Source organism: Vitis vinifera, chromosome 5, assembly GCF_030704535.1.
Source record: "Vitis vinifera cultivar Pinot Noir 40024 chromosome 5, ASM3070453v1".
Lineage (NCBI taxonomy): Eukaryota > Viridiplantae > Streptophyta > Magnoliopsida > Vitales > Vitaceae > Vitis > Vitis vinifera.
The window spans coordinates 19,692,605-19,836,783 of record NC_081809.1 but is presented as its reverse complement, the minus strand read 5'-3'; the positions used below and the strand labels follow the sequence as shown (position 1 = coordinate 19,836,783).

General features: G+C 34.0%; 3 protein-coding genes and 1 long non-coding RNA gene across 12 annotated transcripts in view; 3 read left to right on the top strand and 1 right to left on the bottom strand.

Moving 5' to 3' along the window:
- Window positions 1-1,157, top strand: part of LOC104879405 (uncharacterized) — a 2,021-nt gene extending 864 nt beyond the window's left edge. Inside the window, exon 2 of the mRNA XM_019219876.1 lies at window positions 1-1,157. This exon is cut by the window's left edge and continues 481 nt beyond it. Coding sequence (XP_019075421.1) covers window positions 1-1,157 — 1,157 coding nt within the window.
- A 22,201-nt stretch (window positions 1,158-23,358) lies between these two features.
- LOC104879404 (uncharacterized) lies at window positions 23,359-25,382 on the top strand. The gene is made up of 2 exons (XM_059737098.1): window positions 23,359-23,664; window positions 23,742-25,382. The coding sequence occupies exons 1-2, from the start codon at window positions 23,359-23,361 to the stop codon at window positions 25,380-25,382; spliced, it is 1,947 nt and encodes a 648-aa protein (XP_059593081.1).
- Window positions 25,383-91,981: 66,599 nt separating this feature from the next.
- LOC100246886 (F-box/LRR-repeat protein At3g48880) lies at window positions 91,982-97,107 on the top strand. The gene is made up of 3 exons (XM_003632005.4): window positions 91,982-92,144; window positions 93,414-93,742; window positions 96,494-97,107. Exons 2-3 carry the CDS (start codon window positions 93,414-93,416, stop codon window positions 96,972-96,974), a joined length of 810 nt encoding a protein of 269 aa, XP_003632053.1. The 5' UTR covers window positions 91,982-92,144; the 3' UTR covers window positions 96,975-97,107.
- A 7,202-nt stretch (window positions 97,108-104,309) lies between these two features.
- LOC104879400 (pumilio homolog 6, chloroplastic) lies at window positions 104,310-132,222 on the bottom strand. 9 transcript variants are annotated; one of them, XR_009465746.1, is made up of 12 exons: window positions 125,785-125,953; window positions 121,706-122,208; window positions 120,396-121,107; window positions 119,775-120,000; window positions 118,547-119,609; window positions 118,311-118,452; window positions 118,091-118,198; window positions 115,440-115,652; window positions 115,208-115,318; window positions 108,958-109,152; window positions 106,743-106,914; window positions 104,310-104,717 (listed from the first exon to the last, which is right to left on the bottom strand). It is a non-coding gene; the product is annotated as a pumilio homolog 6, chloroplastic (long non-coding RNA). The 9 variants fall into 9 exon arrangements; XR_009465745.1 differs by lacking the exon at window positions 121,706-122,208; XR_002030119.2 differs by lacking the exon at window positions 121,706-122,208 and having other exon boundaries at window positions 118,547-120,000; window positions 125,785-125,993.
- Between the last annotated feature and the right edge of the window lie 11,957 nt (window positions 132,223-144,179).

Genomic DNA, 144,179 nt, shown 5'->3' with positions numbered 1-144,179 from the left:
ACCGAGCCCTGGCTGAAGAGAGAGAACGCTGTGAGCAAATTAAATCTGAGGCCTCTGAGAAACAGAGGGAAGCTCTTCTTGCTCAGCAAACAAGTTACCAAGAACTAGTACGAGCGGAGGCTTCCGCAAGGGAGGCTGCAGCCAAAGCACAGGAGGAAATAGCTCAGGCTACGGAGAATGCAAGGCGGACTACACAGAAGTTGAGTGCCACCGAGGTTGAATTAGAAGCAAGCCGCCAAGCCCTGGATGAAGAAAGGGAACAATGTAAACGAATTCAATGTCAGGCCTCTGAGAAACTGGAGGAAGCCCTTCGTGCCCAGAAAACCAGTATTCAAGAACTGGATGCTGAGAAACAAGCACGTGCATGTGCTGAGGCTTCTGCGAGGGAGACTGCAGCCAAAGCTCGGGATGAAGTGGCCGAGGCAGTCAAGAAATCAATCCTCGATACCCAGAAATTGATTGCTGCTGAGGCTGAACTAGAAGCAACCCGCAAAGCCCTTGTTGAAGAGAGGGAACACTGCCAACGGATTCAATCTGAGGCCTCTGAGAAACAAAAGGAATTACTTCTTGCCCAGAAAATGAGTTTCCAAGAACTTGGAGATGAGAGGCAAGCATGGGCACTTGCTGAGGCTTCTGCTAGGGAGGCTGCAGCCAAAGCTCAGGAGGAAAGAGCTGAAGCAGTCAAGCAGGCAAGCCTGGCTACCATGTTATTAAGTGCTGCTGACGCTGAACTGGAAGCAACATGCCAAGCTCTGGATGAAGAGAGGGAAAACAGCAAGAGAATTAAAACCGAGGCATCTGAGAAACAGGAGTCCCTTTTTTCACAGAATTTCTTTTTCAAAAAACTGAATGAAGAGAGAAAAGCACGGATATGTACTGAGAAATGGGCAAGGGAGGCTGCAGCCAAAGCCCGAGATGAAATAGCTAAGGCAGTCAGGCAATCAAGCTTGGCCACCCAGAAATTGAGTGCTGCTGAGGCTGAACTTGAATCAACCCGCCAAGCCTTGGCAGAAGAGAGTCAGCGCTACCAGCGAATTCAATCTGAGTTCTCCAAGAAACAGAAGGAAGCTCTTCTTGCCCAGCGAACCAGTTTCCTAAAGCAAATTAAGGCTCAAGTTGAAACCGCTGAGGAGGCTCTGCACTGGGACACCAAGTAGGAGCTTTTAGTACTAGTTTTCTAAAGCAACTTAAGGTTCGAGTTGAAATTGTTGAGAAAGCTTTGCCCTCGGACACCAGGTCGGAGCTTCCAGTGCTTCATATATATATATATATAAATATTTGTATATGTATTGGATGTATCTCCCTTCCAGCCTCTTTTGTGAATGTGTTTGGCCTTTCGTTTATTTACTTTTCTTTGAATATAGGGTGCTTTTCCAAATATCTTACAGGCATTAGACTAGTTTGGTTCTAGGTTCAATCAATAGACCGATTAGAGTTTATGATATTGGTGCTAAGGCCAGTCGGTAGACTGAGCTTCGTTTCTCTTATGTTAATTAGACATTTGCTTCGCATTGTGCCATTTCTACTTAACTTTGGAAGTATGATTCTATAAAGAAGTTCTGGCAGATGTTGCATGTTAATTTTAGAAGTATTTATGATGGTGTAATTAGCCTACAGCAGGCTTATTATGCTTGCTTCCTTTGTGATTGTGTTTTTGGCCTTTCTTTTATTTACGTTGCTTTGAATATAGGTGCTTGTCCAAATATTTTATAGGCATATTCGTTTATTATGCTCGTGTGGCCTTACCGACCACTACATATTTATTTCTCCAATTCATTAAGCCCACTAGAGGCTACACATGAGAGAAAGTGTTGGAGCGCATGGTATACATTATGAGCCTATATTTTTTAGATACAATTGGAGTCTCAATAAACCAGTGAGCTAAAAAAGTTTGTGTCACTCCACAAACCACTCATAACATATGCATCCATTGTGTTTAAATTAAAATGCTATAGCTTAGATTTTTCAAATCTGTTACAACTTCTTTGCTACTCCAAAGGATAAACACTTTTCTTGTTTTTCTTATTAAAATTAAATTGATGTGTTGTTTGAGTTGGAAGCAGATTTTTTAATTATACTTGTTTCTTTGGTTATATATAAAAGGTAGGAAGAAATGTGTTTTCATACGCTCGTACAAAAATAATTACAAAATAGGAACCCTCTAAAAATAATTTAAATTTCATACTCATTGATTAAAAGTAATACCTAGAATGGTCGCATGTAGTATTACCATTAAAAGGTAGTACTGTTGACCAAAAAGTGCATGAAATGCTAATTATTTTTAGATGACTGTTTGAAAATTTTATTTTATAAACTTTAGTTTCTATTTTATGATTTTTTTCATGAGTATATGGAAACACATTTTTTTTCGAGAAGGTACCATGTCATTGAATTTAGAATAGAAACAACTCATTTTTTAAAATGTTCGATTAGATTAGGTCTAACAATCCTTGGGGAAACTTGGATGTCGGGTTGAAATCTAAAGAACATGAGTTCAATTATTTAATCATTTGCACCATTTTCTTGACAAAATAACCTTGTAGAGGTACCTGAAGAGCTTCCTAAGAATACCAAGTTGTTCTTTGATCTCAAAGCTAGTAATTGGGATGGTTAATTCTATGCTAAAGTATATGATGATGTTATGTGAACATTGGTGAGTATTAATGGTATGAACTCTTATTCTGTATTACCATATTTATTTTTTAGTAAAAAAATTTATGCACTTGATACTACTTTATTTTCTAGGTTGAAACAGTGGGGTTTAATGGGAAATATGTTGGAGTCAACTTCCTCTAATTATCAAATTACTTAGTGTATAAGTGTAGATGAGGTTTTCACTCCTTGAATTAGTTTCCAATGTTTTTAGTTTTTAAAATAGTTTTTAAAGGTTTTAGGATCTCATACGCTAGTCTTTTAACCTTTGATGTTAAAGCTCTCACATTGAAGCTTTAAAGGAGTGAATTTTATTTCTATCAAAATCTTGACTGTTAATAATTATTAGGTTAATTTTTTATTAAAATTTATATATACATATTCTTTAACATAACTTACCCTAGATTTTAAAACATCATAAGGTTCAAAATAAATTTAAATTTTCTAGAATCTTAAGGATGACTGATTTTAATAATTGACCTTCAAGCTATCCTATGAGCACTTGGAATGGTAGATTTGAACTGAATTTTAATGGTTAACAAATCTCAACTTTTTATAATTTGTAATCCAGATTGGTTATTATTGGAAAATTAAAAGCAGATGAAAAAAGAAAGCTCTACAAAAAAAAAAATTCAATTTCTATTAATTTTCAAATGGAAAGGATAAGAGTGTTTTTATAGTGACTGGAAACAGTAGTTTGCAAGAACCTTCTAGTTTACCAAAACAATTAAAAACAAAACAGAAAAGAGAAAATAACAAATTCTATAATCAACTTTATTACAAAAGTATCCCATTATTTTAATACTTCCCCTTAAGATGGAAAATGAATTTTGTGAATTCCCACTTTACTAATAATATAAACTAAGTTGGAAAGAAAGGCTTGGTTAACAAATCTACTTCTTGGAGTTGAGACGAAACATGAAGATTCTTCAAGCAACCACACTGAATTTTTTCTCTTACAAGATGAGAATCAATTTCAATGTGCTTCTTTCTCTCATGAAAGACTGAATTGACTGTTATATGCAAGGCAAACTAATTATCATAAAATAAGATTACTGGGTTTGGATTATTATCAATGTGCAAGTATCTGAAAAGGGAGAGCAACCACATTATTTTACATGTCGCATTTGCCATAGACCTGTATTAAGCTTTGGTAGAGGACTTAGACACCATGTGTTGTTTCTTTGATTTCTAAGAGACCAAAGAGTCTCCAATTAACACGCAAAAGCCACCGATAGATTTTCTAGTATCTAAGCAAGAAACCTAACCAGAATCTACAAATCCTTTAAACTTAGTAGATGATGTGCATGAAATTGGCTTAGTCGATTCATTGAGTAAGATAAATCCAACTTTGTTATGGTGAGATACAAGAGTTTTTCAATCATCCATCTATATTGAGATGGGTCATCAAGTAATTCTCCTTCATCCTGTGAGAGTTTGACATTCAAATCCATAGGAGTTTTTCTTGTTTTACACCTGGATAATTTATGTTTGATAGAAGTTGTAAAGCATAAGCTTACTAGCTAAGAGCATTCCCTTATTAGATCTAGCCAATTTAAGTCCAAAAAATTATTTTAGTTGTCCCAAGTCTTTTAGCTCAAACAACTATCAAGAAACTTTTTTAGAATGTCTACTTCTAGATCATTGCTTGTTATAACTGATTACTACTCAAAAAGTGCTATTTGATAGCCTATAATTAATCCTTTTTATCACTTTTGAGTAGTAGTTTAGGCCTTTTAACTCAATTGGCATGTTAAGGATCCTTTAAAGCAATTTTGATCACTTTGTGCAAGTTTTGGTGTTTTTGTTAGTATTGTGATCACCAAAGCAAGTCAAGAATGAGGAGAGCTATGAGGAATCTTGGGCAAAGCTTAGAATTCAATTGCCAAGAGTGAATCCGGATTGCAAGGAGAAAAAGCAAAGAGAATCTGCCATGGAGCATATTCTTGATGACAGTCGTAGCAGCCACTTTTGGAGCACTTTATGAAGTCCAAATGATGCAAGCTATATACCATTTCAAAGCTCAGGAAGTCAACAATCCAATGCTTCAAACGGTGCGCGATTTGGAGTTGAAACGAAGAAGTTGCAGCCATTACAAGCCAGTCACTCTGAAGTGCTGCGGAATCAGCCTTTTGTTGCGAGAATTTCGCAACACTTTTGTACAGTAAGGTGTTTCTTCTTCTGACGATGCACGAACCATGCCGCGAGAAGGGAGCTGGAAACTTCAAGGAGGAAGCCAACTTTGCAGCTTGGTGAAGATAGCTTGGTCTTGCGAAATAATTTCGCAGCCCTCTTGGGTGTCTGCGAAATTTCGCAGGCACCACTTTTCTCCTGCGAAATGGCTCCTGAAGCCTCCCGAAGCTTGCTACCGACATTGGGAGATATTTTCCATTAGATTTTTGTTGTCTAAATCCCAAAATACTCCTTGTAAACCACCAATTACATGATTCCTTAGTTTTTAAGTTAGTAAAAAGACCAAATATCTTTGTAAAAATTAGTTTTATATTAGTTTGATATAAATACCTCTCGGGAGCCTGTTCTCAGAGAGGAGTTCCTTCTGAAAACGTTTGGTAAGCTAGTAAAGGTCTTTTTCTTTCTACTGCCTTACCTTCTCACTTCGTATTTTCATTTTATTTCTAAGTTATGAATTCTCTGAGGAGTTTTCCCCGGAGAATGAGTAACTAAACCTCCAATTCCTTGGAGCTAAGGTTGCCGGGGAAGGTTCCAAGTGCAAGAATGCAAAGCTCTGTGGTTTTAGCTAGTAATGAAGAGGAAGTGAAATCCTTTAGTGATTTCAATGTTTTTAGTTAACTTAAAACATCTTAGAGTCACCTGGGCCAACACTTGGTAAGGCAAGTGATTTCCAACCGTGGAAATGCACTAGTTTACCCCTTGCGAGCCTCTGGTAGGTGACTTCAAGGTAGGATTTTCTGGAATTACCAACACTTGGTAAGCTTTTGGACTCTTAGGAGGCATCCATTAGTTATCTCTTGCGAGTTTGTGAAGGGAAGTCCAAGGTTAAAGATCACCTTGAATGGTAAGTGCTCGTGAGAGGCATGAACCATTGCAAGTTGCATCAGTGAGAGAATTAAAGTGAAATCTAATTGAAGGAGTCTCTGTACATCACCGGTTAGAGAATTAACTATAAGTTGAATCTCTAATGCGAGGAAATGAACCATCTGACCGGAGCTATGTCTTTTGCATGAGGAACCACCCCAGTGAACCTAAATCTCCAAGGAATGCTTTTCTTCCTAAATTATTCCAAACTTCTGTTAAGTTAGTTAGTTTAAATCTCAACCTTTACCAATCAAAGTTTGTGTTTTATTTCTTAAACTAACCGTGAAATGAAACAAAACCAATTCACTTGGAATTGGTATCCTTGATTGCTTGCAAATCATTCCCAGCGAACGATCCTTAGAGCCACTATACTATAGTAGCTTTGTATTTGCTACCCTAGTGTATGGTGTTATAGGTATAAATTTTGTTGATCACTTCCTCAATCAAGGAGCACCAGCTGAACACAAATCAGCTGAGACACCAATTGGGCATGAGTCAAATGGCGCCGTTGCCGGGGAGTGAGTGTCAAGTTCATTGTGATACCATTTTTGAGCACTTGTGATTTTCATCACAAGTTGGTAAAGTTTCTTTCACTTCACTAATTTTCATTCTTTCTTAGTTAATTTATAATCTAAGTTTATCTTTTTAAATTTAGTCTAGTTTAATTTTGCTGTTGTAGTCCTCTGTTTTTGTGTCCTCTGTTTTCATTTTTTAGTTGCAGCTGAATACTAGTTGTGTATGCCAAAGTGGATACGAGACATTGGAGGTAGGCTTGTTAAGTGTGATACACCTCAGAAAGGAGAATTTGAAGTAATCTTGAATATCATGGAGGCTGCACCTGAAGATCAGCATAGTCACCAAGGTCGTCAAGACAATCTCAATGAATTCAGATCAATGAGGGACCGTATGCATCCACCTCGTATGAGTGCACCATCATGTATAGTGCCCCCTACAGAGCAGCTAGTGATCAGACCATATCTTGTTCCACTTCTACCAACTTTCCATGGGATGGAGAGTGAGAATCCGTATGCACATATCAAGGAATTTGAAGATGTTTGCAATACATTCCAAGAGGGAGGAGCTTCAATTGACTTGATGAGGCTTAAGTTATTTCCTTTTACTTTAAAGGATAAGGCCAAAATTTGGCTTAATTCTTTAAGGCCAAGGAGTATCCGCTCTTGGACTGATTTACAAGCTGAGTTCCTCAAGAAATTTTTTCCTACTCATAGAACAAATGGCTTGAAAAGGCAAATTTCAAACTTCTCAGCTAAAGAGAATGAGAAATTCTATGAGTGTTGGGAAAGATACATGGAAGCTATAAATGCTTGTCCTCACCATGGCTTTGATACTTGGCTATTGGTGAGTTATTTTTATGATGGTATGTCATCCTCAATGAAGCAACTCCTCGAGACAATGTGTGGAGGAGATTTCATGAGCAAAAATCCAGAGGAAGCTATGGATTTCTTGAGCTATGTAGCTGATGTTTCAAGGGGATGGGATGAACCAACTAAAGGAGAAGTGGGAAAGATGAAGTCTCAGTTGAATGCTTATAATGCAAAAGCTGGGATGTATAATTTGAAAGAAGATGATGACATGAAAGCAAAGTTGGCAGCTATGACAAGAAGATTGGAGGAGCTGGAGCTGAAAAGAATGCATGAAGTGCAAGCTGTTGCTGAAGCACCAGTGCAAGTGAAGCTGTGTCCCAATTGTCAATCATTTGAACATTTGGTGGAGGAGTGCCCTGCAATTTCAGCTGAAAGGGAAATGTATAGAGATCAAGCAAATGTTGTTGGACAATTTAGGCCCAATAACAATGCTCCTTATGGAAATACCTACAATTCAAGTTGGAGGAATCATCCAAATTTCTCATGGAAGGCCAGAGCAACTCAATACCAACAGCCGGATCCACCATCTCAGCAATCTTCAAGTATTGAACAAATAATAGCTAATCTCAGCAAGGTAGTGGGAGATTTTGTGGGAAAGCAAGAAGCCACCAATGCTCGAGTGGATCAAAGAATGGACAGAATGGAGAGTATGTTGAACAAAAGAATGGATGGAATGCAAAATGACATGAATCAAAAGTTTGATAACATCCAATATTCAATCTCCAGGCTTACAAATTTGAATACACTGCAAGAAAAGGGAAGATTTCCTTCTCAACCTAACCAAAATCCCAAAGGTGTCCATGAAGTGGAAAGTCATGAGGGAGAATCATCACAGGTGAAAGATGTGAAAGCCTTGATCACTCTAAGGAGTGGTAAGAAAATTGAGCAGCCAACACCTAAGCCACATGTTGAGAAAGAAGAAGAGATAAAGAAAGGGAAGGAAATGGAAGATAAAGAGAGTGAGATCAGTGAAGAAAAGAAGGAATCTGATTCAACAATCAAAACAATTCCAGAGAAGGAGTTTTTGAAGGAAGAAATGCTGAAGAAATCAACTTCTCCACCTTTTCCTCAAGCATTACATGGGAAAAAGGGGGTTAGAAATGCAGCTGAAATCCTGGAAGTATTGAGGCAAGTGAAAGTTAATATTCCACTGCTGGATATGATCAAACAAGTTCCAACGTATGCAAAATTCCTAAAGGACTTGTGTACTATCAAAAGAGGGTTGACTGTAAACAAGAAAGCCTTCTTGACTGAGCAAGTAAGTGCAATCTTACAGTGTAAGTCTCCTTTGAAGTATAAAGACCCTGGAAGTCCTACCATTTCAGTCATGATTGGAGGAAAGGTAGTGGAGAAAGCCTTGCTAGACTTGGGAGCAAGTGTGAATTTGCTTCCATACTCTGTCTACAAGCAACTGGGCCTTGGAGAGTTGAAGCCAACAGCAATCACTTTATCTTTGGCAGATAGATCAGTGAAAATTCCAAGAGGGGTAATTGAGGATGTATTAGTTCAAGTAGATAATTTCTACTATCCTGTAGATTTTGTTGTTCTTGATACAGATCCTACTGTAAAGGAAGCTAATCTAGTTCCTATCATCCTTGGAAGGCCATTTCTTGCAACTTCAAATGCAATCATCAACTGTAGAAATGGGCTTATGCAACTCACTTTTGGTAATATGACACTGGATCTAAATATTTTCTATATGTCTAAAAAGCAAATCACTCCAGAAGAAGAAGAAGGACCAGAAGAGTTATGTATAATTGATACTTTGGTGGAGGAGCATTGCAATCAGCATATGCAAGACAAGTTGAGTGAAAGTCTTGAGGATATTGAGGAAGGTTTTTCTGAATCTCCTATTGGGCTTGCTACTCTACAAAGTTGGAGAAAGATAGAAGGAATTTTACCTTTGTTCAATAAGGAAGAGGAGGCAGCTGTTGAAAAAGAAATTCCAAAACTCAATCTGAAGCCTTTACCTGTGGAGCTGAAATATACATATCTTGAAGAAAATAATCAATGTCCTGTCGTAATATCTTCATCTCAAACCAAGTCTCAAGTGAAGGATGCAAGCTTCAAATGGGATCCGGGCAAACTGAATCAGGAAGGGCAAAAAGTTCTGATGTATGACACAAGACTCCATATCTTTCCTGGGAAGCTCAAGTCAAGGTGGATTGGTCCATTTGTTATTCACCGAGTATATTCCAATGGAGTGGTGGACTTATTGAATTCCAATGGCAAGGACAGCTTTAGAGTCAATGGATATCGTCTTAAGCCGTTCATGGAGTCATTCAAATCAGAAAAGGAGGCAATCAACCTCCTTGAACCTCAAAAAGCCTAAGGGAAATGGGTTTGCTGGACGTGGTTTTACCACAGTCCAAAATTTTTGTAAATTTTATAAATTTTCAAGTTGTTTCCATGCTTTTGATCTTAGTTTTTGATCTTAAATCATGTCTTTAGGTGTGTTTTAATCGTTTTAAATGATCCCAGGTGGAAGAAATTTCAAGGGGATTGAAAAGAAAAAAATCGGGCCGAAATTGGAGCCGAAACAGAGCAAAAACAGGGGAAAAACAGAGCTCTGCGAAATTTCGCAGGGTGAAGGAAACTTCTGCGAAATTGGCATTTTGTTGCCAACCCATTCCGCAGCACTGTAGAAGCCTCTGCGAGTGTGTTTCGCAGCTGCGAAAGTGAATTTGGCACACGAGTGCCACTTCGCAGAACAGTAGCATCCATTTCGCAGCTGCGAAACTCATTGCGAAGTGGTAAAGCCTGATTTCGCACCAAAAGTCCCTTTCCGCAGGGCATTTCGCAATTGCGAAAGTGGATTTGGCACACGAGTGCCACTTCGCAGCACAGTGACATCAATTTCGCAGCTGCGAAACTCACTGCGAAGTTGCTGCGAAAATGGCAAGTTGCTGCGAAATTGGCGTTTTGTTGCGAAACGTAATCTGACCCCTGGGCTTCCGTTTTTCCTATTTATACCGGTCAAAAGTGCTGCGAAAAGGGTTTCAAAAATCAGAGAGCCATTCTCGCAGCCCCTTCATCTTCTTCACCAAGCCACGCCGTTCGCTTTTCCGGTCGTCTTCTCCGTTTAGCAGCGCCGGCCAAAGATCGATAGCCCAAAAATGGCACGAACGAGAGGGGCAAAGTCTTCATCCCCTTCGAACCGCAAAAGGAGTCTGCGAAAGGAGCCAAGCCCAGGTTCTGTTCCAGAACCTGCTCCAAAGCCTTCGCCGTCGAGACCACAACCTCCTCCAGTGAAGCCGGCGCCACCAAAGCCGCCGGCAAGGCGATATTTAACCAGGTCAGGTGGTCAGCCATTGAAGAAGAAAGCCAGGGTTGAGAGCTCTGAACCAATCGATTTGACTGAGCAATCCCCTGAGAAATCACCAAATCCTTCACCGGTACAAATTCCAGTGCCGTCACCGGTTCCCTCGCCAATTCCCTCACCTGAAGCAACTCCAATTTCATCGCCGGTACCATCTCCGGCACCCCAAGAAAAAGTTCAGGAGCCTCAAGCGCCAATTCCAGAGCCCCAAATTGCAGCTGAAGCACCTCTGGAAGAAGTGATCCGAAGGCCATTGCTCCCCCAGCCCCCAATCGAAGGAAACTTGGATTGTCGAACACGGGCATTCCATTCTGAATTGAGCTTCGACTTAGCAGCATTCAGAGTGAGGCCAGAGCTTGCCCAATCCTTCCAACTGCTGAGGAGATATCATATGGAGCATCTGCTAGCTCCAAGGGATTTTTTCTATCCCCGGGTAGTCACGGACTTCTACCAGACCATGACAACCAAAGAAGTAAGAAATCCAACTCTGATCCATTTCATAATTGATGGAAGGCATGGTATTTTGGGAGCAAGACACATTGCTGAAGCTCTGCAAATTCCTTTTGAGCCAACCCAATTCGACAATTTTAAAGCTTGGACAAATCCAACTGAGTTAGAGATGGTTAGCACCCTGTCCAGAGGAGCTGCAAATCGGTCACACCTGTTGAGGGGGGAGCTACCTCCAGTGATGTTTTTGATTGATGCCTTTTTGAGGCATAATATCTATCCCCTGCAGCATTGGACCCAAAGAAGGGGAGTTCTCTTGGAAGCTCTATACAAGATGTCTGAAGGATTCTTCTTTGGGCCTCATCATCTGATCATGGCAGCCCTTCTATACTTTGAGGAAAAGGTTCACAAGAAGAAGCTTCAAAGAGCAGATTGCATTCCACTCCTCTTCCCAAGGCTGCTATGCCAAGTTTTGGAGCATCTCGGATACCCCTCTGAGCCTCAGCAGGAAAGAAAGAGAATATGCCGTGAGCCATTTACCCTTGATAAATGGAATAATATGACGGCCTACAAAATTGATCAGCCTGGGCAGCCTCAGCCAGCAGCAAGGAGAGCTTCCCCAAGACATCCACCTGAAGGTATTACACTTGCTACTCCTGCCATCCCTCGAGCTTCACCAGCTGCACCTGCTCCATCACAGCCATCCACATCAGCTGAGCCGAGGATGGCCATCCCTATATCCGAATATCGAGAGCTGTGCCGAGCATTGGAGACTCTTACAGCTTCCCAGAGCAATCTTGCTCAGGAATTGGCAGCCATCAAAGCATGCCAGGAGCAGATGTTAGCCTCTCAGGCTCAACAAGCTGCCATCCTAAGGCAGCTTCAAGTCCATTTCGATCTGCCACAAGCTGTAGAGCCCTCCATTCCTACTACACCAGAGCCACACTCTCAGCCTTCAGAGTCTCAAGCTCCAGAGCCCGAAGCCTCAGCTGATCCAGCTACTGAGGAGGCAGATCCTTCTGCCTAGCACTATCACCCCATTTATCAGACATTATATATATTTGCTATTTATGTTTTTATGCATGTTTGTTTTGTTTTAGTTGAAATGAAATCCCAGTATTTTGGTATATATATGGGATCCCTTGTGTTACTTGTTTTTAGCATTGTAATTAAATGAACTCAAAGTAATACAAGTTGACTATTTCTTGTTAAAAGTTAGCATTAAATTCTCCTTATTTCCTTTTCTCACATATTCTATTCTTTTTGAAACATGTGGTTTTCCCCAATCAATATTCGAATTTGATATCAGCATGGAGGTACCACTTCCTCCCTTTTATTACAGTCACTCAAATCACATTGAGGACAATGCTCAGTTCGGTTGGGGGGTATGAGGAAGGAAGTATTCTAAACCTTTTTGGTATTGCAATTATATTGGTTAATTAGTTGTAGTTTTTAATTTTTACTCTAGTGTTACTCTATTCTCCATGAATTTTGAGGAAAAATTTTCAAATTAAACCAAGAGAAATTGAACTGTTGTTTTTTCACTTGACTTAGAGTATGGATTATGCTTACTAAAGTAGTTCAATTGTTGAAACTTCTACTGTAATTGAAGTTAGTTCTTCCACTTTAAGCTATCCACACACTGTGCACATTAGTTTCCGATTATAAGATGAAAAGCTATTTCCCTCTTGACTTAGGATAATTTTGAGACTTGGTATATTTGACCTCATTTGATAAAAATTGAAACACCCTGCAAAAGGCCAATGAGCCTTTGAAATAAAGAAAGTTGTTTGCTTGCCTTGAAACCCGAGCAAGGTCTGAGGGGCATATGGTGAAAGCCTTTAAAGCCTGGTGCCCTAAGCCTTAATTGGTTGGGAGTCACTGACCTCAATGCTCGTTACAAGGGTGAATAGGTAGAGTTAGCATATGGTAGATGCTTGGGTATTAGAAATTCATTCTTAAAAGTCCGGGGAAAAATCCGAGGAGTTAGTGGTTGAAAGATCCTTAAAACTTGGTGCCCTAAACCTTAATTGGTTGGGAGTCATCGATGGACCCCCATTACATGGACAAGTCAGAAAGAGTACCCCATAAAGCTACCTTGAAAAAAAAAAAAAAAAAAAAAAAAAAAAAAAAAAAAAAGATGAAAGTGTGTTCTTTTCTTATTGATTTTGGTCAGTTTGCTAAAGTGTTGAAAAGAGATAGGTTGGGGGGTGAGATTAGTAGCATTTTATTCTCGGAAGCTAAAGAACCAATACACATAGATTTTTGTGGAAGATTAAAGTTTGATTCTTAGAAAGTGGAAATGATTTTAAAACCTCAGTTTGCATAATGCACTCCCTTGATTGACAGTGTTTAGCATAGTTGTTATGACTCTTGTTGAGATTTGGGTTTGTATTTCTTCAATGATTCATGTGAGAATTAGATCATCATGCCACTTGAGAATTATTTCCTTTCAGCATGATGTTGTAAATTTTAGATTAGTTTGCTATTTATTTTCATTTTTCTCTCCTATATTGCTAAGGGACTAGCAATATGTCGGTTGGGGGGAGTGATTACTACTCAAAAAGTGCTATTTGATAGCCTATAATTAATCCTTTTTATCACTTTTGAGTAGTAGTTTAGGCCTTTTAACTCAATTGGCATGTTAAGGATCCTTTAAAGCAATTTTGATCACTTTGTGCAAGTTTTGGTGTTTTTGTTAGTATTGTGATCACCAAAGCAAGTCAAGAATGAGGAGAGCTATGAGGAATCTTGGGCAAAGCTTAGAATTCAATTGCCAAGAGTGAATCCGGATTGCAAGGAGAAAAAGCAAAGAGAATCTGCCATGGAGCATATTCTTGATGACAGTCGTAGCAGCCACTTTTGGAGCACTTTATGAAGTCCAAATGATGCAAGCTATATACCATTTCAAAGCTCAGGAAGTCAACAATCCAATGCTTCAAACGGTGCGCGATTTGGAGTTGAAACGAAGAAGTTGCAGCCATTACAAGCCAGTCACTCTGAAGTGCTGCGGAATCAGCCTTTTGTTGCGAGAATTTCGCAACACTTTTGTACAGTAAGGTGTTTCTTCTTCTGACGATGCACGAACCATGCCGCGAGAAGGGAGCTGGAAACTTCAAGGAGGAAGCCAACTTTGCAGCTTGGTGAAGATAGCTTGGTCTTGCGAAATAATTTCGCAGCCCTCTTGGGTGTCTGCGAAATTTCGCAGGCACCACTTTTCTCCTGCGAAATGGCTCCTGAAGCCTCCCGAAGCTTGCTACCGACATTGGGAGATATTTTCCATTAGATTTTTGTTGTCTAAATCCCAAAATACTCCTTGTAAACCACCAATTACATGATTCCTTAGTTTTTAAGTTAGTAAAAAGACCAAATATCTTTGTAAAAATTAGTTTTATATTAGTTTGATATAAATACCTCTCGGGAGCCTGTTCTCAGAGAGGAGTTCCTTCTGAAAACGTTTGGTAAGCTAGTAAAGGTCTTTTTCTTTCTACTGCCTTACCTTCTCACTTCGTATTTTCATTTTATTTCTAAGTTATGAATTCTCTGAGGAGTTTTCCCCGGAGAATGAGTAACTAAACCTCCAATTCCTTGGAGCTAAGGTTGCCGGGGAAGGTTCCAAGTGCAAGAATGCAAAGCTCTGTGGTTTTAGCTAGTAATGAAGAGGAAGTGAAATCCTTTAGTGATTTCAATGTTTTTAGTTAACTTAAAACATCTTAGAGTCACCTGGGCCAACACTTGGTAAGGCAAGTGATTTCCAACCGTGGAAATGCACTAGTTTACCCCTTGCGAGCCTCTGGTAGGTGACTTCAAGGTAGGATTTTCTGGAATTACCAACACTTGGTAAGCTTTTGGACTCTTAGGAGGCATCCATTAGTTATCTCTTGCGAGTTTGTGAAGGGAAGTCCAAGGTTAAAGATCACCTTGAATGGTAAGTGCTCGTGAGAGGCATGAACCATTGCAAGTTGCATCAGTGAGAGAATTAAAGTGAAATCTAATTGAAGGAGTCTCTGTACATCACCGGTTAGAGAATTAACTATAAGTTGAATCTCTAATGCGAGGAAATGAACCATCTGACCGGAGCTATGTCTTTTGCATGAGGAACCACCCCAGTGAACCTAAATCTCCAAGGAATGCTTTTCTTCCTAAATTATTCCAAACTTCTGTTAAGTTAGTTAGTTTAAATCTCAACCTTTACCAATCAAAGTTTGTGTTTTATTTCTTAAACTAACCGTGAAATGAAACAAAACCAATTCACTTGGAATTGGTATCCTTGATTGCTTGCAAATCATTCCCAGCGAACGATCCTTAGAGCCACTATACTATAGTAGCTTTGTATTTGCTACCCTAGTGTATGGTGTTATAGGTATAAATTTTGTTGATCACTTCCTCAATCAAGGAGCACCAGCTGAACACAAATCAGCTGAGACACCAATTGGGCATGAATCAATAACAATATCATCAACATATACTAACAAAGCAATGAATGAGTTACTGGTCAACTTGATGAACAATGTCATAAACATTTACTAACAAAGCAATAAAAGACAATTTTGTTCTTTAGATTATTTTATCAATAAATCAAAATGTATGAAAATTTTTAATTTAATAAAAGTAAAAGGACAAACATATTAAAGGTTATTTAAAATTAAAAAACCACAAAATATGGTATTTACCCAAGCAATCTGGAAAACGGCCATGTCTTGCACTTCATGTAAGGTTATTAAATAAACAAATGCCAAGACTGATGGCATGATAAATTGTTTAAATGCCCAAAAAACTTCTGAAACAATGCCCTAACTCTCCATCAAGCAAGCCTCTTATGAGACAATGCCTTAGTTCTTCAATGGGACTTGTATCACCTATCAGATGAATACGATTATTGATAAATAGACAAAGCCATGACTCTCTCCACCTTTGAGGTTAATAATTGATATGCAAGTTGCCTTGGTAAACCATTCAAGATAATGTGCATCGGTCAACTAAAAACCAATAAAAATCACCATGTTCTCAAAGCTAAATCCCCTATTTCAAGCTAGGGGAAGAAGTATACAAAATAAACCTAAATCTCCTCTTATAAATAAGAACTTGTAATGCAGAATAGACCCAATAAAAATTTTGAGTATGTTTATACCTTTGGAGATTGAGCTTTGGTAAGAGCTTGAAAATGCTCTAGTTATTCCCTATTCAAAGCATAAGTTACTTATCAGATAGAAGGCAAAATAGTTCTCTTAAATCCAAGAAATCCTTTATTTTAATGCTAGTTGCTACTTATAGTTACTTTTTCTTCTTGAAACAAAGAAACTTGTGCTTCAGCTCTCAAAAAAAATTCTAGTCTTTGATCATTTTTATCCAGATTTTCCATTTTATTTCTCATTGTATTGCTTGTAAGTTACAGACCAAGTCTCAATGAATCACTTAAAAGCCTCCAATCTTGAAACCAATTTTCTCCTATTATAAGTGGATAAGCCAAAGTGTGAGTCCAATTCTTGTAGTATTCCTAGATTCTAATCAAAGAAGAACAGTTACATGTGGAAGAGTATTATCTTTTAAGTTAATGTTGAAGTTACAGTTGTATTGAAGTTCTCATAAATTACATCACTAGGAAGCTTTGTGCAAAAAATATCACCTCTTAAGATAGGAGAAAAGTTCCCCAAATCAAAGGCAAAATGTTTACAAGATGTAACCTTTATGTAAGTTACAATGAACAAATCAAAATAGTTATAGGTTATATATGTTAAGTGAAGATTGGATTTTGTTTGAAGTTTCAATTGTACAAAAAGTAATAGAACGGAGAATTTTTACTTAAGGTTTCAGTTTCCAATTCTAAGGTGTCAATTACACAACCAAATGCAACCTAACAAACAGAAAAAGGATAATTAAGAATTTGGAGCAACATTTAGAAAAAACTCTTCTTATTTGATAGCATGAACTGTATGCAAGAAGAATTACAAATATTCCTTGTACTATTTCTATTCAGGAAGAATTGCAGATATTCCTTGCACTATTTCTATTCGTAAAGTTATTTTTCATCCCAAATAAAAATAAATAAATAAATAAATCAATCTTATTAGGGGAACACACCTTTGTTCAAAGCTTAATCCCTCACCATGAGCCACCACCAAGAAAGATAAAATGGGTTTGATAATAGAGCAGGAGAAAAGTGGTGGGTACTTTATATACTAGATTTATGGTGGCGGAGGGCACGTCCATTTGGATATGGTAACGACAAAATTTTACTCCCCCAACTGTACGATGTTTTATAGTTACATCCAATTAACCTACAACCATAGGCTTGCATTGGCATGAACTTCCTTTTGCAGCGACATAAAGGCTACAAAGCTATATATATCCTTTGGTCATGAATTTTGTTGACCCCTCCTAAAACTATGTGATCATATCTCACTTTTCTTGTAGTGTGTAGGGATATAGTGGTTGACATGGAATTGAAGTCCAACCCTCCAAGAACAAGTGACGGATTCATTAGGTTTGCCTCTATCTCCCATTGTTGAAATTGAACTTATTAAAACCTGGGAGCATGAATATCAAAGTAATTTCAATTAATTGAAGGAAGATAACATGGATATCCAACATGTAATTAAGGCATTTAATAAAGTTGGAAAATATGTTAACTTATTAATTTAGCAACATCTAGCACATGTAAAACAATAATAAATAATTTCTACTTCATCTTAAATAAAGAAAAGTAAAACTTTAAATGAGCTTAATTACATTGTAGTGACTAGCTTAGAGTTGATGCAGGATGCCTTAAATAATGGATAAGCTATATCATTGTATCTATGATCAATGACTCCATTTCTATAAAATGTTTTTAAGCTATCAATATATTTCAATCACTAAAGTTTTCTAGGTCGAAGAACCCACAATTGTGTTAAGTTGGTCAAAGATCATGATATATAGCAACTACAATTCTCCACCTAAGACTCTAGCTTCTCTATTGATGTTTATTTCTTTGTTTTCCATCTTAATGATTTCTTTCATACAACTTTATGGTAATAAGGAAAAAAAATCATATCTTAAGCTTAATTTTCTCATATTTTTCATTTAATTGTTGATGTTTGCAACCATTTTGATGGTCATAGGAGCCTCTTTAGACATTTAAGGGGCAAAAGAAGTGTATGAGTAGGGCTAAAGTATCAAAATTGCATGGATATCGATGACACAATCCTATTTAACCAATCAATGAATTTAGACTATTTAAGGGGGTTAGAGATATCCAAATGTGTTCAAGTAAATTTTTTAAAATTCTAGATTCTTTGAAGAACAATCTTGGATATGTTTAGAAGATTGGGACATTATTTTTCCATGCACAAAAAAAAAATCTGGAAAGATAGATGAAAACTAATAAATGTGTTGAAGGTGGAGAGAAATGTTCTGCAAAAAAAAATGACCTTAGGATGGCGCCACCACAAAACCTGGTGCCATTTCTTACCTGTTTTTGCCAACATCTAGAAAACAAATGCTGCCACCTTATGCCATGGTGCCATTTCTCTACTTGTTGCTATCATTTTATGCTCAAGCTTTTGGATTACATAGGCCTACCATTTTTAGACTCTTCTTAACTCTCTATTAGATCTCTTATCTTGGTTTTTAATACCTCAATTTGTTATACAACCTAAGACAACATTAGAGCATCTACATAAAGTCATTTTGCAGCTAATGAAAGGGTTCTCCTTTAAGAAGGGTCTTTCAACTACAAGCTCATTTTAGTTGCTACAACTTCAATCTTTCTAATGTTGTGGACATTTTAGTTGTTTTTTAATGTTTCAAACTCATTTCATTTTGCTATACTTGGATGTACTTACTCTTAGGTTTTACTTTAATATAATATTAGAGTTGAATCTTGGATTTCAATAATTATTTTCCTATTCTCTTCTTTTTATCCTTCACTTTGGTTTGAATTTCATGTCTTTTGAGTAGTTTAGGTTGAGAAGAAGGGGGTCCTTAGGACCACCTTGTGCCTATGAAATATCCCTTGAAATCATAGATGGTTGATGATATATTCACCTTATGAGTTGAACCTCTTTAATTTCAATTAGAACACTATGTTTTGACACTTGAAAATTAGAGTCTAGGGGACCACCCATTAAGGGTATATCTCAAGTAAGAGTCATTTTGACCTATGATAACCACTATTGTGCTCATAATCCTATGATTTGACAAACAAATACGTAGTAGAGGCTTCAAGGGCATGATATCGATTAATATAAGCCTATGTTGAAAATTCTATAACTAAGAACTTAGTAGGTAATCTCAACTAAACTAATGGAATTGAGGGCAATTTATGGAAAAAGAGATCCAAGGGATCTTCCCTCCGATATGTTTTCTTTTTAAATATTTTAAAGTCAATATTTAATTTCACTTTGTTTTCTCCTTATTTTTCATAAAATCTATCAACCTTTTTTCTTGTTCATTAAGCAATTAAGTGAAAGAGTTTGTCTCTAAAAAATTTTATTCATTCTTTACACCTTTTCATTTATCTTGCATCCCTAAGGTCATTTCCTTGAAGTTTGTTACTTGACTTAAACAGTATTAATACTAAAACCAACTACCTATTCTTGAGCAACCAAACTTTTGAACCTCACTTTGACATACATGGTTAGGAGCTAGCAGTCACTTAACCAAAAACCTTGCATCCATAACATTGTTTAAATGGCAAAGCACAATTACAAATAGTTGACTTGGTTAAATGAATTCTTCTTCATTTTTATTTTAGTTCATATAATACAAGGGGATATACTTATAAATTTATTCCTTTTTTTTATGTAACTCTAGGTTTACACCAATGAAAAAGGTTTGTCTATCTCCTTTGTTATTAACATTTAGAAATCTTTGCATTTTGTAAATTGTTTGATGTTTCATAAACTGATGTTCCGATTACAACCATGAATGCTCTCATATTCTCCACCATATGTAATTAGGGAGATACCATTTTATCTATAAGTTCTCAAATTATTCACTATCTTTAGAGAAAGGAATCAAATGAGAAAGACAAAAGTCTAAATCATATAGAGGTTAATCAGAAAAAAATCAAACAAGAATAACAAAAGTCTAAATCATGTAGGAGTCATCAAAATTTATAAGTAGAAAAAACAAAGCTATGTTAGGTTTGAAGTTGGAGATGATGGTGGAGGTTGATGACTTTGGTTTAATAATCAATAGAATCATAATAGCGAGTTGTGGTTTTTCCATAAATTCAACCTTTTACCTAGATTTGCATTGGTTCGTTAACTTTTTTTTTTTTTTTTTTGGATAACATTTGTTTTCTTTGTGAAATTTATAATGAACAGCATCCTATCATAATACTGAACACACTTATATAAAGATAGAATTATTTTGTGTGCCTATATGATGCAAAATAACCAAAAAGAAAAGTAGAATTTCATAACAATTCATAGTGCCTATATGATGAATAGTATCCAAAATCACATACAACTAAAATATTGGAGGAATACTAGAACTATGCATCTTCCTTAGATGATGTTTTGACCACCAATTAAAAATGAATATCCAATCAAAGGGGAAAAGGCCTAGGTAAAAGAAAACCCATCTCTATAAGAATTTGATTGTGGATATTACAATCATTTCAAAACTCTTTTATGTCATGTAATAATGTATTAATTAATTTCTCCCAGGAAATTTTTATTATATATTGAATAAGAATCATAATAGCCAACCATTCCTTGTTAACAAGTCTATAGAAATCCAAATGATAGAAAATTGTATTAAGTATAAGACAAGCAAGATCTGGGTTTTTTCTTATAAAATCATATATAAAATATAAGAAATTCTTATAAAACTAGACATAAACTATATGCAATTTATATAATTGATCATAACTTTGCTAAATCATTGATTCAATCTCGATTATCTCTTTTGATTTTTCATTTTCTTCTCCATCTTCATCTTCACATTCCTCAAGCAGCCACATTTTATGTATCATCCACAACATCAAAGGACTTTTGGAGGCCTTTTATATTTACTAGTCTAGGGTTTACAACTAGTTAGGGCATGTAAGGGTTTTGGGGGACCCACCATGCCATATTACTTTGGAAATTGATTCTAGCTTTGTCCTTCTCATATTTGGAAAGAATTTTTAATTTTACTTTTGGAGACCTATTATTATTACCCCTTTAGGGTTTCAAAACTAGTCAAACAATGTGTGGGTTTTAAGCAACCCAGGGATTCCCCATGTCGTATTAATTTGAGAAAGGATTCTAACACTGTATATCCTTCTTATATTGAGAAATAACTTTTAATTTTAATCAATTGTCTAATCTAATTTATTGACATAGAGAATTTCTCAAATATTTTACTAAACTCTTTATTGAAATTATTCACTAAAGCAAATATTTAATTAATAAGTTTCAAATATTTAACACTACTTAGTTAACTTTTATTAAAGAGTTTAATAATCATTAGGGTTTAAAGATCTTCGAATTTTTATAAAGATGATTTTTAGCGAAGTGAAATATAATAAAGTTTTGTTGTAAGCAAATGAAATGCAAACTTCATTGTCATCATATGACACAAAAGCAAAAGACCAAAAAAAATAAAATGGAAAAGCAGGTAAGAATGGGTTGTGCTAATACCAAGCCTTGATGCAATGTTTTAGATATCATAACCACAAATTAGTTGAGGAAATAAGAACCTCATTTCTCTATTTTCTTTGCTCGTAAGGACCTTATTTGTTAGTCATTCAATGAATTAAGATTTCGTATTAAGACAAACTTGACAATTGTTTCAATAGGAACTTAACTAATTAGCAATGCCCATCCCATAACATAACCATTTTGTATTCTATAAAGAAAATATGAGCGTTAATCATAAGAAATGTTTGAAAAGCGAATTATTTTGTGTAAATTGAGGGCATGAACTATGTTAGGGTCAAATTATGATGTAAATATATGAACACTAATGCAACAAAATTTGATATCGATGAATCCAATTCCTATTTATTCTCCCATTTTTGTTAACTTCTTGTGCTCCTTATATATATATATTCTCTAATTCCTTTCTTATATGTAGATAACAGTAGAGTTCTCTTAAACCAGTCAACTGAAAAAGCTTGAGTCTTTCCACAAACCACTCATGGCACGTGCATCCAATGTGTTCAAAAATGCTATAGTTTAAACATTCCAAATTTGTTACAAATTCTTTGCTACTCTAAAGGACAAACACTTTTCTTGTTTCACTTATTAAATTGAAATCAATATGATATTTGAGTTTGAAGTAGATTTTTGAATTATACTAATATATGTTTTGCCTTATAAAAGGTATGTATGAGTGTCATTGAATTGAGAATAGAAACAAATCATTTTTTAACATTTTAGGTTAGATTAGTGTAACGACACTTGGGGAAACGAAGATTCAGAGTTGAAATCTAAAGAAGATGTATTCAATTATTTAATAATTTGCACTTTTTTTTAATAGGATAACTATTTAGAGGAACTTGAAGAGCTTCCTTAGAAATCCAAGGTTTTCTTTGACCACATTGCTAATAGTTGAGATAATGAATTCTCTGCTAAAGTAAATGATGATGTTTATGTGAATAAGGGTGAGTATCACTGGTATGAGCTCTTGTTTTGTACCATATTTAATTTTTAGATAAATTTCTATTCACCTAACACCACTTAATTTCTAAGTTAAAACAACAGGAACAAAATGGAAACATATTGCACTCAACTTCCTTTAGTTATCCGATTATGCATTTATACTTAATTAGTTCAACATATTTAAAGGAAATTTCAAAAAACTAGGAATAGAGTTGAAATAGAGATAAGACCCTCTTCTCATAATGTATAAATGTGGTTGAGTTTTCATTCCTTGATTTAGTTTCCCTTATTTTTGGTGTTTGAAGAAGGAAGTGGATTCACTCAAATATTGTATAAGTTCATAAAGCTCAAGTAATAACAAAAATTGCTAAGAAAAGTATTATAATGAAAATAGAAAGTTGAAAGATCTGCACTTAGTTTAAAGTCAATTATATATAGTTAATCAGAGATCGGATGAATGTCTGACATGAATTCCAACATCACAGAACCCCACATAGCAGGAATGAGAGTAGAGCATATACGAGAGTGGACTAAGGAAGAAATAAAGAAAAGACTAAAATATTCTTTCATTAGTTGTCTTGTTTAAATTATATCAAGATCATTACTGCAATTCAGTGAGCCCAGATACAACAAAAGTTCAAAGGTCACATATAATAAAGTTTTACTCGAGAAGAGTGAGTCTGATAAAGATTCTTTAATTGCTAAAGGTTATAGCCGTTTCATCTTCCTCACTCTCTCTATGTTATTCCTACTTCATTTTCTCCATCATGCTAACGGATCTGATGGCAATTAATCCTCTCTGCCATTGAAATTGTTGATGACCAAAAACATCCATTTCCGAGACATTGAAATCTTAATTTGTCAACGAAAACATCCATCTGCCAAGCCCAAAATAGATCCATAGTTGGCTGTCCTTTCTGTTAGGATGGGAAAAAAGAGGTTTCAGATTGGAGCCACAAAGCCCACTTCAGAGCCCCTGTCTAAGAAACCCCTACTGCAGTTCCAAAGATCTGACCAGGCCATCATGCCTGAACCTCCTGATGCTATGCCAGGTGATAAGAGGATTCCACGGCAACCTCACTTGGAAGCTGGCCAATCTTCAGGCCCTCAATGCCATCAGGAGGAGCAGGAACACAGACTACCTTCTTCTGAAATATATTTCACTGTACGGGCCATCCTAACGGGCTCTCTATCTTTTGCCTCCCTACCCACAAGAGAAGTGGAGAAAGTTGTAAGCATCAATTTTTGCTCTACTGTCGTACTGCATATGTTCTAACTCTCAGTCATTAACTTATATTTTGGTTCCAGCTTAAGGGATGCATTACGGAGATTAGACGCCTTCTTTACCAAATGGAGATTGAAGTTACGAAGCTCAAGCAAGAAGTGAATGATGAAAGACAAGCACGGGCTCGTGCTGAGGCTTTAGTGAGGAAGGTTGCAGCAAATGGACAGCAGAACATGGCTGACACACTACAGCAGGCAAGCCTGGCTGCCCAGAAATTAATTTCTACTGAGGCGGAATTGGAAGCAACCCGTAGATCACTGGAAGGAGAGAGGGAAAGATGCAAGAGAATTCAATCTGAGGCATCTGAGAGACAGGAGGAAGCTGTTCTTTCCCAGAAAACAAGTTTACAAGAACTGGATAAAGAGAGACAAGCACGGGCACATGCTGAGGTGTACGCACGGGAGGTTGCAGCCAAAGCCCAGGACGAAGTAGCTGAGGCAATCAAGCAAGCCAGCATCTCTGTCCAGAAATTAAGCGCTGCCGAGACTAAACTAGAAGCAACCCACCGAGCCCTGGCTGAAGAGAGAGAACGCTGTGAGCAAATTAAATCTGAGGCCTCTGAGAAACAGAGGGAAGCTCTTCTTGCTCAGCAAACAAGTTTCCAAGAACTGGCACGAGCTGAGGCTTCCGCCAGGGAGGCTGCAGCCAAAGCACAGGAGGAAATAGCTCAGGCTATGGAACATGCAAGGCGGAGTACACAGAAGTTGAGTGATACTGAGGTTAAATTAGAAGCAAGCCGCCAAGCCCTGGATGAAGAAAGGGAACGATGCAAACGAATTCAATCTCAGGCCTCTGAGAAACAAGAGGAAGCTCTTCTTGCCCAGAAAACGATTTTCAAAGAACTGGAAGATGAGAGACAAGCACGGGCATGTGCTGAGGCATCTGCGAGGGAGGCTGCATCCAAAGCTCGGGATGAAGTAAATGAGGCAGTCAAGAAATCAATCCTCGCTACCCAGAAATTGAGTGCTGCTGAGGCTGAACTAGAAGCAACTCGCCTAGCCCTTGTTGAACAGAGGGAACACTGCCAACGGATTCAATCTGAGGCCTCTGGGAAACAAAAGGAAGTACTTCTTGCCCAGAAAATAAGTTTCCAAGAACTGGAAGATGAGAGACAAGCACGGGCACTTGCTGAGACTTCTGCTAGGGAGGCTGCAGCCAAAGCTCGGGAGGAAAGAGCTGAAGCAGTCAAGCAGGCAATCCTGGCTACCAAGTTATTAAGCGCTGCTGAGGCCGAACTGGAATCAACATGCCAAGCTCTGGCTGAAGAGAGGAAGCACAGCAAGAGAATTCAATCCGAGGCATCTGAGAAACTGAAGGAATCCCTTCTTTCTCAGCAAAACAATTTCAAAGAACTGAAGGATGAGCGACAAGCACGGATATGTGCTGAGAAATGGGCTAGAGAGACTGCAGCCAAAGCCCGGGCTGAAATAGCTGAGGCAGTCAGGCAATCAAGCTTGACCACCCAGAAATTGAGTGCTGTTGAGGCTGAACTTGAAGCAACCCGCCGAGTCTTGGCAGAAGAGAGGGAGCGCTACCAGCGAATTCAATCTGAGGCCTCTGAGAAACAGAAGGAAGCCCTTCTTGCCCAGCGAACCAGTTTCCTAAAACAACTTAAGGCACAAGTTGAAACCGCTGAGAAGGCTCTGCACTGGGACACCAAGTAGGAGCTTTTAGTACCAGTTTCCTGAAGAACTTAAGGCTCAAGTTGAAACAGCTGAGAAAGCTTGCGCTGGGACACCAAGTATGAGCTTTTATTACTTCAAATATGTATATACATTGGATGTATCTCGGTCCTAGCCTCTTTTGTGATTGTGTTTGGCCTTTCCTTCATTTACTTTGCTTTGAATATACAGTGCTCTTCAAATACCTTATGGGCATTAGACTAGTTTGGCGCTAGGTTCAATCAGTCAACCAGAGTTTATGATATTGTCGCTAGGGTCAACCTGTAGACTGAGCATCATTTCTCTTATGTTAATTAGACATATGTTTCACATTATGCTTTCTTCTTTTGTAGAGTGCTTTTCCAAATATTTTAGAGTCATTAGTCTAGTCTGATTTGGTGCTTGGGGTTCATTAGTAGATTGAGCAGCATTTCTGAGATGTTAATTGCACATTTCTCTCACATTGTGTAATTTTTAATAAACTAGCTAGAAGGCCTCGGGCAGAAGTTGCCTTTTAATTGTACAAGAGATTAACATGTTAATGCACCATCAAAGTATTTGTCTCACCTTTGAGTATAATTTAACTTTCTCTTTTTAGTACTCTCTTAGTTCATTTTTTCCCTTTGAAATCTAAGTTCCTATTTAATGCATGCTTTCCTTCCTTGGTAGTTTCTTAGTTTGAGGAAGCATGGGAATTTTTCATCCCTTTGGAAGTGGATTAAGAGCTTGTTTGGCAATGATTGTAGGAATATTTTTAGACTTTCTAGCACTTGAAAACAACTCTTTTGATAAAAATTGTCATGATTTTAGGAAATTATGATCAACGGAGTCCAAGTTGTTACTAATAGTACTTTATTACAAAACCATATGGAAGCAATAAGTATGCATGCATCCACTGATCAAAGCTTTCTTTGTTTTTAATTAAAGAAAGTTCTACAACAAGTTTAATTTTGTACCAAAACACTCCAAACAAGATTGAATTCTGTAGTAGATAACTTATGTCTAGTATGAAGTTCAAATCTTGCGCAAAGAATTACTAGGGGTCACTACTGCAGCAATCTCTTGACGTTCCTAAACCTCTTGAGTAGAAATATAAATCCTAGCTAAGAATGCAACTCCCTGCCTTATTTGTAATAATTTCTCAGCTTATTTATTACATGCCTACCAGCCTCAGTTATCCAGATTCCTCTTTGATTCCATCCTTTTCTGACTACTTATGATTCCATCTCATCATTATGGGACCTGCTATGGTATTCCCAGTCCCTGGGATCTTACTTGTCCTAGCTATTAGACATCTCATCTATATTTCTTTTTCTGGTTTGTGTTTTCCTTATGGTTCTATGTCATAGGTGTACGTTGGCCACTCAATAGTTATTTTCTTTCATTTTAAACTGTAGTTCAAATATTTTTTTGGCAATTGGAGGTTATTCTATGTATACACATTTTCAATCATTTTGTTAGTCATATTATGTATACTTACCGTAATTGAATGTTTTATGTTCTATGAGGTGTCCATTATTCATATATGGCTTAGGTTTAGTAGTAGCATGCTGCTTCTGTACCAGCCCAAAGTTGGTGCTGTTACAATTGTGTCTCTAGATATCATACAGCTCCTCCACATCTCCAGGCATTTATTTTCATGTTGATCTGGCTCACCCTTACAACCATGACAAAACGATCCTCCTGAGGCCATAATTCATCCAATACTGCTCACAGGGTTGACAACGTGTATTTCAAATCTAGAAGGTACTAGTATTGTAAGGTAATATTATTGTTATCGGTGTAATGGCTTATTTACGCATCTAGAATTCATTCATTCATTCATTCATATTGTTAGTTCATAGATTCTATTAGGCCAAACCGGTAATCCATAAGGCTTCCTCTTTCTATGAACTTCATATACACTCTTCTGTGATTATTTTGTTACACTGGAGAATCCCACAGTACTCATTATCCATTGCCAGGGCAAGTGTATGACAGCTATAACTAAATTTCTGATTTTATATCCGACCTTTTTCTAAGGCCAAACTGTTCTAGGCTTGTGCTGAGATTTCTTGCATATAATATCAGGTCTGATTTCTAAGTTCTTTTAGAGAACATATAATAATGATTGAGCAGAAAAGTATAAAAGTTAACCAAAGCAAGAGCCTATGACCGTACTCTAAAGGACCAACAATGAATTCAAATCTCTCTGCTGATCTATGATGCATGAATGGGAGAAAAATCCATGAATCAAGACTTAGCATTTAGGGTTAGAATGCAAAACTAATAGGACAATGGAGGTGGTTTTGTAGAAATACAGGACCTGTGGTAATATGAAGTTGTCATTTGATTTTCTACTAGCAGAGGAGACTGCTCTACAATGTATTGAGCTGGACAAAGTTTTCAAGAGAAAACATTCATGTTCATCCCAAATATATTCCACTGAACCTTGTTTCAATAACGGAGTTTCAGAGAAATAGACCCAGGTTTGAAATTCTCTCTATATCTTATATTGAATTATAAGCCATCTGGATTACTACCTCAACCCTAGTCTCTTTGACATTGTCAACGTAGCAATATATTCAGCACACAAGGGATGGGCCTCTGTAATTAAGTCAATGTTGTAACAGGTATTTTGAGAAGATATGGATAATGAATCTGGAATCTAAACCCAGTCTATAATCTTAAAAATTAAGTTCGCATTATGATATGCTGGAGGAATATACAGACTGGTTGATTCAGAGTTACCATTTCCTTGGGAATCAACCGTCAAATGACTGCGACAACTAAAGGTTCCTACATATAGCATCAAAACTCATGGCATAGGAAAGGATACAAAACTAAGGAACGAATCCAGAAAAGTGAACATTGAACAAAAGGTATATTATGAGTAGAAACCACAAAAAAAATTTAGCCTATGTTTGATTTTGGAAAAGTATTAAGGAAAGGAAAAAAATACTAAGCATGTTTGGTATCATGAAAAATATGAAAGAAAATTAAATATAATTAAAATTAGTTAAAATTTTATATATTTTAAAATTATTTAATCTCTAAATAATAAAGGAGAATACGTGAAATGAGTTTGAAATTAAGAGCATATACAAATTATTTATTGATTTTAAATCCTTTTTTTTTTTTTCTTTTCTTTCACTTTTCCTCCTTATATTCTTTTCCTCATATTTTCCCTCGAATTTTCTAAAAACCAAATTCTACTTGATAAAATTAAGACAATAAAAGAGGGCTCCTATTGCTTGAACCTTGATATTGTGTGGTGTCGGTTGCAAATAATAATTTAACCCTATGAGTCGAGTGTTCAACTACAAGGACTCACTCTAAGAATCAAAGGTATCTAATAGGAAGATAGCAAAATTTGGAAATACAATAGTGATGGAGAAAATTGATGATATAAAGATTTATTTATAAACAAAAGAAAACTAAATAAAGGTTGAGTTAGTAAACACAAAAAGATGACTTACTAGGAGAGAGGTACCCTTGATGGTCACTATTTGGCATAACTTATTGAAAAACCCAAATGAATCACCATTATGGCGAATCCAATTGAAAGATTTGGCAAAACCCCTTGAGACATTTTATCAAACATGTGGTATTCAAGCCATATTATCTTGTTCTTCATGAAAAACTCTCTTTTTCTTTCTCAATGCCAGATTTAAAGCATTGTTAAAACAAAGGTGAATACAATAAATTAAAGGAGATTCAAACCCTAAGGGCCAATTTGTTAACTGTTCTAAAAAAAGCAGTTTGATGTTTTTAAGAACAAACAAATTAAAAACATGTTTGATAATCAAAAACCAAAAAAATTAGTTTACTACTCTTAAAAACAGACACTACAATGTTGTTTTAAGAACATATTTTAGTTGTTTTCATTTCTTCTCTAAGGGATGTTTTAAATATATATATATATAAAAGAATAATTGAAAACTAAACACAATATATAAAATTTATTTTTAAAAATATTTGAAAATATAGAAAATAAGTTGAAAATATTTTAATTTCTCAAACAAACTTGTATTCCAAAAATTAAATATTAGAAAACTTAAAAGTAATTCTCAAAAACAATGTTTTGATAACAATTTTTTAAAACATTTCCAAATAGACCCTAAGCATTTAAAGTTTCAAGAACACGACAAATCAAAACGAACAAATTCTAGGCAAATTAATTTTAGAAATAGGATATGACAAAACAGTCAATAATAGTGGTGCACTACAAAACACATAATCTATTATGAAGGATTATGTAGTATTTAATCATTGAGAACATGTGTAATATCTTGTTTTGATGTCATTTGCAATAGCCAATCCAAAGAATCATGTGTAGTATCTAATTAGGAGAGCTATGTACAATATCTTATATAAATGGTCATATATGGTACATCTATTTTATATGGTCATTCATAACATGAAACTAGTCATGCATAGTTCCTATCTTCGGTAATTATGTGTGGTATTTAAATTATCATGTATGGCATTTGTTTTGTGATTATGCATAGTATCTTAATAATTAGTGTTCAGTATCCATTCTAGGTGATCAAGCATAATATCTTACTACAATGCCAAGCATGAGTGATCATTTAAAACTGTTTATATAAGGCAAAATATACGGTGACTCATTTTTCATGAGATTCTTATGTTTACCTATTCTCAAAGAAGCTCTCCTGCCAACTCTAATCATGAGCCCTCCTGCTAACTCTAATCATGGTAACTAAACAAGGAACATACTTGATGTTGCCATAGGTATAGAGTACCTACGTCCTATATGATCAAATAAGAACTTTAACTTGTGTTAGATTATATTCTGATTTAGTATATTCTCATGATACTAGTTCCTTTACACTAGGGTCTTATATCCCTCTAGTCACCTAGGTTCAGCCGGAGTGGATTGCACCATAGTGCTTGCTTTATAGGGCTTTAAGCATACCTAAGTGTAGTTATAGCATTTCAAGTCTCTAGGTTAAAATCATGAATTATCTTACTTTAATGCTCCATGTTTTTTTAAGTTTTATGATCATGTTTTATTAATAGTTGTGCATTTACTTGCTTTTCCCACATGACACCAAACATTGAGTCTTTCAAAGTTCTTAGATTTAAAGATGATAACCTAAAACCTACTTAGTTTCCAATGTTTTCAACTCATATGCTAGTCTTTTAACCTTTGATGTTAAAGCTCTTACATTGAAGCTCAAAAAGCAGTTTATAACAGAGTGAATTTTATTTCTATCAAAATCTTGATTATTACTAGTACTAAGTTAATTTTTTATTAAAATTTTTACATATATTATTTAACATACCTTACCTTCAGAATTTAAAACCTTATATAGTTGAAAATAAAATTTACATTTTCTAGAATCTCAAGCATGACTGATTTGAATAATTGACCTTCAAGCTATCCTAATTGCACTAAGGATGGTGGATTTGAATTGAATTTTAACGGTTAAAAAATCTCAACTTTTTATAATTTGTATTATTTCTTTTTGTGATCCAAATTGGTTATTAATTGATTTGTCTATCTAATTGTATTTTTTATATATAAATTATTGAAAGTAATAAAACAATATCAAATATATCATCATCTACTAAAAGAAAAAAAAAGATTTTGTTTTTTTATTGATGATATAAATAAATTGCTAAAATTCAAATATAAAAATAATTAAATTAATTAAAAATAAATAAACCAAACTATTTCACAAAAATAGGTACCCATAAACAAGTTGTAGAACATAGATTATTAAGCAATGTTCATTATTAATTAAGCTAGTATTAACGCAATGTTCATTGTTGATTAACCATTTCTATAAATAACTTAATTTTCACCATTGACTGAAATAAAAAGATGCTAGTACTAAGGCATTCACCTTAATTGTGTTTCATTTATTTAGGGACTACTGCATATAAAATATAAGATGTGTGTAGTTAGTATGACATGGTAGTACTAAATCAAATAAATTAACCAAATCAATAAATCAGGTTTATTACTCTGATTAATCCCTTAAGCATGGATTGTCAAAAAAAAATAATAATAATGTGAATAAATAAATAATAATCTAAAATAAAGATGTGATTCAATGGGAGAAATGAAGTAGAGGGAGTGAAATGATACCAATGGTATGAAGGGAGTTGGAAAGAAAAGAAAACTATTCTTTTTCCAATTCCATTCCACCACCCTCGTACTGCTAGCTTCATAATACTCTTTTGCCTTTACCATATCCCCATAGTTTTGTTAAAAGTTATTAATATATTTAGTTACTATATTAGAATTATATATTTAATTTCTATATCTCTTATTTAGTTAGTTACTATATTAGAATTATTTTCTTTCTTTTTAGAAGTAAGGGTAAATTAGTCTTTAATTTCTTTTATTAAGCCTATCTAAATTCTAATGGTATTGTACCTAGTTTCAAGAGAATTCATGATAAAAAAATCCTAAATTTTATTGTCTCTCTTTTTCTCTTTGAATCTAGTTTTGGATTTCAACATGGTATCAGAGAAAAATTGATCTTTAATGGGACTTTTGATTTGTGATCTCATGGAAGAAAATTTAATCTCATATACTACTTTCACAAATTCGTTTGATCATAGAATTCTTTTTTGCCATGTTTAGCTGTGGGATATCATAGTGGGTGATCACATCATTCTTTTCTTATTTGATCCTGGTAGTTGATTTCATATTCACTTTCTTCGATTCGTGTCTGCTTTCTTTTTTTTGGTGGTCATTTGTTGTTTATTCGTCATGGTTGGTGAACAAGATGATTCCCTTCAATCTATTAGTAAGAGATTGGATGAAAAAAAAAATTATTCATATTGGAGATGTGATCATGAAGAAATTTTCTAAGGGCAAAAAGATGTAGGGTTAAATTATTGACACTCTACTTAAACCTATGAATGAAAAGGATCAATGAAGAATATACAAAATAGTTAGATGTTTGAGAAGTAAGTAATTCGAAAATTTTCACTTGGATCAACAACTCTATTGATTATTTGATACATATATAGTTAGCGGAGTATGAAATTTCCAAGGAGATTTGGGAACATTTGGAAAGATTGGATACACAATCTAATTTTGCATCTCCTATTTGTTTGGATATGAATCCAAATTCTATTTGTCTTTATTTGTTGGATATGAATCCAAATTATGTCTGTCTCTATTTGTTGGATATGAATCCAAAATTCTATCTATATCTGTCTGTTATATATGAATCCAAATTATATTTTTCTCTCCTTTTTCTATGGTTTTATGTCTACTTCTATCTCTCTTTCTTAATCTCTCCTTCGATTTGTCTCTCCTTTTTCTATGGTTTTGTGTTTGTTTCTATAGTTTTATGCCTTCTTCTTCTTCTTCTTATTTTTCTTCTTCTTCTTATTCTTCTTCTTCTTCTTCTTCTCTTTCTCTCTCCTTAATAGTTTTAGTGTTATATCTTCTACTACTTCCTCTTTGAGCATATTCCTTTTTCATTCCTACTAGGTCTAATAATGTCTCTAAGACTGAATTTGTTTCTCATTAATCATTCATTTGGATGACACAAATAGTTTTCTTCTTGATGGTTTTAGTTTTATGTCTTCTACTACTTTTTGGAGCATATACCTTTTTTATTCTTGCTGAGTCTCATAATGTCTCTAAGACTAAATCTATTCACATTGATCATTTTTTGGATGATACATATAGTTTTCATGCAGATATTGGTACTTTGGTTTTTTTATTTTATGTTCCTTCCTCTCCTTCTACAACTACTTTTAGAAGTTGTTTTTTATTTTTCTTTTGTATAAGACTGATACTTGGTATTTGGTATTTCAATTAAGTGGTACATAGCTCAATTGGTTGGTAAGGGATTTTCTCAACAGTATGATTGCAAAGTTGTTTACCAAGTCACACCTGTTTTTGGATTTTCAATTTTCAATTGACAAACTCACAAGTGGGAGCTCCATCGTAACATACATAATATTGTATGTGCTATCTACAACTATTAGAGGGAATGGTTGGATGAATCCCTATTCCAACACTATGTGAACCCTTATTGTTAACTAAACTTTATGTGGAAATAATTATTTTGAAAAATCATTTTTGGATGCATAAAACATAATACATATAAGTATTAAAACAATGATAGAATAATGATCATATTCTTACCTTAATCCATGATACCAATAACACTTCTAAAGTGAGTTTGAGTCACCTTGTGAATTGTTTTGGTCAAGGTCTTCAACTCACTACTCTCAAATGGTAGATGGATCACTATATGGTGCATATTGTTGTAAATAAAACAACAAAATGACATAACATTGAGATAATGGCTTGTGACCTTAACTTTATATAAAATATTTATTTCTCTTAGTCTTTCCGTCAAAGACTACAGGGGAGTTATATTCATTATGTACAACCATTATATACAAATTAATGGGTAATGGTGGGTTACCAACTTGAATACATTTATATAATAACAATCTCTTAGTCTTCCTACCAAAGACTACAGGGGAATTATATTCATTATGTACAACCATTATCTACAAATTAATGGGTAATGGTGAGTTATAATTACATAGGTTATATTTTTCTATTTTCCTCCATTACTCATAAACATTATGTACAAATTAAATTTCATAATAATAGGGTTACAAAAGTTGTAACACCATATTCATAAAAATGAAATTTTCTAACTCCCCATTTATAATTTTAGTCTTCTAAACATAAAACTCTTGGATGTCCAATCAATTGATTCACCTACCTATCAATTGATACTCTTAAATAATATTTACACAAATATAATTATATATGACCGCATATTATAAGGAAGAGTTAATATTATAAACTACTATAAAGTCTATTTTATACCCTTAAACCTAGGTCTATGTCATGAAGTAAGGGTAAGATATCACTACTTTAACATGTAACCCAAGGATAGATCATGATTATTGATACAATCCAATAGAATATGTTAGGAAAGCGGTCAAACCTAAATGGATTGGCATGAGTGGTTATGGAAGATTGTTATTAATACAACACTATTCGTAGCTCATAGCTCAGACAATTATGTCAACTTTGTGTTCAATATAATTATGAGTACAAATATGTATAAGTTGAGGTTAAGCATTTTTAATTGAGATATAACTCATTTAGGGGTTTTTAAAGGTGCTTAAACTAGTGTGATTAACAAGTCTAGGGTGTAAATGAAATATTTTATTTTGAGTGATGTGTTGTGTTAGTGAGACGGACACTTAGCATAAGAACTCCTATTTTACGGTTTCTCGTCATGTCGCATGCTCCATTTTCTATATGAAGAAAAGGACTTGATGCAAGATTTAGAATAAAAAAAAATGGATTTTATTCAATTTAGACAAGTGGGAGATGTTAGAATTTAATTTTTTTTTTTAATTCACAATCCACATGTGGGTTAAATAAAAAAGAGGATAAATAAGTAGATAAGATTCCATTAAGTTCAAAATTTGTTTTAAAATTATATTGGTCAAAATGAAGATAATTATTCATTCATTGGAATCCTTATCTTTTACCAATAAAGTTGTCTATATATAGTAGATTTGTTGGTGAGTTCATCAATTTTTCCTCCAAGGCTTGAATCTCTTTCTCTCTTCTATTTTTCTCCCATAAAAGTTTCTATGAAGAAAGAAGCTACCAATTTTAGAGACTATAATTCAAGTTACGAAGATCTTATGTAGGGATTCATCTAGACTATAGATATAACTTTAATCTTTAAATAACTATGGTTCCTAGGTCTATAGCTCCATAAGTGCAAGATCGATCCCATTACAACTGACCTTAACTAGAATTTTCTCATCAATAAAGTGTGTTAGTGCAAGAATGCAGGAATGTTGCTATCTAGCAGTCCCCAACAGTGAAGTAGCTGAACCAAAATATAAATAAATAAAATTAAAGGAATTTTGATTGATTGCAAGGTAAAAAAAAAGGTAAATTATAATTATAGTCCTTTAGTAGGGCTTAACATAAATTTTCTACCAACTTGGTTGTTTACTTTTTTCATCATAAATACATTCTTGCATATATGATACAAAGAAACATTTATTTGGGGGGTCATGTGTTTGGGCACACAACTCTCTCTTATACTTTTCTAAGAGAAAAATTTAGCTTGGAAAAAGGCAAACCCATTATTGAATAGAATCAATTGTTGAAATAACCAGAAATCAAAGTGCTTAGAAAAAACAACTTTAACCTTCTGCTTAGCTAACAAGCTTTCATTTGTTTCCTATAATGAAATATGCATCAGACTGTGACTACACAAAGACTAAATGTGAAAGACATTAAAAATAAAAATAAACAATTGTAAGCCTCCATCAGGAAAAAGAATATTTTTTAAAAATTAATGAACAACATCAACCAAATTTTTTTATCTTATCAATCTAAGGAAAAAAAAACTACATTAAATTTATCATGTTACTTTAGAACTTGGCAAATGTAAATCATTCTATGAAAGTGCTGCCACTGAACAAAGTGTGTTTTCATGGTTTGTGGCTGAACAAAGTGTGTGGCTTGTTAATCTGCTCTATAGAATTGCTTTGGATTATGATGTGGGGTTATTACCAAATTTAACTTTCTAACCCAAGTTGTGCATGTTTGCCACTCCCTACCAATATTATTAGGCATTCAACAAGATCATTGGACTAAGAATTGATCTCAATCATGCCAATCCATTGACAAATTTTAATTTCTTTGCCACACTTCTATTAGCTTTTTGTAGATATTTCTTTTGTCTCAACAAAATTATATGACCAAGGCATGTTGTCATTATATATTTCTTCTTATCAAACTAAGATTATCTTTAATAAAATATTAATCATCTTAAGATTGATTTATTTTTCTAACTACTTAAATCCTGAGGATTAGAGATCATTTGGCAAAGTATCGAATTTTTTTTCTTAAAGATTCTTGATTTTAAGTGATTCAAGTTCTAAAATATAATAGAAATTATAGGTTAGTTGGTTTGGTCTAGCCAAAACTATAGAAATTTTGAAGTGAACCCATTCATACCAAATCAATCCTTATCTAAATCTGCAGTTGATAACCACACTTATGGAAAAAAGGTTTATATTCATACCAAATCAATCCTTATCTAAATCTGCAGTTGATAAGCACGCTTATGGAAAAAAGGTTTATCCAAGACACATAAAATCAAGCATTGAACCACAAACCAACCTTGTAAACAGAGAAGCTAAGTAGGGCCTTGGGACACGAAAATGAAATTTTCAACCCTCAGTTTCATATCTGACCTTAGTTGTGGATGGTAACAATCCTCAGCCACTGAAAATTAGTTTTCCTTGCCTTCAAAAGTTAAAATAGGCATTAAATTCTTGGTATTGAAAATTTAACAATGAATTAGGAGACCTTAGAGGGTGATTTCCTATAGATTCTTTAAAGAATGATTTTCTAGGGTTACATTGGTCACAAACGATAGGATCGGTAACATTTTGAAAAGAGTGAAGGCCACTCATTATGAGCTCGATCTCCGGAAGATTGCTGGTACCTTGGACTTTAAGAGGTGATGTGTTTTTGTAGGTGTGAAAAAGTGGGTATGAAAGAAAGAAATCACAGGTTGATTTGGGTGCCAGTATGAATGGCCCTCACCGATAGGTCTTCGATATCTGATTATGGCATTGAGTTCTTCTTATAGCGAAAGAGAGATTGATATGTGTTGGTGGGTCTAAAGGGAACTCAATTTGTTTGGCTGGTGTGTTTGACGGTGGGATGAAATTTCAGAAAGGAGTATATATAATATGTTAAAAAATGATGCTTAACACAATCATTTAGAAAAAAGAAAAAGTAAATTTTTTGAGGATGCTTTTATAAAATAACAAAATATGTACAATAAGCGCCATTATTATCCAACCCTCTAGCAGGCGCCATTGTAGGTTAGAAATATTGACACTTCATAAAAGCATCAAGAAAAGCACCAAGAAAGTCAATGTCATTGAATACACTTTTTGTTGTAGTCGGATTCTATTTTTAATTTCCTCTAATATATCATATTATTTAATAAAATATATAAAAGCTGCACATCTTGAAAATGAGAAGTCATGTTACAATATAAATAGTTGAGGACGCATTTAAAAGTGGTGATTAGCATATAAATTGCGTGAAAAATAGCTAGTCATGATAATAAGCAAAAGTTTGCAGCGATTTTTTTAAGTACTGTTTTTATGCATGACTCATGAAATTGGTGTTAGTGGTTGTTCTCTAACAATGCTGTGTTCATTTTTAGTGCACATCCTTACATAATTTGAATTTTAATTATTTAAGAATAGTATTTTGGGTTGTAACAAAATTAATCACTACCTTTTTGGTTTTTGTTATTTTTTTTCATACTAAATGTCTATAATATTACCTAATTTGAATGGTAAATAACTAAATTACTTACTATTTTGAATGGGTAAATATATATATATATATATATATATATATATATATATATATAAAAGGTGTTTTACATTTTTTTTCTATAACAAAAATATTCTTGGTTTATATATCAAATAATTTTTTAATATTTTTATATTATGATATATTTTCAAGACTTTGTTATTATGATAAAGAAAATGTAGATTTCTTATAAGAATAAATATATATAATAATTAGAAAATTAAATTTTTGTATTAAATTTTTCCAAGTAATTAAACAACTTAACAACCTAACAAAGTCTTCAAAAAATCTATTTTAAGTCAATTGGTAAAGTGGTGTTTATTTTTTTACTGTTTGGCTTTTTTCATTTAATTAAAAGTAACTTATTGATACCAATCAATATAACATTAATAAGTTTAACTTAGTTATATTAATTAATATCAAAAAGTTACTTTTAATTAAATTAAAAAAATTAAATATTTTGATTTTTTCCATTCAATCACAAAACAAATATTACCTAAGTGTTTTTTTTTTTTTTTTTTGAGTCTTAAAATCTCATGATATTATGAGATTTTCTTTCTTAATAGGAATATGGATATTTAATAATTTGATAATTAGTTTCCTTTATATAATATTTCTTTATAATTAGTTTCATTGTCTTCATTTGTTATTTGCAATGGTTTTCATCTCTAAAGTTTTAGTTATATTTTATAATTATAATTTTATGTATGAAGTTCTTTTTTAAAAATATTGTACTTATTAAGCTTTGTGATTACCATTTATTTAGGAAATAAAAAAAAAAATCTTTTTTTACAATGTTGTCATCATCATGCTTCTAATTTTATTATTTAGCATTCTTTTTGTATAGCATGACACGAATCTTAACTCGACCAAGATAGCCCAACATAGTGGCCTACAAGGGTTACTAAAAACTAGGTTATGCCTAGGTTATCCCAATACATATTGAAATCAACAATGGGATCACTAGCTCAATTGATGGAAAGGCAAAGAGAGATATACTGATAAAATTAAATTAAATACTATTCAATTGAATATAGGAAATATAAAAGGAGTAATAATAATTTGGCTTGAGTTCAAATACAACCCAAAAAGAGTAAAATATTTGGGAAAAAAAAAGGGAGTATTAGGGCCAACAAAACTAAGGATAATTATATAATATCAAAGGGCAATAGACCCTAAAGCTCGCTCTTGAGGACTGATTATGGTTTTGGCTTAACCTCAACTAGATCTACCAGCTCCTCATCTGAAGATAAAAAAAATCAATTGAGGCAAAAAAAAGTCCAGTGAATAGTTATGATACAAAAGTGTTAGAATGATTAGTCCAAGATAAAGTAGCATTTGTTTTTGTAAACTAAGTACAAATCATATATATGCATTAATTGACCAAATAATAGTTTAACATATATCTTATATCATTAATAAAATTAAGCAAGTAATATATAACATATGCAACAGATATTTAAGGGATGTTTGGTAAAACTTAATGTTTATTGCTTAATAACTTAAATTGATTTTAAGTTAAATAATACTTAAGTTGTTAATTTAAAACTTATTACTTAATTTTTATTTTAACTATTAAAGTTATTTGATAAAATTAACTTAAAATTTATTGTAAATCATTAAATGGACATATTTATCCTCATAAATTATAACTAGAGTAAAGGAGATTGAGTAACAATAGAGATCATGGAGTAGCAAAAAAAATCATAGAGATAATTAGGGCAAATGAGATAAAAATGTAAAATGAAGATATGAACTTAAAAATAAGTTAATTGTTTTTACTTATTACTTAAAAAAAATTTACTTTAAGTTATACCATTACATTATTTTATCAAACATATTTAATTTACTTAATGACTTAAATTAAGTTATTAAATCATTTTAAGTTATTAAGTTGATTTATCAAACACCTACTTAGTTGAAGTATAATTTAATAAAACAAATGTATTTTTGTTATTTACAAAAATCTTCCCAATCAAACTAAGTTTATTGTAGAGACCTCATCTTGATTATTAATAAAACGATCAACCATATTATAGTGGTGTTTCTACCATAAGAGCTAGGATGATCAATCATTTTGTTCAAAACGACCAATTGTCCTGTGATTCTGAAAAAGCAGCCGCATCGGTCGCTCACAAATAAAAGGCACCTAGCAGCTGCTTATGAAGCTGAGATCTATCATTACTTGATGACCAATAATAATAATAATAATCCAATTGTCATCAAAATAACCTGCCTGCAAAAGCTCTAGTGCAGATGGCTGGATAAGTTAGAGACAAAAGTACACTTCGCAACCATCAGAAAATGACACAGAACACATGGAAATGTCTCAAGTCATGTAACAGTTAGCCATGTTCTGTGAGACTACCGAAGAAAACATTATCAAAAGGCATAATTATTAATCATCATCACAAAAACGATCAGTCATCATCACGTCCTAATTGTAACGAACCCGTTGTAGGGAGCTAGAAACTTGCAACAAGATGTTTAATTATCCTTATCCATCAGAGAAGATATCAATTGTCTTCGAGATTCATGGACGTAATGCCACCCCAGTTACCCAAGAAGCTTCCATCTAGGAGAGACATGGTTCAAAGTTGTGGTATCGGTCATTGACTTGGAGGGTCCCGAGGCGTATCGGTCTCGGTGTATCGGTTTGATATCGGGCGATACGTAAAATAAGCTAATTAGAAAATTCAAAAAAATATAAAAATATTATTGTAAAACCAAGGTTTGGTTAATCTTGATTTTGATGATAACAAAACAAGGTTTAGAACTAATAATTATATTTCAAGTGTTGATTAGGTAAGACGATTTCCAAAGTGACAATCATAAAGACAAATCAAGCCAAGGAGAAATCATGAAAAAGAAAACCACCTCAAAGAGAAGTATTTTTCAATACCCAAGCTTCATAAGATCTATTTGTAAGGTTATTGGTACACTAGGATTTTCATGCATTACATTATTTACTTATGCACCAAAATCATTCAAGAGTTATTTTGTTTTAAATATCTTTAGAATGGGATGATTTCATATTTTCAACTAAAACCTTGTGTTAAATGTTTTTCAAACTTGTTTTAAAAGGTTTTAAATTGAAAAAGTTGGGTGTTGAGCCAAAAAATGGCTCAACCGGTTCAACCGGTTGAGAAACCTATCGACCGGTTGTGCTCGTCCGGTCGAGTACCAGTCGAAGGAGGCCAAAAAGTTTCTCTTTCTCCCAATGGCCTTCTCTTCCCGATTGAGGTCCGGTCGAGGATCGATCAAGGTCTGGTTGAGGCCCAACGGTCACCTGTCAAGCATTAAATGCTAACAGCTAGTCAACCAATCGACCCCTAACTCGACCGGTCGAACCCCCAAACGGCTAGTTTGGCTTTTCTCTTCTATAAAAAGGCTTCAATCTTCATTGTTTAAAAAGCTTAACCTTCCCAAACCTTTCTTAAATATATTTGAGCCTTGGAAGAGTGTTTTTTAGTGCACCATTGTTCTAAAACTTGCATATCCTTAGTGCTCTTTTCAATCCTCGTTTTCTTGTATCATTTGAACTTAAAGTTTTTGTGCTAGGATTTTTGTGAGATCATTTATTTGTAAATCTTTGAGAGAAAGTTTTTCAAGAGTGGGATATCTCTTGTAAAGTGTAAAAGGTGCTTGGAGCCGAAAGTCTAAGAGGGTGAATTGGAACCATAATCCAATTGTATTGCTTGAAGGCTTGGTTTGGAAGCTTTGAATTAGTGGAACCTCAAGCTTGGGATTGAAGCTAGAGGAGAGTGGATGTAGGCCGGGTTGCGCCGAACCACTATAAAATCTTGTGTTTGCATTCTCTCTCTTCCCTACTCTTTCAATTTATATGCAATTGTCTTTATGTTGTTTGTTATATACTTGCATATAATTGTCTCTTACATTCACATAGTTTAAATTTGCAAAAAGAGACTATCACCCTATTCCCCTCCCCCCCCCCCCCCCCCCCCAATTCTAGGGTGATTACCATAGGTTGGATTAGCCTAATTTTTCTAACAATTATGTAAATCATCAGAAAAATATATACAATTAAATAAGCTTAAAAAAATTAATAAAATAAAATTGTCTACCATTTAACATTATTTAAATAGTTATAACAGTATCTGCTCAAAGTTATTTATGATAATGCTAATAAGCTTTGAGCAGATACGATTATTTTATTTCAAATATAATAACATTTTTACTACCAAACATACAATACAATAATCAATTCCATGTTGAATGATGAGGGGAGTCCAAAATCATCATCATCAGTCCTACAACGAGTATACAAATTGGGGTGACAATTCCCGTAGTGAAGATATGGTTGAAAGAGTTGTTCATAACTCAAATATGTTGACTGAGATAATTGGCTTGATGATCCATAATCAAGAAAATATGGTTTCGAAGGCTATTCAAGATCAACGCCATATTAATAGTATCCAAAACCTCGATAAGCAATGCTACTGCTACTAGAAGATTGATCATATCCATATGAGTCACTAGCTCATGTTCCAGTATTTGAATATCCCTCTGGATGCATCATTGGAAATCGATCAAAATCATTTCTACTAAAAATACTAGAAGAGTTATCACAGTCCCTAAAGTTGTGATATGATCTATCATCTACCCCTTTGAAATAGGGCTTTAATCCTATACCCAAATTTTGTAAGTGCTCATCAATACGGTGATAATTTGATCTATGATAATCATGCCCACTAGAATAGTCATCATCGTTGGGAAATGTAGTTAGTCTTTCCAAATGCTTTCATTGTTCCCATATCCCTGGTCGATATCCATGATCTATATCTTACGTGGCATAGTAATTTTCACCTCCTTGTGCCCATGACATGTCGGGATCTACTTGACTAACATAACCGCCCCCAGTGCTACCATCTCCTCCAATACCCTCACTAGTGCCACCAACTCCTCTATTGCCCCCACTAGTGCCACCACACTGCCTACTGCCCCTATTGTCACCATCATCACTACTAGAACTTGAAGAAATTGTTCTAAAAGCCTTACCTTTACGACGGGAATCAACATCTCTTTCTCTACTTTCTTCATTAGTGGGAAGACCTTTATCTAACCAATCTAAATTACTAGATGATAAAATAGGATCCTCTCCTTCTCATATCCACTCATCTAATATATCATCATCATTAAAGATATGATTCAGATAAATTGGATTATATAAATCTTCATTGCTTCGATCTTGCATCAAATTCTTAGCTCGAAGTCGCATATTGTAGTGCACATAAACTAACTTATGCAATTTTTTCATTGCCAAATGGTTGCGCAACTTTATGTGAATCAATGACCATGTGCTCCAATTTCTTTCACAACCTGATGAAGAACAAGTTTGGCTTAAAATTTTAACAACAATCTTTTGTAGATGTGGACCTTCGTCACCATAGTTGTTCCACCATTCAACTATAATAAAGAAAATGCATACTTATTAATCACTATGATACATTTAACAAAAAATGATGATAATTTCTTATTTGTAATAGATGTAAATGTATTGAGTACCTGCAAGAGATTGATTTATTGCTTTCTTTGTAAGTGCACTTCCAAATTCTCCTTGGTCGTTAACAAATAATTTCACCTACATCATTAACATTTTTTTTTTTTTTGTTAATGCACATTACTGATTCATGCCCAATTGGTGTCTCAGCTGGTGCTCCTTGATTGAGGAAGTGATCAACAAAATTTATTACCTATAACACCATACACTAGGGTAGCAAAGAAAAAGCTACTATAGTATAGTGGCTCTAGGGTCGTTCACTGGGAATGACTAACAAGCAATCAATGATACCAATTCCAAGTGAATTGGTCTTGTTTCATTTCAAGGTTAGCTTAAGAAATAAAACACAAACTTTGATTGGTAAAGGTTGAGACTTAAACTAACTAACTTAACAGAAGTTTGGAATAATTTAGGAAGAAAAGCATTCCTTGGAGATTTAGGTTCACTAGGGTGGCTCCTCATGCAAAAGACACGGCTTTGGTCAGATGGTTGATTTCCTCGCATTAGAGATTCAACATATAGTCAATTCTCTAACCGGCGATGTACAGAGACTCCTTCAATTAGATTTCACTTTAATTCTCTCACTGATGCAACTTGCAATGGTTTAAGCCTCTCACTAAGCCTTAGCCATTCAAGGTGATCTTTAACCTTGGATTACCCGTCAAAAGCTCGCAAGAGATAACTAATGGATGTCTCCTAGGAGTCCAAAAGCTTATCAAGTGTTGGCTATTCTATAAAATCCTACCCTGAAGTCACCTACCAGAGGCTCGCAAGGGGTAAACTAGTGCATTTCCATGGTTGGAAATCACTTGTCTTACCAAGTGTTGGCCCAGGTGACTCCAAAGTGTTTTAAGTTAACTAAAAACATAGAAATCACTAAAGGATTTCACTTCCTTTTCATTACTAGCTAAAACCACAAAGCTTTGCATTCTTGCACTTGGAACCTTCCCCTGCAACCTTAGCTCCAAGGAATTGGAGGTTTAGTTATTCATTCTCTGGGGAAAACTCCTCAGAGAATTCATAACTTAAAAATAAAATGAAAATACAAAGTGAGAAGGTAAGGCAGTAGAAAGAAATAAACTTTACTTGCTTACCCAAATGGTTACAGAAGGAACCCCTCTCTGAGAACAGGCTCCCGAGAGGTATATATATCAAACCAATATAAAACTAATTGTTACAAAGATATTTGGTCTTTTTACTAACTTAAAAACTAAGGAATCATGTAATTGGTGGTTTACAAGGAGTATTTTGGGATTTAGACAACAAAAAACTAATGGAAAATATCTCCCAATGTCGGTAGCAAGCTTCGGGAGGCTTCAGGAATCATTTCGCAGGAGAAAAATGGTGTCTGCGAGATTTCGCAGACACCCAAGAGGGCTGCGAAATAATTTCGCAACACCGAGCTATCTTCACAGGGCTGCGAAGTTAGCTTCCACCTTGAGGTTCCCAGCTCTCTTCTCGCGGCATGGTTCGTGCATCGTCAGAAGGAGAAACACCTTACTGTACAAAAATGCTGCGAAATTCTCGCAACAAAAGGCTGATTCCGCAGCACTTTAGAGTGATTGACTTGCAGTGGCTGTAACTTCTTCGTTTCAACTCCGAATCGCGCACCGTTTGAAGCATTGGATTGTTGACTTCCTGAGCTTTGAAATGGTATATAGCATGCATCATTTGGACTTCAAAATGTGCTCCAAAAGTGGCTGCTACGACTATCATCAAGAATATGCTTTATGGCATATTCTCTTTGCTTTTTCTCCTTGCAATCCGGATTCACTCTTGGCAATTGAATTCTAAGCTTTGCCCAAGATTCCTCATAGCTCTCCTCAGTCTTGACTTGCTTTGGTGATCAAAATACTAACAAAAACACCAAAACTTACACAAAGTGATCAAAATTGCTTTAAAGGATCCTTAACATGCCAATTGAGTTAAAAGGCCTAAACTACTACTCAAAAGTGTTTAAAAGGATTAATTATAGGCTATCAAATAGCACTTTTTGAGTAGTAATCAATTACATATACAAAATGCATTATATAAAGGTCACAAACTATTATTATACCTCGTTAATAGCTTTTTCTTTTCTATCCAAATCTGGCTCTAATCTCTTGATAACCTCCTTTAATCCAACTTTAATTTCCGAATGGTTGGAAAAATGTTTTGAATATTGGAACATTGGATTTAAAAAAATATGTTGCCATAAGTTAAATAATGATCAGTTTATAATAATTTTTACTTGAAAATAATAATAAAAAATATATATAAAGAATTTTTTTATTACTCACAGCATGCAAATGTCTGTGCAATTGACCTTCCCACCTTCTATCAATGACTTCCCAATAATTTTCCCATTACTTGACCGATGCCTTGATAGCCAATTTAGCTCTATCCATTGCTTCATAAATGATTGATAGTGTGGGCTTTTTATCTTGATCAACCAATTTCAATACTTTGACGAGAGGTTCCATGATGGTTTGAACTTTCCTTGCCTTCTTCCAAAATCGATCAGTTAAGATAAGGTTGGATACCTTATCTCTTAGACTTTTTCTACTCCTACTTTATTGAATTCATGCCACTCATTTGTTGTGTACATTCTCTTCAAATCAACCTCATAACGTATAAGACTCTCAAGTGAAATGAATTCGGTGGCAAAACGGGTTATTCTTGGCCTTAACAGATTTATATCCTTGGTGAACACTTTCATCAAATTCACTACTTTCAAGCTATTATAAATAAATCCTATGAGCATCTTAGCTTGATCTAATGTCTCCTTAATCTGCTTCATGCTTCCAATATCTTCAAGCATTAAATCAATACAGTGGGCTACACAAGGCGACCAAAACAAATGCTTCCGCTTCTCCATCAACAACATACCGATTGCTTTAAAACTTGCCTCATTATCAGCGACTACTTGAACAACATTTTCCTCCCCAACCTCCTCTACAACTTTATCCATAAGGGAAAATATGTAGTCTGTTGTCTTAGGTATGTTGGTAGTGTCAACTGAAGAATGGTATATCATACTTGTATCACAATAAATCATGAAATTGATGATAGGTTTTCTAGTCCTAAAACTCCAACCATCACACATGATTGTGCAGCCATACATAGGTCATTTAGCCTTCAATGTTGTTATGTATACCTCAAGCTTTTGCACCTCCTCTTCCAAATATGTATTTCCAATTTGGTATCACGTGGGACCCTTGATGCCTGGACCTACTTCTATTGTGGTACCAATCATTGATTGATAGTAAGGCCCACTATCAGCTGCATTAAAGAGTATTGCATTAAAGAGAAAGAATTTAGAAATAGATTTACCCACTTTCTTCACGTTTTCAGTAGAAAACAAGCTTTTTATTGATTTCTGCTTTGATGAGAACATGTAGGGATCAATTCCTTTTGGAGGTATGATAACTCCTTCTCTTACACTGAAACTACGTGTCAATCCGCACTTAATCCTAGCTTTAGAAGGTTGTGAGGAACTACCACCCTTCTGATGCTCTTGTCCACCTTCTTCAAAAATTCGACGACTTTCTTTTATTGCTTGTTTCATATGTCTTCTTTCAAAATCAGTCATAGCAACTTCCTCAATTTCATCATTAGAATCACCCTCATCAATTTCATAGAAATTTTCTCTATTTAAGGAATTCAAAAGTCGTTCTTTTTTTTTCTTTAACTGTGCTTTTTCTTTTGAAGTATTAGACATATGTTGTCTAACACTATGTGACACTTCTACTGGTACACGTGGACATCCTTCCACTTGTCCAAATATATATGCGATGTGTTGCTTTAATCTTGTTATACCGCCATGTATAACTTTCCCACAATATTTACACTTTGTGGTTCTTCTACTACCACCAACAGGTTCTGCATGCTCCCAACCAATATCATGTTTTGAAGTCATTTTGAAATTTTAACCTAACCATGTATAAAAGGAAAACAATTTACTTTTCAAATTAAATATATATAAACACATTTATATAAGAATTATAATATTCAATTTTCCACTCACTTATATGTTTCATATTGTTACCATATAAAAATAAATTGTACTAAAAAAACAATAAACACGATCTCACCTAAGTTCATCATATTTTGTTTTCCACATATTTATATCTTTTTTTAATTAAAATAAATAATAGTTAAATAAATGAATATTTTTATAAAAAAATTCTTTTAAAAAAGTTTGTTTTGATAATTATTGATTTCCTATTGTAATTTAATTGTAAAATATTATAAATAAAAAAATCTACATGATATAATGAAGTAAGATTGATTCAAATATAAATGTAATTGACCATGTAAATGGATACCCTTCATTTAGTATTATTAAATCATTTATGATTATTTGAAAAAAAAATTAAATAATTATTAATTTTCTATTGTAATTTAATTTTGCAATATAGTATTAATGTAATTGAGTAATAGGGAAATTTTTTGTCACTAATATAATGTAAATTTATTTATACTAATAGAAAATTGAGTGATATTTTTAAAGTATTCAATACAATTTCTTGTACATTATATTTTGTAGCATTATACAAAATTTTATATAATTCTTATACTTGAAGAGTAACTCAATTTATTAAAACCTAATTAGTTAAAAATGATGAAAATAATCCTTATATTTGAAGAGTAACTCTTTTTTTTATATATATATAAATACCCTTGATTATTTTAAGTATTTACATGAATGCTTTAAAAGAAATAATTATTTTTATAAGAAAAAAATGAGTGTTGTTTTAAAATGATGCCAAAAAAATAATGAAGGGTTAGATTTACAAAATTGGGTTTTCAATAACCTTTTTAATTAAATAAGTCATTTACTAATGTTATATTTGGTTTATGAATATTAGAGGGAAAAACTAAAACTAAAAAAACTTAAGTTTAATAAATTATTTTTTTATGGCTCTTTTAATTCATTTTATTTATTTATTTTTCTATATAAAGATTTTATAATTTAAAAATATATAAATGTTTAGCTAATTTTTAATTGCAGTTGATTCTCTCTTATATTTTTTTATGATAAAAAATGGTGAAAAAAATAAATAAATTTTCTTAATAATTTTTTGGGAATCAAATATAACCTAAACAAAGGTTTAGTATCTATTACAAAAGAGTATTTATAATTTTTTACTTATATATGTGTAGACCCCCGCCCGAGGAGCGGGATTTTTCTGCTGTTTTTCAGAAGGCCTCTCAAGTGGGCTGCTTTCAGGCGGTTGAGGACTGATGGGGGAGGCTTTTGGGCGACAGATGGGATAGGTTTGCAGGATGGCTAGGCTTGCTGAGGGAGACAAGAAAAGAGAGGGGAAGAGAGGCAGAGGGGGAATTGAGAAGGGGGGACAGAGGATTTTAAGAGGATCCTTTTGAGAGTGCTGGCAGGGGATCTTGGAGGAGAACTGACCGAGGAGGGTGCGAGAGATTACGGGAGAAGGAAAAAGCAGAGGAGCTTTGAAAATCTGGCTGGTAGAGGAGTGCTCTGAGGTACGAGTATTATAGACTTTTGATTCATATTCCCCTATCGCATTTGCTTCTTCACTCATTTTTTTTTAATGTAGTTTTCGTTCATTAAAGAGACGTGTTTGCTATGCTATTCTTTCACTCTCTTGGATTTCATTCGAGAATATTACGTATATGGGTTTGTATGGATCATGTTGATGTTCTTTATGTATATATATTTTTTACCTGGTTCATAGCCCAGGGATTAATGCTTGGAAAGAGGCTCAATATATTTGCTATTTGTTTTCTCCCGTTTGTTTCCTTTTGAACATTTTACACCATTTCAATCTCTGTTCCTTCTTCCTTCATATACGTCATTTCGAGTTGGTGAGTTCACTGCTAGTCCGCGGGAATCGAATAGGGACTTGGATTTTAGAGTTGTTCATCTTCTCTCAGTTTGAAGAATCCGTCTATCAACCCTGCAGTCCCAGTTTATGAAATGACTCCTCACACAGCCGCCACTACTTTGTTTTTCTTTTTCTCACCATTCCCTTCATTGTCTTTTCATTCATCTCCACTTTTTCCCTCCTTCATTCTCATGGAAGGCCGCCCTTGCTCTCAGCTCGCCTTCGCCATTGCCGGTCACTGACCATGCAGTCTTTCCTCGCCTACATTACTACATAGCCATCGGAGTCGCCATCTCCATGTTACAACGCCGCTGCATCCCTCACAGTTGAGCCACCACCTTTGTATCTCCATGAAACCGCCTTGGACTAGCCATTGTTCATCATCCCATAGCTCCATGACGCCACAGCCGCTGCCCATAGCTTGCATGGTTACCACACCGCCGGAATGACACCAGAAATGCCAACCTTCACGCGGACCACCAGCAATGCCACTGTCTATACCGCCTCCTCAACTCCGTTTGACGATGGTATCATCAGCGGGGAAGAACCATGAGTTCTGGCCGTCAAGGTTCCACAATCTCCATCTAGTCCCTCTTATAGGCTGCTGCGACCATCCCCAAGCAAGGATCCTCATATACGAACGTTGCCCAAGGAAGCTTCCGTGATCGTTTTTATAAAACAAATAAGGTTCTATTGACATGGAAGCAATGGCTCGAGATCGGTATCGGTACTGCTCGGGGACTGAAGCACCTACATCAAGGCTCGGAATGCGAAATTATTCACCAGGACATCAAGACCACAAATATTTCGTTAGATGAGAAACGGATGACCAAATTTGCTGATTTCGGAGTGGTGTTGTTTGAAGTACTGTGCGCGGGACTGGCTATGGAAGGGAGCCTGATGAAGGAGCGTTCTTTGAGGGGCACGGAGACGAAGGTGATGCAATGTTATGCAGAAGGTAGATGGAAAGGGTTCTGAGATTAGCATGGGTGTATTTGCTTTCTGTATGGTGTTGGATGCTTTGAGTGAAAATGGGTAGTGTCAGTGCTTTTTAAAAAAGAAATGATGATGTTGGCAGAGGCTTGACTTGAATTTAATGGTGTACATAAAGCATGTGTTTGGCTCAGCTATGCATGACCACTTTCTCTCAGGGCGCGTGTCATCCTTTTAAGAGTATTTACTTATTTGTTTATTTTCTTTCCATGTATTTAAAAATCTCATGCCAAAAACAATTTCCTTCAAAATTTAGTTTTTTTACGTACTGTTCTCAAACAATTCTTCGACATCCCGGTCTCCGAATTTGTTTTTTTTTAGGTATTACTATTATTCCAATTATTTATTTATTTTAAAACTCCATTTTAAATCAAATTCTTTAAAACTTCTGATTTTCGAATTAAATTCCTAATCTCAAAAATTCTCATATTCCCATTAATTTATTTAATCATTGGTATTTTATTTATTTATTTCAAAACTCCATTTTAAATCAAAATTCTTTAAAACTTCTGATTTCCGAATTAAATTCCCAATCCTAAAAATTCTCATATTCCCATTAATTTATTTAATCATTAGTATTTTACTTATTTATTTCAAAACTCCATTTTAAATCAAAATTATTTAAAACTTCTGATTTTCGAATTAAATTCCCAATCCCAAAAACTCCCATATTCCCATTAAATTATTTGATCATTAGTATTTTATTTATTTATTTATTTCAAAACTCAATTTTAAACCAAATTCTTTAAAACCGCTGATTTTCGAATTAAATTCCTAATCCCAAAAATTCTCATATCCCCACTAAATTATTTGATCATTAGTATTTTATTTATTTATTTATTTATTTCAAAACTCCATTTTAAATCAAATTCTTTAAAACCGCTGATCTCTGAATTAAATTCCTAAACTCGAAAATTCCCATATTCCCATTAATTTATTTAATCATTAGTATTTTATTTATTTATTTCAAAACTCCATTTTAAATCAAATTCTTCAAAACTTCTGATTTCCTAATTAAATTCCTAATCCCGAAAATTCTCATATTCTCATTAATTTATTTAATCATTAGTATTTTATCTCCATTTTAAATCAATTCTTTAAAACTTCAGATTTACAAATTAAATTCCTAATCCTGAAAATTCTCATATTCACATTAATTTAATCACTAATAGTTTGTTTATTTATCTTAAAATTCTATTTTAAACAATTCTTTAAAATTTCTGACTTCTAAATCTAATTTCCAATTTCAAAAATTCCAGCATTCCCATTCATTTATTTAATCATTATTTTCGTCCTTATTATTATTATTATTCCATTTATTTATTTCAAAATTCCATTTTTAAACATTTTTTTGAATCCCAATTTTCAAACTTAATTTCCGATTTCTAAAATTCTAATTTCTTTCAAGTTTGACATCCTAAAATTTCAACTCTTAAATTTAATTCCCAATACTCCAATTTTCTCTCTAACAGTTTTAATTCTCTTCGGGTTTCAAATAATCTTCGATTTCTCTTGATTTTATATAAGCATGAATGTTATTTTCATAATTCCCGAATAATGGAATTTGTGAGACTAATTCGTGCAAAATAGAACAGGCTTTGGTGGGGGCCCCACATCAAATAAATTTTCATCAAAATAAAAGTGAATTTGAAATAATACCATGCATGATATTGGTGCTTCTTTATCTAGTTGGGTGATATGAGTGATATACTTTATGTTCATTACTATGCACTAACCCCATTTTGCGATAGTGCGTTGCCGTTTGCTGATCAGGTATGCATCCACTTCCACTTTGGTTATTCTTTATGCATATTTTGATACTCATGTGTGTCTGATCGATTCGAGTATTCATTGATTTTCTCATTGATTGCCATGTCAGCTTCATTTTATTAGTAGAGACCCGACTTTAGGGACTTAGAGGGGTGCTACGGTCTCTACCGTACCTTCCCGATAAGTAACCTGACCCCCGAACCCAATCCGGTTTTTCACAGACCACCTTTTCCAAAACAAGGAGTCACACTTAGGGTTTTTCTTTCTTATTTTGTTTACCCTTTAAAAATAAAACAAAAATAAGTGGCGACTCCAAGTCAATTTTTCTTAATCAATAAAGATCAATTTTTCAAATTAAAATCAAGCTCGCCATCGAGTGGGAAACGCATGAGCCGAAATGCGGGGTCCACAATATGATATTATAATAAAATCATAGGTTTATTTTATTTTATTTTTATAAAAAAAATAATATTTTAGTTTATGTTAGAAACATAAAAATATTAACATCTTTCTCAATTTTTTGGGTTAAAAATTAATAATAAATATTTAAATTAATATTTTTTCATAATATTTGATTTAAATTGAATAATTAATAAAGTTTAACTTTTTAAAAATGAGTCAAATTTTTCATTCCCTGTACTCATTTAGAATTGAATTATGAACATAATATTATAAAATGTTTTGATTTTATATGTAATTAATTAGATTTGTTTTTTGAATTCAAAATTATTTTTAAAAATTAAAAAAATCATGAAATAATTTAAAATTATTAATTGTGTCTTATTTAGTTTATAATTTATATACGTAAATTCAAAATTAGATTATACCATAGTTGAAGAATATAAAACAAAAATCAAAGACCATTCAACCAAAGACTAATAGATCACATCTCAAGGATGGTCAAGGGCTAAGATGAATTTTAATTAATCACTTAATAAATAAATTAGTATTTAATGTCACTTGTCATTGTATAAAATAAAAAATAATGATTGATTTTATTAAGAGTATTGAGATATTGATAAAACGTATAATTTAATAGTGATAATAATTTTAAAATATTAAAGATATTCATTTATGTGATGGATGAAAGTCAATCAAATTAATTGGCACCTAAAAACAAAAATGTTATAACCATCCAATATTTGAAAAGAAATGACAGATTACATATAGCAACAGTAAAGTGTTAAACCATATACAGAGAGTATATATATACTCATATGCTTCATTAAACATAATTATATAGCAAAAATGGGGAATTCATTTATTAATTATTACCCGTCGGTTTGAAACCCTTGCCCTCTGTCTTCTTCCCCAACACCACAAAGACACAGCCCTCTGTCTTCTTCCCCAACACCACGAAGACGCAACCTTGCTATCTTCTTCCCTAACACACCACGAAGACCGATCTATACTCTGTAGCCTTGCTATCTTCTTCCCCAACACACCACGAAGACCACAATTTACAACCTCTCAGACTATCGGACCTTCCCACTGCTACCATACAACCACGATCTGCTATCTTCCCACTAGGCACTGCACTAAAGACGAAGATTCTACGCTCCGGCAATGGTGGATTTAGGGTTAGGTAAGTTATTCTTCAACCGAGACTCTTTTTAAAGGCTTTTGAAAGGGTCACGGGTTTGTTTCAAATTTTCACGGGTTTGTTTCAAATTTTCATGGGTTTTCTTTTGCAGAGGAATCTCTGATTTCTCTGAAAAATTGATTCTTGTTGTGATGGGTTTCTTTTGCAGAGAATCTGTTGATTTTTGTTTTTTCGAGTTGACCGAGTTAACTCGGAATATTGGTCGAGTCATCCGAGTCCAACAGATTCAAGGTTAAGTCTAGGTATCTGGTATCGAACTCATCGTGGTCGGCATCGAGGCGAGTACGACTCGACCGAGTTGTACTGGACTCGGCCGATTTTTTGAACCCTGAGAAGAGAAGTTGATCATAACGAGTTAGTGTCAGGAGCCAAGCCACCCGCCAAAGCTCCTTACCGCATGTCGTCACCTGAACTTGAGGAGCTACAAAAGCAAGCCTGTAGCAAAGTGGTTTCATCTGTTGGGCAAGGCTTCTACAGTTCTACACCCTAGAATATAGGTTCAAACAATTCGGGAAGATTGAAGTTCCCAAAGCTTCATTTAGCTCACTTAACCGGAATAAAAAAAAAAAAAACCTTCATACTATTCAAGTCGTAGTTCCATAAGGAAGCCGTGGAATAAGAGCAAGCAAGGCAGTCTAAGGTAGTAGGGCTTCTCTGTCATAACTTGCCAATCTAGGGCCTGTGATAAAGTACGAATATTGAATATGAATGGGAGGAAAATGAAAATGTTGTTGCTTAATCTGATATTGATTAGTTTTTTCGGTGTAAAAAGCAACAGACCAATTTTGATGCAAATACAAGTGACATACATAAGCTGCTACAGAGTAACCTTATCATTCATATGCAAAGGGCATCTAGTAGATGCTATGCTTAACCACTAATTTGTGGCTGGAAAAAAAATATTTGTCTTTATTCTAACAAATAGCAAGGTTTAAAATATATAGATATATCGCCCGATATTCACGATATATCCAATATCTATGGATACTGAGGAAGATATATCCATCAATCAAGATTTTTGAATATTTTATTAATATAGAATTTTTCTATTTTTTTCACATTTCAACCAATATCGAATATTTTACCGATATTTCACTTATATTTCATTGATTTTTTTATTTTTTATTATTAAATAAATTAATTCTAATTATTTTATTTTTACATTTGATTTAATTTATTATCAAAAATATAAAAACATAATTTTCTTAATAAGTACTTTTTTATATAATCTATATATTTCTTAAATATAAAAAATATAAATATCAAAAAAGTGCCTTGCTCTTCAGGCCAATAGCTTTGCCCAAAATCTCATATATTAAATTTTTAAATAAAAAAATATTATTTTAGTATATATTATAAAAATATGGATGTTAATATTTTCATAAAAACATAATTAATTTTTTGTTAAAATAAATAATAATAATAATAATTTTTAGTAATTTTTTATTCAAAATAAATAAAGTTTAACTTTTTAATATTTAAATAAATAAAGATTTTAATTATAGGCATACACATAATTTTTAATCACGGGCAGAGTATTCTAAACTGTGATACATATAGTTTTTAATATTTTAAAATGCTTTGATTTATTCTATAATTAATCGATCAAGTTTTTGAACTTCAAATTATTTTTAAAAAATTAAAAGATTCGTTAAAATTTAAAAAATATAATTGTATGTATAAAATAATTATAGTAAACTTATCATTCATAATGTATTATTTTTGGCCTATTATTTTTTGTAACGACTAGATGTATATTTTGAATTCCAAACTATTTTTCAAAATTATTAAACTTATTAATAAATTTAATATAAAATGCTGCCGTAATTTGAAATTAATTTCTCTAGTAATAAAAATTGTTGAAATATTATTATATGTGGAAGAGAAATAATAGAGATATTGTGAACCAACTTCTATGGTATTAATTGAATCTATTTGAGTTTCAAATTATTTAAAAAATGATTAGACTTATTAACAAACCAAAGCATTAAGTCATGTTTGATTTGAAATCTATTTGTCTTGAAAAAAAAAATATTTTTCTATCTAGAAGATAAATCATGGAATTTTGAATCAATTTTTGTCCATAAATATTTGGTATTAAGTGGATTTCTATTCAAGTTTTAAATTATTTTTAAAAATTATTAGAGTTGTAAATAAATTCAACGCATTAAGTTTTGCTTAATTGGAGTCTATTTATTTAAAAAAAAAAAAAAAAAAGTGGAAAACTTGTATCCTTGTAGAAGTGAAATGACAGTGTCATTTTTTAACCAATTTTTTTATCCATAAATTTGTTGTATTATTTGGATAATTATTTGTCTAATGAAAAATTTATAAAAACACAATTATATACAAAGAAAAAACTAGCCAATTTATTCAAAATAAATTTTAGTTTATAACTTTCTAATATTATCGAGTTCCATGATTTCTTAGTACTAATTGAATCAATTTTTGAATTTTAAATTACTTTAAAAAATTAATAAATTTTATGTATGGACTATAATTTGATTTGAAACTTATTTGTTTAATAAACAATTTTAGAAGAAATAAGAAATTAAAATATACATGTAATTCAAAGAAAAATCATATTTAAAATTTTTGGTATTGATATTGGATCGTGGAGAAAAATGTTATTTCCACATTAAAATTAAGTGGGTGGCCCACTAACCTAGTATTTAGCCAATTAAATAATATCCACTATCTTTAAACTGTTATAGATATTTACCATTGATGGACTGGGTAAATTATAATAATTTTAATATTATTATTTAAGATAATTAACAGTTATTTTGATTGACACGTTCAGAACGGTTTTTGAACGTGTATTCTTGGCCCTCTTCTCCTATCAATAAAAGACATATACAGAAAAACCCTTCGTGTGCGGTGTGTGCTTTTCCATCAATCACAGAAAATAAATCTGTGTATTAAGGTTTGATAAGGAGAAGAAGAGATCAAGGATTCAAGATCTATAAGCTGAAGGGAAATCTCTCATGGCTGCGTCTTCTTCAAATGGTATGTGATCTATTTGTTAATTACTGGTTTTTTATTATTTTATTATTATTTTATCATCAGAGACGAGTTTGAATCATAATGATCTGGATTATTGCATGTTAATTTCCGTGTTAAAGTCTAACAATTGGTATCAGAGCAAGGTTTTGAATTTAAATATTCAGATCATTGATTTATAAAAGATTAGATTTTTTGAGATTTATCTTACATTAATTCGTCTCACTAAAATTAATAAAATAAACAAAAGACCAGCTTAACGCATAGAAGGAAGATTTTTATTTTTCCTTGCAATGCTGACTGGATCTATGCCGGTGAGGGGCGCTGGTTTGGCGTCAGTCCGTTGGCCATTTTCAGGCACCATTTTCAGGCGCCGTTTTCAGGCGCCATTGTTGGCCGTTTTTAGGTGCCTTTGCTGGCCATTTTCAGGCACCATTAGAGGTGCCTTTGCTGGCCATTTTCAGGCACCATTAGAGGCACCTTTGCTGGCCATTTTCAGGCACCATTTCAGGTGCCTTTGCTGGCCATTTTCAGGCACCATTAGAGGCGCCTTTGCTGGCCATTTTCAGGCACCATTTCAGGTGCCTTTGCTGGCCATTTTCAGGCACCATTAGAGGCGCCTTTGCTGGCCATTTTCAGGCACCATTTCAGGCGCCTTTTCTGGCCATTTTCAAGCGCCATTTGAAGGCGCCATTGCTGGTCGTTTTTAGGCGCAATTGTTGGCCACTTTCAGGCGCCATTTCAGGCACCATTGCTGGCTGTTTTCTGGCGCCATTGCCGGAGCGCCATCTCGCCGTTTGAGCACTAGTTGCAGGCGCCATTGTCAGCGCCAGTCCAGGCGCCATCTCGCCTGTTTCCGGCCCTAGTCCAGGCGCCATTGCCGGCGCCATTGAAGGCGTCATCTTGCAGTTTTCACGCGCCAGTTCAGGAGCGATTTCCGGCGCCATCGCGCTGTTTTCAGGCGCCATTGTCGGCGCCATTTTTCAGGCTCCATCTGCTGGTTGCAGGCACCATTCCCGGTGCCATTGAAGGTGCCGTTTTCAGGCGCCATCTCCTAGTTGCAGGCGCCATTAGAGGCGCTATTTGCAGGCGCTGTTTTCTTGCCGTTTGCAGTGCCGTGTGCGCTTCAGGCACCACCTTACAGGCTCTTCAAAAGTGCCATTTCAGGCACTAATCCAAAGATCTTAATTGATTTATTATATGATTTGAATATGTACATTTGTGAAATTACTATTATTATATATGAGGAATGCAAGTATTAGCTTTAGTATATTCAATGAATGCAGATTTCTTTGATTATATTATGATTGATTATTGAATCTGTTGATTATTATAGATACTATTTCCTTGTTTTTTAACTCAAATAAAAGAATTAATTTCATCTTGTGAATATTTTATCTAAAGACAATTTATAAATATAAGGTTAACTAATTTGGATAGTTGCCAAAGTAACTTAAATTAGTGAGCCTTGTATTTATTGAATTGCATAAAAGAATAAAGGGAGACTTGTAAAATTCTTAATAATTTTTTTTTTTTAATTAGGAGAATGAGACTAACCCAAAGGAGAGTCAATTTCTGCTAATTATTAATTAATGTTTTTATTTTGTGTTGCTTAGAAAAGTAAAATGGATACCCAAAGGTAACATATAAATGACACAAAATAGTAAAGTGTTTTAAGCTCCCTCCAAGTGAACACTGGATATGTTAAAATTTACCCAAAGGAGAATTTTAATGATATCAATAGTTCATTGTTTTTTTTTTATTTTATACTTGAAGCTTATTGTGAGCATTGTTCTATTTTGTACAGTTCCCACTTCATTACACTCTCTTGCATCTGGAATGACTATTTTTGATGGGTCAAACTTTTCTGAATGGTATGAAAGGGTTCAATTCTCACTGGGTGTATTGGATCTTGACTTGGCTTTAATATCTGATAAACCTCCTGAAGCTACGGATGACAGTACTCCGGAGCAGGTGGAACAATCAAAAGCCTGGGCAAAATCAAACAGACTCAGTCTGATGTTTATGAGAATGACTATTGCCAATAATATCAAGACCTCTCTCCCTCAAACCGAGTTTGCCTCGGAATTTCTGAAATCTGTTGAGGAGCGCTTCAAACGCGCTGATAAGTCCCTTGCAGGCACATTGATGGCTGAATTGACCACCATGAAATATGATGGTCAGAAAGGTATTCAGCAACATATTTTAAACATGACTGAAAAGGCTGCAAAGCTTAAGGCACTAGGTATGGGTATGGATGAGTCCTTCTTGGTACAGTTTGTCCTTAACTCACTTCCATCACAGTTTGCTCCATTCAAAATCCACTATAATACTAACAGTGATCAGTGGAACTTGAATGAGCTCACCAGTAAATGTATACAAGAGGAAGTGAGATTAAGACAAGAAGGACATAATCTTGCTTTTGCTGTAACTCATGGAGTCACGAAGAAGAAAGGAAAATTCAAAAAGGGAAAGAACTTTCCACCTAAGAAAAGCGGACCTGGGGAAGGTAGCCAGAGTCATGATGGAAAATTCACTGTAAGTTGCTACTTTTGTGGCAAGAAAGGGCATGTGAAGAAGGACTGTATCAAGCGCAAGGCTTGGTTCGAAAAAAGAGGTATAAATCTTTCTTTTGTATGTTATGAATCTAATCTTGCTGAAGTTCCTTCAAATACTTGGTGGATTGATTCTGGAGCCACAACTCATGTGACTAATTTAATGCAGGGATTCCTTACAACCAGGAAACCAAAGGAAAGTGAAAAGTTCCTCTATATGGGAAACTGTCTCAAGGTTGAAGTGGTAGCTGTTGGTACCTATCGCTTACTATTAGAGACGGGTCATCAGATGGATCTTTTAAACACTTTTTATGTACCTTCTATCTCTAGGAATTTAGTTTCCTTGTCTAAATTAGATGCTACTGGATATTCTGTTTTATTCAGTTCTGGACAATTAAGTTTGATGTTGAATTCTGTTACGGTTGGTTCTGGTATTTTATGTGATGGTTTATATAAAATTTCCTTGAATCATGAATTTGCACAAGCTTTGATAACCCTGCATTCAAATGTTGGTTCAAAACGTGGCTTAATTAATGAAAATTCTTCAATCTTGTGGCACAGAAGACTAGGGCACATCTCTAGGGAAAAAATTGAAAGATTAGTGAAGGAAGGAATTTTACAAAATCTTGACTTCACTGATTTTCATGTATGCGTGGATTGCATAAAGGGAAAGCAAACTAAACATACAAAGAAAGGTGCCACAAGAAGTAATGAGCTCCTTGAGATAATTCATACAGATATTTGTGGACCACTCTCTGTTCCATGTTTCACAGGAGAGAAATATTTTATCACCTTTATAGATGATCTATCTCGTTATGGTTATGTTTATCTAATGCATGAAAAGTCTCAGGCCATTGACATCTTTGAGATGTTCATAACAGAGGTCGAGAGACAATTAGATAAAAAGATTAAAATTGTGAGATCAGATCAAGGCGGTGAATATTATGGCAGATATGATGAATCAGGACAAAATCCTGGTCCTTTTGCCAAATTCCTTGAAAAGCATGGCATTCGTGCTCAGTACACAATGCCTGGTACGCCACAGCAGAATGGTGTTGCTGAAAGGCGTAATCGCACATTAATGGAAATGGTTAGGAGTATGATGAGTTACTCTTCTGTACCTATTTCATTGTGGGGTGAAGCCTTAAAAACCGCAATGTATATCTTGAACAGAGTTCCTAGTAAGGCAGTTCCAAAAACTCCTTTCGAGTTATGGACTGGTAGGAAACCTAGCTTGAGACATATACATATATGGGGTTGTCCAGCGGAGGCAAGAATCTATAACCCACATGAGAAAAAGCTTGATTCAAGAACGATATCTGGATATTTCATTGGCTATCCGGATAAATCGAAAGGGTACAGATTTTATTGTCCTAACCATAGTGTGAGAATAGTTGAAACCGGTAATGCCAGATTCTTAGAGAATGGCGAAATCAGTGGGAGTAATGAACCAAGAAAGGTAGATATTGAGGAGATAAGAGTGGATATCCCACCACCTTTTTTTACCTCAAGAAATTATTGTCCCTCAACCTGTTCAACAAGTTGAGGATAATGAGCAAAATAATAGAGATGGTTCATTACCACTAGAAAATATTGCCATTGAAAATGCTGTAGAGCCACCACAACCGGCACCTTTGAGGAGATCTCAAAGAGAAAGGAGACCTGCCATTACAGATGATTATGTGGTGTATCTACAGGAATCTGATTTTGATATTGGGATAAGGAAGGATCCGGTTTCGTTTTCACAAGCCATGGAAAGTGATGATTCTAGTAAATGGATGGAAGCTATGAATGAAGAGTTGAAATCTATGGCCCATAATGGTGTCTGGGATCTCATCGAATTGCTTAATAATTGTAAACCCGTCGACTGTAAATGGGTCTTTAAGACAAAGCGCGACGCTAAAGGCAATATCGAACGATTTAAGGCCAGACTTGTGGCCAAAGGTTTCACTCAAAAGGAAGGTATCGATTACAAAGATACCTTCTCTCCAGTTTCCAAGAAAGATTCGCTTAGAATCATTATGGCACTTGTGGCTCATTTTGATTTAGAGTTACATCAAATGGATGTGAAAACTGCATTCTTAAATGGGAATTTGGATGAAGATATCTATATGGAACAACCTGAAGGGTTCGCAAAGAAAGGAAATGAACACCTAGTTTGCAAATTAAAGAAATCCATTTACGGTCTTAAACAAGCTTCCAGACAATGGTATATTAAGTTCAATAATACCATTACATCTTTCGGATTTAAAGAGAACATTGTTGATCAGTGTATATATCTGAAAATTAGTGGGAGCAAGTTTATATTTCTGATACTGTATGTGGATGATATTTTGCTTGCCAGCAGTGATCTTGGTTTATTACGTGAAACCAAGGAATATCTCTCTAAAAACTTTCATATGGTTGATATGGGTGAGGCAAACTATGTTATTGGCATTGAGATCTTTAGGGATCGATCTCGAGGAGTGCTAGGTTTATCTCAGAAAGGATATATTGATCGGGTTTTAGAGAGATTTAATATGCAGTCATGTTCATCGGGTATTGCACCTATATTGAAAGGTGACAAATTAAGTAAAATGCAGTGCCCAAGGAATAACATTGAAAGAGAGCAAATGAAGAAAATTCCTTATGCATCAGCTGTGGGGAGTTTGATGTACGCTCAAACATGTACAAGACCGGATATCAGCTTTGCTGTAGGCATGTTAGGAAGATACCAAAGTGATCCAGGATTCGAACACTGGAAAGCTGCAAAGAAGGTGATGAGGTATTTACAAGGGACAAAGGATTATATGCTCACATATAAAAGATCTAAACAATTAGAGGTTGTCGGTTACTCGAATTCTGATTATGGTGGTTGTCTCGATAGCTTAAAGTCAACTTCAGGATTTGTCTTTATGCTAGCAAATGGGGCAATCTCGTGGAAGAGTGAAAAACAATCAATTACTGCTTCATCCACGATGGAGGTCGAGTTAGTTGCTTGTTTTGAAGCTTCAAGTCATGCTTTATGGTTGCGGAATTTTATCTCAGGGCTTGGTGTTGTCGACTCTATTGCTAAACCTTTGAGAATATATTGTGATAACACCGCAGCTGTTTTCTTCTCTAAGAATGGCAAATTTTCTAGTGGATCGAAACACATGGATTTAAAGTATTTAGTTGTTAAAGAAAGAGTCCAGAAACAACAAGTGTCAATTGAAAATATTAGGACCACACTTATGGTTGCTGATCCATTAACTAAAGGATTACCTCCAAAGGCATATTTGGAACATGTTATGAGGATGGGTCTTTTGAGTAATCCATAATGTGTATGATAATGAATGGTGGTTATGTAATTGACAATTTGCGCATTAAAATTGTTTCTGCTTATTCTTGTTTTCAATTATGGGTGCACATTTTATTGTTTGATAAACAAGAATTGTCCTGACAAGACAAATTACAGGGGCTATTTGGCATTAAGGACTGGGTTAGTAAGGGTTATTGATGTGTGGTGCATGGAAGGAAACATGACATTATGGTCATGTGACCGCCATGACTCGCATTTATGATCTAAATTGATTCAGTATTATGGCAAATGATTTTGGATGTATTGGCTAAGTTTGTTGAAATCGTGATCACGTGTCAAATTTATTTTCCAGTATATATTTTACATATAAACTAAATATATATATTATAGTTTTCATAATCGGTTTAGTGGGCCAAGTGGGAGAATGTTATTTCCACATTAAAATTAAGTAGGTGGCCCACTAACCTAGTATTTAGCCAATTAAATAATATCCACTATCTTTAAACTGTTATAGATATTTACCATTGATGGACTGGGTAAATTATAATAATTTTAATATTATTATTTAAGATAATTAACAGTTATTTTGATTGACACGTTCAGAACGGTTTTTGAATGTGTATTCTTGGCCCTCTTCTCCTATCAATAAAAGACATATACAGAAAAACCCTTCGTGTGCGGTGTGTGCTTTTCCATCAATCACATAAAATAAATCTGTGTATTAAGGTTTGATAAGGAGAAGAAGAGATCAAGGATTCAAGATCTATAAGCTGAAGGGAAATCTCTCATGGCTGCGTCTTCTTCAAATGGTATGTGATCTATTTGTTAATTACTGGTTTTTTATTATTTTATTATTATTTTATCATCAGAGACGAGTTTGAATCATAATGATCTGGATTATTGCATGTTAATTTCCGTGTTAAAGTCTAACAAAAAAATGAAAGAAAAAGGATATTGTGTTTTAGTTTATTTACTTTCTATGGATTTTGCTTTTGTTTATTTAAATTTCTAAATGTTTTTTTTTTTCTTAAAAAACTAGTGAAAACAATTTTTTTTCTATTTTACTTTGTATTTAAAAATGTTTTCAAATAACAACAACCAAATAGTATATGATTTTATTTATTTTATTTTATTTTAGTTGAAATTTTAATAGTAAAAAATATAGAAAAATAAATGAGAATATTTAAACAAGTGTTGACTTAAGAAAAGTCGGAAATCTTCTTTCTTTTTCTTAAGGTTCAAAACAATTCTTTTATAGATATGTTCAATTGATTCATGAATCATAAGGATCAAATGAAAGGGGAGTGATTTCATGTACGTGTTTACATAAATTTAGAATTAGTCCTACGAAACTGACATGATTTTGAGGAATCTCGTCCTTCAAAATGCATAATGGTTTTCTTCAAACAAAAAGATGAACGTTTAAAAATATCATTATTGATTACTACTCACAAAGTGTTATTTTGTAGTTTGTAATTAACTCTTTTAAACACTCTTGAGTAGTAATTATTACCTTTTAACTCAATTGACATGTTAAGGACCCTTGCAATCGTTTCTAATCAAATTGTGTTAAGTTTTGGTGTTTTTGATAGCTTTTAGCTACACCAAAGCAATTCAAGAATGAGGGAGAGTTGTATATAGTTCATGGCAAAGCTTTTGGAAGCTCAAATTCATGAAGAACCAAGCTTTGGAGCTCCATAGCCCTTTGCCAAAGTCATTCAAAATATGCAAGGAAAGAACAACGGAGAGAGGAAAAATAGAGTGAAGAAAACAGAGGACAGCAGCTGCAGTCTTCTTTCGCACTTTTGGAGCACTTCCTGAAGTCCATTTTCTACATGCTATATACCATTTCAAAGATCAGGAAGTCAAGAATCCAATGCTTCAAACGGTGTGCAATTCGGAGTTGAAATGAAGGAGTTACAGCCATTGGAAGCCAATCACTCCAAGCTGAAGGAAGAATTTTGCACAGCGTTGCGAAATCACCCTTTTGTTGCGAAATGATTTCGCAGCCATTTTGCACAGTGTTGTGGAATTCCTCCTGAAGTTTCCCGATATTTCCTGACACGTTGGAAGCCGAACACCGCAAGCTGAAAGACCACTTCGCAGCGTTGCGAAATCAGCCGTTTGCTGCGAAGTGATTTCGCAGCCCTTTTTGTGCATCTGCGAAATCTCGCAGACCTCATTTTCACCTGTGAAATGGTCCTTAGTGCTTCCCGATATTTGCGACCGACACTTTTGGATATTTTTCTTCAGATTTTTGATGTCTAAATCCCCATTTTCTCCTTGTAACCCACCAATTATAGGATTCCTTACTTATTAAGTTTGGAAAAGGGGTGAATAACCTCAGATATTTTGTTTTGTAATTTTCTTTATATATAGCTCTTGGGAGCTTGTTCTGAGGGCATCATGTAATCCAACGGGATATAGATATATCATATATAGAATCAACGAACAGAGCACTTGCTCTGTTTTTCATATATATATTCTTATTTTCTCGTTAGTTTTCTTTCTAGCCAATCAAACTCTGAGGATTTTTCATCAGAGGATGAGAGGCTAAGCTTTTTGTCTCTTGGAGTGAAGAAAGCCGGGTAAGTTTCCACATGCATAAATTGGAAGTTTTGTTGTTTTAGTTTTTAATGAAGAGAAAGTGTGACCCGTTACTGGTTTCTATATTTTTAGTTAACTTAAAACGCCTTTAAATCACCTGGGCCAACACTTGGTAAAGCAAGTGATCTCCGTCCATGGAGATGCACTAGTTTATCTCTTGCGAGCTTTTGGTAGGTGGTTTGAAGGTAGGATTTTCTAGAATAGCCAATACTTGGTAAGCTTTTGGACTCCAAGGAGACATCCATTAGTTATCTCTTGCGAGCTTTTGATGGGTAATCCAAGGTTAAAGATCACCTTGAATGGCAAATGCTAGGTGAGAGGTATGAGTCATTGCAAGATGCATCAATGAAAGGGATTTAGTGTTTGAACCCATTAATGGGAAGCATCTGTACAACACCGGTTGGAGAAGGAACTATATGTTAATTCTCTAATGCGAGGAAAAGAAACAAGTGACCGGAACTCCCTTTTTGTATGAGGAATCTGAGCCTAGTGATCTGAAACTCCAAGAAACACTTTTCTTTGTGAGTAAAATCAGTTACTATTTTTGGTTAGTTTAAAACCAAACCTTTTTCATTCAAACATCTTTATGTTTTCTTTTAAAGCTAACCTTGAAATGAAAAGGCACCAATTCAACTTTGAATTAATATCATTTGTGAAGTAAAAACTCATCCCAGTGAACGATCCTAGAGCCACTATGTTATAATAGCTTTGTCTTTGCTATCCTAGTTCATGGTGTAATAGGTTATAAATTTTGTTGATTACTCCCTCAATCAAGGAGCACCAGCTGGACACGAATCAGCTGAGACACCAATTGGGCACGAATCAATTATGATTAACATAACTATTCCAAATTAATAAATAAGAACTTAATTAATTATGTTAAATTTGTATATTAATTTCACAAAATAACATATTAAAAATAATAAAATATTTCCAAAAAAAAGTAACGGCATAATTTAATTTCATTTAATTTTTTAAAAAAGATAATAATATATTTAATTGTCAAAATTTTAAATTAAGATATTTTATATATAGTGTAGTTAAATGCATCTAATATATATTTAATTCATTTGGTTTGATATTAACAAATTTAAATAAATTTAGGATATTGAAGATTCAAAATATTTTCTTGATTAATAAAACATAAATATTTTTAATTCAAAATTCATTTTAATTATAAATATATAATGTTTTTGGACAACAAATTTTAAGAGTGCATTCAATAATATTTTTATTTGAAGTGTTTTTAATGAAAATGTTTTCTCTAAAAATGTTTTTAGGAGAATCATTTATTAAGCGTTTTTTTATAAATGATTTTTTAACAATATAAGTGATTTTTTTTATTTTTAAAAATATTTCATAAAATATGTTAAAGACTTAAATTAAACAAATAAAATAAATAAATCAATAAACAACTTTTTAAGCTAAAAATACTTTCTAAAATCATTACTAAACAGATTCTAAATCTAACTAGATTTAAAAAAAAAATGAAGAAATAACCATTATACAAATAATATTGAAATAAAGATTATTTTTAAAAAAAAAAATATTAATATTAAAGTTTCTTATCTTTTTATGCAAGGACACTATCATAATTAAATTTTATATTTATTCTATTTTGTAATATTCTTGTAATCTCTTGAATGGAACTTATAATTCTGATTTTGATTGCTTCAATTTTATGTTTTTTCCTATTTTAATTTCTTTTCCTTTCATTCTCTTTCCTTAAAAGTTTAGTAAACATGTTATAAATTCAATAAAAGATTTTGTACTAATTTAACATATTTTATTAAAAAGAGTAAAAACTTTAATAAAGAGTTTAATATGAAAGCAAAAATTAAAAAAATTAAAAAATTAAAAAATTAAAAAAAATCCTACTTTTTTAACATACTTATGTTGGAAGTTATTTTATATTAAATAAACTTTTATGATACTAATATTACCCTTTTAAAACTATAAACTTGCTTTTGGCTTGAATTTTTAACTAAAGTTAATATATATGTGTGTGTGTATATATATATATATATATATATGCAAACAAACCCTAAGCATATTATTTGTCTTCAAAAACAGTCATTATGTTTTTAGGAAGACAAATAGGTTAGAAGACAAATAGACAAATAGGATTACATTTAAATGAATTTAGGAGTAATTGAATTTTTGTATTTGTAAAGATGATATACTTGAAGTATTTAAATATTTAGGTGTTATATATAAAATTATTGGTTACGATTAATATGTGAAGTATTTATGGATCACATAAATTGTGATATCTCATATCAAATAGAGGAAAAAGTTTCTAAACCAATATAAGTATAAACTCCCCTTAACCTTGTAAACGTATTTTAAAGTTGTGAGAACCCTTTAGACGCAAGTAAACAACATCTACATGGTGTTAGGGGATAGATGATTGATGCATTAGTTTAAGTTTCAGCTTCGTCTACTATAAATTCCAATTTTTCCTTTTATTCTAAATTATCTAATTGATTTCTTAGTGACTAATCCTAACTCAATGCACTCTTTTGTTTCAGTATCTTTTGCTAGCTTGTTAGGTATGCTTGTTGCTAGCATTGATTTTGATTTGATTATTGTTTCTCCTATGGGAGCTTTTGTTATGGCCAGTAGAATGGTTAAAGGTTGTTTTCTAATGATTGGTTAGGGGAAGATGTTAGTTGACTTTGTAGTCTTTGACTTTTATGATTTTAAAGTAATTTTGAGGATGGATCGATTAACTTATTACCATGCCTCTGTTGATTTTTTATTTTATTTTTTTGGAAAAGAGTGACTTTCCGCATTCCTAATTAGCTTGAGTTTAGTTTTGAGGAAAAACATGTGGACAAATAACCACTATTCATAATCTCAGCCTTGCAAGCTAGTTCCTTACCCAAGAAGGGTTGTCAATGTTTTCTAGCCTTTTTAACAAGTGATGAAAATGATTTAATGTTAGGGGACATAGCCATTGTAAGAGATTGTTCTAATGTTTTTTCTAGATAATTTACCTAGTTTACCACTAAAGAGGAAGGTGAAATTTACCATTGATTTGGTACTAGGAACAACTCTAATCACTAAGAGCCTATACAGGATGACACTTATAGAGTTTAAGGAGTTTAGGATCAGCTACAAGGGTCATTAGATAAGGCTTTTATCAGGCCTAATGTTTCACTTTGGGGAGCTCTTATTCTATTTGTGAAGAAAAATGATGGATCAATGCGACTTTGCATTGATTACAGAAAGTTGAAGTAGGTGACAGTGAGGAACAAGTATCCTCTTCCTCAAATTAATGATTTGTTTTATCAATTTCAAGGTGTATGTGTGTTCTTTAAGATCGATCTTGAGTCTAGATATCATCAATTGAGGGTTAAATGTGAGGATGAGGATGTACCTAAGATTGCTTTTTGAACTAGATGTGGGCATTATGAGCTTTTGGTGATGCCTTTTTACTTTATTAATGCACTTGTTGCCTTTATGGACTTAATGAATAGAGTTTTCAAACCTTATATTAGTTTGAGGTGGTTTTTATAGATGATATTTTGGTTTACTCAAAGAGTGGAGAGGGACATGAGTATCATTTGAGCATTATATGCAAACTTTAAGAGATAAATAGTTGTATGATAAACTTAAGAAGTCTGAGTTTTGGTTAGGTAGAGTCTTTTTCCTTAAGCATGTGGTAACCAAGGATGGCATCTCAATTGACCTTAGAAAGGTAAATGTTGTAGCAAATTGGATGATACCTTGTATTGTGATGGAGATTCAAAGTTTTTTGGGACTTGTTGGATACTACATGTGGTTTATTAAGGGGTTTTATAAGATTTCCCAATCTTTGACTAGATTAACATAGAATGGGGTTAAGTTTGAGTGGTTTGATGACTATGAACGTAGCTTCCAAGAGTTGAAGAGCAAATTAGTGACAACTCTTGTTTTGAATATACCTTTAAGTTTAGGAGGATTTATAGTGTATAATGATGCCTCTCATTAGGGTTAGGGTTATGTTCATATGTAACATGAGAAATACGTAGCTTAGACTTCTAGACAGTTGAAACCTTACGAGTGAAAATACCCCACTCATGATTTATAGTTAGTTGTGGTGATTTTTACCTTTAAGATTTGGGGACATTTTCTTTTTAGAGAAACTTGTGTGATATTCACATATCATAAGAGTTTGAAGTTTTTGTTTCCCAAAAGAAATTAAACATGAGACAAGAGATGGATAGAATTACTTAAGGATTTTGATTGCATTTAATATCATCCAAGGAAGGCAAATATTGTGATTGATGCCTTAAGTAGTAAATTAGTTGGTTCCTTAGCAATTTTTAGTATTAGTTAGAGGGGGTTATTAGAGGATTTGAGAGATTTATAGGTCTATATTGGAGTTTTGGACTTGATAGCTTATTTGTCAAATTTTAGAGTACAACTAAACTTAGTTGAGAGAATTAAGACCCTACAAAAGAATGATTCGCAATTAGTGTAACTTATGGAAGAGGTTAAGAAAAGTGGAAAGCTTGACTTTGTTTTATTAGATGACAAGATATTGGGATCTAATACTAAACTCTATGTCCCAAATGATGAAGATTTAAGGAGGGAGCTTCTAAAGGAAACTTATTGTTCTAGGCTTGCAATCCACCCTAGAGGGATAAAGATATACAAAGATTTGAGGCAAAATTATTGGTGGTAAGGCATGAAATAAAATATTGCATAATTTGTGATTTAGTGTTTGGTGTGTCAATAGGTGAAAGTTGAGCATTGATTACTACTCAAAAAGTGCTATTTGATAGCCTTTAATTAATCCTTTTTATCACTTTTGAGTAGTAGTTTAGGCCTTTTAACTCAATTGGCATGTTAAGGATCCTTTAAAGCAATTTTGATCACTTTGTGCAAGTTTTGGTGTTTTTGTTAGTATTGTGATCACCAAAGCAAGTCAAGAATGAGGAGAGCTATGAGGAATCTTGGGCAAAGCTTAGAATTCAATTGCCAAGAGTGAATCCGGATTGCAAGGAGAAAAAGCAAAGAGAATCTGCCATGGAGCATATTCTTGATGACAGTCGTAGCAGCCACTTTTGGAGCACTTTCTGAAGTCTAAATGATGCAAGCTATATACCATTTCAAAGCTCAGGAAGTCAACAATCCAATGCTTCAAACGGTGCGCGATTTGGAGTTGAAACGAAGAAGTTGCAGCCATTACAAGCCAGTCACTCTGAAGTGCTGCGGAATCAACCTTTTGTTGCGAGAACTTCGCAACACTTTTGTACAGTAAGGTGTTTCTCCTTCTGACGATGCACGAACCATGCCGCGAGAAGGGAGCTGGAAACTTCAAGATGGAAGCCAACTTTGCAGCCTGGTGAAGATAGCTTGGTCTTGCGAAATAATTTCGCAGCCCTCTTGGGTGTCTGCGAAATTTCGCAGGCACCACTTTTCTCCTGCGAAATGGCTCCTGAAGCCTCCCGAAGCTTGCTACCGACATTGGGAGATATTTTCCATTAGATTTTTGTTGTCTAAATCCCAAAATACTCCTTGTAAACCACCAATTACATGATTCCTTAGTTTTTAAGTTAGTAAAAAGACCAAATATCTATGTAACAATTAGTTTTATATTAGTTTGATATAAATACCTCTCGGGAGCCTGTTCTCAGAGAGGAGTTCCTTCTGTAAACGTTTGGTAAGCTAGTAAAGGTCTTTTTCTTTCTACTGCCTTACCTTCTCACTTCGTATTTTCATTTTATTTCTAAGTTATGAATTCTCTGAGGAGTTTTCCCCGGAGAATGAGTAACTAAACCTCCAATTCCTTGGAGCTAAGGTTGCCGGGGAAGGTTCCAAGTGCAAGAATGCAAAGCTCTGTGGTTTTAGCTAGTAATGAAGAGGAAGTGAAATCCTTTAGTGATTTCAATGTTTTTAGTTAACTTAAAACATCTTAGAGTCACCTGGGCCAACACTTGGTAAGGCAAGTGATTTCCAACCGTGGAAATGCACTAGTTTACCCCTTGCGAGCCTCTGGTAGGTGACTTCAAGGTAGGATTTTCTGGAATTACCAACACTTGGTAAGCTTTTGGACTCTTAGGAGGCATCCATTAGTTATCTCTTGCGAGTTTGTGAAGGGAAGTCCAAGGTTAAAGATCACCTTGAATGGTAAGTGCTCGTGAGAGGCATGAACCATTGCAAGTTGCATCAGTGAGAGAATTAAAGTGAAATCTAATTGAAGGAGTCTCTGTACATCACCGGTTAGAGAATTAACTATAAGTTGAATCTCTAATGCGAGGAAATGAACCATCTGACCGGAGCTATGTCTTTTGCATGAGGAACCACCCCAGTGAACCTAAATCTCCAAGGAATGCTTTTCTTCCTAAATTATTCCAAACTTCTGTTAAGTTAGTTAGTTTAAATCTCAACCTTTACCAATCAAAGTTTGTGTTTTATTTCTTAAACTAACCGTGAAATGAAACAAAACCAATTCACTTGGAATTGGTATCCTTGATTGCTTGCAAATCATTCCCAGCGAACGATCCTTAGAGCCACTATACTATAGTAGCTTTGTATTTGCTACCCTAGTGTATGGTGTTATAGGTATAAATTTTGTTGATCACTTCCTCAATCAAGGAGCACCAGCTGAACACAAATCAGCTGAGACACCAATTGGGCATGAGTCAAATGGCGCCGTTGCCGGGGAGTGAGTGTCAAGTTCATTGTGATACCATTTTTGAGTACTTGTGATTTTCATCACAAGTTGGTAAAGTTTCTTTCACTTCACTAATTTTCATTCTCTCTTTGTTTATTTACAATCTAAGTTTATCTTTTTAAATTTAGTCTAGTTTAATTTTGCTGTTGTAGTCCTCTGTTTTTGTGTCCTCTGTTTTCATTTTTTTAGTTGCAGCTGAATACTAGTTGTGTATGCCAAAGTGGATACGAGACATTGGAGGTAGGCTTGTTAAGTGTGATACACCTCAGAAAGGAGAATTTGAAGTAATCTTGAATATCATGGAGGCTGCACCTGAAGATCAGCATAGTCACCAAGGTCGTCAAGACAATCTCAATGAATTCAGATCAATGAGGGACCGTATGCATCCACCTCGTATGAGTGCACCATCATGTATAGTGCCCCCTACAGAGCAGCTAGTGATCAGACCATATCTTGTTCCACTTCTACCAACTTTCCATGGGATGGAGAGTGAGAATCCGTATGCACATATCAAGGAATTTGAAGATGTTTGCAATACATTCCAAGAGGGAGGAGCTTCAATTGACTTGATGAGGCTTAAGTTATTTCCTTTTACTTTAAAGGATAAGGCCAAAATTTGGCTTAATTCTTTAAGGCCAAGGAGTATCCGCTCTTGGACTGATTTACAAGCTGAGTTCCTCAAGAAATTTTTTCCTACTCATAGAACAAATGGCTTGAAAAGGCAAATTTCAAACTTCTCAGCTAAAGAGAATGAGAAATTCTATGAGTGTTGGGAAAGATACATGGAAGCTATAAATGCTTGTCCTCACCATGGCTTTGATACTTGGCTATTGGTGAGTTATTTTTATGATGGTATGTCATCCTCAATGAAGCAACTCCTCGAGACAATGTGTGGAGGAGATTTCATGAGCAAAAATCCAGAGGAAGCTATGGATTTCTTGAGCTATGTAGCTGATGTTTCAAGGGGATGGGATGAACCAACTAAAGGAGAAGTGGGAAAGATGAAGTCTCAGTTGAATGCTTATAATGCAAAAGCTGGGATGTATAATTTGAAAGAAGATGATGACATGAAAGCAAAGTTGGCAGCTATGACAAGAAGATTGGAGGAGCTGGAGCTGAAAAGAATGCATGAAGTGCAAGCTGTTGCTGAAGCACCAGTGCAAGTGAAGCTGTGTCCCAATTGTCAATCATTTGAACATTTGGTGGAGGAGTGCCCTGCAATTTCAGCTGAAAGGGAAATGTATAGAGATCAAGCAAATGTTGTTGGACAATTTAGGCCCAATAACAATGCTCCTTATGGAAATACCTACAATTCAAGTTGGAGGAATCATCCAAATTTCTCATGGAAGGCCAGAGCAACTCAATACCAACAGCCGGATCCACCATCTCAGCAATCTTCAAGTATTGAACAAATAATAGCTAATCTCAGCAAGGTAGTGGGAGATTTTGTGGGAAAGCAAGAAGCCACCAATGCTCGAGTGGATCAAAGAATGGACAGAATGGAGAGTATGTTGAACAAAAGAATGGATGGAATGCAAAATGACATGAATCAAAAGTTTGATAACATCCAATATTCAATCTCCAGGCTTACAAATTTGAATACACTGCAAGAAAAGGGAAGATTTCCTTCTCAACCTAACCAAAATCCCAAAGGTGTCCATGAAGTGGAAAGTCATGAGGGAGAATCATCACAGGTGAAAGATGTGAAAGCCTTGATCACTCTAAGGAGTGGTAAGAAAATTGAGCAGCCAACACCTAAGCCACATGTTGAGAAAGAAGAAGAGATAAAGAAAGGGAAGGAAATGGAAGATAAAGAGAGTGAGATCAGTGAAGAAAAGAAGGAATCTGATTCAACAATCAAAACAATTCCAGAGAAGGAGTTTTTGAAGGAAGAAATGCTGAAGAAATCAACTTCTCCACCTTTTCCTCAAGCATTACATGGGAAAAAGGGGGTTAGAAATGCAGCTGAAATCCTGGAAGTATTGAGGCAAGTGAAAGTTAATATTCCACTGCTGGATATGATCAAACAAGTTCCAACGTATGCAAAATTCCTAAAGGACTTGTGTACTATCAAAAGAGGGTTGACTGTAAACAAGAAAGCCTTCTTGACTGAGCAAGTAAGTGCAATCTTACAATGTAAGTCTCCTTTGAAGTACAAAGACCCTGGAAGTCCTACCATTTCAGTCATGATTGGAGGAAAGGTAGTGGAGAAAGCCTTGCTAGACTTGGGAGCAAGTGTGAATTTGCTTCCATACTCTGTCTACAAGCAACTGGGCCTTGGAGAGTTGAAGCCAACAGCAATCACTTTATCTTTGGCAGATAGATCAGTGAAAATTCCAAGAGGGGTAATTGAGGATGTATTAGTTCAAGTAGATAATTTCTACTATCCTGTAGATTTTGTTGTTCTTGATACAGATCCTACTGTAAAGGAAGCTAATCTAGTTCCTATCATCCTTGGAAGGCCATTTCTTGCAACTTCAAATGCAATCATCAACTGTAGAAATGGGCTTATGCAACTCACTTTTGGTAATATGACACTGGATCTAAATATTTTCTATATGTCTAAAAAGCAAATCACTCCAGAAGAAGAAGAAGGACCAGAAGAGTTATGTATAATTGATACTTTGGTGGAGGAGCATTGCAATCAGCATATGCAAGACAAGTTGAGTGAAAGTCTTGAGGATATTGAGGAAGGTTTTTCTGAATCTCCTATTGGGCTTGCTACTCTACAAAGTTGGAGAAAGATAGAAGGAATTCTACCTCTGTTCAATGAAGAAGAGGAGGCAGCTGTTGAAAAAGAAATTCCAAAACTCAATTTGAAGCCTTTACCTGTGGAGCTGAAATATACATATCTTGAAGCAAATAATCAATGTCCTGTTGTGATATCTTCATCTCTGACCAGTCATCAAGAGAATTGTTTAATGGAAGTTCTCAGGAGGTGTAAGAAGGCAATAGGATGGCAAATATCTGATTTGAAAGGCATTAGTCCTTTAGTTTGTACTCATCATATATATATGGAAGAGGAAGCAAAGCCAATTCGTCAATTTCAAAGAAGGTTGAATCCTCATCTACAAGAGGTGGTGCGAGCTGAGGTGCTGAAGCTACTTCAAGCAGGAATCATTTACCCTATTTCTGATAGCCCTTGGGTGAGTCCTACTCAAGTGGTACCAAAGAAGTCAGGGATCACAGTGGTTCAAAATGAAAAAGGGGAAGAAATTACTACACGCCTCACTTCAGGTTGGAGGGTGTGTATTGATTATAGAAAGCTGAATGCTGTCACCAGGAAGGATCATTTTCCATTGCCATTTATTGACCAAGTGCTGGAGAGAGTCTCTGGACATCCATTCTATTGTTTCTTGGATGGGTATTCAGGGTATTTTCAGATTGAAATTGATTTGGCAGATCAGGAAAAGACCACCTTTACATGTCCATTTGGAACATTTGCTTATAGAAGAATGCCTTTTGGGTTATGCAATGCACCTGCTACATTTCAAAGATGCATGTTGAGTATTTTCAGTGATATGGTGGAGAGAATTATGGAGGTTTTCATGGATGACATCACCGTATATGGAGGTACATTTGAGGAGTGCTTGGTTAATTTGGAAGCAGTTCTTCATAGATGCATTGAAAAAGATTTGGTGCTGAATTGGGAAAAATGCCATTTTATGGTACGTCAAGGAATTGTCCTTGGCCATATCATCTCTGAAAGAGGCATTGAAGTTGATAAAGCAAAGGTGGAGCTTATTGCCAAATTACCATCTCCAACAACTGTGAAAGGAGTAAGGCAGTTCCTTGGCCATGCAGGGTTCTATAGGAGGTTTATAAAAGGTTTTTCTAGTCTTTCAAAACCTCTTTGTGAGCTGTTAGCTAAGGATACTAAGTTTATATGGGATGAAAGGTGTCAGCATAGCTTTGATCAACTGAAGAAGTTTTTAACAACAACTCCAATAGTGAGAGCCCCTAACTGGCAGTTACCTTTTGAACTGATGTGTGATGCCAGTGACTTTGCTATAGGAGCTGTGCTTGGCCAAAGAGAAGATGGGAAGCCCTATGTGATTTACTATGCAAGTAAAACACTAAATGAAGCTCAAAGGAACTACACAACTACAGAGAAAGAATTGTTAGCTGTGGTATTTGCTTTGGACAAATTTCGAGCTTATTTAGTGGGGTCTTTCATCATTGTGTTTACTGACCATTCAGCCTTGAAGTATTTATTGACAAAGCAAGATGCAAAAGCAAGGTTGATTAGATGGATTCTATTGTTACAAGAGTTCGATCTTCAAATCAAAGATAAGAAAGGAGTGGAGAATGTAGTAGCTGACCACTTGTCAAGGTTAGTTATAGCACATAATTCTCATCCCTTGCCTATCAATGATGATTTTCCTGAAGAATCACTCATGTTCCTAGTGAAAACTCCTTGGTATGCTCATATTGCTAATTATTTAGTAACTGGTGAAATTCCAAGTGAGTGGAATGCACAGGACAGGAAGCACTTCTTCGCCAAAATTCATTCTTATTATTGGGAAGAGCCCTTTCTCTTTAAGTATTGTGCAGATCAGATTATTAGGAAGTGTGTCCCTGAAGATGAGCAGCAAGGGATTCTATCTCATTGTCATGAGAATGCATGTGGAGGCCACTTTGCCTCTCAGAAAACAGCCATGAAGGTATTACAATCAGGGTTTACTTGGCCATCTCTTTTCAAAGATGCCCATATCATGTGTAGGAATTGTGATAGATGCCAAAGGCTTGGAAAGCTAACAAAAAGAAATCAAATGCCTATGAACCCCATTCTGATAGTTGAGTTATTTGATGTATGGGGCATTGACTTCATGGGACCTTTCCCAATGTCTTTTGGTAATTCTTACATCTTGGTGGGGGTAGATTATGTTTCTAAATGGGTTGAGGCAATCCCCTGTAAACAAAATGATCACAGGGTGGTTCTCAAGTTTCTTAAAGAGAACATTTTCTCAAGATTTGGGGTGCCCAAGGCCATAATCAGTGATGGAGGTGCTCATTTTTGTAACAAACCTTTTGAAGCTCTGTTATCCAAGTATGGAGTGAAGCATAAGGTGGCCACACCTTATCATCCTCAGACTTCTGGGCAAGTTGAGCTAGCTAACAGGGAAATCAAGAATATCTTGATGAAAGTGGTGAATTCCAACAGAAAAGATTGGTCTATTAGGCTTCATGACTCATTGTGGGCATATAGAACAGCTTATAAGACTATTCTAGGGATGTCTCCCTATCGTCTTGTCTATGGCAAAGCATGCCATCTCCCTGTGGAAGTTGAATACAAAGCTTGGTGGGCCATAAAGAAGCTGAACATGGATCTGATTAAGGCCGGAGAAAAGAGATTTCTAGACCTTAATGAGATGGAGGAATTGAGAAATAATGCTTATATCAACTCCAAAGTTGCAAAACAGAGGATGAAGAAGTGGCATGATCAACTCATCTCCAACAAGGAATTTCAGGAAGGGCAAAAAGTTTTGATGTATGACACAAGACTCCATATCTTTCCTGGGAAGCTCAAGTCAAGGTGGATTGGTCCATTTGTTATTCACCGAGTATATTCCAATGGAGTGGTGGACTTATTGAATTCCAATGGCAAGGACAGCTTTAGAGTCAATGGATATCGTCTTAAGCCGTTCATGGAGTCATTCAAATCAGAAAAGGAGGCAATCAACCTCCTTGAACCTCAAAAAGCTTAAGTGAAAAGGGTTTGCTGGGCGTGGTTTTACCACAGTCCAAAATTTTTGTAAATTTTGTAAATTTTCAAGTTGTTTCCATACTTTTGATCTTAGTTTTTGATCTTAAATCATGTTTTTAGGTGTGTTTTAATCATGTTATATGATCCCAGGTGGAAGAAATTTCAAGGGGATTGAAAAGAAAAAAATCGGGTCGAAATTGGAGCCGAAACAGAGCAAAAACAGGGGAAAAACAGAGCTCTGCGAAATTTCGCAGAGTGAAGAAAACTTCTGCGAAATGTGATTTTTGCTGCCAAACCATTCCGCAGCACTGTAGAAGCCTCTGCGAGTGTATTTCGCAGCTGCGAAAGTGAATTTGGCACACGAGTGCCACTTCGCAGAACAGTAGCATCCATTTGGCAGCTGCGAAACCCATTGCGAAATGGAAAAGCATGATTTCGCACCAAAAGTCCTATTCCGCAGAGTATTTCGCAATTGCGAAAGTGGTTTTGGCACACGAGTGCCACTTCGCAGCACAGTGACATCAATTTCGCAGCTGCGAAACTCACTGCGAAGTTGCTGCGAAAATGGCAAGTTGCTGCGAAATTGGCGTTTTGTTGCGAAACGTAATCTGACCCCTGGGCTTCCGTTTTTCCTATTTATACCGGTCAAAAGTGCTGCGAAAAGGGTTTCAAAAATCAGAGAGCCATTCTCGCAGCCCCTTCATCTTCTTCACCAAGCCACGCCGTTCGCTTTTCCGGTCGTCTTCTCCGTTTAGCAGCGCCGGCCAAAGATCGATAGCCCAAAAATGGCACGAACGAGAGGGGCAAAGTCTTCATCCCCTTCGAACCGCAAAAGGAGTCTGCGAAAGGAGCCAAGCCCAGGTTCTGTTCCAGAACCTGCTCCAAAGCCTTCGCCGTCGAGACCACAACCTCCTCCAGTGAAGCCGACGCCACCAAAGCCGCCGGCAAGGCGATATTTAACCAGGTCAGGTGGTCAGCCATTGAAGAAGAAAGCCAGGGTTGAGAGCTCTGAACCAATCGATTTGACTGAGCAATCCCCTGAGAAATCACCAAATCCTTCACCGGTACAAATTCCAGTGCCGTCACCGGTTCCCTCGCCAATTCCCTCACCTGAAGCAACTCCAATTTCGTCGCCGGTACCATCTCCGGCACCCCAAGAAAAAGCTCAGGAGCCTCCAGCGCCAATTCCAGAGCCCCAAATTGCAGCTGAAGCACCTCTGGAAGAAGTGATCCGAAGGCCATTGCTCCCCCAGCCCCCAATCGAAGGAAACTTGGATTGTCGAACACGGGCATTCCATTCTGAATTGAGCTTCGACTTAGCAGCATTCAGAGTGAGGCCAGAGCTTGCCCAATCCTTCCAGCTGCTGAGGAGATATCATATGGAGCATCTGCTAGCTCCAAGGGATTTTTTCTATCCCCGGGTAGTCACGGACTTCTACCAGACCATGACAACCAAAGAAGTAAGAAATCCAACTCTGATCCATTTCATAATTGATGGAAGGCATGGTATTTTGGGAGCAAGACACATTGCTGAAGCTCTGCAAATTCCTTTTGAGCCAACCCAATTCGACAATTTTAAAGCTTGGACAAATCCAACTGAGTTAGAGATGGTTAGCACCCTGTCCAGAGGAGCTGCAAATCGGTCACACCTGTTGAGGGGGGAGCTACCTCCAGTGATGTTTTTGATTGATGCCTTTTTGAGGCATAATATCTATCCCCTGCAGCATTGGACCCAAAGAAGGGGAGTTCTCTTGGAAGCTCTATACAAGATGTCTGAAGGATTCTTCTTTGGGCCTCATCATCTGATCATGGCAGCCCTTCTATACTTTGAGGAAAAGGTTCACAAGAAGAAGCTTCAAAGAGCAGATTGCATTCCACTCCTCTTCCCAAGGCTGCTATGCCAAGTTTTGGAGCATCTCGGATACCCCTCTGAGCCTCAGCAGGAAAGAAAGAGAATATGCCGTGAGCCATTTACCCTTGATAAATGGAATAATATGACGGCCTACAAAATTGATCAGCCTGGGCAGCCTCAGCCAGCAGCAAGGAGAGCTTCCCCAAGACATCCACCTGAAGGTATTACACTTGCTACTCCTGCCATCCCTCGAGCTTCACCAGCTGCACCTGCTCCATCACAGCCATCCACATCAGCTGAGCCGAGGATGGCCATCCCTATATCCGAATATCGAGAGCTGTGCCGAGCATTGGAGACTCTTACAGCTTCCCAGAGCAATCTTGCTCAGGAATTGGCAGCCATCAAAGCATGCCAGGAGCAGATGTTAGCCTCTCAGGCTCAACAAGCTGCCATCCTAAGGCAGCTTCAAGTCCATTTCGATCTGCCACAAGCTGTAGAGCCCTCCATTCCTACTACACCAGAGCCACACTCTCAGCCTTCAGAGTCTCAAGCTCCAGAGCCCGAAGCCTCAGCTGATCCAGCTACTGAGGAGGCAGATCCTTCTGCCTAGCACTATCACCCCATTTATCAGACATTATATATATTTGCTATTTATGTTTTTATGCATGTTTGTTTTGTTTTAGTTGAAATGAAATCCCAGTATTTTGGTATATATATGGGATCCCTTGTGTTACTTGTTTTTAGCATTGTAATTAAATGAACTCAAAGTAATACAAGTTGACTATTTCTTGTTAAAAGTTAGCATTAAATTCTCCTTATTTCCTTTTCTCACATATTCTATTCTTTTTGAAACATGTGGTTTTCCCCAATCAATATTCGAATTTGATATCAGCATGGAGGTACCACTTCCTCCCTTTTATTACAGTCACTCAAATCACATTGAGGACAATGCTCAGTTCGGTTGGGGGGTATGAGGAAGGAAGTATTCTAAACCTTTTTGGTATTGCAATTATATTGGTTAATTAGTTGTAGTTTTTAATTTTTACTCTAGTGTTACTCTATTCTCCATGAATTTTGAGGAAAAATTTTCAAATTAAACCAAGAGAAATTGAACTGTTGTTTTTTCACTTGACTTAGAGTATGGATTATGCTTACTAAAGTAGTTCAATTGTTGAAACTTCTACTGTAATTGAAGTTAGTTCTTCCACTTTAAGCTATCCACACACTATGCACATTAGTTTCCGATTATAAGATGAAAAGCTATTTCCTTCTTGACTTAGTATAATTTTGGGACTTGGTATATTTGACCTCATTTGATAAAAATTGAAACACCCTGCAAAAGGCCAATGAGCCTTTGAAATAAAGAAAGTTGTTTGCTTGCCTTGAAACCCGAGCAAGGTCTGAGGGGCATATGGTGAAAGCCTTTAAAGCCTGGTGCCCTAAGCCTTAATTGGTTGGGAGTCACTGACCTCAATGCTCGTTACAAGGGTGAATAGGTAGAGTTAGCATATGGTAGATGCTTGGGTATTAGAAATTCATTCTTAAAAGTCCGGGGAAAAATCCGAGGAGTTAGTGGTTGAAAGACCCTTAAAACTTGGTGCCCTAAGCCTTAATTGGTTGGGAGTCATCGATGGACCCCCATTACATGGACAAGTCAGAAAGAGTACCCCATAAAGCTACCTTGAAAAAAAAAAAAAAAAAAAAAAAAAAAAAAAAAAAAAAAAAAAAAAAAAGATGAAAGTGTGTTCTTTTCTTATTGATTTTGGTCAGTTTGCTAAAGTGTTGAAAAGAGATAGGTTGGGGGGTGAGATTAGTAGCATTTTATTCTCGGAAGCTAAAGAACCAATACACATAGATTTTTGTGGAAGATTGAAGTTTAGTTCTTAGAAAGTGAAATGATTTTAAAACTTCAGTTTGCATAATGCACTCCCTTGATTGACAGTGTTTAGCATAGTTTGTTATGACTCTTGTTGAGATTTGGGTTTGTATTTCTTCAATGATTCATGTGAGAATTAGATCATCATGCCACTTGAGAATTATTTCCTTTCAGCATGATGTTGTAAATTTTAGATTAGTTTGCTATTTATTTTCATTTTTCTCTCCTATATTGCTAAGGGACTAGCAATATGTCGGTTGGGGGGAGTGATTACTACTCAAAAAGTGCTATTTGATAGCCTTTAATTAATCCTTTTTATCACTTTTGAGTAGTAGTTTAGGCCTTTTAACTCAATTGGCATGTTAAGGATCCTTTAAAGCAATTTTGATCACTTTGTGCAAGTTTTGGTGTTTTTGTTAGTATTGTGATCACCAAAGCAAGTCAAGAATGAGGAGAGCTATGAGGAATCTTGGGCAAAGCTTAGAATTCAATTGCCAAGAGTGAATCCGGATTGCAAGGAGAAAAAGCAAAGAGAATCTGCCATGGAGCATATTCTTGATGACAGTCGTAGCAGCCACTTTTGGAGCACTTTCTGAAGTCTAAATGATGCAAGCTATATACCATTTCAAAGCTCAGGAAGTCAACAATCCAATGCTTCAAACGGTGCGCGATTTGGAGTTGAAACGAAGAAGTTGCAGCCATTACAAGCCAGTCACTCTGAAGTGCTGCGGAATCAACCTTTTGTTGCGAGAACTTCGCAACACTTTTGTACAGTAAGGTGTTTCTCCTTCTGACGATGCACGAACCATGCCGCGAGAAGGGAGCTGGAAACTTCAAGATGGAAGCCAACTTTGCAGCCTGGTGAAGATAGCTTGGTCTTGCGAAATAATTTCGCAGCCCTCTTGGGTGTCTGCGAAATTTCGCAGGCACCACTTTTCTCCTGCGAAATGGCTCCTGAAGCCTCCCGAAGCTTGCTACCGACATTGGGAGATATTTTCCATTAGATTTTTGTTGTCTAAATCCCAAAATACTCCTTGTAAACCACCAATTACATGATTCCTTAGTTTTTAAGTTAGTAAAAAGACCAAATATCTATGTAACAATTAGTTTTATATTAGTTTGATATAAATACCTCTCGGGAGCCTGTTCTCAGAGAGGAGTTCCTTCTGTAAACGTTTGGTAAGCTAGTAAAGGTCTTTTTCTTTCTACTGCCTTACCTTCTCACTTCGTATTTTCATTTTATTTCTAAGTTATGAATTCTCTGAGGAGTTTTCCCCGGAGAATGAGTAACTAAACCTCCAATTCCTTGGAGCTAAGGTTGCCGGGGAAGGTTCCAAGTGCAAGAATGCAAAGCTCTGTGGTTTTAGCTAGTAATGAAGAGGAAGTGAAATCCTTTAGTGATTTCAATGTTTTTAGTTAACTTAAAACATCTTAGAGTCACCTGGGCCAACACTTGGTAAGGCAAGTGATTTCCAACCGTGGAAATGCACTAGTTTACCCCTTGCGAGCCTCTGGTAGGTGACTTCAAGGTAGGATTTTCTGGAATTACCAACACTTGGTAAGCTTTTGGACTCTTAGGAGGCATCCATTAGTTATCTCTTGCGAGTTTGTGAAGGGAAGTCCAAGGTTAAAGATCACCTTGAATGGTAAGTGCTCGTGAGAGGCATGAACCATTGCAAGTTGCATCAGTGAGAGAATTAAAGTGAAATCTAATTGAAGGAGTCTCTGTACATCACCGGTTAGAGAATTAACTATAAGTTGAATCTCTAATGCGAGGAAATGAACCATCTGACCGGAGCTATGTCTTTTGCATGAGGAACCACCCCAGTGAACCTAAATCTCCAAGGAATGCTTTTCTTCCTAAATTATTCCAAACTTCTGTTAAGTTAGTTAGTTTAAATCTCAACCTTTACCAATCAAAGTTTGTGTTTTATTTCTTAAACTAACCGTGAAATGAAACAAAACCAATTCACTTGGAATTGGTATCCTTGATTGCTTGCAAATCATTCCCAGCGAACGATCCTTAGAGCCACTATACTATAGTAGCTTTGTATTTGCTACCCTAGTGTATGGTGTTATAGGTATAAATTTTGTTGATCACTTCCTCAATCAAGGAGCACCAGCTGAACACAAATCAGCTGAGACACCAATTGGGCATGAATCAAGCATCAACAACCAGTAGGTTTTTGCTATTAGGATAGAGCCTTAGAAAGCATGATATGATGTAAAAAAAATTTAGATTCATTAATAAACTTACTTATTTATGATTTTGGTTCCTTTTACTATCCTATTTGCATTCATTGGGTATTTTGAGCATTCACACCTCTTTCACTTGCATTGTACATGACTTTGGTATATTAGGAGTTGTATAGAAGATCTAAGTCATAAGTTCCTTACAAGATGGTAAATTGTTCATAGTTGGTTCATGAATTTAAGCAGTCTGATAGAGATTGTAGTGCTCTACTTCTTAATTAGAAGAATGACTTATCTTGGTTATTGGAATAGTTTTCTCATAATGAGTGTACTAGTGTGTATGATTATATATTGGATAGGACCTACCATAAATCATGTCATTAGTTATTTGGTAGTCATGATTCACTAAGCTGCTACATTAGAATCACAAGAATTCTAACTATCCTTTCATAGCTCCTTGCTGAGTTATGAGCACCAACATACTCATTGCTTCAGTATAATCTGTAGGGTATAAACCTCCTACTATAATGAAGTACTTATGTGCTAGAAGTAATAAAAATGGTGTATCTCTATTCCTCTGGATCTATAGTATTTTATGTATAATAGGACTATCTTCTAATATTCTCCAAACTATATCATTGTTTGCCTTATACATATTGTTAGGAATTTAAGGCTAATCCAACCTATGATAATCACCCTAGAGGGGGAGGTGAATAGGGTGATGGTCTCTTTTTACAAATTTAAAACTAAGTGAATGTAAGAGACAATTTATATGCAAGTATATAATAAGCAATATAAAGACAATTGCATATAAATTAAAGAGTAGGGAAGAGACAATGCAAGCACAAGAGTTTATAGTGGTTCGGCGCAACCCGACCTACATTCACTCTCCTCTGGCTTCAGTCCCGAGCTTGAGGTTCCACTAATTCAAGGCTTCCAAACCAAGCCTTCAAGCAATACAATTGGATTATGGTTCCAATTCACCTTCTTGGACTTTTGGCTCCAAGTACCCTTTACACTTCTCAAGAGATATCCCTCTCTTGAACAATTTCCTCTCAAGGATTTACAAATAAAAAGATCTCACAAAAATCCTAGTACAAGAACTTTAAGCTCAAATGATACAAGAAAACTAGGATTGAATGGTGCACTAAAGATATGCAAGTTTTGAAATAATGGTGCACTCAAAAATACTCTTCTAAGGCTCAAATATAATCAAGAAAGATTTGGGAAGGTTAAGCTCATGAAACAATGAAGATTGTAGCCTTTTTATAGAAGAAAAAAGCCAAACTAGCCATTGGGGGTTCGACCGGTCGAGCTAGGGGTCGATCGATTGACTAGCCGTTAGCATTTAATGCTTGGAAAGTGACCGTTGGGCCTCAACCGGACCTCGATCGGACCTCAACCGGTTGAGGTTCAACCTTGACCGGGAAGAGAAGGTCATTGGGAGAGAGAGAAACTTTTTGGCCTCCCTCAACCGGTCCTCGACCGGACAAGCACAACCGATCAACCGGTTGAACCGGTTGAGCCATTTTTTTGGCTCAACACCCAATCTTTTTCAACTTAAAATCTTTAACACAAATTTGAAAATCATTTAACACAAGGTTTTAATTGAAAACATGAAATCATCCAATTATTAAGATATTTAAAACAATATTACTCTTGGATGATTTTGGTGCATAAATAAAGAATGAAATGCATGAAAGTCCTAGTGCACCAACAACCTTACAAAGAGATCTTATGAAGCTTTGGTCTTGAAAAACTCTTTTCTTTGAAGTGGTCTTCTTCTTCATGATTTCTCCTTGGCTTGATTTGTCTTTGTGATTGCCACTTTGGAAATCGTCTTGCCTAATCACACTTGAAATATGATCATTAGTTCTAAACTTTGTTTTGTTATCATCAAAATCAAGATTAACCAAACCTTGGTTTCACACATATCATATAATTTTCATCAAAAATATGATATTTATAGTAATAAACACCTTTTGATAATCCTAACTATAAATTAATAATCCTGAAACCCTCTTGAATATCCTATAAACTGATATACTTCTTACCTTGCTTCCAACTAGTCTACCTTTATATTCAACATGAGTGTTAGACACTCCTATATACGAATTTATCATAAGCTAAATTTACAACATATTCACATCTCTCTGAAGTTAAAGGTATCAACCTAATAATGGAGGTAAGATACAACCTTCAAGGAATCTCCTAAACAAATATGAGAAGTGTTGAAAAACCAATCATCAATGTCACTATGTCTATCAAAGTTCAATATTTTCTTTCTGTTACTCTATGCAATGGAGTCCTTGGTACATGCAACTGGGATATTATCTCATGCTCCTTATGGAAATAATCAAACTTAATAGACAAAACTTTTATATTTCATGATGACATTTTTCCTTGGGAAAATACTTTAGTGATGAAAATTCTATTTCATCAAGAAAAATTTTAGGTGTTGAAATAGAACTTTCATTGGTATACTTTTAGCGAGGGAGGTCCTCTTTAAAATATAGGAAATGGAAGCTATGGCTAGAATCTCAACTTCTTTACTAGCTTCTAGTTCTTGTCTTTTAGGAGCGAGAAGCTTTTTAAAGAAATTCAAGGGTGGTCGAATATTAGGTTTGAAAGACTGAGACTCTTCCTACTCATATACTAGCCAAACAAAGTTAGGTCAAGAGGGAAAACAATAAGAATGAACAAAGGGTGGTCGAAGATCAGGGATTTCCAACAAACCCGCCCCGTTGCCATCCCTAGGCACAACATAGTTTGTAGTAGTTCATGTGGGCCACTATGTTAGGCCAACATAACCGAGTTAAGATTCATGCCATGCCATGCCAGCTCATCCAAGTGAAATGGGTGGCCCGTCATGACCTATTAGCCATAGGCTTAGCTAGGATTCCATGTCGATGGGTCGTTCTAGTAGGCAAGTTATTCGACTAACCCACTCTCCACTCTTTTTATTTTTATTTTTATTTTTTATTTTTTAAGTCATTCTATTCTCTAGAAAAAATGTATATATTTATTTATTTTTTGCAAGTCAAGTAAACTTGGTGGTTTCTTACTTTTTAGAGGGAGGTTATGTTATTGAAAATAATAATAAATAATAAAATTAGAAGCATGGTAACACAACAATGTAAAAACAATAATTTAGGAATTAATTACATGATTATTAATGATATTTGAAAATTTAGTCCATATTTGGTTTTTGAAAAATTTGAGGAAAAATATAAAAAAAAAATAGAAGAAAAAAATAGGTTGAAAATTAATATATTATTTTTATATATTTTTAAAATTTTACTTTACTTATTTCAAAAATATATAAATTTTTAAATTTTAATTATATTTTATTTTCTTTTATAGTTTTTTTTATAATAAAATCAAACTTGAGAATATATATATATATACACATCAAAATTCAAATTATTTAACCCTGTGCACCTTTAATACACAACAATTTCACAGAACAACTACTGACACCAATTTCATGAGCCATGCATAAAAATCAACATTATAAAAATATTTTTGACCCACATGAAAACTTTCACTTAGCATCGTGACCAATTTTTCACATTAAATACATTTTTTATACCAACCACCACCTTTAGATGACAACTCACTATTTATACTGTAATATTGCTTTTCATTTTCAGGATGAGCTGGGGTGATACTCATCACTAGAAAAAACAAGAAGAAAAAAAAGTGATATATATTTTATTAAATAACTTGATATATAGGAGGAAATTAAAAGTAGAAAATGAAGGAATACTTTAAGAAAAATTAGGTGCAAAGAAAGCAAATGAGTGCAATTATTAGCTTAGTTGATTAGTGCGATGCATAAAAAACAACATTACAAAAATATTTTTGATCTACACAAAAAACTTTCACTTATTATGCGGGACAATTTTTCACATTAAACGCATTTTTTTATAACGGCCACATTTTTCATTTTCAGGATGAGATACTGATACTTATCAATAGAAAAAGAAGTGATGTATATTTTATTTAGTAACTTGATATATGGGAAAAAATTAAAATTAAGTAGAAAATGAAAGAATAGTTTAGGAAAAATGAGATACAAAGAAAATAAATGGGTGCAATGATCACCTTTAATTGTTAATATAGAGGTAGGAAATTAATTATTATATAAGAATTTAGGGAAGATTTAGATGGCTCAACTCCATTTCTACCAGTTTTATGAGGTGTTTTTATCCATGAAAAATACATTATAAAAATAATTTTATTAAAGACAAAATTAATTATGAATAAATTTTATTTAAGCAAAAATCTATTTCTCATAGTACCTCTTACTTAAAAAAGGAGGGTAAAGATTATGGTTGAGAATTTATTAAAATACACTTAAAAGTTGTGTTACTCACCTAAATAAATTGAACTAAATGAAATTAAAAAAAGATATATAACTCATTAGGTAGAAAACAAATAAAGGAAAAAAAAACTATCATCTAGCAAATTTCATTTTATGGCATACCATTATTAAAAAATAAATAACAACGTAGTGGTTTGAATTGTGGCAAATGAAAAGGGTTAAATATGTCTAATGCTTCTAAATATGTCTAATGAGTATCTTTTCATTAAGCCTCATTGTGGACCCTCGCATTTCGGCTCATGCGTTTTCCACTCGATGGCGAGCTCCATTTTTTTTATTTAAAAATGATTTTTATTTATTAAAAAGAAATAACTTGGAGTTGTCACTTACTTTTGTTTTATTTTTAAAAAGGTAAACAAAATAAGAAAGAAAACCCTAAGCGTGACTCCTTATTTTGGAAAATGTGGTCGGTAAAAAATCGGATCGGGCTCGGGGGTTAGGTTACTTATCGGGAAGGTACGGTAAAAACCCTAGCACCCCTCTAAGTCCCTAAAGTCGGGTCTTTACTAATAAAATAAAGCTGATGCAGCAATCAATAGGAAAATCAATGGATACTCAAATTGATCATGCACATATGGGAATCAAAGCAGAATTACTAGAATGGGAGTAGATGCGTACTTGGACCACGAACGAGCAATGCTCTATCATAAAAAAAAAATGGGATCAATGCACAATAAAGAGCACAAAAACATATCACATGCATCACCAAACAGAAATTAAAAATGTTCGAGGAAAACTGGATTTTTGAAATTTATTTGAAAATTGGAGTCTTGAAGATTATTTGAAAATTGGATTTTTAGAAATAAAATGTAAGAATGAGAATTTTAGAAATTGAATTTAAAAGAAATTGGAATTTCAAGATTTGTTCGAGAATTGGAGATTTGCAAATTAAATTTAAGAATTGGAGTTTTGGAAACCAAATTTGAAAGAAATTGGAGCTTTGAAAATTATTTGAGGTTTTGGGATTTTTTTTTTTTAAAATTAAATTACAAAATTGGGACTTTGGAAATTAAAATTTGAAAGGAATCAGAATTGATAATTGTTTGAGAAGTAGAAACTATGAAAATCGAATTATAAAAATTAGAAATTTTGAAAATTATTCGAAGGCGAAATTTTTAGAAATAAATGAATAAAATGATGACAATAATGATAATAATAAATAAATAACTGAATAAATGCGACAATTGGAATATTGGAAACTGAAAATTAAATTCGAAAATTAGAAAATTGGAATTTCAGGGAACTAAACTTGGAAATTGGAATTTTAAAGAATTATTTAAAGACAGAATTTTTTAAAAATAAATAAATAAATAAATAAAATAATAATAATAAGGAGAATAATAATGATTAAACAAATGAATGTGACAATTGGAATTTTGGAAATTTAAAGAATTATTTAGAGATGGAATTTTAAATAAACGAATAAATGAATAAATAGATGAATAGAATAACGAAAATAATAACGATCGGATAAATAATTGCAAAAGTTAGAATTTTAGAAATTGGAAATTGAATTTAAAGATTGGAAATTCGAAGGATTATTTAGAAATGTGGTTTTAAATATATGAATAAGTGAATAAGTAAATGAATGGAATAATAATAACGAAAATAACCATTAAACAAATGAATGTGAATAGTAGAATGTTTTATATTGAAAATAAGATTTGGAAGTCAGATTTTTGAAGAATTGAACTTTAATGATTGGAATTTTTTTAAAAAGAAATAAATGAATAAATATGGAATAATAATAATAATAACAGAAATAATATTTAAACGAATAAAAGTGAATAGTGAAATTTTTTAGATGAAAAATTAATTTTGGAAGTCAGATTTTTGAAGAATTGAACTTTAATAATCGGAATTTTTTAAAAAGAAATGAACAAATAAATAAATGGAATTATAATAATAATGACCAAAATAATATTTAAACGAACGAAAGTGAATAGTGAAATTTTTTATATTGAAAATTAATTTTAGAAGTCAGATTTTTGAAGAATTGAACTTTAATGATTGGAATTTTTAAAAGAAATGAATAAATAAATAAATGGAATTATAATAATAATGACCAAAATAATATTTTAAATGGACAAAAGTGAATAGTGGAATTTATGAGATTGAAGATTAAATTTGAAAGTCTAATTTTTTAAGAATTGAACTTTAATGATTTGAATTTTTAAAAGAAATGAATAAACAAATAAATGGAATTATAATAATAATGACCAAAATAATATTTTAAACGGACGAAAGTGAATAGTGGAATTTATGAGATTGAAGATTAAATTTGAAAGTCTGATTTTTGAAGAATTGAACTTTAATGATTAGAATTTTTTAAAATAAATAAATAAATAAATGTGAAATAATAATAATAACAAAAATAATGTTTAAACGAATGAATGAACGTGAATAGTGGAATTTTTTAGATTGAAAATTAAATTTGGAAGTTAAATTTGAAAATGGAAATTTTAAAAAAATTATTTAAAGACGGAATTTTATTTTTATTTTAATAAAAGAAAATTAAATTTGAAAATAATTAAATTTCAGGAAGTCAAAGTTTTGAAAACTAAATTTTTTTAAAAAAAAATGAGAGTTTTTGAAAAATTAAATTAAAATTGGAGCTTTGAGAAATTAAATTAATATTGGAGTCTTGAAAAATTATCTTGAAATTAAAATTTCAATTTTGGAAATGAAATCTTTGACATAAGAAATCGGAGAAAACTAAGGAAGTAATAACAATAATAATAAAAAGGAAATGACCACCAAACGTGTACAGCAAGTCCATAAGGAATAAACAAATGAAAAGAAAAAAACAAGCCCATTCTCCAATGCACCTCTCTGCCATACCCACAATAACCATTCGCTTAATGCCCTGAGGATACTCCATTTCTTTCCTCTGTTTTCTCTCAGTTTCTCTCCGAATCACAGTCATTCAAGTATAAAATAACACGCCGATCAATAAGATCATTCTTAAAGTTGACTTGACAGAGCAAGATTTCCTTATCAGCTCCCATGAGGAATTACTGCTTGGAGAAGAATCAAGAACAGCTTTGTATGCAGGATTTGACATGGTTGTAGCAGCTAAAACACCGACAAGCCCACCAGCAGGGAAGAAACGTTGGGGGTTTATTCTAGTCTTCACTCCATACTCAAATTGGACAATTGAATTGCTACAAACATTCCTCACTGTACCATCATGCCATTAAGTTTTTAGACAAGGTTCTTGGTTCAGACAAGCCCCTTGATGATCGTACAATTATTTCTCTTGTGGAAATTGAATGGAACATTTCCTCATAAGGATAAAAATACGAGAAGAAATGTACATACATATAAAAAGAAAGCCGTTAAGCCTCGCCCCATTCCACAGATGTCAATGGGAGGGGTTTGGGTGGAACCAAAAAAAAAAAACATGGGCATGATCTCCAAAAAAAAAACAAATGCAGTGATGAATCTACACTCAAAACATTCCAAAACGAAAAATAAAAATGCACAAGTAGTCTTCAAGTGTCAAAGGAATCCACAAATGACAAGAAACAAAGGAGAACAGTTCAAAACGGGAAAATTAAAAAAAGCAGAAACCATACCTGGACTAAAAGAATAAGGTCGAATGGATCTTCTGATTCTCCTCTCTTTCTCGTTCCCTTCCCACTGACTATGCTCCAGATCCCCCTATATCCAACCCGCCTGTTTCTATCTTCTGCAGCAAGCCATTACCAGCTCCACTGTGCACCATTCCGCCAATCCGTCATCTCCACCCACCACCATGGCCAACCATCCTCTCTTGCTACGCGTCCCATGCAGCTGCTTTCACGCATGAGGAGGCCCCCCCTCCCTACTTCAAAAAATGAATAAATTCCGCTCCCGGGTGATTCATGAAATACCCTTTGTTTCAACTTATAAAAATAAAAGAGTAATAATAAAATAATAACACCAAACCATTACACTTGGCTTAAAAATAGGGTTCTACGCTAATGTAAAAAGCTGGTGTGACTATTGATTAAGAATGAAAATATAGATAATTATAAATATATCGATATTTAAGTTTTATGAATATATAAAAAATATATCAATATGTATTTTAACAAAAAAAATATTGATGATATAAAAATTAATACAAATTTTGAAAATATTAAGAAAATTTTAAAAAATTATATAAAAAATATATTTTTAAGGCATTTTTATTTAAAAATTGATATATATAATTTATCATATTTGATAATAATATCTTTTAAATCGATAAAAAAATATAAATTTTATAAATGTATATTTTAAATTACATTATATATTATTTTATAATAATATTACGATAAATAGTCTTAAAATATATTTAATATTAAAATTATCATCTATTTTAATTTAAATGTATAAATAATAAGCCCATCCGTGAGGCGGTGGTGCAATAGTGTGAGAAACAAAAGTCCAGATCAAATGCTCTTACCTCAATAAATGCGCTGCTACAACCCTAGTCATGGCTATTCCATTGGTGAAACGACTACCACAGGGCCTCTCCTCCATTCAAGCCCGCCTCTGTATCCAAGGTAAGTCCAAATCAAATTCTTTTTCTTACTGGCTTTTTTCTTCTTACTTTGATTGGTTCTTTTACTTTTCTTGTTTTTTCCGGATTTCAGCCTTTTATCTTTTCAAAATTGTTTTGCAAATTTACTTTTTCAAAAATATTTCGCAATTTTATTTTATTTTCAAATAGTATTGCTTCTGAAATATTGTTTTTATCGTAATTGTCGATTTCTTTTCATAATTTTCTTTTCTTGGGATATTTTTTTCAACTTTTCGTTTCCAATCTTGCCTAAATTATATCCTTTTGAAATTATTCTGCAACTTCTGCCATCTATTTTGTTTTAAATTTGTTCTCTTCCAGGTTGCTGTTTGTCGTGATTGTCCGCTTTTATGATGCTCTGTTTTATTTTCTTTTTTATTTTTTTGAATTTCTGTTTCCTTTTTCAACTTTTAGCGAAAAATTCCGTTTCAGCTTATTTTGGGAATCTCTCTTTTCCAGGAATTTTTTTTTTTTTTTAAACTTCCTTTCAAATCTTTTCATTGCGGTTTCTTTGAGCGTGTCGAGTGTCCTTGATGTTCTGTTTCTGTTTTATTGAATTTAAATTTATTTTTTTATTTTTCTTAGCTTTTTCTTTTTTTGCTTTTCCTTTCTATTTTCTTTCTAACCAAACATAGCCTAAGTTTCACTTTATTAGGAAATTAACCAAATTATAATCTTATCTCAGGCTTTAAGAACCTTATAACAAGTAGGAATTTTTGGAAAATAGCAGGTAGATAAATGACCAAAATGAGGTTAAACCCAGTTGACCCTTTGCCCACTCTTTGAAAATTATGAGCTAGTCTACTGAACTAGGTCTCATAGATACCTAGGAACTCTATAGGAATGAATTTTTCATTCCTCTTATTGTAAGTAATTCAAGCACAGTGATGAATGGAAAATAGAATAGATTTTCATTTTGATTCTCTTTTCTACTGCTTTAGACATGTCTTAAAATCAGTTAGTCACCTTCTCTACTAATCATGAGCTGCATGAGCATGCCTTTTTATAAATCTTAGCAATAAAGGGTGTTCGGTAAAACTTAATACTTAATGACTTAAAGGGACTCTAAGTTAAATTATGCTAATTTTAAATTATTTTACTAAATGTACTTAATTCACTTAATGATTTAAATTAAGTTACTAAGTCATTAAATTGATTTTCCAAACAACCCCTTAGTGTGAGTAGACTTGATATATAAACTTTCGGGTCAATGGATGGAATAGAGGTGACTTGTTATTTATCATTTGTACAGATGGAAGAACAAAAATCGGTGGAATTGAACATGGACTGTTTGGTGAATGTGCTTGGAAGAGTGGAAATGGATTCATTACTATTTGCAGTTCCATATGTATGCAAGTCGTGGTACAAAGTGAGCCTCGATCCTGTGTGCTGGAAGCGTCTTGTTTTTCCTCACTTTGAACAGATGGTTATGAAAAGGTTCATGGAGGTATATCAAAGTATTGGACCCTTCTCTGTCACTTCATTCATAAATTCTATAGTTCGTCGTAGCAATAGATTGGCTACTGCCTTGGTGCTCCCCGATTACTGCACAAAAGAGGCATTGGAGTACGCTGCTGATGAGTAAGTCATCTAAATTACTAAAAAATTCTAATATGAAGTCAATTACATATGTGATATTTTTAATTATGCATCATGCTTTGCTAAGTGCCTAGTTTTTCATCCATCTTCATGTTCCATTTAAGTAAGAAGAGTCTGAATGATGTGTGTGCATAATTTTATTTTATTTGATGATAATTTCCTGTTGCATCCTACTATTTACCCATGTTGAACCACTTTGGGAATTGAATGAGTTCTATATGAAAGACTAATAGAAAGCTATTGTTGATCCTATGTCCTAGAAGCATCCTTGTTATACTAATTCAGGAAGAGTTTTTTTTTTTTTCTTTTTATATTTATTTATTTATTTTATGATGATACTGCCACTTCACTAAAAAGATATATAGGAATTTCAAATTAATGGATCCTTTTCTGTTACTGCATGAGGTCCCTAACCAATTGTAGCAAGAGTTCTGCTAGTGTACTTCTAACTGCAAGGTTTATAAGGGAATATCATGTATCCTTCTCTTTCACTGCATAAAGTCCATAGAATGGCAAGAAGAGATCTGCTACATATTCCAACTGCTGTAAAGTGAGGCATGACAAGTATGTTGTGGCAACTAGCCTTCTCTCTGTTTGGTGTGACATGGGTGATTCACTACTCAGTTAAAGAGAACGTTCTAAGTTGGCATGGTTCTTTTGTGGGGAAGAGAGCTTGGAAGTCACCCCCTTATGTATGTTTGGACTCCCTGGAAGGAGAGAAATAGGAGGTCATTTGAGGATGCTGAACGGTCAGATCAAGCTATTAAATACTCTTTTATGGCCAGTTTCTTGGAATGGATTAAGCCATACATAGACCATCAATCAATATCCATGATAAGATTTGTAGATTGGTTGTGCTTGATGTAAGGGGAGTGAGGTTGTTTTTTGTTTTTTCTTTCCTTGTTTTGTCCTTTAACACATGTTGTATATATCATGTGTACTTTGTTGTGCTCTTTTTAAGGTACTAATAATATATCTCTTTTATTGCCTATCAAAAGAAGGAAAAAAAAAGAAACTAAAAGAACTGATTTCTCATTTTCTTAATGTGTTCGGTCATGCATACTTTGCTTAAAATTTTTGTAAAAATATTCCTGTATTGAAGTTTCAATGATATTTCATTTTATATAAAATCCCTATTTTTCCATCATTTTATATACTTGAAATGCAATCCGATACATGTATTTTCTTTACTTGATGATATATCTTACCTTGTGCTTTATGTATAGAATCTGTCTTAGACCTAAATATCACACAAACATAGTGGACTAATAATAAAAGCAAAGAAAGAGAAAATAAAAGACAGTCACACAACATATTTGAGATACTGATACAGATTACATCAATTCCATTTTACTTTGAGGTAGAAAGAAACTGTATTACATTAACTTTTAACCTTCTACATTAGTTTTTCTGCTGTCATTGAATATTACATCCTTCTTCAACACCCACCACCCACACCCCCTCGACCCCTTCCCTTTTATTTCCAATATTTTGAAGTCAATAACTAAATTACAAATTCCACATCCAATGAAATACGCTGTTGGTATTTAGGATTTTATTGCTATTCTTAGAACCAATATAAATATGAGACACAACGAAAATATTCCCAATATGATAAGTTTTTACCATTTTTATTTAAGCACTGTTCCAAAACCTTACAGATTCTCTATTTTCCAGAAGTACAATCTTCCTAGAAATTCATTTACGGATGTTATTACTGGCAACTTCTTTTTCAACATCACAACCTTCATTCTCTTATAGTTCATGTTTCTAAGTCAACCATCCTCTTCACCGTATATGCTATTAGGGATTGTTTCTGTGCCTCAAGTGACTTGACTAATTAAAGTTAGGTCCCTTTCTTTTTTTTTAATTTCTTCTCCCAGATAACCAACCAGCATATGGTTAAGTTGGTTTAGCTGTTTGATATTTTCCAGTAGCAACCAACATATGAAAAACAATTAATACTGAGTTGCATGTTTTTTAAACCATGTTCCTCGAGGGGAAAAGAAAACACCATGACCTTTATTTTGTATTTGGCAAAATCTTACATATCAAGAAGCTTATTTTGCTGTGGAACTTTTGCAAATAGGCAAACTCTTTAAGTGTTTCAAATTAAATCAATTTGATTAAAGTTTAGCCATCCAATTGAGTATCAGAAATTTCTAAAAAAATTTCACCGTTGTAAATTTGGTTGAATTTTCTAATTGCAGTGAGGTAATTTTTACTTCATTTTGTTCAGTGGACCATACTCACCATATAGTGGTTTTTGATTATTTTATAGATTTGCATTTGAATGGTGTTATTTCTGAAAACCTAATTAACTAAAAAGGAATGAAGAGTAGAATCATCTTATTTCATATATTTTCTACTGATTACCTTCCATGGATGCCTTAGCTAGCTAGTTTAATAAGATATGATCACTTTGCCAAAAAAGAGGAAAATGAACAGAAGTTTCACAATGTGTAGGCACTCAAATCACATAATTTAAGCATTTAGAGAAGGATATATTATTATGGTTCCCCATACTTCTTTAGTCAAACCTTCAAATTTTATCAACAGTATTTGAAGTTTTGAAAATGTGACTAAAAGAAGTATGAAAATTGTGTGGCAAGGTCATGTACTCAAATAAAGTAGTTAAGACTCGTCTATTGAAAGCATTCACCACTTTAAAGCTTGTCTTCCTTGCACCGAAGAAATTCTAGAAATAACTCTGTAATGAATTGTTGTTTTCAGGTGTCCTGCACTGAAAGTTTTGGAGCTGCCCAATGATCTACTTAAGAGAGAATCAGCCATTATTCCAGAATTAATAAGCAAGTGGAGAAATCTAGAACAGTTGAGACTTGAAAGACCCTCTAACTTGGAAGAAATCCTACACCAAATCAGCTGCCATTGCAAGAACTTTTTTGGGCTAAGTGTTATTGACTCTGAAGTTTGGGAAAATGAAGTGTCAGCCATTGTGTCACTGCCTAACATTAAGTACTTGATTTTAAGGGGAACATTCATTGAGCGGAAGAGTCTGGTGATGATATTGCAAGGTTGCAATAAACTTGAGCTTTTAGACATTAGGGACTGTATAGGTTTTGAGGGTGATGACGAGTTATTGAATCTTGCCTCGCATATTAATGCATTCAAGCTTGGGGGTTCTAAGCTTTCTATTTGGCATGACGAATACTACTGTTCTTATGATTCTGATTGTGGTTATGATTACTATTAGAATTGGGTTGGTTGAATTTAGTTGGAGTTGTTAACCTTGAGTTGATATTTTAAGTTTATTTTATGTATTCACATATCTGTTGAGATGAAAATACATTTTTTTTATATTACTTATAAAATATATTTATATTCAATTGGATGTCATATTCATCTATTTGAGAGTTATTTGCGTCACTTTCATTATTTATTAGATCTGAAAAATCTCATTAGAGGGTTAGCATTTCATTTCAAAAGTCAGGGATGTTTTCTTAATTTCACCAAATGTTAGGGGAGGTTAATGGTTTTTTTCCATGATAAAGCCTTGTTCTCAAAATCTATGAATATATATAGATTTAATGGCAGTTTGAGTGCCCATTTCTGAATCATAAAAAGTTTGTTGTGTTTTCAGTGGAATTTGTTTATGATCAGTCATGGAATCCTCTGTTCTTCTATTAGTATGTATAGTATGTGGATCCTTCAAATTACCAATAGAAGGTTCCCAATTCTCCTCACAAATTAATAGTTTGTAGTGAACTCATATCTTCTGGAAACATGTTTCTCTTGATTGCTAACTGTATATGTCAAATTTAAGAAGATAAAAGGAACAATAAATCATAGAAATTTGTGTTATGGGTTGTTTGGATATAAATCTTTATTTAGGAGTTCACAACCTTGACTGAAAATACCTGAAAGATGGAATATTGAAGATGAGATTGGACTTGGTAAGCCAAATAAGATCTTATCTTTCCTTGGATTATTATGTTTCAGTATACTATATAAACCAAGCATTGTCATCTGCCCTCTTTGCTTGCTTTTTTTGTACTATGTTATGTTTTAGCTTTTCTCCTTTTTTATTCAAGGAGGTTAAACATTTCATAATTCTTGATTCTTAGGTTTTGTGTCGCTTGCTAAACCTTATTTTACATCTAAAATGATGTCAACCACTACACCTACTTATATTTCTTCCGTCACTATTTTAAGCATGGAGGAGGAGATCAGCTAAGCTTGTGAAGATGCTGGGAATGGCTTACCATCACAAAGACATGTTATTGGGATAACAATTCCTTCTTTCTCAAAGACTATTTCTCCCCTGGTTCCATGAACTATATCATCCTTATGCATTTATATATTTGCTGTAATCTTTGAGTATTTCTTTAGGTTATCCATGTTGATTATTACTATACATTTGGATGAGTGCAAAAGGTAGGTCTCTTTTCAGTCATGCTGTGTATTGCTCCATCCATGGAAAATGTATTCAATGATAATTGCATATCTTTCCATGTGCCATTGCTTACGTATTTCAGTCTTATCCTTCCCAAACAGGGCCTTCCAGTCTCTGATATTGGTGGAGAGCTCAGCACTTCTGGCAAAGCATTCGTAAGGATCAGTATAATTCTAAATCTCATTAACATTAATAATGGTTGTAATTGACTTGCATTTTAGAAGCACTCTCTCAAAATTTTCAGTGGCATGGTTTCGCTGTTGCATATACGACGTTGGCTTCTATTATTGCATAGAGGAAGAATAACAGAATTGTACCATATCGACTGCTTCATTCTTTATGCAACTGCTATCGATTTTTATGCAACCCATGCATTCCAATGTCATTAACATTCATGATTGTGTTTAGGTTTGAACTTTGTGGTATCAAACACTTGCACTCTGTATGCATCCAAATGAGTTATTCTTGCTTTCATTCTTGGACCTGGTAATCTGCCAAGAAAGCGCAAAGATACAGTTCTGATAGATTATCATCTCATTCATCAGGAGTCATTAAGAGCCCTTTTAGAAAACAGGCATCTTGGACACAATCATTATTGATATCGAGAAGATGATTGATTCTAAAAATGATCATTGCTGCCTCAGATTAAATAATGCTCTTTGGTTCCTCTGTTAACTCTTGGTTGCTGTGAGATCAACCTTTGGCCTTCTCTGCTTGGTAAATTATTAACCTTTTATCTCGCCCTTTTTTCTCCTCCCCAATCTTTGTGAAGATGTTTCTTTGCTTCTCTTTGGGGATTGGATTACGAAGGTGTGAGTAATCAAACTATTGCTGAACTCGTGATAGCATTGTGGGTCCCGTTATAGTAAGCAAAATATACTTTGCGGATCAATCAGGTGTATCATGTGTACACCTTTGGATCCTATTTGTTTGTGCTATGAGTCAGTTGTTATTCTTATACCTTGGTTTCATTTTAAATTGTTGATTTAAAATTTATTATTTATTTTTTACTTTGAGTATTAAGGTTGTATTTACTCATTACTTTTAGCTAATATTTATGTTTTCGTTAATAATAAGTAATAAATTTATTTGTTAAATATTTAATTAGAAATATTGTAGATGCATAGTTACTTACAAAAATATTTATTATAAAAAATGAGTTGTAAGTGTAAACTCATAGTTGTAGAATATATTCTTATTAAACATTAATAAATAATGAAAAAAATATTTGAAATTAAAAATAAATTAACTATTTTAATTTAATACTTAAAGTTATTTTTTTACTTTAAGTTATGCCATCAAGTTATTTTACCAAGCATATTTAATTTAATTAATGAATTAGAAAGTATTAAATCATTAAGTTGATTTACCAATCACCTTATAAGAAAGATATAAAAATAGTTAAGTTTGATTGAATAAATTATTCTTAATTTTTGTCATATTTCACATTTATTTTCATTCTATTTTTCTCTTATTTAAACAACAAAACAAAATTGGTATTTTTTTTCCTCTTTGAAAATTCTTGTTATCTTCAAATTATATATTTTTTATGGCTTCTAATCAAATGCCTATAAGGTTATGTTTGGTATGTGTGATTGAAAAGTGAGAATGAACATCTCATTTATTTTCTTATTCATTTTAATGTTTGTATAATTTAAGTGATGATGGAAATGTAGTAAAAATTATTTAAACGGAGATAGAATACCACTTATAAGTAGGATTTCAATTAATAGGTTATGAGGGGGGAAAGTTGTGAGTGAGAGATGGGATAGAGATGTGAGAGCAAGAGACACCTGATAAAGCAAAAGAGCTCACTAAGGTGTAGATGTGAGGAAGAAAAAGATACCTAGTGAAGCAATAGGGCCCATGATTTAGGGTAGAGATACAAAGGGACCTAATAGTTGTATCTATTTTTATGTTCTCCATAATATTTTCTATAATGAAATGTTCTCTCTCATCGATGGAGGTAAGCATGATTAGTCAAATCTCATTAAAATCTTGTGTATTTTTTGTGTGGTTTGCTTTATTTTTGTGTTATTCCTTTAATATGTTTACATTGACGCATCAGTTGACACCACAAATGGTATTAGAGCTTTGGTTAAAGATGTCTAGGAGAGCCTTGGTGAAAAACTTTGATTGAAGATGTCCTAAAGAATCTTATTTAAAGATTTCAGGAAGAGTAAAGAGATTAGAGTACATAAGAAGATTACAGAAAGAATTTTAATTGAAGGTGGACTAAATTTTTCTATCATTAATAATACAAGAAATGAGAAGATTGTGGTGTGGGACAAAAATGTAGTGCATGAAGGGAACAATGGCACACGAGGAAAGCAACGCACAAGGAAATGGTAAATCATAGAAAGATGGAAAATTGCTTCAATGGAATTTAATAGAGGGTGGAGATTGTTGGGAAGGTGTCTCAAATTCCAATTTAAAATACATATATTTTTTTGTAAAAAGAATATTATATAGAATATTTTGTAACTTTATATGTGATTGTTATTAGATTCCTTATAGTTAGTGAGAATATCTCTATAAATATTTTAGATCGAAGGGAAAAAAGTTATGAGAGAGAGATGTGAAAAAGAGCGAGACACCCGGTAAAGTAAGAGGACTCACTAAGGTGTAGATGTAAGGAAGAAAAAAACACATAATGAAACAAAAGAACTCATAGTTCAGGGTGGAGATACAAAGGGACCAATAGTAGTATTTTTTTTTTTTTTTTTTATCATATAATGGAATGATCTTTCTCATTAGTGAAAGTAGGCATAATTAGCCAAACTATGTTAAAACTTGATGTACCTTTTATATGGTTTGTTTTATTTTTATGTTCTTGCTTTAATAAGTTTACATTAACACTTCCATTGGCACATATATTCTAAGTTTTGCCTAATTTAAAATTTATTTATATAATGAAATTATAATCGTATGCAAAGAAAAAAACTAGCAAAACATTCAAAATGAATTTGTCTTCGACTTTTTAGCCTTAATTTGATTGTTTTTAAGTTCTATCACTTTCTAATACAAATTGAATTTGAGTTTCAAATTGTTTTTAAAAATTAATAAATTTTTTGTTTTAAGTGTTGCTTGGTTTGAAATATATTTGTTTAATAAAAAAATATAGAGAAGTAAAAAAACAATTCACAAGAACACATAATTTAAAGAAAGATCACATTTGAAGATTTTTTATATTGGTATTAGTTGGTAAAGAAAATGAAAGAAGAAAGATATTGTGTCCTTGTTGGAATAATCTTTATAATTGCAAGTAATAAAATGAAAGTCCAAGAGCGTACCTACATTCATGACAATTAGATTCATACAAAATAAGTATTCGTTGGCTAATCCTTTAAAGACTTTATGCACATACACTAATGAAAATTACAGAGACCGATTCTTATAATCTAGGGACCCTTATTCCTCTAGAATTACAGTATATCCTTATCTTTTTTCTCTTATTCCCATCGAAGAAAACTAAGGGTAGTTATCACACCAAAAATATGCCTCACGTCTATAGATATGGATGGTTACACCAAAAATCATTTATTTTATTTTTATTTAATTAAAATAGAAATTGTTTCCAATAGTCCTAACTTATTTATAATAGTTTTAATTAGGGCTACACCTTGAGAGGGTTAGATCATGTTTGCTTTTGAAGAAAAGGCACAAAAAAAAAAAAATTATTTGGTTAAAATGGTTAAAATAATAGTCATATTTGTGAAAATAACCTTCCTTCAAAGACAATAAAATAATCCATTGCCCTTTTTTTGTTTCCTCCAACTATTACTTTCCCTCATTGTCACCTCACATTTTTTTTTACTTTATTTTCTTATCTTAACAAGAAAGAGAGAAAAGAAAAAGAAAGAAAGAAAAAAAAAAAGAAAGAAAAGAAATGGGCTTCCACTTGTGCTAATGGACATGAAAAACAGTAAAAAAATAAAAAATAAAAAATTGAAAAGCTTTATCTATACAACCGGTTCAAAAGATGGTAAGGAATCTCATGTATTGTTGGTAAGTTAATTCTCAATCAAAATATTCATCTAAACTTAACTATGGTAGTATTTCTTTAATAAAAAACTCAATTAACGTTGAGTTCTTAATCAAAATATTTACCTAAACTATTTAACTATAATTAAGTTTTATTTATGAAAAGTTTAATTAAGGTTAAGTTCTCAATCATAATATTCACTTAATTATCATTAAGTTTCATTCACAAATAACTTAATTAGGGTTAAGTTTTTAATTAAAATATCTACTTGAATTTAACTATGGTTAAGTTATACTTTATGAAGAAGTTAACTAGAGTTGTCAATCAAAATATTCACTTGAACTTAAATTATGGTTGATTTAAATTTCATTTACAAAAAAAAAAAAAAAAAAGACATTAAGTTAAGTTCTCTAAAATTAGAATGCTTACCTATATGGTTAAATTTTTAATTAAAAATTGTATTTGAATTTAATTATGATTTTTATTTACAAAGAGGTATAGAGTTAAGTTCTCAAAATCAAAATAGTTACTTGGACTTAATTGTAGTTAAATTTTGAATCTAAAATTTCACTTGAATTTAATTATAATTATAATTCATTTAGAAAGAATTATTAAGTTAAGTTCTATAAATCAAACTATTCACCTCAATTAACAAAAACTAATGAGTTAAGTATTTATCAACAATATATAAAGTGTTAAACTAAAAAAGTATAATATTCTAATCAAAATATTCATTTAGGTTGAAATATGTTTTTAACATATCAAACTACATTCAAAAACTAAAACTTCGAACATCTAGTAAAATTCCTCCAAATTAAGAGCCAACTCTCAGTAATTTATGAACTCATTATATAGGTAAATTCTTTAAGTTAAACAATTATGTTGTCATTTTCTTTCAAAACCAGTCGATAGGGGCATTGGTTAGAATCTTGAATTGATGGTCATGCATCGAGTATTCTACATGTATGACTAAGAACATTCCACAATCACCACTTCATGAAACACCTATAATCAAAATTAACATTCATAAAATAAAAACAAATATCAAAGTAGAAGACTAATACGTCTACACTATATTATAACTTAATTTCAAACAATATATATATGTTTAATCAATAAAATATTTCACAAAAGTAAGAAAACATATTTTTGAACATTATCATACAAATCATAAGTGATATATATTATTAATTCAATAATTTGGAACATATATAATACATAATCCCTAAAAATTTAAAAATTTTAGAAAATAAAGACTTACTTATGGACTTAGTAGATTCATTTTCCTCTTTTGCTTACCGCTAAGATAGTTGCTTTCTTCTACTTTTCATTTTTTATCCTCTTTGGTTTGTGACTATTCAAGGAACCATTTTTTGTTCCCTACTTGAAAAAAAATAAGGTGTGAGACAATTAAAAACAGGAAATACAAATTTGAATCAAAAGTGAAAGAGAAGTGAAGAGGAAAAAAACAAAGAAAAAGTTGATGGTCTGAATCAAGAGAGAGAATTAGAAGCAAAAAAAGGTTTTCTAGGGTTTGAGTGCTAATTTGATTTCAATAGTAGAAATTGAAAGCATGTGAATGAGAGAAGGAAATGCTAATTTAAAGTTAAGGGGAGATGAATAGTCATGTGTTGAAGAGGGATAAAAGAGGGGCATTTTTGTTGTTAAAAGGGGAGGTTAGTTTTGCAATATGGATGTTGTTTCCATCCATTTCAAAGAAAAGAGGAAAATGCAGAGGAAAGAGACTAGATAGAGAGGTTATATTTAATTTTCAGAAAAAAAAAACAAGGGGAAGAAAATAGTGATAAAAGGTAGAAAAAAAAAATTATAAATTATTTTAATATATTATTTTAAACTCATTTCAATTATTTATTAAAATATACCATTTTCTTAGGGGTTTTTTTTTTTCTTTTTAAACCAATATAGCATAAAGAATTTTTTTTTTTTTTTTTTTTAAAAAAAATGAACAATCAATAAAACCAGTGGAAGTGGAAGAGTGGGAAAAGGGCCTCATCTTGTCTCTAAAGTAGATGAGTCATAAATGATTCCCAGATTTCAGTGGGAGTTACCACTCCGCAAGATTATCTTTTAAAGAGGGAATTTCACAAACACCCTGAAATTTCTAGTTTTCTAAGGTTAACAACACAGAATAAAAGACAAATTCCAGAGAATCAAGATTCAAGGGGAATTTCTTATCCAATAACTCCCCTCCCTCCCAAATATTTTGCAATCTTAACAATATCCTATACATATATATGGTCTATACCAATGCATACACTGCTCAAGACATATATTTACTACTTTACAACATTAACCCCACTATTTATGACATAATTTTCCAGCAAAAAGCTCCCAATTTCCACTTCTTTTTCTTTCTTTCTTTTTTTTTTTTTTTTGTTTTTCTTCTGTTCTCTAGAACCAATTTTAACAAATTGATGTCAAAGGACAATCTCCTTGAAGACCCAGCTGCAACGCCTTCATGGCTGTGACTCTACTGTCAGGACTCAACCGAGCATTCCCATTGCATTCGCATCATCATGATCACGATGCCTCAATTTCTGCATGCAAGAAAATAGAAAATGGCTCAGAAGACATACTCATGTTCTCGGAGTCCCTGTCACTTGGTGTTTACTAAGATTTATCACACACGCAGAAGAGAAGAGAAGAGGAGAAGAAAAAGAACCCCTGAATGAGAAACAATGAGAGAATATGCATATTTTGGTCAATTTGCCTTCATAAATGCCTGAATATGCAACAATCAAATAGCACAAGGTATTATATAAGCAGCACAATCCCATGGATCACAGGGGCATCATATTTTAGTTATCAAAACAATCTCCAGAAACCAATTTATTAAAAACATTCTCACAATTAAAAAAGCATACCAGTTAAGTCATCTAAACACAAGTGATAGGACTGTGTGCTCAATGCAAGTTCACGTCTGCCTAAAACTTGCCTGAGTATAGTGAAGAAGTGAAGTTTTCAACTTTAAGATCAGACAAATAAAAATCTTTGAAGCAGAAATCACTGCATTTTTAATTGTGGATGGCTTCCATTGCAGACTAATTAAATGAACATGAAACAATAATGCAGTACACACGAAAATGACATCACAACATAACTTAAAATGCCTCTTTCAGTTTTTAATTTATGTCAGGGCTATGGAAATATCATACCAAATGAAAAAACAAAAAGAAACTGTGTCAATATTTAAGGACAAAATTGCAAAACCATGGGCAATTACACTCATTTCTTGGGCCTTGGCTCAGATTAAGTTGTGGTTAGGGGGTAGACCAGCAATTAATCTCCCAATTCCTTGCATACACACAGATTATACTTAGAATTTTGTTTGCAGAAAGCTGGTTTGTTGAGGAATGCTGTTCCACAATTGAGTCAGTAATTGATTCCCATGCAAATGACCATCTAATCCATTCACTCAAGCCTAGAACACTTGCAGCTTGTATGCATACCCAAATATCTACACAAACTCTTCATTAGGCATCAATTAGGGCTGGAAAGTGACTTAGAAGCCTCTTTTGAATTCAACAAAATTTAAATGAATTCTTTGAAAAAATTTAAAAGTTAGTGTTACAAACTGATTTTGCAAAATGGACCTGAAGAATGAGAAAACTGTCCTTTGATCTGTCCAATATCAGGCTCATGAAAGAGCAATTTGGACAAGATTTGATAAATCAAAAGAGAAATTTTCTCTGCATGGTTCAACCCACCTCAGATTGATTGAAGAGCCAATCTGGCAGTCTTTAGTACTGTTCAATTAAAATATTGCCTTATTTATTCTTGTCTAATTAGGCCTTTAATCCTATAAATATGAAACCTTAGAGAATTCATCAACATTTTTCTCATGCAAAAACTTAGAAAAATCTTTGGAGACTACTTTTCAAAAAGAAGTGTGTTACTAAAAATCTTCAGTGATATTTTTTAAAATGATACATGTCCACGGAACCTTGCTCTTTTTCTTATCAGGTGTGACTCATGAAGAGTTGGCTTCTAGTGAACCTCCAGCAAATTTTTGATTGTTCATGTCAAAGGTCAAAGCATGGATTCTCACTCTCATTTAGTATGGAACCAAAAGATACACCGTCTCACTAAGATGGATTTTATCTGAAGGGCTAATACTTAGCCGTGTCTACCTAAAGAGGTGGAAAGAAGCATACTGAGAACTCAAATAAATGCAAAGTATTAGATCTCCACATCTCTTACACAACTTTAGAAAAGATGCAAGCACTAAGGTTTTTAGGTGAAGCATACAATCATTTTAAATCAGGGATTTCAAAATAATACAAAATTGATACTCTTGAGTCATGATACATGAAAAGCTTTTGTTTTAACATTACCAGTAACATTAAAAGTAACAAATAAAATGAAAGCAGGAATAATGTATCATTATTGGGGCACCCTTAATGTTCTATTTAAAAGCTAAAGACCTGAGGCACCATCAGTAAAATACATGCATCCTTGTTTAATTGGAGCACTAATGTCTGGAGAATCAGAAAACACCCATACAAATCCTAATTAAAGGGAAACTGAGAAAGTAAACACCAGTTTGAGTGATGAGCACGCACCTTCTCCAAATAGCTGTTCAAATCGAGAAACAATGTGTTTTCCGTAAGTGTATTTCTTCAAAGCATGAGCATGAACTCTTATACGAACAAACAATGATTCCCGCTGATTATCAGTACAGATGTCAAGAATCTTCTGAATGACATAATTAGCAAATTGGTCTTTCATCATTATCTACAAAGGTAAAAAACAGAGAGAATGTTAGAAGCCCCAAAACTGCATGATACCCAAAGTTCCATGAAAAGTAAATTGCACCATTATCTGCAACCATTGAATAAGTAGGTCACCCAAATATCAGTATGTCAACCTTAAGGAAAAGCTGGCTATGTAGATTTAAGATAACATCACATAAAGGCAGCACTGTCATTGGAGGTAAAAGAACTGTTTCTTATCCAACATACAGAAAACCAAAGATAAAAATGTCCGTCAATTAGAAACAAGCTGGATTTTATTCCCATAGCATGATAAATAAGGAGGCATCAGAACAAAACCCCTTAACAAGAGTGCCATTTCCATGGTCCACATCATGATAAATAAGGAGGCATCAGAACAAAACCCCTTAGCAAGAGTGCCATTTCCATGTTCCACATCACAATAAATAAGGAGGCATCAGAACAAAACCCCTTACAAGAGTGCCATTTCCATGGTCCACCCAATCAAATTAACTAGACTTGTAACTGAAGTTTTTTTTAAAAGAAAAAGGATTAAAAAATGTACTATATCAGAGGATTAGCAACATGATCAATTATGATAATGACAATCTTCATAAAGATACATCATGCAAGGCTAAATAGAGTGTCAATATCAACACTAGGCAAAAAAGATATTTGAAAAGGTTCTAAAGTTTCCTGCAATAAGTTTGTGTAAGAGATAGGACCATCCCCAAATGATCCATATTGTAACCATTGTGGAACAATCTCAAAAACCCTTCCCCCGGACCACCAAAATACCAGGGAATCTTTGATGAGGAAAATTTATTCTCCCCTGACGTTTTGTATGTTTGCTAAAAAGGTGGAACCGAAAAGAGGAAAATATCTACAAGAATATTTTCAGGTGAAAAATACAATTTCTAGGTTTTCCTACTGCTTGGGGCTTGGGGCTAGTCTGGTTAAAAAAAAAAGGATCCTTTCTCATCTCGTATAAAAGTAGAGAAATAAATATCCAGATGGGACAAATAAAAAATGGATCGGGAATGGAAAGGGAAGGACAAATAGAATTAGGGATCTGAAGCCAATAAAAATATGATATAATGAATCCAAAGCCAGCATATTAAGATGACAACAGGTAGAGATCGGACCAGGTGCCAACAACCCAAACATGATCATGCGTCCCAAGAATATTGCAAAGAGTCAGGCAGGTCATCCTAATAGCTATAAAGGTAGGTGCATAACTATATTAAAGAAAACAAAATACTAAAATGCTAAACAAGCCTTAACCATAAATATGCAATTTCAAATCTATCAAAAAAAAGAAAAAGAAATATGCAATTTCAAACCAGAAAATACATTATTTCAATGCCCTGAACTTCATGTCAGATATAAAACACTGAACTTGAGATGAGTTTAGATCTGATTATTTCTGGCTTTCTTTGAATCAGGGGCTGAACCTAGTTAATCTAAAATGACTTTGATATTTTTCTAATGGATATTTTATTCTATTAAAATAATCATATTACTTCAATTTTGCAATATTTGGTTGGGTGGATGGCTTATAGGTCACTTTCCAATAAGGGGCTAATTTTCATTGCTTACAAGTTACAAATAAGACCCTGGGTGCTATCCTATAAACAAGATTTTGTACATAGAATCAAAGAGAATGTTCTCTCTCTTTTTCTTTTTTTTCCTCTCCCTATATTAAGTAAAAAACTATTAATTAACTTAAAAGTTTTCCTCAAATATATATAAACAAAACCTCAAATTCCTGGAAAAGATAATCTTCCCCAAATTTTCCAAGAAACAAAACGATGTCTGGGGGCCAACCCAGCTGATTCCAGCACTACTGAAAACATAGGTAAAAAGAAAATGTAAAAGAATGCTATTGAGAGAAGGTAAAGCAAGTGAAATAATATAAAAGAACTACTTGGATTGAGAAAGCTTGCAACAAATACTTCATGAAATTTAAGTCATCCTTGATTAGATCAACTAAGTTTTTTGTTGTTAGGACATTCTCAACAATTATGAACCCAATATTTAAATTTATGCTTTGGATTTGACTTACCAATAAATTGTCATTCCCTTCATTATGGCCAATGATCTCCTCAATCAAGAGTCCCCGTTCATTGACGTCACCATACTCCAAACATTTCTCAACAACATTTGATGCAAATTTATGCTGACTCAGTTGTACAATATGACCTTTCAGCTTGTTAATAATTTGGCTTCTTTCATGAGGCTTCCCTCTCTCCAATACATGCTGTGAGAAGCATAAGCAAGTATTCTGTCAGTAATAAACAGTTGAAACATAGAGTTTGCATTAAAAAGAAACTCCATGCATACAAAATAAATAAATAAATAAAAGTCCAACCCCAGAACGTAATTAGCAAGAAACTTCACTCCTTATGCATAAAGTATATCAGGGATATGTGCATACAGATATCTCCACAATCCGGTACAGATATCTCCACAATCCGGTATGGTGTAAAATGTCATTTAAAATAAAAATAACAGCACATTTTTCTTTTCTTTTGTGTAAATATAATTTTTTGTTTTGATAGTATTATGTTAACAATGCTTAACAAAAAGTGCACTTGAGTATCCACAGTATATACAAAGGCACCAAAAGGTCTACTCCCACCCACTACATGGAGCTCAGTCAATCGATACAAGCCAACATGGACAAAGAGCGGTTTCTTGAACCCACTTCAAAAAATTATACATGAATGATTGCTTGATAAGCTTTTTCTGTATTCTCAAATAAACGCCTATTTCTTTCCTTCCATATTGTCCAAAACAAGCGTAAGGGAGAGCAACTCTCCAAGTTTTCTTTCTCTTTCTCCCAATGAAGGAGTCATGCCAACTTAGAAGGACCTTCTTTACCAAGGAGTGCATTACCCATTGAATACCAAATAAAGCGAAAATCAGTTACCACAAGATTACTGATTTTCAGCATAGGAGGATGTGATAAACTGTTTCTTCTTCCTCTTTACACTAATAGCATCTATTCGGCATCATCCATTCCCTCTCCTTTTAAGCTGGTCCATCATCAAAATCCTTCCCCATGTGGGCTCCCAAGCAAAAAGGCAGACCCTCAATGGATCCCAAGGGAAAGGAGGAGACCCAAATAAGAATAAAGAACAGAAAAGAACAGACACCATTAAGGAAATGAAAAGATGAAATAAGACAAAGATAAGAATTGGTCTTGATATATATATATATCTGTATATTTGACAGGCCTTCATTTCTTTACTATATTATAAGGCTGAGATTCTATCCCTCCTTAATGGCTGCGCAGGCCAAAGCTTTTGGGCTTTCCAATTTTCTAGTGAAGAAAGATTCAGCCATTGTAATCTCCTAGTAACTAAGAAGGAAAGAGGCTCCTAAAGGTTTCATCAATGGCTTCCAAAAGAGGATAAAAATTTTTGGTATTTTCTGTAGAGGATTGTTTGCCTCATCAAATCATAAATAGTAAATCTTTGGTTTGTTCATGGATTGTTTTCGTTTCTTTCACATGCGTGCAGCTTGTATTGCTTCTCTTTGTAGAGCTTTTCTTCTTATTTTATGACTAGATTTTGCCTGCTATGCAAGGATGTCTGGTCCCTCTTGACCATTTTATTTAATAAAAATAGATTGGTTTTATTTCTGAATAAGAAAAAGGAGAAAAAGGGAAATCGAAAAGGCCAAAGATAACCCAATTTTATCCAGTAAAAGACCATAACCAAATTTGTAAATCTTGTTGATTCAGCCCTGTGAATCCAAGGTGCATAAGGGCAAAGAACATGAGGATGTGATTCCAAATGGAAAAACTCAAGTTGGAATATGACTAAGACCTTGTTTGATAACTGTTCTCAAACAATTCTGAAAAACAATTTTTGACTACAACTTTTGAAAATTGTTCTTTAAATTTTCGTAAAATAAAAGTCTTTTCGGGAACCTAAAATGTTTTTAATCTGTTTTTAATATTTTTAAATATATTTTAAAAATAATTTTTATATCTAGTGTTTTACTTTTGATCATTCTACATGTTTGTATAATTATTTTTTAAAGAAGTTCTTAGAAAACAAGTGAAAACAATTAAAAGATGTTTTCTAAAAATGCCTAATTTTTTATTTTTTAAGAACAAATAACAGAAAATGGTTTTCTGATTATCAAACGTGTTTTTGTGTTTTTTCTTTTTTCTAGAAAACAAAAAAATTGTTCTAAAAAACAGTTGCCAAACAAGGCCTAGAGCACTTAAATTGATATGATCAATAAGACAAACAAGTCAACAAGGCAGCAGCTTCTAAGATCAGCTGCACCAATATGATAACCTCTTCTTTGATCAGGAAACAGAAAAAATCATAGAGAAGAACAAATACATGAAAGAATGAGATAACCTTCAATCAAACATAAAAGGTGTTAATTATCTATTACCGTCAACCAACCATTGTTGTCCCAAAGTGATGATGTTGCTCCATTATTTATAGGTGAGGATGAAAATATCAGTTTTCATGGATATATCAACAATTCGATTTTACAGATATATTAAGAAATATCAATGAAAATATTGACAAAAAATGTTGGTGGAACAAAAATTAATCAAAACTCATAGATGTTTGGAATACTCCAAAAAAATGATAGAAAAAACCAATAAAGATCAATTAAAAATGCAAGGACCTTGGTTCAAGCCTTGCTCTTTGAATCTAGTTTAAGTGATTTTTTAAACAGTGTAAGTAAACAATCCCACATTGACAAATTGAAGAAAAACAAAGTTTTGTTTAATAGATGGTGGCCCCCCTCAACTGCTGTAATGAAGAGCGTGGACTTGTTGGGCTCGGTGGGCTGATTGGGCTTCCCCTGGCCCAACGTGTGCAACTAAAAAATTTCCGCATTTAAACCCCAATTGAAAAAGGTGTTGATGAGTCACCGATAAAGTTGCCAACAATACAAAAAATCAGTGTAATATCAGTAAATCAGCGAAAAATGAGAGAGAATTTGAAAAATTGGAAGAGCGAGATATCTGTCCTAGTTGTCCTGTAGGTGCCATCCGATACCCCAAATATTGGTGACATATCTTAGAAAAATCATGACATTTCAATCCTTGTTTATACAGAACAATGGCAAAACTTTGAATCTTTCTCATCTCTAGGACATAAGCAGTGAAGCTCTGAACAGGGTGGTTGTTATCATAGATCAAACATTAATTCATGTTTGTAAGACATCGTTTTCCAAAGGCAAAAGCAAGACCAGACACAGAAAATTTTCCTTAAGGAACTTCTTTACACAATTTTTTTTCCCAATATGATTCTTTACACAAAAACTCATGCAGGGAACAATTTAGATCCATGTTTATAGGGCTGACTCAAAGAAAGGTATTTCATCATTCTGCCCTAGGCTTCATTTTATTTTCTCTTAATTTTTCCTTAAAATTTTGCCGGTTCTTTTCAACATTACCTAAAAGCACAGATCCTAGATATTTCATGTATGTCACTCAATTCAGAAACCCATTAATTATCATTATGTGTGTTCACTTCATAACTTGGCAATCTGAAATTTTGTGGTAAGGTTCATGTAACTAAACTCTGAATAAAACATTAATTGATTAGTTGATTTGCATAGGCAGCCAAGCTACAAACACCAATTCCCGTCCCCATCAAAATCAAAACAAGATTTCAAAATACCGAAATTTCACAAAGAAGATTCAATTGGTACAATTCCTAGTAATCAAAACAAGATCTCAAACTATTCAAATTTCATGAAAAAAATAATAATTGGCAAACTGCCTAATAGATCCAAGATGATATTCTAAAAATTCAAGTATTAAACAATGGCAATAAATAAATTCAAACCCAAAAAAAAATCCTCCAGTTTATATTTCCTATTCAACCAAAAAGTTTGAGATAATGTTACAACCTCTAAGGTGGATTTGCTTGTCTGTTTGAGAGTTTGACCAGGACCAAAGTCTATCCTGCTGTTAAACATTTCTAAAATTTATGTAATATGCTAAGAACCTTGAACTCAACAGACCAAAAATTTGACACAACTATTTTTAGTAAGTTTATGAACCCTTTTTACAATTCTGCTCGATCCAGGGTCATACAATCTTGTAATTCATAAACCATTCTCTGTACAAGTTCTTCCCTTTCGCCTTCAATTTGGACAACAGCATTTTCTCTCCTGAAAAATATTTCTATAATTGAAGATAAAATACTTTATGCAAACATGGAAATATGGGTAATCTTCTTTTCTTCAGTGAGGATGAGTATCTTCTCCTTCTCTCCTCTTTATTGGGTCTTTTGGAATGATCTAATTTCCCCCTCATAGAAGTAAGTTGATTGATAGTGAGACTTCAAGACAGACATGGATTTGTAATCATTCCTAGCTGGAGCTTTAGCTAGTTTCTATTTTTTTGATAGGAAACAACAATTAATATATTGATAGAAAAGAATTACAAAAGAAGGATCAGGAATCCTCCCTCCAAAGATAAAACTAAACAACACAATAAAAGAATAAGAAACTACACTATGAAAACTACGAGCAAGCTCTCTTGGCTAGACCATCCTGTTGAAACTACACATTGCAAGCCAATCTAGTTGTAACACGTTAAGGGGAATGCCCTTAAAAACCACGAAACAAAAAGCCCAAAGAGAAGCAAGAAAATGAATGGAATCCCAAAGATTCTCTTAATTCCTATCTATGTCCTCAAATATCCTAGCATTTCTTTCCTGCCACACAACCCAAATTAAAGCAATACACGCATTTTGCCACAGAACTATCCCTCTCTTGGAAGTGCCAAAACCTTTATAATTGATAAACATCATGTCTGAAATGCTTTTCGAAGGAACCCAATCCATCTTGGCTAGCTGAAATAGTCTGTGTCACAACCCCATCGTCAAAGAACAATGTAGGAAAAGATGATCTGTTGTTTCTCCGTACTTCATGCACAACTTACAAATGTCAGAACTAAGAGCTTTGTAGGGCCTTCTCAATTGTAGCAAGTCATTAGTATTTACCTTCTTATGTGCCACTAACCAGACAAAAGACTTGACTTTGAAAGGGACTTGAGAATTCCATACAAACTTAGTAGGGAAAAGAGGAGATAAATCAGGTATTTGGGACAAGGCTATAAAGAAAGACTTGACTGTAAACAATCCTGAAGAAGATAAAGACCAGGATCTCGCATCTGAGCCGAAGTGGATAAATACATACAGTCAAGAGATTGCATGAGACATTCTAGATCTTCTATCTCTGAATCAGAAAGGTTACGACAAAAATTAAAGTTCCAAGAGAAAGGGCGAGCAGAACCGAGAATTGAAGAAATAGGGATATTTTTATCCGTGACTACTCTAAATAGTCTTGGATATTGTGATCTCAAAGGCTAGTCCCCCCACCACAAATCTTCCCAAAAGCGAATTCTTTCCCCATCTCCTACCACAAATCGAGTATACTTTGAAAAATCTTGAAAGACTTGTGCAATAGCCTTTCAAGGACAACGATGTAACCATCTGACTAAAGTGTTGGCATCCTAACCATTTGAATGTGTCCCATAAATGCTTAGAATGACCTGATGTCACAGAGTTGTACTCTCCCTAGGATACCTCCACAACCACTTCCCTAAAAGAGCGAGATTCCTTAAAGAAATATTCCCAAACCCCAATCCCCCTTTTGCCCTCAGCTTACACACTACGTCCCAAGTAACAAGATGATATCTTTTACCTTCCCCAACCCCTGACCAAAGGAAATCCCTTTGCAATCTCTCAATTTTTGCAGCCACTGAAGCGGAAATCTTAAACAGGGATAGAAAGTAGCTAGGAATGTGGGAAAGGCATGAGTGGATAAGAGTTATCCTACCACCGAAAGATAAATAAGTCTTTTGCCACCCGTCTAATCTCCTAGAGGTTCTCTCAATCACTGGATCGCAGAATCCGCAAGCAATTGGATTCCCTCCCAAAGGTAGACCCAAGTAGAATATAGGCCAATTAGAAGCCTTGCAATCAAGCAACAAGGCTAACCTAGAAAGATGATTCTGATCAAGGTAGTTTAGCTAGTATTCTATTGTTTCCCACTTTCATCTCTTTCATGTGTAAATCTTCCCTCCTTTATGCTAAAGTATAAAGAAATATGGAATTATTTTGAGGATTCAAGACAAAGGAACCCAAAGCACAAATTTGAATCAGATGCATGAATAGCCATTAAGCATAGGATGCAACATTTTTTTTTTTAACAAGAAACAGGGAAATACAGGAATAAAAGCATAGGATAAAATCTTGAGAGACAAAAACATAGGGAAAAAGGAACAGCAACAGATGCATCCAAAAATGAAGAAAACCAACCTGAGTAACATAATTGCCATACTGATCCTGAGCAAGGGAACAGATAGATTCCAGGATCTCATCCACAATAAATTGGCTTTGTAATTCATCCGTACAATGTTCTAGAACTCTCTATTACAAACCAAAAACATGAAGCAACTTCAGATTATATAAGCATTTAAGCAAAACAAAAGATCAATGCACACGACAAAAGAAAAAGGAGCACACACCACTCTGCTAAAGTTTATATTACCTGAATGACACGGCAACCATAAGGATGCGTAGAAAGTGTTGCAACATGACTACGAAAAGCAGAGATAATGAATCCAATTTTCTCTGTTGGAACACTCTCAATGCACTTCTGTATTACATGATTTCCATTTTGGTCACGGACACATCTCATAACATGTCCATCCAGCTCACGGACAAGAAGTGTTTTCTGTTCAAGCTCAATAACATCAAGTGCCTGCATCATGAATCCAGCACATAACAGACTTATTTCAATGAGAAAAGAGTCAGTTTAAAAAATAATTAATCCCTTTTTTATTAACAAAATGGCCTTTTCAAATTCTATAAGAAGCCAAAAATATCATGCATGTAATTTTCCATTTCAATGAGAGAATCTGAAATTAATTAAAAAAATTAGGCATTTTAAAAATATACATTCCTCTGTATAAAAAAATAAAAAATAAAATGCTTTGATCAGCTGGCAGAGTTTGTGCGGGGAAAAAATGAGGAAGGTCTGAAACACTGCCCCTCAGTTTATTTTGGCACATTTGGAAGGAACAAAACTGGAGAATTAGATGGTATTTAACTGGAGCATAATTGGAGAGTCAGGTACTTTAAGATTTGGCAGGAATTTTTTTTTTTGATAAGTAAACACACAGAAAAATATTATATATAAAGAGAGAAAAAGGCGCCTAAAGGCCGACCCAAAGCATACAAAAAATAAAGAACAAAAAAGAAGAAGAGATACAAAAAATCTCATCAGCCCTCATCTAGGACCCAACCAATCAAAAAAAAAATTTGATTAAAGGTAAAAGTCTTTCATCTATAACCGACTTAGACCAACACCAAAAATTACATGCAAAAGAGTTTTTCCTCCTTTGAATTGAAAACTCCTCATTTTCAAAAGCAATTATGTCTTTCCTTCCAAATCGACCAAAAAAGACATAATGAGGTTGCCATCCACACCTTTCTATGCTTCTTGCCCATGAAGGAACCATGCCAACCAAGAAGGATATCTCTAACCAAGAACGGAAGGACCCATGTCACACCAAAAAGAGCAAAAAAAAAACTCCCATAAAACCCTTGCCTTGGTGCAATGAATTAGAATATGATCAATAGACTCCTCTTCCACACAACAAAGGAAACATGTATTAGCTAAGGATCACCCCCTCCTTTTTAGTTGATCCAAGGTTAACACCTTTCCCCAAGAAGCTTCCCAAGAAAAAAAAAACCCACTTTAGTAGGAACACAAGGGCTCTAAATGATGCTCTTTGGAAACGGTACTGCACTTCTACAATCAAAAGCATTATAGAGAGATTTAACAAAAAAGTTCCTGTCCTTAGTCTCTTTCCAAATCACCCTATCCTCCAAATTAGTGTCTAGCCTCTTTCCTTGAATTGTCAATAATAACCTCTCTACCTCCTCCACCTCCCAAACATTGAAGGGCCTAGAGAACCTAGGATTCCAACCCCCTTCCTCACCCGTTGAGTCCCACAACTCCACTAACCATGCCTTTTTAGAAGCCGCTAAGACATACATGGAGGGGAAAGAATCACAAAGAGCATCGTTCCCGCACCATACATCCTTCGAAAATCTTACTCTTCTACCATTCCCCATAGAGAAAACAATTTTGTTTTTGTATTAAAGACCTTTCCTTCCTAATTTCCTTCCAAAACCCCACACCAAACCCCTCCCTCACATATCAGGTACGCCACCCCCCCTTCTTCCTCCTCAAAGTTCCTACGAATAACTTGCTTCCAAAGAGTCTCCCTTTCAAAGTGCCAGTTCCACTTACACAAAAGGGTCCCTATTGAGAGTAGAAAGACATCTACTGTTATTGATCTTGTCCAAAAACATTTTATTTTTCTCAATCTATTTGTCAAATTTTGGAATATAGTTATAAACCTTTTTGGAAAAGATATTAAGATATACATACCCAAAAAAACAAAAAACAAAAAAAAAACCCTTCATTTTCATGAGAACAATTCACCCATGAACAATGTATGTTGAGAAAAATAAAATGACAAGGATTGTACAAGATCAAAAGTTCTGCCAAAACTGAAAAGTCCTAACTCCAAATTATCAGTTAGGAGTCAAATTCCAAAAATGAATTAGGAAGGATTTTGAAAACTTTAAGAACATGAAAAGAGCGCCTTGAACAACACATTTAATCAGCAGGCCCAGGCTGTGATGTATTAAAATAAGTATGTGCGCACAACCAACATGTAATCGCAAGACCAAAACAAAGGTTAAAGCACCAAATTTCAAATGAATTTCATAATGTTTAACTAGTTGAATCATTACATGTCTCAATATCCATAGCATCCCATTCCAATACTTAAAACCATGATTGTCCCCCCTCAGTATCTTATTGCAGCAGAATAACAACTTTGCCACATCATTACACATCTGCTCACCCGGTAGCCATTATATTCTATTAATGAGAAAACTAGGCATGCCAAAGGGCATATCATGCAAATAAAGATAAAACAATTTCCCATAAGCATATGACAACATCTCAAAACTCCCAAAGTTGATTGAAAAGAAACAATAATTTTTACCAGAAAATGTAGTCATACCCACACAATCATGCAGTTAATGCACATGCAAGCACCCAACACAGCCAACATATTGTTGCTAGATGCTACAAATAAGCATAGTGAGAACCATACATACCTTTTGAATTACACGACAACCATACATCTGCAAACTTAAAGGCAAAATCTGGCCTGCAAGTTGACTTGCCAGCTCCTTCCTCTGCTCAGGGTTTCCATGTTCAAAAAACTGGGCACACCGAAGACAAGCAAAAAAAATGTAATGAAGTAATTAAGAGAGCCTAAACAGGCAAAAACATATATATATATATAAAATAACTTTACATATTCTGAAAATGTACCTTTTGAATAACATAGTTACCAAAAACATCAGTCATTAATTTGGAAGCATGTGGGAGTACTTCTTTAAATACAGATGCCTTCTCTTCAACACTACAATTTTCCAATTTCTGTTGAATGAAGCGGCTTCCATGTTGATCAGCACTGAAGTTGAAATACAAGATGATCTAATTTTCAGATACAATGAAATATAACAATTATAGTAGGGAAAAAAAATTAAACTATGCATAGATCTTGCCTGAATTCAACAATATGCCCTGCAATATCAGATAGCTCAAATCTTCGACCTTTTCCGGATTTCAACTCTTCAAGAAAAGAATGTGTTTTTGGGTCATCATATCCTCTTTGACCTTGCCATCCAGAAAATATGCCTACATTTTTGCCAGAACCAGGAGGATACCTTATTTCATTTCTCCCTCCAGGAAGACAGGTCACACCTGCTGGGCTTCTTGGTAAAACTGGACTTGCAAGAGGTGAGGTTGGGAATTGCATCAACATACCCATGTTTGTTGGGCTTCCATGATAATTAGGACTTGCAATGCCCCCTCTTCTATGGTTCAGATTAGTTAGGCCCCCACTTCTCTGATGTTGGAGTTTCTTGTCAACTGAGCAAGAAGCAACATCAGACTCTCTGTGTGTCTCAAAAGCACTGACCTGGCTCCCAATAACACCACCTCTAGATACCAGTGGATCAAATTGACCTGAAACACTATATACATCCCCAAAAGGCTGTTGAAAGTATTGCATATAAAGAGGATCAGCAAAAGAAGGCTGTGGCGCATATCCAAGCTGTCCATAGAACTTGTTTAAATGTTGCATATCAACTGCTTGGGTGATGCTTTCCCCGGTTGAAACAGCAGAAGTTTGAGCATTAAAGCTGGGACCCACAGTGTTATCGAAAGCCAAGGGAATAGCACCATGAGGAGGGTATCCAGCTACAAATGGAGGAAGAACTGCAGTATTCAAAGCAAATCCACCAAAACTGTACTGTGGAGAAAATAAACCTGGAGGTTGCAGATTGGGGTAAAATGGATTTGCTGAAGTCATATAAGCTGCTGCAGTTGCATAGAGTGGAGGTGTGAATCCAGATGACTGAAGCACAGGCTGTGCCTCAGTTGAAAACTTGGAGGAACCATGGAGATATTGATCCATGTTAATGTTTGTATGGTTTGTTCCTTGAAAAACCATTTGAGACTTGGCACCTTGAACTTGAAATGAATTGCCCTGTTGTTGATGTACCTGGTGTTGCAGCCAGTTTTTCTGACGGTTGTGGTGCCAATCTTCTTGGTTTTTTTTGTTCCCTGAATTTGGCAGACTAGATGTATTACTATCCTTCATTTTAGATTCAGTACTGACAAAATCTGAAACAGTAATACCACCAATTAAGACATCATCCTCTAAATGGACATCTAAATTGTGGGCATCTCGTTCAATAAGAGCTGGTGAGGGAGGTGTGCTGCCAGTACCGTCAAGAGACAATGAGTTTGATACAGGGGCAATTGCAGGATTAGCATTTGATGATGGTCCCAAATTATCTGTGACCAGAGTAGATGCAACTAAATTTGATGTGCCGACAGAGGAATCATGCAAGGAGCTGCTATCTGCATCATGTTCAACTGTTTTCCCTGGTGATCCATGTATTAAGGAGCGAGACTGATTATATACAGGCGATGGAGTTCTGGGGAAATCATCCTGCAAATTTGAGACAACCATAATAAGGTGAATAGTTACAACAAGCAAGTAAAAGGGAACAAAGCTAGAAGCAACTACTGCTTACCATAAATTGATTCTAGAATTTTCCTTATTAATAACTCTGAATGAATTGTGGAACAAATTATGCATTTGCAACAAGGGATTAACTTGAATTAACTCTGCCACATACAGATGATTTGTAATGCATCTCCCAGTGGATGCCATTCTTGAAAAGGGGCTTACTTTTTTTGAGGGTGAATAAGCACAGGGTGGTGGTGACTTGTTTGACATTCCCAATGAAACTTATAGTGTACTGGAGCATTATGGTTCATCAGTTCATGAATGGAGAAATAAGCATCCCACTAAATAAAATGGAAAAGTAACAATTCAATTACCTGTATCAAATCGACTGAACTTCTATGCTGGCCTGCCAGGAAAGCTGCATCCTGTCCAGACCAGAACGCACTGCTTTGGTCTTCCCAATCATCAGAAGGTTTTTGAGGTGATCTGTCATCCTCAGACTCTTCCTTGTGGGTAGAAAGGGTACCTTGAGACAAACGGAGCGATCTGCCACCACTGTCATCTAAAGAAGTTAATCCCCGACTATTTCCAAAACTACCAATATGCCGTACCAGACGCCTGTTCTCCCATGAGATTAGAGGTGGAGGAAGTCTAGGATTCAAGTTGATTTTGGAACAGTAATATGCTAAATAAGCAGGGTCAGCACGTAACTGCTCCTCAGGCTCACAGTTTTCAATTAAACTGTTTAGATTTGCATACCTTGCATTCAAGCTGGAGTTCTGTGAGGACATAAGGTTTTCTATGGCAGCAAAAGAACCTTCCATGCTTGGCGGAGCACTCCCACTTCGATTAGGGGCAACATCCCTCCCATTGCCAAAAAACCTATGGTCCGTCAGAAGCAAGCTCAACTCTTCTGCAGCCATGCTAGAGGATGATGGTGCAAACGTTGCAGTCTCCTTAGGAGACGGCCATTTTCCACTTGTTTCCAACATTCTAATGGGACTCTCAGTAGCCATCTTTCTAGAAGATTGATGTTGACCTTTTTTCTGTTTTGCAAAGAATTTTACATAGCCTTCTAAGAATCAGCTGCATGACAGGCCAAATGGCAAGCTCATAAAAATCTATTGGAAAGAGATTCATGATAAACTAATGATATCACACTTATGATTAGATAATCATCCAAAATGCAGAGATATGCTTGAAAGTGAAAACCTAATCAAAACAAGAATTATACCAGCCTGAAATAGGTAAACCCAACATTTTTTAAAATTGAATGTCTATAGAATCTATAGAATCCTTACAAGAATTGACTAAAAGAGAATGTATAATTTCCTTGAAGGATCTCAAAATTCTTCCCTTTCATGTGTAATACTCTTCTCATATCTTATCAAAACATAAAAAAGGAACAACAAATAATAAAATAAAAATGAAATAAAATAAACACTTAAAGAAATCATTTCAAAATGCAACAACCACATACTATACATCATCCACAACAGAGTCTCAAACCATATCCTTAATACAATCCAAATTGAGTCATGAACAGAGAGATACATAATCACTTCAGCATCAAAAGAAACATAAAAACAAAGATGCTAACATCGGCATGCTAAAAACCTCAGCAAATGAAACATTCTCAAATCCATCAAAAACTTAAAATAATATCCACAAAACAAGATCTTACTGTTTTAATCAACCTCCACAGCTTAAAACATATTTCATGCCACTTATTTCAGAAATAAAGCCCTCCAAGATTGGACATTTCAACATTCTGAGATCATGCTAAAACTCATTCTAAAATACTTATATTGGATTAAAGTATACAGCTGTTTGATTCTATTCTTTCAGAAAAATTTCCTGTTCTTCACTCTTTTTTTTTTTTTTTTTGGATAGGTATCTGTTCTTCACTCTTAGAGATCAGATAAACAGGAAACAAATTTTTAAAAAAGAAATGTTTTATATTTTTGGAAAGCTTTGAAAACTCAGTCAAATAATTTTTAAAGCATGATAAAATGATGTGCTCTCAAGACTGTTCCTTGTTCTCTTAGAAGTGTTCTGTCTTCTCATAAACCTATTCTTTCAAACTGTAGCCAGAAATGGAAACCACACAGGCGCTAGATTTCAGCAGCCTCCTTCACTCAACAACAATTGGAAACACTGCTCTTCTGAAGCACTTTGGCTATAAGCCTGATAAAAAATAAAATTTGAAAAAATAAATAAAATAAAGAAAAAGATAGTTGTTTTATGTTCAATGCATATCAGAACCCTTTCAAAATATTAAAATAAAACCTTAATGCTCCATTTGGCAGCTGAGAAACAATAGGAAAAGAAAAGAAAAGAAAGAAATCAAATTTTTCTTTGGATGGACTGATAAAGATGATTATTTAGCACAAAATAATCCAACATTTGAAGGCTTTATAAATGTCGAATTTATAAAAGTGAAAAGGCTCTTACATCATTTGAAATTTTAATTCAATGTTGAATTAAATTAAATTGTTTCATTAGTAGTTCTTACACTCTTATAATGGCATTCTTTCTAGATGCGTGCACACATACAAACATATAATATTGGATTGTATGTTATATCTCTGTATATACTCTTAATTAGCCAAAAAGAAAACATGATTGTCATAAACGGTTTCAGAAACCCACATTAAAAAGGCATATGTTGGACAAGTAAATCCAATAAAGATCCTAATTTCAATTTGCACAAAGGGTTGACAGCTGGCCATACTTGAAATTATGTTTAGAGGATTTGATTATCATCATATTTTAGTATTTTACAAAGATCTTATCCAATTTAGCACCTCTTCTTGGAGGTTAATACTTTTTACAAACTCTTTGAAGGATTCTATTTAATAAATTTCATACATAATGAAATTATATTAGATTGGAATTCATGTAAGGAGGAGGTAGATTGCTTGTCTTATTGGGGGCTTTAAAGATATTGAACAAGGGCATGGCAAATTGCATTTTATCTTACATAACTAAATCAAATGGTAATGAGATAGTATTTCTGTGCACTACAAACTTTTGAAATAAATAAATAAATAAACTAACAAATAAGATAGAAAAAAAAAAAGAATTTAAAAAAAAAAAAAAAAAAAAGCTAAATCTAAATGTCAGACTGAGGAAAAGTGGTATGCCTGATTTCCCCTTGGATCCAGATCTTCTCAATTTGGTGAATTTATTATCCAAATTTTGGAAAGTTGTGATTTTGAAGTGAGCCAATAGTGGAAGTTAAACAATCATTGTCTATATATATATATATATTCTCCAAAAAATCCAACCCATTCCCATGCACGAAACTAATTATGATCAACTTCTCATTACCCATTACAGACTGAAAAAACAGATCACCTTTCCACAAACAAACAATCAAGAACCATTAGATTAACCCATGACCAAAAAAAAAAAAAACCAATATCCACCTCCATCTAACAAAAAAGAAGAGGGAAAACACATCAATCAAAATTGTGAATCAGAGAAATAAGTACCATCAGAGTTGAAGAAGCAGACTTTGTTTGTTGTGGAAGAGAATTTCATCAATCATTTTAAGGAGAGATAATGTTAAAAAAATAAAAAATAAAAAAAATCTTAAGAAGAAACACTGAGTTGGAGTCTTCAAAGGAAAAATGCACTATTAAGTGTCACATGTTTTGCATTCCATGTTCGGTTACTAAAATCCATTTGCATAGATCAAACACACTAAATGGATTGTAGGGATTTTTTTTCATGTTTTAATTTTCAGCAATTATGATTAACTTTTTATCAAAAAAAAAAAAAAAAACATATTCATTAAAACTAAGAGATTACAAGAGACGGATGAGAAATCCCTCCTTAAGTAACAACACTTGATCAAAAAGAAAAAAAGAAAATAATTTCAGCACTCATGATTATTAAAACAACACCTTAGTCAAAGAAGGCGAGCTTCTTATCTTCTGAAGACCAAGACAACATAAAATATAAAACTCAGGGAAAAAAAAATATTTGCTCTGTTTTCTTGTATAAAGCATAATATAACTAACCCATTTCCAACACTAATGACACAGAGAAACCACAAAATTCCCAGAGAGCTTAAAGTGTGTGCAGAATTGTACACAAAACCCTTCCTTTTTAACCCTGGTTGAACTTTTTACAACTAAATAAACATTAAAAAAATGGTATTGCCCAGATAAAAATAACCCTTTTGGTTGCTCAGAAAATGTGAGAACAAGAATAAAACATGCAAATAAGCTCCAAAATTTATGCTATCTTTTTCTTCCCCTCAGTTATCTCAGCAACCAAACAAAGAACTTATATCAACCAGATAAACTGTTTGGTTTCCCAGAAAATGTAAGATTACTCAAAAAGAAAGCTCCAAAATCCTTCTTTTTTGGGTGTCTCCCTCACTTTCCCAGAAACCAAACAAACAACTGATCAAAGCTCAGCCTAAATCCATTTTTTCTAATAAAACACCAATGTCAAACATGGAGACTCAACACAGAAAAATATAAATAAAATAAAATAAAATAAGACCAGGCTTCATGCAAATGTAAGAACAAGAGTAATTTTATTTTCTTCTACCCTCACTTCTCTCACAGATCAAACAACAACCAATCAAACCACTGCATATCCTTATATATATTTCCAATAATAATACCAATTAAAACTCCATGCAAAATGTAAGAACATACGCTCCAAAACTTATTTTATTTTCTTCTCTCCTCACTTATCCCAAAAACCTAACAACTGTTCAAACACCACATAAATCTCAATATATTTTCCAATGATGATACTAATTCCAAACACAAAGAAATGAGAAGGAAAAAAAAAATCAAACTTTATTCAAAATCTAAGAACAAGAATAAGCTCCACATTCTCATTCTATTTTCTTCTCTCCCTCAGTTTCCTCAGCAACTGAACAAACAACTGATCAAATTTCACCATATATAGTGTTTTCCTATTACAATTCCAGTTCCAAACACAGAAATGAAGAAAGGAAATTTCAAAGTCTGTGCAAATAAGAATAAGCTCTAAAATTCGTTTCTAATTTCTAATCTCCTTGGGTTTTCCCGGAAACCAAACAAAACTTGGAGAAATGAAAAGAAAAAACCTTCAACCTTCATGCAAAAATTCAATAGCAAGAGTAAGCTCCAAAATTTTATTCTGTTTTCTTCTCTCCCTCACTTTTCTTAGCAACCAAACACTCTGATCGGGCCGCACCAGAAATCCGCCTTTTCTAATAATAAATTCAAATCCCGAAGACACAGATGAAAAAATAAAAACCCAATTCAAACTTAATGCAATATGTAACAACCAGAACAATCCCCAAAATTTCATACTGTTTTCTTCCCCCGCTTTTGCCATAAGCAGCTGATCATACCGCACAAAAAACCCTTACAGGTTTTACAATAACAGTTCCAGTTGCAAACATAGCGAAACAAAAAAGAAAAACTCAATTCACACTCCACACGAAATGTCGGAACAAGAATAAGCTCCAAATTTTCATTCTCATGAACCAAACGAACAACTGTACGAACCCCACCACAACCCCTTCTTTTCTAATAACAACCCCAATTCCGAACACAAACAAACCCAAAAAGGCAAAATAAATAAAACAAAAAGAAAACAAACAAAACACGCAGAAGAAAAGAAAAAAGAGAGAGAGAGGGAGAGAAAGAGAGACCCAATTTGGACTTCATGCATGCAACACGAATAAAAGCATGAGCAAATTGAAACCCTAGCTAAGGCTGATGATGGAGCAAGGAAGGAAACCCTTACAAGATATTTTCAGAAACTGAGGAAGATTCACTGTTGCAAACCCTAGATTTTTCTATATAGAGAGGGAAAGGAGAGAAGAGAGAGGAGGGAGTATTTGGACTAAATAAATAAATGGTTTGAGAGAGAGGAAAGAGAGAGTGTGGTTGTGGGTTTTGAAGGTTTCTATAAAAACTAAAAAGGCATAAAGGCACTCATACCTGACAAGGCCCTTTTCCTTCTTATTTTGCTATGTTTTGTCTTGGGGATTGTGGAGGAAAATAGCATTTGCCATTTATTTATGCCTTACTGTTTCAACTGGGTTTGTTGCCATTTTGGTTGGAACTTGGAACATACTCCACTTCTCCTCGTTGTCATTTTGGGAGGGGTGACATGCAAAATTTGGTAAAAGGCTATGTTTGTTTTCCCGGAAAATCCCAAATAAAATCATTCAGTCATGTGATGTAGATTGAAGATGGAGAAGCATGAGTAGTAATAATTTTCCAAAGCTAGTTGTACGAGTAATAATGAAATATAAAACTATTGTGATTGGGAAACTTGTCTAACCCCAACTGCATTGCCCATCAATACCTATTTTTGGTTGCTAGGACACTTGATTATTTGATTCTATACCATATCTGTCAATTTTTCTAGAATCCTCACATGGCCCTTATACACCCTAATATTGCTGGATCTCTCATTTCATCTCACTCATTCATTATGACTCATTATCACAATTTGATCTTACTCCTCTTTTTTTGTTTTGCTTTTTGTGTTTTTTTTTTCTTCTGTCATTAATAGAGATCTCCTCCAAAAAACCCATTCCCTATACACTTCTTCTTTGTCACCATCGTTTCTAAAAATTCATACAACTTTCAAATAGCTTTTAACATATGAAATTTATGTTTAAAAAAATCGTGGAAAGTGTGTTTAGAGTCGGAAAAATAAATTTTTTATTTTAAAAAACATAAAACAATTTTTAAAATAAATTTTAAAATTTATTTGATAGTAATTTTAGAAAACACTTATAATTTTTTGAACACTTTCGAGAATTTTAGGAATCTCGGGGATTATATGTGCATTGTTATGACAAGATGACCATAAATTCAATTTTCAACTACAGTTGATGGGGTGTAGAGAATCCTTGAATTCCATAAAATATGCCAATGAAAGGAGGCTGTGAGGTTCAAACCCTATAATCCAGAGGTAGATTTTGACTGTAAGTTTTAATGGAGTAGGGTCAAAAAGAGAATCATTCACATCATTAGAACAATCCATATCCAATAGAATCCCCTTACATTTGCTAATGTTTGCTTTCATGGAATGTTTGACTGCTTTAGTGCCTAATCTTCCTTCCTTTTCCCCCTAAAAACATTTAAAAAGTAAACTCCATATCTCCCAAAAAAAAAAACAATTCCTTTGATTAGGGGCTTGGTGAAGCATTGATTCCAGGGTTATTCTAGAAATGGCGTTTTAAAAATATAGCTTTAGCAGCCACTTGTGCAATTATTTAAAGCCCATTTAGAAGTAATTTTGATTAGAACGTTAATGACACTTCAATTAAATAGCTTTTTTTAAAAAAGAAAATTCATTTAATATTTAAATATTAAAAAAAAAAACTTTTGACACTTTTTTTTAATGATGTTGTATATAATATAATGGTAATTTTGAAAGAATTGTTTGAAGTAATTCTTTATAATTTTAAAAATAGTTTTCAAAAATTAATGATGTGTTATATAATATAAAAGCGCTTTTTAAAATTAAAAAAGCGCTTTTTAAAATTTTGACACACCTAATCTTTGTAAGAAAAGCGTTCCTAAACATCAAGACCCCACTAAAATCTTTCCAAGAGTTGCTTTGAAACAGAACAGACTCTTACTTCCAATCAAGCTCCAAGTAGATTATCAAGATCACCCCTAATGCACCCACATTATTTTGCAAAGCTAAAATTTCAAATTCCATATTAATTCAAAGCACATTGACCCAATGTGTAAGTCAAGACCCGGCAGCAAGAATGCTATTTTTTTGGAGCTTGTAACCAATGCACCTTGATCCTAAAATCTTATTTGTCAACAATATGCACAAAAAGTAACAAGTTCCCCACAAAGTCATCACATCAGAGGCCAGTTTTGGGCGCAATGGCTGACAATTATGATTCATGAGCAAGCAAATTTCCTCAAACCATTTGCATGCTCAATACTCTTCCTTCAAACCCAGAAGCACCAGCATCCTGCCCTTGCTCAACTATAGAGAACAGAGGATAAAGCAAAGTTAGGTGGTGTTTGTTTTTTTACTTAATTCTAAATAGAACTTTAATGCTTAATAGTATTAAATATTAGGTTGTTTATTTTTGTAGTATTTTATTTCTATTAAGTATTAAAAAGTAAAAAAAACTAATATGTTATTTTTTCTATTTAGAAAAAGCTACATATTTTGGCTTTTTTTATTTAGTAAAAAGTTTATAATAAGTCATGAAAAAGTAGAAAAACAAACAACTTAAATTCTAAAACTAAATTGTTTTCAGCAAAAAGCCAAAAAAACAAACACCACCTTAGTGTCATTTTTCTTGCTTTTTCAAGGTTGATGCATTGCAAAAACTGTGCCCGTCTTATTTAGAGTCAGTATTTTTGCATGTTTTTAACACTATACAATTATCAAGTCCAAAACATGAGATTCGACAAGAGAACAGTTCAAGGATTCAAAGGTGAACGAACTGGCAGGTTATTTTTTAAAAAGCCTTTTCGGCATCGGACAATCCAAGAAATAAAAAGATAACAATTTTTGCCATCCATGTCAATTTCAGAGTTGATGGAGTCAACCAGCCAAAGTACCCTTCCCCTATTTTGTAATTCAATTTTTCTGCTATTTTGATGTCATAAAATGACAAACACCATAATGGTCCACCTAGTTGCTGACCTGTTTCAAACACAACATAGCGCATGCCAAATCGGCAAGAGGAAAAAATCACACTAGCTACTAACCAACTTTATACTTTATGAGAATGAGCTCTAAAGGCAACAAAGAAGAGGATGAAAGTTATTAGACCAGAAATTCAATGCAAACAATATGGCACATATAGATAGATTTTTTAAAGCTTGCATCTGATTGTCATGAAAATTTTGAGAACTTTCCCACATTTGAATTGATCCTAAATCCATTAAACTCATAAAATTCAATCTACCAGAGACACCCAAACCAAACCCCCTCCCTCAGAGAGGTTTCTGATTAACCACAGCTCCTTTTGTTTCTTCCAGGAGAGCCTGGGAGACAAAATTAAATTAAATTAATAAAAGCAGTAAATTTCTCCAAGGTTGTTGAAGAGCATTAGGAGGGGATAGAAAGTTATCCAACAATTTTAAGTGGACAGGAAGTTTCCAACTCAAGAAATTTGGTTGGCAATTGTTCCATCCAAAGTGATGTTCCTTCCGCGGGAAGCAGAATGGGTAAATCTTTACCATTGAACAGTTGATGAAGTGGGGCTTCTACTATGCAAATAAATGTAGTTTGTGCAGAAGGAATAAGAAGTCACACAACCACATTCTTTCCCATTATCCAATGAGTATACAGCTCCAATCTTAATTATTATTTTTTTATTACTCTTCAGTGCAGTGCAAGTGCCTCCTGACTGGTATAGGAAGTCATTACCAATTGGCATGGGAAGTGTGTAATAAATAAAATGTAAGAGTGGAGACCTACCTTTATGTTCATTTTGGCCCTTTAGAATGAGCACAAGAGAAGGATTTTTGAGGGGCAAGTATACAATTACAAGGCTGAAGGCAACCTGGCTACATCCTTATCCCTTTGGACTTCAACCTTAAGATAAGCCCAGAACTGTTCCTTTAGGGACTTCATTGATGGCCTTTTTCATGGAGGGGAATCTCGCCTTCATCTGTTCTGCTTTTTGTTTCATAGATCGTGTTTTTCTTGTCTGTTGCTTTCTTTTATTATGAATCACATATCCTTTCTTTTAGGTATTCTGTGTATGTCTCCCATATATTAAGGCTCACTGCCTTTGACATGTGCTTATGTGTAGATAATTGAAGAATTCACCAATAAAGAATGCATATGGTAGAACTTGGAAGGGCACGCCAAAAATATGAGAGGAAGAAGACAATTAACAGGTATTACACCAAGGAGGAGCAATATGGTTAAAGCTTTCAAGGTACAAGAAGCAAGAATGAGGGCTCAGCAGTACTAGGAAAGAATGAAAGCTCACCAGTCAATTTTATATTATCAGGATATTGAAATGATACTTAAGCACACAACCACAAAATAGTTGGTTTCTGAAACAAGAGATGGCAGCTTATGACTCAAACTGTGATACATCACTTTGCATATATTGTACCATATGCCCACTTAACTATAAATCTAATCCATTTAATACAGTCCAACTTAAGTCTGGTATAAAATCACAAGAATGCGTCTTTGAGTCTTTCATGTATCCTTAGTCTATAAAGTCTCAATGTGCAGATTAATTTATCAGAAGAACAAACTTATCCTGAATTTCTACGCATATTTTAGAATACTTTCCAGTCATAAAGTCTATCCTCAACATAGAATCTTCTTTCAAAATAACAGTGCCCACTGACTTCTAAATTCCACCTTTGTCTAAATCCTACCACCATTGGCTGGTTAACCATTATCTTGTATCAACTCTGTAAAAACAATCCATGTTTCCATTTCAGACATGTCAACTATCTCTTCCAGGGGTTTAGAAGCAGTCACAGGAAGATGGTTTTACGGAGAAAGGTTATTCTAGCAACATTATGGGTCATTTGGTAAGAGAAAAAATGCCAGACTTTTAGGACAGAACAAGAATGCTAATGGATCTACAAAAGAAGCTCTTTTTTTTTTTTTTTTTTAATAACTTCCTGGATGTCTGTCACTGAAGATTTTTTTTTTCCTTTTTTCTAGGCAAAGATCAATTCTATTAAAAACATCTCCTAAAAAAGTGCACAAAAAGTATATATAGTGTACAAAAGATGCCAAAAGGCCAAAATAAAGCGAGGAGAGATACAAAAAACAATACTCTCTCCCTACTTAGTGCTGAGCCAATCAATGAAGTCCAACATGGACATTGAGTAATCATCTATATACACTCTGACCTGCACCAAGAAATTAAACATAAAGGAATGTTTGATTGCTTGATCCCATTTTCAATGTTTTCAAAATCTCTCCTATTTCCCTCCCTCTTGGTTTGCCCAAAATAAGCACAATAGAGCAGCTTTCCAAGCTTTCTTCCTCTTTTACGCAACAAAGTATCCCTGCCAACCCAAAAGGATGTTTCTGGGTTTCTCGAGTTCCCTAAGTTTTTTTTCCCATCAGGTGGGGTGTTGAGAATAGAGATTAGTATACCTCTCACATAGGAGAGTGGTGGAGATCAAGGTGCAATGACTCCTCTGTCTGAAGGTACCTTGAAGCTCAACTTCAAGAATTGCTCCTTGGGGAACTCATGTCAAATGGAAATTGGCACACTCATACAGGATCACACAGTTAGGATTATCCAAGCTCTTGAAGATAACTGAGTTTGGCCTAGATATCAAAGCAAAAATTCCAGCATAACTAGAAGGCCCGAATAGTGTTCCGGAGAGTTGGGAATCCCCAGTCTCAAGACATGGAGATAATTCTTTCTTGTGTTGCCAATGAAGGGAGGGGATCATAACTATATGTCAATTGGGTCCAAAGATTTGGGGATTTCCACAGAGTTTTGGGCTGATTCTATTCCTCAAAACCCACATCCGGTAATCATAGTAGCAACATGTTCGCTAAGAAAGCAGCCATCTGTCTTGTTGACTGCGTCGGGCATCACATGCCCCCTAAGCTTTAACCTACTTCCCATGTTTCAGTTTTATCCATGTAAACTCTCTTGCTTAATACAATAACATTTCTCATTCCTAATGGTATATATTGAATCAATCTTTTACTCAATAATTAGAAGAAGAAAAAACCACAATCACAATCAAAAAGCGCGACAAATGACAAAGTTGAAAGGAAGAAGTACCAGGGATTAGGGCTAATTTAATGAGGCAGCTTCTTGTCCCTTCTCTGTATAGTCACATCCCACAACCCGTTACATATGTGCTTCGGCTGCAGAAATTTGGAAGAAAACATAATAAATAAATAAATAAATAAAAACGGAAAATGAAAAGAAAAAGGAAAGAAAAGGGGGTTCTGGATCTGTGAAGAAAAATAAAATAAGAGAAAAGCGTACTGAGCATTACCCATGATGCAGATCATTCCAGCAATGATTCCAGAGGAAGAGTCGCTTCAAACCAGACCAACGCCATTCTCCCTCTCCTAATTCCTCTCCTCATATTTTGCCCTAGCGCTCTCTATCCTTCTCTCCGTCTCACCTATCTCCAATCTTGGATTAGTCTGGGTAGGGGTGCGAGTTCCTCTTGATGGGCGGTGTTCATGTGTGGTGTGAAAGCCCAGGTGACAAACGATAATCCGGTCGAAGACACAAGCTGAAATGGTACCTAATTATTAATCAGGTAACATAAACTAAAGATACTACTTGATTAATCAAGTAACAAGTAATATAATTGATTTAAAAACCATATCCTTCTATTTAATAATCAGGTTGAGTTGGGATTTTTATAAGCTCATATGATTAATGTTTCAACCAAATATATTTATAATTCAATTTACGAATTTATTTAAAAACTAATTCAAATAAGTAAAAAATGACTTAAATAGTTTAAAGTTATAATTAGGTTAATTAACAAGATTATTAAATAAGTAAATTTAAGTCAAATTCATGTTATGCGGTTTAATCCAATAACTACCTATTTATTGAACAAGTTATTGAAGTTGACATGAATTTGACAAAAACTCAATTATATTCAACTTAAGCTCATGAAAAGTCTGTTGGATTCAAGTCATGTTGACAAATTGTATCAAAATTTGTCATCCCTAAGTTTAGCTTCTTCAAGGACAATTCCTAGATGACGTCGTTTCTATAGATATGATGGTAGGACATGTAAGAAACCTTGTGGGTGTCAAGTGTGTGATTCAAGTTAATTTTACACCAAATTAAAAGGGGGTTTACTTAAATTACACTTCTTAATAGTTGTCTTCAATAATAAAACATGTGGCCAAATAAAAAAATGAAAATTGTCATATAATTGTCATATAAGGTGAGCGGGAGGTGATAAGGATCCGTAAGGGTCACTTTTTTGATAAATTCTTGTTGTTAGAAAAAATAGGCTAATATAACCTATGGTAATCACCCTAAAAAAAGGGGGGGGGGGGTGAATAAGGTGATGATCTCTTTTTGCAAATTTAAACTATGTGAATGTAAGAGATAATTATATACAAGTATATAATAAACAATATAAAGATAATTGCATATAAATTAAAAGAGTAGGGAAGAGAGAATGCAAACACAAGAGTTTATAGTGGTTCGGCGCAACCCAACCTACATCCACTCTCCTCTAGCTTCAATCCCAAACTTGAGGTTCCATTAATTTAAGGCTTCCAAACCAAGCCTTCAAGCAATACAATTGGATTATGGTTTCAATTCACTCTCTTGGATTTTTGGCTCCAAGCACCTTTTACACTTCTCAAGAGATACCACACTCTTAAGAAACTTCCTCTCAAAGGTTTACAAATGAATGATCTCACAAAAATCCTAGCACAAGAACTTTAAGCTCAAATGATACAAGAAAACTAGGATTGAAAGGTGCACTAAAGATATGCAAGTTTTAGAACAATGGTGCACTCAAAAACACTCTTCCAAAGCTCAAATATAATCAAGAAATGTTTGGGAAGGTTAAACTTTTTAAACAATAAAGATTTGAGCTTTTTTATAGAAAAGAAAAGCCAAACTAGTAGTTTGGGGGTTCGACCGGTCGAGCTAAGGGTCGACCAGTTGACTAGCCGTTAACATTAAATGCTTGGCAGGTGACCGTTGGGCCTCAATCGGACCTCAACTGGGAAGAGAATCACCTCGACCGGGAAGAGAAGGCCATTGGGAGAGAAAAATTTTTTAGCCTCCCTCAACCGGTCCTCGACCGGAATAGCACAATTGGTCGACCGGTTCCTCAACCGGTTGAGCCGGTTGAGCCATTTTTTGGCTCAACACGCAACTTTTTCAACTTAAAACCTTTTAAAACAAGTTTGAGAAATATTTAACACAAGATTTTAGTTGAAAACATGAAATCATCCAATTCTTAAGATATTTAAAACAAAATAACTATTGGATGATTTTGGTGCATAAGTAAAAAATGTAATGCATGAAAATCCTAGTGCACCAACAACCTTACAAAGAGATCTTATGAAGCTTGGGTCTTGAAAAACACTTCTCTTTAAGGTGGTCTTCTTCTTCATGATTTCTCCTTGACTTGATTTGTCTTTGTGATTGCCACTTTGGAAATCGTCTTGCCTAATCACACTTGAAATATAATCATTAGTTCTAAACCTTATTTTGTTATCATCAAAATCAAGATTAACCAAACCTTGGTTTCACACTTGTAGATAATTAAATTTATCACAAGAATTATTTGTTCTTTGATTGATATTCTAAAATATTACTTGTTAGAAATAAGAAAGAAAGAAAATCTTCCTTGCTTCAAGACTTCAAAAATAACTTTCATTTTTTTTTCCCAATTATCATGTTTTGAAGGTACCCACATTGAAGGCTTGAATAATTATAGTGTCTGCTTTGTCCTTGCGTTCTTATGATATTTTCGATATCATCGTGGTATCCTTGTCATTATCGTCAATGTCATCACCATAATAGTATGTTAATATCTTTTTCATGTAAATCTTTTCATTTATATTTGACTAGTCCTCTTTTTTTGTGATTTCAACTATGAGGTATTGTATATATGAGATATCCTTTTTACATTGAATTCAGTTGCTAGGGTTTCATGTAGGTATGAATTTCTAAGGTTCATTTTGGGTGTTTGAGTTTAATATGAATATTTTATTGTAAGTTGCATTTTAATTTCATCTTATTGTGTCTTATACATGTTATCACTCCTTGTCATTTTATGGAATATTTGTATTCACATTAATTTGGACTATAATTGGGTTTGTAGCTAAACTTTAATTAGGTCATATATCCTACATTAAAACAATTTGCCCTGTATTTTTCCATTCCAATGACCAACTTTCATTTTGGATTTCAACTTTTTTTCCCTCTTCTTCATCACTGACACAAGAAATAAAATATCCCCTTTTACCATTGCACCTAGTTCTTCTCATTGCACATAACCTAGGAATTACACTATGTTGTTTGTCTTAAACTTGCATTTAAATGTTTTGTTATCTATGTAAATGTTTTCAAATGTATTAAGAAGGGATTATAAGGTCACTATATGCTTTTATGAATTACGTGCTTTCCACTATCATATGATCATTTTCAAAAACTACAAAGTTTTGTCACTTGAGATCAAAAATAAAAATTAAAAAATTATTGACAAGATATCTAGCTATAAGATAAACTTTAGGAAACATTAGGTTGAAAATTATATAAATCGTTGTCTACCCTTACAACAATGTCTCAAAAAGCACTCTTATCTATGAAATAATTGTTTCTAGTGTGAGGGAGACAAGCGCAAATAGGTTTCTACAAATTAATTCCTTTATAAGGACTACTAATTGGAAGGTGTAGCTCTACTCGATTCTACAATAATTTAGAAACTTCGCAAACCTTAGTTGCAACCTTTTTTGCATAACAAGAAATTCAAAGCAATGGAAAACTTTAATCATATGGCTCACAACTCACCAAGAAAATATGGTCAAAACAAAAGGAAAAAGCAACTCAATTACTTGTTTCTATTTATTAGTTTGTAAAGTCACAAGAAAAATATAAAACATTTTTAGAAAGACTGTGCATAGAATCCTTATCCAAACTCCTTGCTTTCTAGAATTGGCATTAATGTAAAAATTGTAGTTTGAACAAATAATTGTATAAGATCAATTTATACAAGCATATAGATGTTAGTTTAAAACTAAAGACGAAGGAGGGCAAAGAACTAAGTATTCACCTTCCCTTTTAAGGCCAAAGACAAATGAAAAAGGAAGAGCATAAGGTACCATCATAGTAATGAGCTTCTAAATTGACAATGGCTCCTATTTGAAATAATGTGATTAACATAACAAAAAGTATGTCATTTAAAGAAGTGAATAAATATAACAAGAGGATAAGAAAAAATAAATGTGCTTTATATTTTATCACAAATGAAATAATGTGTGTTTATTTATTTATTTTATTTTTAAATATATTTTTTTATTACTCTATGTTGAAACAAAATATGTTTTTTCTTGTCCTAACTTAGTGTTCTATTTGCAATGTCAATGGGATATAAATAAGCATCACTAAGAGCATTTATTTTCTCAAAAACAATGGGTATGACACAAATGCACTACACTTATAACACAAATCCATTAGCATTATGACAACACCTAATGTGTATAATTTTGAACTTTTGAATGAAATTGACAGTTCTTAGGTATCCTAACATCTTCCTAGCATGATCTATGCTATAAATTAACCTTATTAGAAGCCAAATGAAGTACCAATATGAATTTACAATGGTTGGTGGGTTTTTATAAAACTAATTTCGCAAAAAAAATACAATCATGAGGTGACCCACTTCTGCATATTTATGATGTGTATGCCAATGGGCCCAAACATTCATCTCTAAGACTATTACTTCTTTTAATTAACCTTATTCAATTTGTTTACCACCTTTTTAACCAATTCTTTTGTATGTTAGAATAGGACAAACTCCTTAAACATGTTCTTCAATAATATAATAGCTTGGTGTGTTTGTAAAAATGTCAATGAGATATAAATAGGTGTCACTAAGAGTACCTATTTTCTAAAAAACAATACTTACAACACAAATATACTTCACTTACAACATAAAAACACTAGCAACACAATATATTACAACAACACCAAATATGTACAATTTTAAACTTTTGAATGAAATTGGCAGTTCTTAGATAACCTATTATGTTCCTAGCATGGTCTATGCCTTAAATTGACATTAGAAGTCAAATGAAGTATCAACTTTATGTCATACCTAATTGTTTATGTCTTATTCTATAAGATTGACAAGGTTTTTCAATGTATTATACAACTAATTTACTTGCATGAAGTATGGACACCAAAAGGAAAACCAAGAAATACCATCAAGTATGACGTTTCTTTTAGTTACTATACTTTTTTATTTTAATTGTGTTATTGGTCCACATGTTGGAAATCCAAAAAAACTCCATTCCAAGCCTTGGATCAATAGAGTGCATACATGTATCCCCTTATAGATACTGGATCTATGCAATTGAAGCAAATTAGTCATAGACTGCTATACTATTTGCTTAAAAACATTACCTTTAATCTAAATATTCATAGATCTAATTCAATCGGTACACAGAATCTTAAGGACCGCATGATCTTCCACTCAATGATTTTTTCCTAGACCTTGACACTAGAGAATGGTAGAATTCTCTCTCTATAGAAGTGGAGGCTAGAGTTTTCTCTTTTTGGAAAATGGAATAAACATTGTGTCTAACCCTAAACCCTTAAGGAGGTTTATATAGACTTGTGGGCTTAAGTGACTTAAGCCTATCTTGAGCTCGAGTTACTTAATCTAGCATATTAAGTCTTAATTAATAAATTGATATTATCAAGCATAATTAATTAATTATCTCAATCAAGAAAGATCATTTATAAGCTCTTATGTAATCTTGGATATTAATAAAAAAGTTCCTATGCACACATATGGATAAAGAACCTAAGTATTCATTAAATAGTGTGCCCCCAAGGAATATGAGCTTGAACAAGGACTATTGAGACTCATAGGAAAATATTTGCTTATTCAGAATCCAATTATGAAGTTGACTCAATATCCCACTATAGAGAATCAACAACACTCTATTAAAGAAATTACTATGGTAATATATTTTATGATCATAATTCCTTAGGATTACTCAGATGGACACACTGTTTCAAAGTCATGAGATATCACCATACTTATCTTAAGAATACTTGTTACCAACTATCTTAATCAACAATGATCTAATCCATAGGAAGGGCATGATCACCTTAAGGTTTCACTCATAGGTCAAACCCACTAAAGACCTCGACACTAACTTAATATTCTCTCAAGCTTGAGAGCTCATATAGCATAGTAGCTTGGTAAACTCATGACTACCCGATAGCCAATGCATAACTCAAAATGGGCCCTATGCAATATGTAACCATAGGAAACCCATCTCGATTACCAAAATAAGCCATCCCTTCAATTAGGAAATAGTGTACTAAAACATTATATAGATTGTCTAAGTCTAGGAATTATTTGTGAACATCTCATTTACTTACAACGAATCCATGACTTGGATTTTTTGTGTAACTCCTAATATAACCAAATAATGTGCAATGCAAGTGATGTGGGTTTCAATGCCTAAATAAGTCATAATGCATAAACAAGTCTTGAATTTGACTAATCTTGATTGATGACAATAACTCTACATTATTCCTAATGAGTAGACTTTCATTTACATTTAAAACCTAGAACACCATCATGCTTCTCTGCATATTCTTGTACATATAAAACACATTTTTATATTGATTCAAATAAAGGGTCTTGATAGTTAGGATAGGGCCCGTAAAATACTAAAATAAGATCAATCAAAACTAGAGTATATATATATATATTTCTTTATTTTTAGTTATTTATTTATTAAAACATGCATATATCAACACGAAACGAAATAAATTAACCAACTTAAATTCTAAAACTAAAAGGATAAATCATGAATTAAAATTAACAACCTTTGGATATGAAAAGAGTGGCATGGAATCAATTGAAATAATAAACTAAAATTTTAATAACATCTAAACTAAAAGATAAATTAAGACTAAATCAAATGAAAGTATGAATTTCCTAATTGAGAAAAAAAAATAATAATAATGCTAATCAAAATTCTAAATTTTAAACCATCATCATGAATTGCCCAAACTCTTAAAAAATCCTAACCTTGCCATTATCAACAAAAATTGCCCAAACCAATATTTAAAAAATCTAATTTGTCAAACTAAGAATAATAAATTGTAACTACATTAAACAAAAATCATAATCTTCAAGCTAGAATAATGAATCAATAATAATTAATTTATTTAGATAAGAAAAATTTTAAAAAATAAATAAATAATTAGCATCTAAGCTAAACATGAATTTTCAATAAAAATTTAAAATACAAAGATTGAATGGGAATAATTTTAAAACTAATAAATTGTTATCAGGAAATATATTGATATTAGAAATAATTAAACTAAATATGAAACTCTAAAACAATTATGAATTGAATTGAATATTTCATGAATCAAAATTGAAATAGGAAGAATAAATTCACCTTTTCCAAAACGTGTAGGCCACTTTCCACTAGTAGGATTTCTATTTTTTTTTATTTTAAAAGAATCATTGCCAAGGATGCATGGTGTGGTGGCTGCCCATGCACTGTAGCTGAAGACTTCTTCTTGGTGGTCTTTGAAACCTAGGAGCACGGCCGAATGTTTCCTTTCTTCCAATAGTGCAGCTGCTCCGGAAGTCCTCTCAACGGTGCGGCTGATTCAAAAATCGTCCTCTCAATGGTGCGGCTGTTCCGGAAATCCTCCTCTCAATGGTGCGGCTGCATCCTCTCACATTCCAGAAAATAATCTTGCTCCTCTCACCCGGATTCCCCTTAGTGCGGCTGCCGATCTCCTTCCCGTTTGGTGTCACCCTCTCTTCTGATGCATGCTGAAAGCGTCCCAAGAATGGTGCAGCTGGTCGTTCTTGCTTCTTCAAAGGCGTCAAACTCTCTTATGCGTGCTGAAAGCGTCTCAAGTATGGTGCGGCTGGTCGTTCTTCCTTCCCCAAAGGCATCACCCTCTCTTATGCATGCTGAAAGCATCCCAAGTATGGTGCAGCTGGTCGTTCTCCCTTCTCCAAAGGCGTCAGACTCTCTCAAAATAAAAAATACCTCTTTTCTCTGCGAATTCTCCCAACCTTCATTCGATGATCCCCCCTCAAATGGCACCTCCTCACGTCTTCAAAACCTCTCTCTCTCTCTCTCTCTCATCCCCAAAACAGCAGCCTCGTGATCCCTCTTCCGAGATGCTCTTTTTTTTTTTCGTTCTTTGGATGAATTATCCTCTTTCATGCATCCACCACCGGCTGTCAAAATTTTTTCTTTTTTGTTTCCTCCCTTTTTCAGACCACCAACCTGTGTCTTTCCTTCCAAAACACATTTTTCCTACCGTAATGAATTTTTCTTTCTCTTCAGATTCTTCCCCTTCTCAGCCTTCACCAGCCGGCTACCTTCCCATAAGCGTCCTCTCCTCTGACCCGCCTCCCCATGCCTTTTCTATGCACGCTGAGAATTTTTCTTTTACACACAACCCTTATTCCGTCCACATACACGCTGGATTCTTCCTTTTCACTTACTCAACAACTTTGGTAATTTACCATTTAAAAAAACTCACAAAGACTGCATTCTCTTTTCTTTCTTTATGAGTGATCCCTCCTTGAATTTCTTCCCTATATCCGGCTGCCACTCCCAATGTATGCAGTCTGAATATCTCACCAAGATGCAGTTGTGTATGATTTCCTTCAATCTTTGGTGGACTTTCCTACAAAATGTCAGGTTAACAGATTAAATAAAATAATAATAATAAGAATAGCAATGATAAAATGAGTAATAATAATAATAATAATAATAATAATAATAATAATAATAATAATAATAATCATGATAATAATAATAAGTATTTCAACAAAATTATTAAATTAAAATAGATAAATAAGAACAAGTATTACGGAAAAGAGACGAAATAATAAGAAAATAAAATAAGGAAAGAAATATACAAGATAATAAATAAATAAATAAAAAGTCAAGTCATGCAACTTATATATAAAAAAAAACGAGTCATGCACATCTATGCAAAAAATGCCTAAAAGGTGACCTAAGTGGGCCTAGGGTAGTGCCTAATGGGCCTAGAGTGATGTCTAATGGGCCTAAGTGGTGCTTAATGGGCCTAAGTGTATCTAAGTGAACCTAAGGTGTCTAAATGGGCCTAGAGTCTAAGTTAGGGTTGCTAGGAGTCACGACGAGGTTAGATAAATCCCTCAACCAAAGTCCCCAAGGTAACTTAGAAAAAATAGGCTACACGAGTAGTAATAGGCCACCAAGGAATTGTTGTAAAGTACCGGGCAAATACTTAATAGGACATGTGCTAGGAGGACAAAATGAAGGGTCTACACGTATGCCCTCATCTATATTACACAATCAGATTCCTCATTCCCTTCTTTTCCCTGACCAACCACTTTATTTCCTTTCTCCTCGTGTTTTTGGTTGTACTTGTTTTGTTCATATTCTCACTCCTGGACAGGACAAACTTTCTGCCAAAGCCACAAAATGCATCTTCTTGGGATACTCCAGATTTCAAAAGGGTTATCGTTGTTATTCCTCTGAGACTCGTCGTTACTTTCTCTCCGATGATGTCACATTCTTTGAGGACTCACCATTCTTCTCCACCTCTGAGTCTCTTCCTATTTCTGAAGTCTTACCCCTTCCCATTATCTCCCCACCTGATGCAGTGCCTTCTCGCCCACTTTAGGATTATCATTGTCGTCATCGTGTTGTTGTTCCTCCTTTGGTCGAGGTACCTGCTAACTCACTTCCTATCCCTTCGGCTTTTCCTGTCCCGACTCTGCCTCCTTCTGCTGACTTACCCATTGCTCTTCGAAAAGGTAATCGATCTACTCGTAATCCTCATCCCATTTGCAATTTTTTGAGTTACCATCAATTATCTTCACCTTATTCTGCATTTGTTTATGCTATATCTTATGTTTCTCTTCCCAAGAGCACCCCTAAGGCTCTTTCCCATCCAGGCTGCTGACAGGCAATGGTAGATGAAATGGTTGCTTTACACTCTAATGACACTTGGGATCTTGTTGTTTTACCCTCTGGTAAATTAACAGTTGGTTGTTGTTGGGTCTACACAATTAAGGTTAGCCCTGATGGTCAGGTTGATCGCCTTAAGGCCCACTTAGTTGCTAAAGGCTATACTCAGGTTTATGGTTCTGATTATGGTGACACTTTCTCTCCTGTTGCCAAGATAGCTTATATTCGTCTATTGCTCTCCATGGCTGTTATACGTTCTTGGCCTCTTTATCAGTTAGATATTAAAATGTTTTCCTTCATGGGGATCTTGCTGAGGAAGTTTATATGGAGCAACCACCTGGTTTTGTTGCTCAGGGGGAGTTTAGTTTAGTGTGCAGGTTATGCCGTTCTCTATATAGCTTGAAACAATCTCCTCGAGCATGGTTTAGCCGTTTTAGTTCTGTTGTTCAAGAGTTTGGCATGTTTCGCAGTATAGCAGACCATTCCATTTTCTATCATCATAACTCTTCGGGGTAGTGTATTTATCTGGTAGTTTATGTGGACGACATCATCATTACAGGCAATGATTAGAATGGTATTCAGAAACTAAAGGAACACCTTTTCACCCACTTTCAGACTAAAGACTTGGGGAAACTCAAGTATTTCTTAGGGATTTAGATAGCTTAATCTAGTTCCGGTGTGGTTCTTTCCCAAAGGAAGTATGCTTTAGACATCTTGGAAGAGACCGGTATGTTAGATTGTAAACCGGTAGGCACTCCTATGGATCCAAATGTCAAACTTATACCAGGATAGGGGGAGCCTTTAGGAGATCTTGGGAGACATCGACGACTTGTAGGTAAATTGAACTACCCCACCATTACTCGTCCAAACATTTCTTTTCCTGTAAGTGTTGTTAGTCAATTCCTACAGTCACCATGTGATAGCCATTGGGATGTTGTAATCCGCATTCTTCGATATATCAAAAGCACACCAAGCCAACGTGTGTAGTACGAGAATAGAGGTCATACCCAGGTTGTTGGTTACACAGATGCAGATTAGGCTGGCTCACCCATAGATAAACGTTCCACTTTTGGGTATTGTGTTTTTATTGGAGGTAACTTAATATCCTGGAAGAGTAAGAAACAAGATGTAATGGCCAGATCTAGTGCTGAAGCCGAGTATTGAGCTATGGCTCTGGCAACATGTGAACTCATATGGCTGAAACATCTTCTTCGGGAGTTAAGATTTGGAAAGGATGAACAAATGAAGCTTATCTGTGACAACCAAGCCGCTTTGCATATTGCATCCAATCCAGTCTTCCATGAAAGGACCAAACACATTGAAGTTGACTGTCACTTCATTAGAGAGAAGATCGCATCGGGATGTGTGACGACTAGTTTTGTCAATTCAAATAATCAACTAACAGATATTTTTACTAAATCTCTCAGAGATCCTAGAATTAAATACATTTGTAACAAGCTTGGTGCATATATATAACATATATGCTCCAACTTGAGGGGGAGTGTTAGATAGTGTACAGTTATTTCAGTTATTTACTTTTCATTTTCTTTCCTTATTGTATTATGGGTCTCACTAACATGTATATATATATATATATATCCAAATCCAATATGTATTATTAACAGTTTTTTAATAACAAAAATTAGGGACTCTCTTTTTCTCTCTTTTCACACATTTATTACTCTAAAGGGGGTAACCATTTCAATAGAAAAATAAAAAAGAATAATAGACATGCTTAAGAAATAAATAAATGAACAAAACAACAATGATAACATTTGACAAAAAAAAAAAAAGAAAAATCAATTATTATCTTGAAGTTTTGTAATCAAAGATAACTACAAAGGATTTATTAGATAATATACTATACTTATTTGTCATGTTCTAATTTTGCTATTTATTGTTATATATTTATGTGGAACCTAAAAGTCTTCATTATTTTAGACTAGAGAAAATCTCAACTCTATGAATCCTAGAACAATTATTAATAACTAAATGAAAGTGATTATCATTTTTTTTCCTTGATAAGAGAAGAACCAAAAATTTAAAATTTGTCCTTTTCTTTTTATGTTTAAAGTTTTTTGTGATTATCATTTTTTTTCCTTGATAAGAGAAGAACCAAAAATTCAAAATTTGTCCTTTTCTTTTTCTTTTTAAAGTTTTTTGTGGTTACCAATTAATACATTCAAGAACTTTCATATATATATAAAAGCTAGACAAAAACAACAATATAACCTATTCATTGATGCATCCAACTTTAAGTTTCAGATTTTGATTCTTATCAAGGCAATAACTAAGTCAATATATTAAGTTTGGACTTTCTAACATGATTATCAAATGATAGTATTATTTTCTTTTACCATAAAATATATATAACCAACCCAATAAATCTAAAATTAAATATTTAAATGATTTTCATGCTAAAAGGTTGCAAGAATGATGCCCCACAAAGTAAAACATAGGTGAATGTAAGCGTTGCCCAATTAAGAAATCTATTTTCTTCCAACCATTACTTCAAA

Coding starts and splice junctions, on each gene's coding strand:
- LOC104879404 (XM_059737098.1), top strand. CDS start 23,359: ATGGGAAAAAAGAGGTTTCAGATTGGAGCCACAAAGCCCACTTCAGAG. Junction 23,665..23,741: donor CAAGAGAAGTGGAGAAAGTT/GTAAGCATCAAT, acceptor TTTTGGTTCCAG/CTTAAGGGATGCATTACGGA.
- LOC100246886 (XM_003632005.4), top strand. CDS start 93,414: ATGGAAGAACAAAAATCGGTGGAATTGAACATGGACTGTTTGGTGAAT. Junction 93,743..96,493: donor TTGGAGTACGCTGCTGATGA/GTAAGTCATCTA, acceptor TGTTGTTTTCAG/GTGTCCTGCACTGAAAGTTT.